At 39.5% G+C, this 112817-nt stretch overlaps 5 protein-coding genes, 1 long non-coding RNA gene and 3 other non-coding genes across 15 annotated transcripts; 7 read left to right on the plus strand and 2 right to left on the minus strand.

Annotated features, from left to right (window-relative positions):
- Positions 1-366: 366 nt before the first annotated feature.
- On the plus strand, positions 367-13735 carry LOC122965491 (scavenger receptor cysteine-rich type 1 protein M130-like). The gene is made up of 17 exons (XM_044329604.1): positions 367-409; positions 545-641; positions 1044-1070; positions 1223-1534; positions 3526-3819; positions 3946-4260; positions 4979-5272; positions 6731-7045; positions 7355-7654; positions 8362-8670; positions 9275-9589; positions 10034-10342; positions 10427-10720; positions 11592-11930; positions 12035-12142; positions 12696-12780; positions 12895-13735. The coding sequence occupies exons 2-17, from the start codon at positions 590-592 to the stop codon at positions 13043-13045; spliced, it is 3819 nt and encodes a 1272-aa protein (XP_044185539.1). The 5' UTR covers positions 367-409; positions 545-589; the 3' UTR covers positions 13046-13735.
- Positions 13736-14123: 388 nt separating this feature from the next.
- Positions 14124-16711, plus strand: zgc:153284 (uncharacterized protein LOC751696 homolog). Its single transcript, XM_044376643.1, has 3 exons — positions 14124-14425; positions 14714-14881; positions 16303-16711. Exons 1-3 carry the CDS (start codon positions 14381-14383, stop codon positions 16363-16365), a joined length of 276 nt encoding a protein of 91 aa, XP_044232578.1. The 5' UTR covers positions 14124-14380; the 3' UTR covers positions 16366-16711.
- Positions 16712-18096: 1385 nt separating this feature from the next.
- On the plus strand, positions 18097-22214 carry rps12 (ribosomal protein S12). Its single transcript, XM_044376642.1, has 6 exons — positions 18097-18176; positions 18301-18347; positions 20121-20237; positions 20428-20530; positions 21056-21157; positions 22126-22214. Exons 1-6 carry the CDS (start codon positions 18138-18140, stop codon positions 22186-22188), a joined length of 471 nt encoding a protein of 156 aa, XP_044232577.1. The 5' UTR covers positions 18097-18137; the 3' UTR covers positions 22189-22214.
- LOC122965830 lies at positions 19946-20021 on the plus strand. The gene has a single exon (XR_006398309.1). It is a non-coding gene; the product is annotated as a small nucleolar RNA SNORD101 (small nucleolar RNA).
- LOC122965835 lies at positions 20276-20358 on the plus strand. The gene has a single exon (XR_006398314.1). It is a non-coding gene; the product is annotated as a small nucleolar RNA SNORD100 (small nucleolar RNA).
- LOC122965834 lies at positions 20694-20776 on the plus strand. Its single transcript, XR_006398313.1, has one exon. It is a non-coding gene; the product is annotated as a small nucleolar RNA SNORD100 (small nucleolar RNA).
- A 260-nt stretch (positions 22215-22474) lies between the features above and the next one.
- On the minus strand, positions 22475-74978 carry eya4 (EYA transcriptional coactivator and phosphatase 4). Of its 7 annotated transcripts, none has more exons than XM_044376634.1 (20): positions 74580-74978; positions 70449-70509; positions 44085-44134; positions 41661-41785; positions 38611-38694; positions 37901-37978; positions 37176-37242; positions 36825-36967; positions 36206-36349; positions 35932-36014; positions 34685-34859; positions 33368-33504; positions 33020-33103; positions 29731-29820; positions 29318-29376; positions 28785-28945; positions 27666-27780; positions 27363-27484; positions 24715-24815; positions 22475-23512 (listed from the first exon to the last, which is right to left on the minus strand). In XM_044376634.1, the coding sequence occupies exons 2-20, from the start codon at positions 70479-70481 to the stop codon at positions 23432-23434; spliced, it is 1932 nt and encodes a 643-aa protein (XP_044232569.1). In that variant the 5' UTR covers positions 70482-70509; positions 74580-74978; the 3' UTR covers positions 22475-23431. The 7 variants fall into 7 exon arrangements, with proteins under 7 accessions (XP_044232569.1, XP_044232570.1, XP_044232572.1 ...); XM_044376635.1 differs by lacking the exon at positions 24715-24815 and adding an exon at positions 24897-24997; XM_044376636.1 differs by lacking the exon at positions 22475-23512 and adding an exon at positions 24897-24997 and having other exon boundaries at positions 24731-24815.
- On the minus strand, positions 54528-60204 carry LOC122999608. The gene is made up of 3 exons (XR_006407782.1): positions 60131-60204; positions 57582-59069; positions 54528-57084 (listed from the first exon to the last, which is right to left on the minus strand). It is a non-coding gene; the product is annotated as an uncharacterized LOC122999608 (long non-coding RNA).
- Positions 74979-87457: 12479 nt separating the features above from the next.
- On the plus strand, positions 87458-111061 carry LOC122999675 (eukaryotic translation initiation factor 4 gamma 3-like). Its single transcript, XM_044376799.1, has 23 exons — positions 87458-87792; positions 87882-87968; positions 88659-91059; positions 91183-91278; positions 91362-91592; positions 91698-91720; positions 92737-92855; positions 92968-92978; positions 94222-94302; positions 94672-94869; positions 95481-95609; positions 95780-96016; positions 99362-99466; positions 100936-101092; positions 101425-101537; positions 102412-102584; positions 104194-104319; positions 105635-105716; positions 106304-106405; positions 106602-106748; positions 108075-108156; positions 108291-108437; positions 109409-111061. The coding sequence occupies exons 3-23, from the start codon at positions 90655-90657 to the stop codon at positions 109588-109590; spliced, it is 2946 nt and encodes a 981-aa protein (XP_044232734.1). The 5' UTR covers positions 87458-87792; positions 87882-87968; positions 88659-90654; the 3' UTR covers positions 109591-111061.
- Positions 111062-112817: the final 1756 nt, after the last annotated feature.

Here is a 112817-nt window from a genome sequence, read left to right on the forward strand (position 1 = left end):
TGCTCATAACAACTCTCCTTTTAATCTACCTTTGCCTCTCATTGGTCTGCAGCTGATGTTTTAACTTGTCAATAAATCACTGCTACTATCATATACAGCTGCTTGTCAGTGTATTGTTAAATGCAGGTTTATTTTCCTGTTGAATATGATGAGGTTTTTCAAATGGTAATGTAGACATTGTGTAAAACAAAATGAAATCCCCTCTCATCCTCTGTCTTTAATCATTGATCAAAATGTCAACATGCGCCTAGTTTGCAGTCCAAGTCCAGGCGGTCTCTTTTATTCATAACAATTACTGGATCTGTACATTGGGCTTCTATCCTTTGAATGTTTCAGCTATGCATAACTTTACTTTGAATTGTGTGTTTTGGTTCCTTTAACAGCTGCCCAGATGTATTGGATTTAACAGGTAAGAGGGCTGTTTGATCACCTTCATGGGTTTTTGGTGAAAAAGCTTCTCTTGCTTGGCTAAAGAGAGATGAAGCAACACAACTGAAAGGTGAAAACATTTTTGTTTGAAGAGTAACAATACTTCTTTTTTCAGATTTACTGATTCCATGACAGGATTTGACCAACATAGAAGACACTAATGATCTTCATTTCTGCCAAAATGCTACATTTGTTTTTTTATTTGTCAATCGGTGAGTTTCTATTTCATCATCTATTTGGCTCTTGAGTGCAGCAATCAGAACCATAAGAAAGACTAAGAGAAGTTCTTAAAGTTCATCATTAAAAAAAAAAATATATATATATATATATAGTCTCATGTATAATATATTATAACAATAATAATGATATGTAATATTTTATATTTCTGAGAGTATTCCTTCTATGATCATATTGATCATAGAAGGATCTATGATCAAAGTAGAGATTTGAGTATGTGTTATGTGTTTTGGGACACTTAAAAATGAATTGGTACATCTCAAGGAGATTATCCTGATATATAATAAATTTGACCAATTACAGCACTGTTGCACTTAAAATAATCATGACAAAACGCTGGGTTTTCAAACTTGCTTGACTATGCATTTCTCCTTTAGGTCTACTGAGTCTACCGCTGCTTACAGGTCAGTAAGTTCTATTAACCTTCCATGGCTGAAAACCTGTGCATAATAAATAGTTACCAGATTTCAAAAGTCCTGGTCTAATCAAAAAAAAAAAAAAGAACTGCCATCACCTCCTGCACCTCACCTCTTGCATTTTTATTTGTCATTTCTAGAATGTGAAAAAATTAAGCTGGTGGGGCCCTCCCGATGCTCTGGTAGAGTGGAGGTCTACCACAAAGACACTTGGGGAACGGTGTGTGACGATCACTGGAGCATTGCCAACGCTGACGTGGTATGTCGAGAGTTAAAGTGTGGGACAGTTCTTGAGGCCAAAAAAAGCGCCTTCTTTGGAGAGGGAAAGGAAAATATCTGGTTAGATGATGTGGAGTGTACTGGGCGTGAGTCTTCCATCTACGACTGCCAGCACAGACCACTCGGAGACAATAACTGTGGTCACAGCGAAGATGCTGGTGTTGTCTGTTCAGGTAAGACTTATCTTAGTTATGTTTGCAGTACTTGAGCCATTTCACTGTTATTTAAAGTTGGACTACTCATGATGGGATACTACTCAATTTGACACTCATTTTTATGCATTAACCTGAAAACACAGGTATAGCTCATACAACCAAGCATCACAAAACCCTGTATTACAAGTTTCATCTTCAATTTATATCAAGGCCAGAAATGTGGAACTGCCTAGAGAAATTGGGAAATACAGCTGTGAAGAGAAGCAGCTGACAAAGCATTTATCTTTGCAAATGATCATATTATTACATCTTATGAACAAAAACCTAACCGATCGCTACTTGTATTGGCAGTGCTGTTGCAGCAGAGGCACGTGAATGTCTGCTGCAAATGTAAAGTACAAAGGGCATGAGGCAGGGATGGGTGATAAACCAAAACTTTGCAGTCACCAGCTGTACTTTATTTTACTATTTATTTTATTTACTATTTATTTAACATACATTTCTGTGTGTTTGTGTTTACAGTCACATGCTTCCGCCTCATGTCACATTTGTTCCACATCTTGGTTCCAAACAAAGCAGGGAGCTACATGAGTGCTAATGATTTTTAATAACAGAACTGTTGAAAAAAAACAAAATATTAAAACATTATTTCTGAACCTTGGGTAGAAATGATACATGCTTTGTTCTATGTTCAGTTAAAGTCCTTTAAATGTCAGTTGGTTTGTTGGTGGTAAGGGCAGTTTAATCCTACAGTAAACACTCCAGTAGCAGCTACTTTGTCAGAAATACAACAGAAGATTAACTGGTGTATCTGTTTACAGTGCAGCCAAACAAATTAAGAATACATTTATAATTATTTTGACTGCACCAATCTGTCTGTGTTCATGAAGTTATTCAAAACTCTCCTTTTCTGAACTGCTTTTCATATGCGATTAATTTCCTTGTTCTTTTAGTGTGGTTTTCCGTTGCCTCATTGTGTAGTTGTGTAAAGCATTTATGAGTATCTTGAAAAGCACTCTATAAATAAAATGTACAATTGCATAATCTGACCACCAATTCTGCACACGGCACATGTAGTTCTCCAAACAACAGCAGGGAACAGTTAAGGCATTGGTTACTTTTGTGTACAACCTGTCGCCTGCAGCTCTTCATCTAACAGCTCACTGTGGCTGCTTCTTCTTGTTACACTGCAATTTTCAAAACTGACTGTCAAAAAATGCTGAAAATGGCCGTTGTCTTGTAGACGGTTTTAATGAATGATTTCTGTCAGCTCTTACCATGGTGAAAAATACATTATAGGAGAGTATCATGGGAGAGTGAATAGTGAACTGTGAGGCTGATGTACTGTAAATGAAATAAAATTAGAAACAGTAATGGTGGATTATAGGATTACATCGTTTCCTGTAAATCTGTCATGCAATTTGAATCCATCTTGGTAATGGTGCACTCTGCCACTGACAATGAAAACTACTATATGAAGAGATAATAACAGAATGTAAATGCATTAAATGGCTCCATAACAGTCAAATGTGATATTTATTTATGCTGATATTTATTTACGTACTTGCTATTGTATCTTAGAAAGATTTCAAGGCCCTGAAAACTTGTTTTTCTCAATCAGCTTCTTACTATCAATGATGGGGTTCTACATTAACGCAAAATGTTTTGACCAAGTGAGTTTTGTTTATTTTAATTGAGAGATTGCTGCAATATTGTTTTGTTTGAACTCTTCTCACAGATTTGAAGTGCATTTGGGAAAAGGAGATGTCACATATTTCTATACGTCAATCAGAATTTAGCAAAGCTTATCTCAAAATATGACAACAGTTGTTGAGTGGTTTGCTTGTGTTCCCAAGTCTCTGTCGAATCAGATCAAACCCACACATGGGAAAATCATTTTTTCCTGGACAGTGCAGACAGTCAGAATTTCCAATCCATAAGATTTTCTGGAGTGCAACAGCTTTGTAGTAAGTCTTACCTATTGAAATTTCTATCTACATCATTTGCAGAACATGTGAAGCTGGTCAATGGAAGCAATCGGTGTAACGGCAGGCTGGAAGTCTACCATGATGGCCACTGGAAAAGAGTGTGTAGCAGTGACTGGGGTGAGGAGGAAGCCGAAGTGATCTGCCGAGAGATTAACTGTGGTACCCCTGTCATTAAGGCTGAAGTGCCATATTTTGGAGAGGGTCGTGAGATGGTTGGAGTCAAAACCAACTGTTTTGGAAATGAGAGCTCTCTTTCAAAGTGCACACTTCAAGAATTCAAGGAAAGCTGTACTGATGCTACTGTAATTTGTGCAAGTAAGTCATCCATGTGATCAAACTACTCTATCAGCAATAATGAAGAAATTAACCCAGTTAGATTGGTATTATCTTTGGATGGCTTGTGAATAAACATGCATTTGATTCATCTTTTCAACCTGACAGACAGTAAACCGATTCGGCTGATGAATGGGACAAATCGATGCTCTGGCCGAGTGGAAGTCTACCATAATGGACAGTGGGGAACAGTTTGTGATGACAGATGGGGGATGCAGGAAGCAGCCGTTGCATGCCGAGAGATGAACTGTGGGGTGCCTCTGTCAGTCAAGTACAAGGCCCACTTTGGCAGAGGCTATGATCAGGTTTGGATGGACGATGTTGAGTGTACTGGTCATGAGAAGTCCCTTGCTGAATGCCCACACAGAGGGTTTGGAGAACACGACTGTGACCACCATGAAGATGCCGGTCTTATATGCTCAGGTAACACATGCTATATTACTCTGTCGCTATGCCAAAATCAGTGTTTTTTGTCAAAGCCCCACTGAAATCAATTTAGGTTGGTCAAAATCCAGATGACACCCCAATTTAGAGTGCTTGAACAGTTAACAAGAAACTTGGAAAATTATGACTTTGTATTGAAAGAACCCAGGAGCTGGAAACATCATGTAGATCTTTTTCATCTCTAATGAATAGTGAATTGGAAATCGAAGAAACAATCCCACATTTACATTTGTGTGAAGTGGTGATGCATAGCTATTTCTGGAAAGTATTCATCCAAACTTCCTCATACATGTTTGGTTAATCTACTGTATATTACATGATATTTGAGATAAAATGTGTGATGATCTTGCTGATCTTGCACAAGCTTCACTAGCTAATACTAAGATTTTTTTGATTTGGTTTTTGGATTTTTTCCCAGCAAATTAAACCCTTTCCATTAATTACTGACTCTCTTGAACATTACTTTGTACCAGAACTATTATTTATAAACCTTGTTTCTAACCATGTGACAAACCATTGCATGTCACAATCATCCCTTTGCTGTTCCCCTTTTTGTGGTTGTTCTTTGGTGCACAATCTGTTCTCCTTACCAAACTACCATCCTATGGCGCATGGTAAAATATGTAATTAATGAGACATTAACATTTTTCTTGAACATTTTAAATACAAGACTTCTTTTTTATTGCTTCCTTTCCAGAGACAATCCGATTGATCAATGGGACTGACCGCTGCTCAGGTAGTTTGCAGGTCTTCCATGATGGCCAATGGGGAAAAGTTTGTGATAGTAGCTGGAGCCTGAAAGACACTGCAATGGTGTGTAGGGAACTCAGTTGTGGAGATCCTAAAAAACCCAGAGATAGTCCCGATTTTGGTGACAGCAGTGGACTGAGAGGGTTCACAAGTACATGCTCTGGCAATGTGAGCTCTATCGCCCAGTGCGCACTTCATGTAAACCAAGGGAGATGTAGAGGGGTTTCTATTTCATGTGCAGGTAAGACACAGAAGCAACAACAATAGCATGTGGTCATTAAAAACAAGATTGCGTTTTATGCCTTAGGTCTTTATTTCTTGTTTACATGTGAAAACTTTGGCCTCTGACAATAAATTAAAGGGGTCATCAAAAACAAATCCTCTGAGGGGCCCACCTAAAGTGTTAGATGGGTCATCCAACCCACTGTTAGACATTACCATGCTTAAAGATTAAGGCGGGTAAAATTCTATATATTTGTTTTTGTCAACAAATCCCATGAAATAACCAAAACCAATACTTTCCTTACCTTACCTTCCCTGCCCTGTCTGTTCCCCAGAGACCATTCTGTCCTCCTGTAGATGTAAATCTTTAAAAATGGGTCAGGAATATATACATTCATCTTTAAAAAAGGCTAAGTAATTTCTGAAAATGGTTGTAATCAATATTTTTATAATAACAAGAGAATTACCATCCAACTCTTAAATTCCCCTCAGCTCAGCAGAGCTTTATAGCAGATTATAGCTCATTGTTTTGGTTTTCCAGCATGCAACTTTACTGTTTACTGCACCCATTGTACTCCAAATGAGTGCTAACATTGCTCCGTGTCTGCTGGATGTGTAAATGCTATAGGAAACTGCTCGCCACAGCTGGTTTCCACTGCACCCAAGTGGCCAAAAGAAAACATTTACTGGGGCTTCAAAATAGCTGGCCACTGTAGTGTCTATCAAGCATTACTCAAACAGTGTATGTGTTGGGTAATATTTTCAACTGCCAATTTAGTGTGTTTTTGAGTAAGCCTACTCATCACAGCAGGCCAGTGTGTGTGGGATTGACTCAAAATAATACAGTGGCCATGTTCATGGTAATGAATGAACTTGTCACCCAGTGCAACAGTGTGGTTCAGATGTGCTGTTTTTAAAAGCAACAGTGGATGTCTATGGCACAGAGTGATAAACTATATCAGGCTTTGGCTTCACAGATAATGCTTTATTTAATGAATGAATGTATTGTTGGTTTTGGTCCTTCCCTTGAATTTATTGATAATATCTCCAGACTTATCCTCCCTGTCACTAGTGTGACGAAAAATGTATGAAAATTAAAATATTAATAGAATTGGTATTCATTTATTTGGATTGTCCGATATTCAACTCTGCGGTACAGTTAAAATAAAATTAATTGGGTTAGGAGGTCAAAGGCCAGAGGTTAAGGTCATCACTATCACTAAAGCAATGTTACTTGGTTAACAGTATCTAGCTGTGATCAGTTGAATCTTTTATAATGTTTTTTTTATGCAGCTGTCTTTTTATGTTATGTTGTAAATAGCTCAATAATAATGTTTTTTTTCACATTATGAACAATAAAGTCCCTAACTGACTTACAAACTTCTAAGATGAGTACATTTGGCACTCTAAATACACCATAATATTGTATTGTTTGACTTTATTTTGAACGCTTTAACATCAGAGAACCTGTCCTTAGGTAATCCACCATTGAGGCTTGCCAATGGCACTGGCCGATGCTCTGGCAGAGTGGAGATTCTGCATGATGGCCAGTGGGGAACGGTGTGTGATGATGAGTGGGACATCAGAGATGCTCAGGTGGTGTGCAGAGCTATCGACTGTGGAACAGCACAGACATCCAAATCTAGTGCCTTCTTTGGTCAAGGCCAAGGACCCATTTGGCTGGATGATGTTGACTGTTCTGGTAATGAGACTTCCCTTTTGCACTGCCGACGCCCTACCTTTGGAGAAAATAACTGTGGCCATGGCGAAGATGCCAGCGTGATATGTTCAGGTAAGCAAGTCAATTTACTATCTTATTTATTTGTCTGTTACCACTGCTCTTTGTTAGCATGTTAACATATTTACTTGATTTCACAGCGTCATTTATGCTAACATTTATCTGTTGCCTTCAAGACTTCAGATGAATATTTTGCAAATTATTCTGAAGAATTAAAATATGATATCAGCTATTTTCACTACAGTATACCAATAAGAAAATCACATATGGTTTGAATTAAATGAATTGAATTGAATTAACCAGTTATTTCTTCATATTTTTCAATCATGTGCAAACACCAACTAATTTTCTTTTGCTTTCTAGCTACTATTAGACTGATAAATGGGACTGACCAGTGCTCAGGCAGGGTGGAGTTCTACCATGGTGGCCAGTGGGCTACAGCATATAATGTTAACTGGGGAATGAATGAAGCTACAGTGGTGTGCAGAGAGATGAACTGTGGAGATCCTGTTAAGGTCTCAGGGTCATTTGGTCAAAGTGGAGAAATGAGAGGGTATAAAATCAGTTGCGGTGGTAGAGAGAGCTCTCTCACACAGTGCACACTGAGAGAATATGTCAGGACCAGCCAAGATACTATCGAAGAGGCATCTGTTGTATGTTCAGGTAAGACTTAAAGTTAAATTCTCCTCACTATTTGTTTAAGGTGATTCTGCAACCATTTTTTTCAAAAGACATCTGAGAACTGGTGTTAGGAGATGTGCAGTCAACATCCATGGCGCACAACTGACTGGAGCATGTTATAGTCCGATAGCCTGCGAACACTCATACAAGACGTTTTTTCCTCCTTTTTTCAAAAAGCCCCAATCAGCACACTCAGTGCTGTGTTTTATATTGAGAGAAGGGAGGTTTAGCTAGTATAAGTGGTCACTGGTCGGCAAATGACCAGTTGGTCAAAACCCAAAGCAATGAGTAACCTCAGCATTGTACACAGAGTAGCTAATGTACTGAGGCACAGAGTCACAAATGGGACTAAGAAAGGCTAACAACGTTGGCCCCCCGTTAACTGCCTGTGTATCCATTGGCATTCGATGTTACAATTTTTAGTGCCTGCCCACACAGAAATTGCTCCAATCAATTTACAGTACAGACATTGTCAGTTTGTACCAAAGATTCCTGCTCCCTGGAGAACACTGCCGTAGGGGGTGATATGACAGCAGAAAAATACAACTTCAATTGTTTTCGTATAGGTAGTTACAATTTTTACCAAATACATATCAAGTCAAAATAAACACCTGGGATGGTTTCTTAGAAAAATTAATTTTAATTTAAACTGGATTGCATTCGTATTCATGTATGTCTGAACTTTCCAGGTAATGCAAAGTTGGCCGATGGGCACAATAAATGTGTTGGAAGAGTGGAGTTCTTTGACAAAGGCCAGTGGGGGAATGTGTGTGGGGAATCCTGGGACATGAATGATGCAACAGTGGTGTGCAGACAGTTGAACTGCGGGAGGGCACATACAATCACCACCATGGCTGAGTATGGCCATGGCACAGGGCAGACCTGGATTGATCGGATTGAATGCAACGGATTGGAGTCCACACTGACTCAGTGCTCACAAGGACCATTTAGAGACAAAACCTGCAACATCACTTCAATTGCTGGTGTTGTCTGCACAGGTAAGAGAAAGTATACACAAAAAATGAAAATGAAAATGAATGTTTGTTCAGTTGTTGCTCCTATTTCTTCATATTCCCTTATGTCTATTTTTTTTTCTCGCTTTTTTCGCTCTGTTTTACCAAACTTGCTCTCACTGTGATATATTCAGTCTCTCCATTCACTTCATAAATATCTAAATTCAATCCATCTTATGAAAGACGAAAGAAAAAATTGTATATGTTTCTTGTTTTATACATAACAACAAATATATTGGTGAATACAAGACTTCATGTTTAGGAGTACATTGCTATCACTACATGAACTTGTAGACATGGTTAGAGATGAGTTCCCCTTTGATTAAGAAAAAAGAGATTAATTCAATTCATTTTAACTTCAGAAGTAAGCTCGTCAGCTGAGGTGATACACCTGTGATGATGATCATGTTAGAACCATGGACAGCATAGAAAGAGAGAGAGAGAGAGAGAGAGAGAGAGAGAGAGAGAGAGAGAGATGGCGCTATAACTTTTTTAAACAATTTTTTTATCTACTATATCTGTGACAGCATTAAAATGAATCTGAAATGTCTGAAGCTGTGTAATCATTTTAGTTTATTTGACTTCACAGGAAGTTTGGAGGTCCGGTTGGCTAATGGTAATGATGAGTGCTCTGGTAGAGTAGAGGTCCGTCATGGCGAGACGTGGCAAACTGTGTGTGACACTGATTGGACCCTGAGTAAAGCTGAGGTGGTGTGTGAGCTGCTGGAGTGTGGACGAGCTGTTAACAATCCCGGTGGTGCCCATTTTGGCCAAGGCAGTGGGGCAGTAGTGATGGCTAGTGATTCATGTTTTTCCAACGTGTCATCTGTTCAGCAATGCTCAGTCAAAGGTTTCAGAGCAGCGACATGTGGCCATGAACATGACGCTGGTGCTGTCTGTGCAGGTAAGGCTTTTCTAAATGATGCATTAAAATTTTCCACATGAAATTTGACAAATAATATACTTTTTACACACAATATTACCAATTAAATACTATGGAATAGAAAATTATTATATGTTCTTTATTCAGTTAAGTGCAAACTGCTTAATATTTCATTTGCATGACAAAAGTGACATATATTACATCACAGTCATATTCCATATCGATATTTTTCTGTAAGTCACCAAATGTTCCCTTTTTGCTGTTGAAATTGGGTTATGATGTAATAGCGAGAACAAACAGTATCTTATATATGTGAAATGTGTAAAATGTGTGTTTTAAAATGAAAATGTTATGTGTTTTAGAGTGATTTATGTGTATTAATTAACATGTTCACCATTAAGCAAGAGATTTTAATGCAAATACACTTTAATTTATTATTATCACTTTATTTGTTTTCATTTGCAGCACAGCTTCGGTTGGTCAGTGGCTCAAATCAATGCTCCGGTAGAGTGGAGCTTCTCTATAAAGGCCAGTGGGGAACTGTATGTGATGATGAGTGGGGAATAAGTAATGCTGATGTGGTATGTAGACAGCTTGGCTGTGGTCATGCGGTTGCCGCTCCTACAAGTGCCCACTTTGGTAGAGGTACTGGTCCAATATGGCTGGATAATGTGGACTGTACAGGCCAAGAGTCTGCCCTCACACATTGCACGCATGCCGGTTTGGGAGAAAATAACTGTGGGCACGGTGAAGATGCTGGTGTTATCTGTTTAGGTAAGAGACCTGTCTCATTTTAAATCTATGAATGAAGTTATATTCATTTAACAACAACTTACTACAATCTGTTATTTGTTTCAGGTGCTTTACAGAAGCCCCAAATCACTGTGAGTCCTGGTCCAGAGGTAAACTGGGGTGAAAGAGTCGAAATCACCTGCACTGTGGTAACAGAGCACTTGGGTGGTACATTTATCTTAAAAAAGAACCAAGGATCATTTAAAATGGAAAAATACTCTGAAAATGAAGCTGCAACCTTTGTCTTCCCTAAAGTGGACTTTATCCAAAAGGGGTCATACTTCTGTGAATATCAAAAGAAATTGCCGAATCAAATCATCTATTTTCCTCAAGGAAATATAGCTGAGCTCACTGTCACAGGTTAATATTTTTGTGCTTTGTTTGTCTGGTTGAACATAATTGACCATTCTCTAAGCCATGCCCCCCTTAGTTACTGTTGCTACACCTGTCAAGCTTTCCATTCTCACACAGCACGAGTGCAGTTTGCAATGGTAACAGTCACAGATTTACCCCACAAAATTCTTATTAATTTTTGAATAAGTGGCTCTTGATTTTAGACAGAGGTACACAAAAGCAGAATCTCATTTCTAGCTGAAGACCATTGATTCTGTCGGCTAAAATGACAATACTGTCACCGTAACTAACGCTAACGAATTAAGCTAACGTTAGCGAGGGCCAGCTTCATTTGTTGGTTGGAAATGCTGTCTCGGGCTGAGGTTTTAATCTGTCCAGCTGACTTGTTTCAAATAATTATCTTGTAAAAGGTTTTCAATATGCACATGTCGGCTACATACATGATTTCTGCTAAAAGACTGAAGTTAAAGCTGCAAGTCTGAGGAAAATAGCATCCTCAACAGCTGATGACCGATGTAGAAAACATGTAACACTAAATAAGATACTAAGCCAGACAAGCTAACTGCATAAATGCTAATTGCTTACAGCAGATCAACGCATTGTTTAGTCCATTCCTTACACTTTGCTCTTGTGCTTTTGGTTTTGGAAAGGCTAAAAAAAAGACACAACCCTCCAAACTCTTTACATGCGGAGTATTGCTTTTACTAGAGCCCCGTTTCAAAATGTGGAGAATTGCAAAGCTTGACAGTCCTGACTAGATATAGTTGCTAAGCTAAGATTGGACTTTTGCTGTTCAGGGGGAGTCAATTGTTGAAATTTTCATTATGCAAGATTTGCTGTCTACTATAGTTTGTAAAATTCTCTCTTTATTCCTCAGTGAAATTGGAGAAACCAAGCATCTCCATGACATCTCCTCATGCGATGGTGATTTACCGCCCTGACAAAATATCAGTCCCCGAGGGCAGCAGCTTCTCCATCACATGCTCTATTCATTCCACATATCCTGATGGTTACTTCTATCTGACAAAGTCTAATGAGAATGTCACTGAAGCAAAGTCAGCGTTTGGCCACTCAATCTTCTATTTGGCATACTTTGAATTCCCTGAAATAGAGTATAACCAACAAGGAGAGTATAGCTGTGTCTATGGTGTTAACATTTCCACGATGTCCTTCAGTTCTGTTCCCTCGAAGTCACTCCAAGTCAATGTTGTTGGTGGTAAGACCCAAAGAGTCCTTTTGATTTTATTTTGTATTTCTGCATTGGTTATAGCTACTTTTCTCTTTTACTAACCCTACTACATGATGTTTTAATACATACAGCAGCCTCATCCTCTTCAGTCATCTCAGGAGTTGTGGGTGGGCTAGTGCTGTTGCTAGTCCTGCTGGTTATGGGTTACCTGGTCTGGAGAAGAAGAGGGCGGAATTCTGGTGAGTGGCAGACATGCACTCATTTTACATTATAAAAAACTACTGCAATGCCTCCTTTGTTTTAATGAGACATAACGTATCTAGATTGCTTAAAGCTGCAATATTTTTACATTTACAACAGAAAAAAATACTATGTGACAGGCTGTACTTGTAGTGATGAACCCACAGATAATTATAACTGGACAAGACTGTCCCCCTAAGAAAAACAATGGAATGTGTGGGGTTTAGTTGTAGGATAGTGATGCCACGTACTTCAGTGCACCAATCAGAGTTTAGCAACATTTGAATCAGAATCCGATGACACTTGTCAGGCTTTTTGGTCACTGTCAATCAAATCTGATCAAACCACACCCACACAGTCAAGATGAAGCAGATTAGATGAGTTTTGAGTGTTAAACTCCTAATAAGTACTACATAAAGATGATTTTTTCACTTTGCTTGCTGCTTATTTAGTCAGAAATATATAGTGGTATAAAGAAATACTTAAGATTAGAAATTTTTAGGGACTTTAAATGAATGACTCTTACAGGTATATGCTATGTTCACCTTTCAGGAACCATGGTTACGTTTAGTAACAGGTTTGGAGGAGCAATCAGACAAGGTATGGAAGACAGAGGCAATGGAGCACTCGATGGAAGGTAGGAAGAAAAGGAGAACGTTGCTGATGTTATTCGCTGACATATTTATTTGAGATCAAACCACTTGAAAGACATCCCAGTGATTGTAATTGTGACCTTCCTTATCTCCCTCAGGAACCGTAACACCCAAGTGAATGAGCGTGGACAAAGTCACACTTCGGAGGACAAGATTGCTGATCTTGACTCTGATAACACCGTTGAGAGGGTCCCCGAAGACCTGGCTGGGAGAGTGTGTTACGAGCTTGAACCACTCGTTCTCTCGTGATATAAAAATGATCCAAGGAATTCCTTATGTCATGTGATTTCACTAAATTTGAAGAGTAATGTAAAACCATGCTGAAAAACAATGAATGTTTCAAGTCTGTTGCACCCGTGACCACACCCAGTAGTGATACTGCCACACCCTGAAGTACATTTCTACATTACTGCAGCAGAGATGAAGCAATTGGAGGCCAGCAAAAATAAGATTCTCAGTTGGTGTTATGTTGCTCTTTAAGGTAGATCATAGGAGCAATAGATATGTGTGTTGTGTTTTTACACCTCTTTTTAAGTAAACCAATAATTCATAAATCTAGCAACTTCATATTTCCTCATATAGATGCTGTGTTATTTGCTTTAAAAGATTTAGGAAAATAAACTTTGCAAAAAATTAAAATGTGATTTTAAACGTTTCCATAACAAAGATATATAATATGATGCTTGTGTAAACAGGCATCACATTTTTCTCTTGTTAATGTTTGATTCTTTTCATACTCTTTTAAGCGTTCTGAATGTTACCTGTGGTGTATTTTCTGTGAGATTCTGTCAATCAAAAAGCTAATTCTGCAGATCAAAGATATTCATCATGGATAGCACATTTGCTTTGCTTTTTACATTGTCTTTATATTACATAATAATTTGCTTGTTTTCAGTGTATGTGAATGCTGATCAATAAATCTGGATTTCTTACAACACACTTTTTCACTTGCCAGAGATTTTTTATCTGGTTTTACCTAAAATTACTAATATGATAACATATATTATATAAATATCACAAGTCAAAGTCTTGCATTCAAAATTTTATGAGTGCATATGTATTATCAGCAAAAGGAAATACGGTAGTGGTAGTGTGTGTGTGTGTGTGTGTGTGTCTTAAGTCACTTTCAGGGACACACACCAGACATGAGACCAGTTGATTAGGGACGGCTTGTGCAATTGGGGACAAAAACCATGTTCCCAATTGGTAAAACACTGATTTTTGCGTCAGTGGTTAAGGTTAGGGTTAGGGTAAGTCTCCAGGAAATGTAAATACCCCAAAAGTGACTTAAGTAAACCTTTGTGTGTGTGTGTGTGTGTGTGTGTGCGTGTGTGTGTGTTAGCTTTCACAATCAAAGCCGACAGGCTACAACTGGAATGGTAGTCAGACAAGAGGGTGTGCCCATGCAGGCAGGTAAGCCGTGTCCAAACCTGCTCACCTTGTCTGCTGCTGAAGCAAACCAGGACCACATACCTGCATTTTGGATACTGGAGCATTCTCTGTCTTGCCTCTTCGCTCTGCACTTCTCTCAACCAACCCGTGTATTCGTATCTGGATTAGAGTGTTATTGTTAAAATAGCAGATATGACAGTCAAAGTGTTTTTTAGCAGCGTCAGCGGTTCCGTAGAGGTACAGTATGCTGTCTTCATTACTTTAACTGTAGGGATATTGTTGATATATTAACATATCTGTAACACTGAGCAAAATGTTATGTGGTTATGTGGGATGTTGAATTAAGTAAATCATACTCTGTGAGTGACTGTGTGTGGACATTTTATATTTTATGTCAGTAACAAACAAACTGTAGCTGCTCAATGTGGACAGGGAAGTGACCTTTCGTTGCAAAATGGTATAACTGCATAAGTCGAATGGCTGGACTTTAATATTTTTGCAAACTGGTGAAAATCTGTCCTTCAGATGAAGAAAAATCAGGAAAGAATCTTTTCGATCCTCACCTCCAAGAAGATCCCCTTCGAGGCTGTGGACATTTCTCAGAATTCTGATGACAAGGATTTAATGAGGAAGAGGGCAGGGAACCCAACTGCACTGCCCCCTCAAATATGCAATGGGGACGTCTACTGTGGGGTAAGATTCACACAGTAACCTGTAAAAGTAATGATAAGAAATCTTGACAACATACTTCCTTCTCATCATTTACACACCTGCTGCATTTGTCATACAGGAACAAAACCTTTGGTAGTCTAGGGCGTAGACACAGGGATTAAATATTTACACTATATTATATCACCCACAGCCTTGTACAGACAAACACACATACACACACACACACACACACACACACACACACACACACACACACACACGTCAGAGATACTTGCATAAGTGTGCATAACTATACTTTGACTTTCTCACACACACAGGTATGCTGGCACACACCCTAATTCCTCCTCCAACCTCTTCCAACAAACACACATACACACCACACTGCATGCTCACAGCAAATATTGATTTGATTTAGGTTTATTTTGTTTACTGAACTTTGTATGAAGTTAATTGATAGATAACAACTATTCATGGCACTATTTTGTAAGCATCCTCACTTTACTTTTAGTGCCTAAAACTTTTGCACAGTACTATATATATACAGTATATATATAAGTATGGCTTTAGGGACGGCAATGAAAGTTAGATGGTTGGTCCACCACTTTGTTCAAGAAATATTGGATAAGGAAAAATCCCTGATCCTGGTAATCTGGTAGTGCCAATGGCAGGTTGACATTTCTTGTTCAAATTGAAAATTAATGACGTCCCCATCAGCCTCAGCTGTGCTTTGTGTTTAGTGCTAATCAGCAAATGTTAGCATGCTAACACACTACACTGAGATAGTGGTAAACATTCACTGCTAAACGTCAGCATGATAACATTGTCATCTTGATCATGTTAGCATGCTGACATTAGCATTTAGCTCAAGTCATCACCGTGCCTAAAGGCGGGCTTGTGCTTGAAACTGACTCGTTTGTACGACGTATCATTTCACAACGCCTAAAGGCAAATGTGTTTATAGCTGTTTCAAACAGCCACACACTCAAAGGTGGGGTAAAAAGTCTGCAGTCATGAAAAATGCAAGACGCGATTATCGTTCAAATGTGGGAATAAAATAGCACTCTTTTAGATGATCTCAAAAATTCAAACCATGCATACTTTTTCAGCTCTGCATACCTGGTCAATCGCTGTGTGAAGTGGGTGCGAATGTTGTATTGTCAATTTTGGAAAGTTACAAAATTTGTCAGACGCAGTTCCCATAACTTCAATGTCAGACAGGTGTGGGGGGAGGGGGTTTGAGGTGCAACCATACCACAAGCACTTCAGTTGAAGTATACTGACACCTTGTGTACGGCTAGACAGAGCCACAATATATAGCCTATAAAGATATGTTAAACAAAAAAAAAAAATCTGAATAATAACCGTGTCTCTCTCTCTTTCTGTCTCTCTACATCCTCTCCACCCCTACCCCCAAATCCCAAATCCACTTTTCTTTTTTTCAGGACTTTGCTGCATTCGAAAATGCAATTGAGATGGAACAATTAGAGGCTTTTCTCAAACTCTAAAAGGAACGGTGACTAGCTACGGGTCTGCTAAACAACATCGCCATGTTCGCTGCATCATCTGCCTACCGACTCAAATAATCAAACTAACCAAAAAATGAAATCTGTAAAATGCTTTATTAATGTTTGATGACGAATGCTCAAAACTCACTTTTTAGTTTGGCTTGTGAAGTGTAAATGCTTTTCTAGCCTTCCTTTCAGTGGAAGGCATATTATTATGTTTGGAGTTGCACATCTGAAACATTTGTATGATTAAAATAAAAATTGTTTAAATTGTTTTAACTCTGCCTGTTACACTCATTGACACCAGTATGTAGTCATGTTTTATTTGTTTTTTGCGTTCACACAAATAAAACATGACTACATACTGGTGTATGTAAAGGGTAAATTTAGTAATGAGATTGGCTGTCAACTCATTCAGACCAAAGCAGCCGATCACATACCTAGCTCTGTCCTTTTTATCTAAGACTTTGTGATGAAAAGTAGGATTATGAAATAAAACAGAATTGGGAAAAATGTGTTATGACTTCAGAAAGTTGTTTTGAAATGAAAACTGCTGGAATTACAAATGACCTGCAATAAACTCTGATATCGTGAAAAGAAGCAGTATTAATCTGAGGGTTTTTTAAATGTATTGGATTTCTCAATTTGAATTGTTTTCATATCATTATTATTATTATTATTATTATTATTATTATTATTATTATTATTATTATTATGTCTCATTGATAAGTTTCTGAAGTATTGTTTTAGGACTTGCTGTAATATCAAGCAGAACATTTGATCCCACTATATTACACATTATATTATAATATAATTTATAATAATAAATGAATTATTTTGGCAAAGCTCAGTCACAAATGCAAATTGTGTTAGAATTGGAGTGCAGCCAAGTGTGACATGTTGGCTGTACCTCTCTCAAATCTCTGAGAACTATGAGTAGCAAAGAAGCCTAGAAATGAATCTCTTTACACAATATGATACACATTAAAATCTGGTTTGTTTAACTTTATTTATTTATCTGTTTGAGTCTCTTTGCTGGTGAAGTTGAAGAATGCCATTACTATCTTGTAAATATGATTACTGATTCAATGAAGCATAAAAATGTAGCCTGTTGAAGAAAAAAGTTTTTTTTCCTAATAGCAAATGGGAAAGACCAGAAGAAAAATAGCAGAGACAACTTTATCATCAGCATGCTCATTCACAACATGTGCTCCCAGAAACATTTCTTTATTTGTTTTGGCACTGTACCCATACCAAAAGGCTGTGGAAAGACTTGAGATTTATTATTGATAATACTGACTCTGATTTCACTTTATGCCTAGAATGTTTTGTTTGGTTTCAATAAACATAATGGCAACAAAATCTAATATTTCTAACCTAATCATTCTTTTAGCAAATGTCATATCCACAAATCCAAATTTAATAACTAAACCATTCTTTATATATTTGAAAATGAAACCAAGCAATATGAAAATTATTTTCTCTGCCAAAAACAAGAAGGTTATCAAGATAATACGTTTGTGCAACGCCTTTAATATATTGGTATGAATGAATAATGTCCTCTGGCTTTGTATATGTATACTGTCCCCTGGCATTTAGTTCATCTTGTTTATTTTATTGTGATTGACTGATGTCACTTGATTATTTTCTGTATCTAAATTTTGTATAATAAAGAACGTTTTAAAAAAACTGAAACTACAACAGGCACAACATTGGACGCCACTGTGCAGCGCTGATGGGGCCTGGTGGTATTAAAGCAATGTCGCGGGCTTATGACGTCCTCTTTACCCGCTGCCCGAGAGGAGGATAGGGTGCGTTTCCTCAACCATCGTTACAATCAACTGAATTAATCAAACATCTTTGCTCCTAACTTCACCACAGTGAGCCATCAACGATGGATAATAACTTTTCTATCATGTCTATTCTTTATTTCAGAACTTTAAGTCCGCCATCCATCGCAAATCTACAATGGCCGAGGAAGGGTGAGCATGACGCTTGTGGGCTGGCAAGAACAGCCGTTTTGTATGAAATGGTATCAGTTTATGTTGTTGTAACGTTAGGTAACAACAACTAGTGTGGTTATTCTGTAAAGCCGGACAGATATTGTTTTACATGAGCTAACTGGCTAGTTTAGTTAGCCGAGTTGTTTTAAAATTAGTCGAGGAGAGCTTAGCGTTGTCGACTTTGTTCTGGTCTTGTTAAACCTGGTCCTAAAGTCCTTGAATGTATTATGTCTCTGGAAAAGTCAATGGCTGTAGTACAATGATATTAAATGAAGTGTAGCAGTCTGACTGACCCCAGGAGTGTTGTGGCTGTCAGCTCAGTGCACTACATGTGAAGACAAACGCATGCAAATGTTAAAAACCTTAAAGGACAGTTTCGCACTTTTTCAAGTGTCTTAAATCCAGTTAGGCGCCAAAATGAAGTCGCTGTTATAATTCCTCCTGTTCAATACTAACTATTAAAAGATCCCCTTCAAATGTGCTTTCAGTGTAAGTGATGGGGGCTGAAATCCACAGTCATTTTGTGCAAAATACACTTAAAAGTTCATCTGAAGCTTATATGATGCTCCAGCAGTCTGAGTTAGTCATATCAAGTGGATATCTGCCACATTAACAGCATCAGATTCCCTCTTTGTGTTTCCTCGGACAGTGTTTCCCTGTTAAGCTGTGATGGAAGTATAGTAACAAAACGAGGGACTTTGACACTAAAGACAGTAACGTTGAGATATCTACTTGATTTGACTCATTTGGACGGATGAAGCATCAGATAAACTTTTAAATACTTTTTTGCTCCCATCACTTGCATTATAAGTGCGTTATGAAGGGTCTTCTAATGGTCAGTATGAACAGGAGGAACGATAACGGCAAGAAAAACCTATTTCAGTGTTCTTTTGGACACCTGATTATTGTTTAAGACGACTTGAAAAATTGTGAATCAGTCTGTTAAGTTTGGCAACACTTATCAGATCTAGAAAAAAAATGAGTGAGTTTAAGTAAATTCACAAACCCGTTCACTAATTTGACAATACATGTTCTGTATACAGAAATGCACTATAAATCTGTAAAAGAGATACAGAACACTAAAAACCACACTGTCTAGTAATTAGTAAAAGTCTGATAGGTGTAGCAAATATCTTGAGAAATGTGTTTTTTAAGCTGTTTCATAATGCAAAAGACATTGGATGGGAGGAAAAAATGACCAAACTCAAGGAATTTTGGATTGATCAGAAGTAGTGATGCCTTTTCTAAATTTTAATGAGAATCTAAACATGATTTTATGACTGTAAACGCCACAAGGTGATGCAAGTGATCTGTAAACATTTTATGGCGGAGATCTTAGTAACTACTCAATAACACAATATGTAACACATGTTGCCTAATAAGATTCCTGGTTGTCATGTTACATCAGTTTTTCCTGTAGCTTTACTTGCAAGTATTTACCATTAATTTCTGGGGAAAAAAGAACCAAGTTGTTTCAACAAGTGGCCAGTTCACTGTCTGTGGAGCAATGTTCAGCTATCCTAGGGCATTGTACCTACATTTTAAATGGGTGCCATTCTTTATGTGAGCTCTCTGGTGCTTGAATGATGATTTACATTCTTTTGTCGGATACCCCTTCACTCTACAATGAGTGAGATCCTCATTCTGACAGGCTGGAAGCTCTACCAGTATCCACTAGTTTGTCATGTCCTGTATGGTAAATTTTTAAGGTTTTTTTTTTTTCTCTTTTTTTCCTTCATCTATTTTTAACAGCATCGCTGCCGGAGGTGTGATGGATGTCAACACCGCTCTCCCTGAAGTGCTGAAGACCGCACTCATCCACGATGGCCTCGCCCGTGGTATCCGTGAGGCTGCTAAGGCCCTCGACAAGTACGTTAAAAATATTAATTAGTATCATCCTCAGTAGGTGTATCGCTGATGATATCTTGGCTCCCTCTACTGAATACCGTGAGGAGATTGCCAATGTTACCCAATTTCTGTCTGAGATGTGCCGTCAGTTTTTTGAGACGTGTAAATGGTGTATAGCCCCTTTTGAATTAATTCAGTTCTCTTTTTGCAGGCGTCAGGCCCATCTCTGCGTCCTTGCAGCCAACTGCGACGAGCCCATGTACGTCAAGTTGGTGGAGGCCCTCTGCGCTGAGCATCAGATCAACCTGATCAAGGTAAGAGCCTGCTGAAGGCCAGACTAACTTAGGATCAGGTGTGGAAGCAAGTTCACATTAAAAGATGAAAATCTCTGCATTAAGTAGTCATGTTATAAATAACATATCTGTATCAGATATGTTAACAGTGGAGTTGAAGGTAGCATGTGGTGTTGTGTACTGCTGTATCGCTGATGATAATTTGGCTCCCTCTACTGAATACCGTGAGGAGATTGCCACTGTTACCCAATTTCTGTCTGAGATACTGCCAAGAGTACCCACACTGCTGCTGTTTCATCTCACTGTTCAAGTATTTTAAAGTGTAAAACTGCAAGTAGTTCCCCTGTTTACCAGGAGTAATCGACAGCTTTAATTACCTTTTTAGTGTTGTTCAATAGCCAGGGTTTGCATGACATGTTTATTTTCCAATATTACCAACTGTCAGTGTCCAGTGACAATAGTTAAATATAGATATGACACAGAAGAGTTTCAGTACTGGAGACATTAACCTGTACAGGTCGTAACACACTCTTAACTCTATTTCAGGTTGATGACAATAAGAAGCTCGGCGAGTGGGTTGGTCTCTGCAAGATCGACCGTGAGGGCAAACCCCGCAAGGTGGTGGGCTGCAGCTGTGTCGTGGTCAAGGTAAATACACTGCTTTGGGGTTTTCAGTGTGTACCATAGTAGTGAGGAGTGGGTGTGTTTGAGTGTGCCCATGATCTTGATGGAAGAGTTCCTGTTGGAAACTTTGTTTTAAATGGCATTTGTTGAGTCAGACTAGCTCTGCCAGTCAAGTGCAGGTGCTGTGCTTTGTGCCATGCAGCTGTTGTTGTTCATTTCTGGCTAGATGACAGCCAGGGTACGAGCCCCGCCATCTACCTGTGTTGTCTGGGGTCCCTAAGAATGGCTACATATAGTAACGGATGACAGCAAGCGTTTTAAATAATGCATCCTGTAATGAACCATTTAATCTCTGCTGTGTACTTAATATTTGCTCAAATCCACACAACTGTTCTTAAATTGATGCTAAAGTTTCCAAAGATATCAGTGTTTGGCTGAATTTTGGGGAAATTATGCACAAAACATCCAGAAAATTTCCACTTTTTAATAGTTCCGCCATGAAAACTTTGTCTTTGAAATGTGATGAACAAGTTATCTCTTAATTTAAAGAGACTTGAGAGGGAGAGTTAAGAGATTAAGTGGTGTTTATACAGTGAACAGGTCCTGAGGGGACTTTTTTGGAAGTTAAGTGTCATTTATAGCAGAGCCTGACTGATGTATTTTTAAAGCTAATATCAAAAATGATGCATATATATATATAATTTTTTTTTTTTTTTTTTTGATAAATGTAAGTTTGGTTAACTAGGATGCATTATATGACCAGAATATGTACTAATTGGGCCATTTTACAGCTCACGTTATGGTGGGCAAACTGTCATGGCTGTCAACACTTTATTCCTAAATTACAACATAGCATTTCTTTAACTTTTTAAGCTGACATAACACTCGCACACATCTAATGAGCGTAACCTAGAAGTAGTATTAGCCAGGCTCTAATTTAGAGCTTTGTCATGTTGGTTACCTCATTTCTAACTGTATTTTTCTGTCTACAGGACTATGGCAAGGAGTCTCAAGCCAAGGATGTGATTGAGGAATACTTCAAAGCCAAGAAATAAGATGTTAATAAAACATGGAGATGGAATCTGTTGTCTCAAGTGTTTCTTTACCCCTTTTTGTATTTACTGACCATTAGTAAGTTCATTGAACTAATAGGAAGACTACAGAATTGTGGTCTGATATGAAACTGTATTTCACTGTTTGCTAAACTTAAATAGACAATAGCGGTAAATTATGTTCAGCATGAGCTGAGCAAGATGGATGAAGCTCAAATTGTAGAGGTAAATGTTATAGGATGTCTGATTTCACACATGAGCTTGTTTGAATGAGGTCTATGCTACAGTATCAGGTTATCTGATTTTATTAAACCAGTTTATGTATGTCACCATTGTCCAATGGACTGAAATATTATGCAGCCTTGGACTGTACTCAGTTTCTTGGATTGAAAATCTAATTTAACCAGTCATAAACTTCATTATGTAAGAAGATGCATAGGTCATTTGGATAAGTTTTCTCCTTTATATCTACATTTCTGAATAAAGAAAAGACATTCAAACACATTAAGGCACAACACATCATGATGCACATCCTCAATCCCCCCCCACCCCCACCAAAAACAATACAAAAAAAAATCCAGAAAAAAAAGACCCCAAAAATGTCATTTCCTTTCATTGACAAACACCCACCATTGCCCTTAAGTTTATTGTAAATAATTTACACAAGTTCCTGCCACAGACTGCATTGTTGTGATTATTATACCACCAGGAAGAAAACATAAAAATAGAAGCAGCTGTTAACCCCGCACACGTAACGCTGCCTGTACAAAGCCCTCAAATAACTGTTTGGTGACGATAGCTCATCCCAGGTGAACCGCAACAGTCCTCCAGATAGTAACCTGGGTGCTCCGAGCGCAAACCAAACATCAAGGAGTTGGCCAAAGACGCATCTCCCAGGCCAAGGGAGGTCTTTAGCCTGTACAGGCCTCCAGTCTGCTACAGCTGCGAGGACAATAGACTGGGTTTTCCTCGAGGTCTGTCCACAGTTTTGAGGCTAGGGGTGCATCGGGAAGTTGAGTCGTCTCTTAACCTCACTGTCCTTTTCTTTACCTCCTTTCATTTCTCCCTTGCTTCTTAAGACCGTTTAGAGTTTGTAAATCCAGATGTTCAAAAAACAAGACAAAAAAAAAAAAATCAAACATTTGCAGTGTATTGTGTGTGTTCTTAAATAGTTATACAAAAGAAAGGGGCTGCCTGGCTGACCATGTCCATAGTAACATTGCATGAGTCCATATTGCTATAATAGTTACAGGTACTCAAACTCCAGTGCTTGGTGTAATGCCAGCAGGTCAGAGTGACTGGATATCCTCCAGAAAGGCATGTTGTGCTGCGGAGTGGACACACATACATGTTATTAAAACCAGAGGTACAGTTTCATAGATGCACACCACCACCTAAAATCATGCAAGCTACACTACAGTAGCTTGTAGCTTCTTTCTTTGCAAAAGCACTGCAAACAAAATCCATGCAATCCTAAACTTTAAAGGAACAGATCAGCATTTGGGGAAATAATTCACTTTCTCGCTAAGAGTTTTTTGAGAATATTGATACTACTCTCTTTGCATTAAATATAAGGCTACAGCTAGTAGCCAGGATAAATTAGTTTAGCTTAGCATATAGACTATAAAAGATGGAAACTACTCTAAAGATCACAAATTAACACATTATAGCTTGTTTGTTTTATCCGTATAAATTATTTTTAAAAAATACAATTTGCAGTGTTGCCTGGCAACTTCAAGCTAGGCGGCTGTTGGCCTTAAACTGAGCGGGTAAATATGAGAGTGATATAAATCCTTCTAACTCTCTGCAAGAAAGCCAGTAAGCGCATTTCCCAAAATGTCGAACTATTCCTTTAACAATCCCAGCACCCAGGATTATGAATGAAACCCAAAGCTATAGAAGAGATAGGATTTATATTCATTTTTAAGGAAATAAGTCCTATTGTGCTATGGATGTAGAGTATATCACTACTTCTGTTTTTACTTTATATCTGTGTGTTTTTCTCACACACTCATACACACACAGTATCAATGAGAAATAAGACATGCTAATTGGAGATTTCTCCCCAAATTGCTGGACAACAGAGTGAGCAGCATTATTTGCTCTAAAAAAAAAACTTGATTGTTCAAAGCATAATCACTGTGTACATTTGGGCAGCCATTCATTTTCATTGTCAAATGTGACAATGGTCAAGTGGAGTTTAGAAATATATGATCCAAAAGCATGAAATTCATTTTAATAATTTAAGTACAGATGGTCCACAAACGTGTTTATTTGATTTTCAAAAGGAGGTGCAAAATGTACATTAGTCAAGTCTCCATCTCAAATTTTCACTCTGACAGTTGCAATAAAAAGTGTCCTGTCCACTCCTTAAAAAAGGGAGAAAAAAGCAACAGCAAGTAGAACGTGGAAAAAAAAGGTAAACGACCAACACAAAACCTCTACAGCAAAGAAAGGCAGGCTTCGTCCAATCAGAGCTCACACTGCGTGGAGTAGGCGGGGTCACGGTGAGGTTGCGGGGTCCATTACCTTTTTGGCCGCCTGCTCCTCTTCCACACCGTCCCCAATTACAACATACACTACTTTCCTGCCAAACCTTTGCATTATGCGTTCAAAGCAACTCTCTTTTCCTGCAAAAAACAAATAAACAAGGGGAGGAAGGAAGGGTCACAAGGTCAGAGGGGTCAAAGTTCAAAAAGTCGTTTGTTTACCTGGCTGGCGGCATGCTCTTCATCCTTCCCATCGCCAATCACAACATATGTAATGTTAGTGCCAAAGCGGGAGACTATACGCTCAAAACAGCTCTCTTTGCCTGGAGACAAACAAATGGCTTTCACAGGTTTTCCTTTATTGTTTAGAAGGAAATAAAACACAGAAAGATGCAGAGCTGTGTGCATCAGGGGTAAAGTGAGAGATGAGGGGAGACAGGGGAGAACAGGCTTTCACACACACAAACACAAAACACCGTTTTCCCATAGCGGAGCGCTCACTTGGATTAATCCTGACACTTACATGATACGTCCTGAGAGGCACTTCAGTTCAGATAAATATAATCAACCTGGTTACCACGACAACTCCAAGTGCAGACACACTTGTGAGTGATGTCAGAAGTCACACCCCATATTAACCTTTAAACTTTTTTTCCTGTACACATATGCGCGATGCTAATTGCATATAGAGTAATTCCATATGCAAAGTTTCATGGCCAGGAGTCCATGGGATATGGCATTTGACCTTAAACACTTAAGCACTCTGCTTGTGTCTTAAACCTCCAGCAGTTGTCATGGTTACCACATTGCTACGTCCATTTGAATCAAGGCGCTGTGGGGTTGAAATGGGTGTAACGTAAGCTCACAAACACACACACACACACACACTTGGCTTGAGTTTTCTTGGCCTTCCCCTTAATCCGAGTTGTTCTTTTGTTCAGATTGATGTACGGTTGAATATAATTTAGTGTTGGCCAAAGTCGGGGTACATTGGTGTAACCTGCTGGGGCTCGGGCTAACAGAGTCCATTTAGAATGTGGGCGTCCGGCCTGGAAGATCCCGCGAGTGTCAAGAGTTGTACACGGCCAAATCAAGATCATGTGAGGAGAGGACAGATATAATGTAAAACAAAGCTGGGATTAAACAAATTTTATTGAGTCTTAACTGTCCTAACCCCCAAGTGCTTGCTTGTGCAGTGATGCATAGCAGATTCTTGAATTAAAATAAGATAATGTAATAAAAAAAGCAAAGTACTGTATATAAGAGATTGTTTCAAGCAGGGGATAAAAGTTGTTTTATATTTCTAGCAGGCTAAAAGAGGAGGTTGAATGGTAGATGCAAACTGCAAAATGCATAACCTTTAACAAGTTTGCATTAATGTGTGTTGGGTCACAATTTTAATATATCACATTTTTAACTATAAATTATCATTAATTTCTTAAGTAAATAGATTAATTAATTTGTCACGGCTTCATTATTTTCAAGTGTATACTGCATGTGCAAAAACAAATCGTTCCAGTTTGTGATCAACTGCAGGTCATAAAATTTTACATGTGTCACATTTTAGTGAGTTTGACTGAGGAGTCACATTAAAGTTGCCCTGCAGAGTTTTCTTGTAAACAAACAAAATTATATTAACATTCAATGTTTCTCACAAAAAACACTTTGAATACATCCTTGAGACCTTACAAATCTGTTAAATGTATTTCCTTCCTCATAAAACATCTGCAAAGCTATTTAAAAAAAATATTTTAAATCGTGCAATATTTACATCCATGTTTTCTAGCTTGCTGTCTTCTTCACTGTCTTTGCAAGCGCTTTACCACATGTTACCGCCACCAACTGTCAATCAGTGATATAGTGTGAAACCCGCATCAGGAATGTGTATTCTAAGTCTTAAGTCCTTATGTGTGTACATGAACGAGCATGTGACAAAACAGGGACCTACTCATAAAAACATTGCTCTATAGCGCCACTAGTGGTTGAAAATTCCACTGGGTACCTTTAAGTTTCCAGTGCACGTAAAAAGAAATACCAGCAAAACTGTATGAAATGATATTGAGAAATTAGCGACCCTGCGTCAAATCTGTTTCCATTTACTGGTTAATACTATTAAAGGGAGAAAGGTGTACTTTGATGCCAGATTTACAGTTATTCATCATCATTATTATTATTATTATTACACTAAATCTATGCAGAATGCATAGCTATTTGATTAAGATCAGGCTGAGTGTGTGTGTGTTGTTTGGCCCTTGTATAAAAAGCATGATGTTTGCTTTTAATAGAGATTTTAGGGGCACTGGGTTCTACTGTACTCAGGCACACAAACACATACACACAAAAAGAGTATAAAATAAAACATAATATAGGTCAAACATTCCCACACCACCCTTCAGTGAACCTGAGCCCATTTAACTGTATATTGAATATCATAACAGGGAACAGGATATCAGTAACATGTGGGAGTAGATGAACATCAAAATAATGAATAACCAACAACATACATGTGACTTTTGAAACTTTAAAATACCATAAGTCAAATACATAACAAATCCTAATTCAGTATTTTTTCTATTTAATTATTTACATTCTACATTATATTATTTCCGTCAATATTAGATTATAGAATTTATGGAACATCTGAAGCCATTTCTGTCGCTACAGCTGCCGTGTGTGTTTGTGCCTTACCTATTTTTGTTGCACTGTAAATGTTCTCGATAGGGAAAACAGATCCCAGACTATATAAGAGAACTTTAGCCAGCGCTGGGATGAGCTGCGTTGTGGTCACCAACACATTTACACAGTTACTCCTGTGGGACACAGATAGAGAGAGAGAGAGAGAGAGAGAGAGAGAGAGAGCAGAGCATATTATGTACAGTACAGTAGAGGTGGGTGAGTAAATTTAGACTAGGATTGTATGCAAGGGTAACGTCATACTACTCCACGTCCCGAGAATATATACGGAAAGATAAATACAACATGAAGTGGCACCTGGAGCTGATGATGGACAGGGACTTGAGTGCGTGGGTGAGCCAGGAGTCAGTCAGAGCCTCCACCTCTGCTCTGAGCTGCAGCCAGGCGTCTCTCTTAGCAGGACCCAGCAGACCTAAAACACAGCATGACCTCATTAAATCCTCTGAGCAGCAGGCATCACACACACATGAGTAAAAAGCAGGAAAGGTCAGGGCATTTCTCAGTGGGTAAAAACCTGGAAGCCCTGATCAAGGTCAACAAGGGTTAGTCTGATTTAATCTTTCTGACGTGGGTCTTTAATGAAATAACACGTGTTGGCTAATAGTGAGCGTCATTTATTTACACTGGCTGTAAAACTCGTGATAAAATTAAATTTTCTTGGAAAATGTATTGTTTTTTAATTTGTCAGTGAAAGGATCTCTCTTAAATGGAAAGGAAAGGATTTGCAGGAGTGTTTCATTTTGGTCTAAGTGTTGTTTTAGAGTCTTTTCTACTTTATTACAAATAAGCTACATATTTTCTTCTGGCATGGAATTGGTCAAATTAAAATGTTAGAGACACTGAAAATTCCTCCAAATTACTGGCCACCAGCAGCTTTATTACCAATATCAGCTTTCAAAATTCCTTACTGATGGAAAACTATACAAAAAAATAAAAGCCTCATAGTTTCTATTCTGACAATGGCTGACCGAAGGTTTCTTTGGTGTATTTATAGTATATGTATATACTGATATACACTACTATGTATTTATTTAACATTTGACTTTATGTGGCTCCCAATTCCAGATTTTATCTCCTTTTTTCTATTTTTAACATTTGCTAATTATTATTATTAGTATTATATAATAGTTACTTTAAAAAAGGCTTTCTAGAACTCAATGCTCAGCTATACATACGATACATTTAAATTTATTGTTTAATTTTAACTTTTATACTCTAGATTGTTGAAAATTTGTTTTGCAAAGATTTAAGGAAATAATGAACATAACATCCATAATATATTGAAACCACAGAACGAGCTAATTCCTTTGGTACATTGATATTTTCAGACAGAACTTTAAGACCAGTGCTGTTCCACCTTCAACTGAACAAAAACTCCCTTTTTATATCAGCCTCCAACTGGTCTGATTGGCTTACCCCCCACATTGTTTTTGTATGTGCTATACAACTCTTTGACTCGTCGGTAGCGGAAGGCCAGTTTCCTCATCCAGTCGACCCCGCCGCGGACACCCGTAGCCAGGCACAGGTTGGCGCTGGTTGCAGCTGCATGGAAGCCATCAGTTGCAAAACTGTAAGTACTGTCAATAATAATGATATGTTTTATTTGAAAAATCTGCTCTGGTAGAACAAAATTATTAAATGGTTCATGATTCAGTACTATAAACAGAACTGTAAAATGTATTTGGAAGACAGCAATGAAAAAAATCTTTAAAATGTCGTGAGTATAGTAAAATATGCACATGTTTTTTACGCTTATTATTATTATTTTTATTATCATGAGATAAAAATATTATTAATCTTAACAAAGAACCAATATTTTAAATAGTACCAAATAACACAAATGTAACAAACACTATGACATGTGATTTTCAAGCCTATGAAGATAAATAAGATAAATATTATTAGCAATATTTACATTGTACTAACAAACAAAAGCCTTAAATTCTCACCTTAAGTCCTGCCCATTATCGTCTGATGATACATCATCAATATGTACCTGATCACACTCCTGTACACACAAACACAGACACAAATCACACTCAATAAAACAAAATAAACTTTTTGATATTATCATGAGGGACATTAATGCATGTACCATCAACAATTATGACAAAACTGAGCACACTGAAATGAGATTATAAGCATTTGTGCTGCATCTACTGCAAATCGTGTGTTACATCACTTTATACCACTAGGGGGCAGTAGCAGTATTTCACTAAATGGTAGCTTTCCTTCAAGAAACTTTAACTGCTCAATGCTGTATTTTGGGATAAATCTGAATGCAGTGCAACAAATGTTCAATGCCCGTCAACATATCCTTGAATGTTTTAAAAGTGTGTTTTTATGTGTGTCGATGTCTCACCTCCAGATCATTAAAGAATAAGTGTGTGTCAGCCAAGTTGAAGATCATCTCTTCCATCCTCAGACCCAGCGTTACCGCCATAGGAGGGTCCTAACGAAGAAGAAATACATCACCATCATCATCATCAGTATGACAGTCGTGTCATACCCTATCTTTCCAGAGACATCAGTTCTCTCTCTCCACCAAAGTAATTTCAAATTTTACACCACCAACCCATTAGCCCCCCTACCCTGAAGGCACCGATTCACACCCCTGCCCCCCCCGACCCCCCGACCCCCCACTTGTAGAGTTGGTATGCTCCACTCATCATAGCAGATGCTGACAGACAGGTTGCACTTGTTCTGTCCCATCAACATTCCTCATGCTTGGTGGGGGGTGTTTGTGGCATTATGTGTGTGTGGTGGAGGGGTTGTGAGGAAGAGTGTGTGTGCCTTCATATGTGTGTATTGCAGAGAGTAGGCACCCTCGAAAGGACGCTTGGAGTGTGTGTGGTATGTGAATGGTTTGTGTGTGTGTGTGTGTGTGTGTGTGTGTGTGTGTGTGTGTGTGAGTGTTTGGGAGAGCGCAGCCTGCCCTGCCAGCCCGAGGCTCAGCTGCAAAAACCATCATCTGTGATAGGTCAGCGAGGGTCGACAGCTTGCCGCGCGATTCGCTGACGCTGTCAGACGACCAGAATAGAAAGAAACTAACAGGAAGGAGAGTGAAAGTGAGCGAACGAGGCATACGGAGAAAGAGCGAGAAAGAGAGAGAGAGATTGTGGGCATTCCAGAGTGTGAGAAAGTGCAAAAAAAACTTGTGTGAATGCTCCATGAAGTTGAAAGATGTGTGTGTGTGTGTGTGAGAAGTGTGCCGGGCTGCTAAAGAGATAACAGCAATTTTGACTATTTCTTTTCAGTCACAGAGACAACAGGCACTTGAATCAGTCTCTCAGGTAATGATTACGTTGGCTGCCAGCCAAAGCAGAGCTGCAGACATCGGTGTTTGTCAAAACACTCAAAGATGAAATGTGTTCATTCCCTCGGAGCAGTTGAATTTGGCTGCGCTTTGGGCTCCGGATAGACTGAGGTAGCTTTTTGTTTTTTTGTAATATATTGCCAGACAAGTTCAATCAATCACAGCCTGGCAAGGGTAGCCTGAAACAATTCCTCTCTCCACCTCCACTGTTATCATTCGAGCTCTGGAAACTCAACACTTCATGATGATGTGAACATTATCCCTGGTTATAATAACTCCTGCCGTGAGAAACGAGGAGCGTGACGTGTGTGTGTCTATGTGTGAGAGAATGTGCTTCTCTGTATATATTCATGAAAAGTGAAACATCATTTAGAGAAGATATATCCTCATAGCCCGTGTGAGAGGGGTACTTAGGTCTTGTGGTTGCTATGTCGACAGTGTAAACACTATTTTGGGCGAGGTGTGAACAGACACAGCTGCCGCTATATTTCTTAAGGGCAACAGCAAATGAGGTGAAAAAAATGCACTTATAAATATTTTAAGGCAAATATTCAGTTATTATCTTTTTCATGCAAATTCTTTGTCGTGAATCAGTGCCGCTGAAGACTTGGTTGGTGCTTTATCGCAAAACATGACATATTATCAGGAGAGACATGATTTTGTCTTTGAGAAGTGAGCCGTTGAAATCATGTATCTCATTCATCATTTGTTTTGCAAGTGAGAGGGAGATGCACAGCTTTCTCCGTGCCAAGACTTGACTTGTGATATCATCCTTTGGTATTCAGAGTTTCTCTACAGTAAATACAACGCAAACCAAGCTGAATTAACCACAAGGCCACATGTATGTGCATGCGCGCGCGCACACACACACACACACACACGCACGCAATGATTTACAACTCACCAAGGCCTGTCTTATAACCATTAAAACCCAATTGCCAAACATTAAATTCCATGACTGCAGAGCAACTAGGAAGTACATCAGTGCCCACAAAACCCTATGTGTAAAACGCCTGGGCTCCTATGGCTCTGTGCGAGTCTGGCTCCACATGCTCTGCCTTTGCTGTGCCAGCTTTTGTTTGACTGCCAAACAAGATTTCAGAATGGACTGTGCAGGCCGCAGTGGGATTCAAAGCCCGTACCGGCAAGCTGGTGGCTACTCCGGTGCCACAGGAAACGACATCACCCAATAAAAATCTGCAGCCTTGGCCACATCGAATGATCCCAGGTCAGAGCCAGGAACTTTTAAAATAAGGGGAAACTATAAACAGTGTAGCTGTTATTCGCGAAGGCGAGACCACCAAATAAGTTCACAGCGAAGACTGAATAAACATCAGTCCAAGAAAGGAATTAGCATGTTAAATTATGATTGAACTAACATAAGCATGGGCAAGTTATTAATCGCTTTTAAATGGATTCTTAACAAGTAGTACATTTAAAGACCCCTTGTTTTTTTTCCATGTATGTGGTCATCATCATAAAACGACCACCTCGAGTAGTTGATGTAATGTTAGGAATCTACTGTGGGAAATTAAGCTTATTTGAATTGTATGCTCAGCGTGAGTCGCGTTTTATAATATGCTACATCAAAATAGAATTTACAGATAAAACAAGTCCTCGCCAAATTAAGAAGTACGTTTGGTTTCAGAAGGAGAATATTAACTCAATCGATATACAGAATAAATTATTTGCCTGGAAAAAAAAAAGAGGAGGAGGTGGAAATATTTTTTTCAGCCCTGACTAGCATCTGCAAGGCATAGCAGCCTGTAAATAGCCTGAAAGGCAAAGCTTGGGGGGAAAAAAGTCCACTGAGCACTAAACTCATTGCTGTGAGCTCATCGTAAAAATGAAAGGCAACCCAGATGAGCATTATCAGCATTTTGATTTTCTACTTCTCTCCTCTCTCATTATGGACATTCAGAAGACATCGTTTAGAGAAGTTTTTGTGAGTAAATCAAGTTGAAACTGTAATCCCCCGTCCCCCCGTCCCAAGTGCAAATTACAATCTTATCTTCTGTCTTTGGGTCAGTCAGTAACAGGATGACACATCATCACTTCAAGCTTCAATAACGCAGCAGTTATTGCCTTCCAGGACTATAAATCCACCATTTTGCTAATTCTGGTAAACCTGGAGCAAAGTGTTAAAGTTCATCACCCTTCATTTAATCAAAACTAGACCAATGTTGTCTCAGCTGTAACCTGGGATTTGGCAGACAGGAACAAAATTAATGGCTAGACTGACGAAGGGTAGAATGGATGTAGAGGGTCCTGAAGATGTCACAATAATAATAACAATAATTACAGATAGACAGTGAAGGCAGGGAGATGATCTTACCTTGCCATATTTCTGTGCATAGGAGCCTGTGAGCAGAGAATGGAAGACAATGATTGTCTCATCCAGATCCCACACAAAAACCCTCTGCAGAAAAAAAAAAAGCAAAAAAATGGAAGATTCAGACATGTTACGTCTTTTGCTTCGGCCCATACGTGCATGCACACTCAAACGGACAATGACACGGGTGGTCCTGCTCTTTATCAGTTGCTCCTCTGTTGTGTTTTCCAGTGAACAGAGACGAGGAATATCAAAGGGAATACCATATATCCACTGAGATTTGAATGGAATATGCAGTCAGTACTGTAAATGCTCTGTCAGTGGGTGTTTTTTTTTTTTTTGGCCTCTTACCTCCAGGTCACTATCAGGAGGAGGGGAGGGGTTGTTCTTGCGGCCCCTGCCTCGGGACTTGGACCCCCCACTCCGGCAAGCTCGGTCATCCAACTCTTTGATGGGCGTGGAGGGGCTCTGCACTGTGTCAAAGTCCCCTGAGGTTGCACACAAACACAGACAGGGCTCAACTTTTAAAACACTGGAAATTTACAAATGATCAAATATCTGTCTCAAACTGCACAAGCGATCACGACCTATAAAACAACAGTAATGATGTGGGTTTGAGTTGATCCCACAGGTGTTCTGGAGTTGTATCCACTTCAGGAAAAGCAATAACTCAGACTTTGTACAGTAATAAGCTATTTTGTCAGGTTTCATAATTCAAGGTAATTGGCATGACAGATCAACATAAAGACTACCATGAAAACTAAACAAAAGCACCATTGGTATTCTGAGTGATTCACGATAACATGCACATGTAAAGATTTAATAGTGGAGGGGAAAGATGGAACCATGCAATAAATTAGAAAAAGTCAGGTAATCTGATGCCTCTTGTATAGATACTATACCTGCAAAAATCTGCAGGAGCATACGTGCACACAAAAGCACACACACGTTCTTGCAAGCACACACACACCTCCCAATGCCATATGCTCCCACTGCTGTGTGGTAACTAGAAACAGACCCTAAGCTTCGGCACTCATATTGTTATGTCTCAATCAGAGAGAGAGAGAGGGAGAGTGGGGGTGAATAAAGACACAAAAAGACACAGAAAGCATGTGAGCGACTGAAAGAAAGAGAGGAGAAAAAAAAGAGAAAGAGTGAGGAAGGCGGCGACAGAGAAAGTGCCAGTGACAGGAAGAATGATAAGCTCCTTTAATCAGGCTTCCTGAATTACGGCCAAGAAAAACCAAGAAAAAATGTGAAAAAAAAAAGACGCTGAAAATTTGAATAGCAAGTCATATTGCTGTACATATGGACGCACTTTCTTTTTTTTCCTCTGACTTGTCTACAAAAGTGCAATATTTTATGCAACTTCACTCTAATCAAAAACTCTAATGTAAACACATGCTGATTCTCCAATTAATGAGTGTGATGCCAGGTAACTATGGCTACAGCCCGAAGTTACTTCCTGTACTTCATCATTGCTGAAAGAAGGTTTTGAACTCGGTTACCCAAACTGCGGTATTTTCTACTGGAAACAAGATTACGGAGCCACAATCAGGAGCGGGAGAAAAAAAAAAAAAAAATCGGACATTTGTTTGCATATTTATGGAGTTATGACTGTGGTGTTGACGGTTTCATTCAGACTGCTTGTTTCTTTATTGGACAAACCTGGATGAAGTTCAGCAGCCTGTCCGGTCATGGCGGGGGTGGGATCTTGCAGCTGGTAGGCTGCTGTGGAGCCTGTACCATCCACGCTGTTGGAGGTCATATATGTCCCGTAAGTGGAGGCGGAATAATACTGGGCGTACTGGTTTTGGCCAAACGTCGTGTATGAGGGATAATCCTGCAGAGAGTGACATGAATTATGAGCTTACAAAGACAGAAAGTGCAAGGAGCAGAGACAAAAAGAAGAAGAAGAAGAAAAAAAAACAACAGGAAAATAGAGATGTTTTACTTCTCTGGAATGGTTCAGACAGACTTTTGAAGAGAGATTTTTACAAGTGTTCCCTCTCATCTCTGTAATCTTTTATCCTCCTCTGTTCTGTTTTTTATATCTCCTAAACAATTAAAGCCTTGTGTTGCCGGTTTTTACGGACCCAGTGGAGATGGGCGCTTTTATGAGTCAGCTCTCTAAACCTGTCACTGTGTCCATCTCTACAAGTCCTTATAAACCCGAGCACACCACATGAATACACACACACACACACACACACACGTGCAAATTTAGTGTGTAGTCATACAGCGACAGTTGGACGCGAGCCTGCATACACACAGACTTGCTTTCTATCAGTCCCTCTCTTCCTTTCCCACTATTTTTTGTTATACTCTCTCACACACACACACACACACACACACACGCTCTCCCTTAATCCACCCACACTGGCCAATCCTTGACTTTCTTTCTGTAAACAGCCACATCTATCATAGCAGGACGTTAAAATCCCCCTTTAAGCATTTTACTACCACAATGCAATTCATCATATAGACATAGAGAAATATTCGGAACAAAACACTCTTTCACAAAGACTAATTGTCTGTTTCTTTCCTAAGTTTGTCCCCGTAGCGAGGTTGCAGCGTAATTAGATTTTATTTCTCGAAGCTGTTTTGAATGTGGAAAGTTGTGTGGGAGCGTGACTGTAAAACCACTTCGGGTCTCAAATACTATTGCAACTGCACCATACAAAATCCTCATCTTTTATTTGAGCCGGCATAATGAGGCAAATGACATTTGCTTGACCACTCAGAGAAAACATGTATTGTAACATAGTTGATCTCCTCTGGCAAGAGCTCCCCGAGGAAAGGCTTTCGTATCGGCCTGGGAAAGTGAATGTTAGAGCTCGAGCTGACTCTCAGCTGGGCGGCACCAGCGGTTCAGGTTTAAACTGTACGTACAGGCGATGGATAAACTGAGATACCTGCTGTGTGGCAGTGTAGTTGGCGGGGTTGGACACTGAGTTGTTGGTGGCGTAGAGGCCTGAGGAAGGAGTGAAACTGGAACCTGGAGAGAAAAGGAAGCGCATGACAGTGCAGGTCATTTTTCAGTCACTGTTTTCTGCAAGAATTTAAAATACTGAGGAAAAATCCCCCCATTTTTCATCAGGAAAAGAATACATGATTATTTTTCTAGACAGAAGAGACAAGTGAAGCATGAACCGCTGCAGTGTTTTACAGCATGTGTTTTCTACTGACCTGGCATCTGATAGGGTGAGTAGGCAGTCTGTCCGGGCTGAGGCGTGGTGAAGCCGGGGCTGTAGCTGAGGCCTGTCTGGAGAGGAGACTGACTCTGGGCCAGGCCGCTCTCTGTCTTAATGCCCGGCAGCATCACACCGAGGTCTGTGACAAGAAAAACAAAACACAGAATATTAGATGAGGTTTGCATATGTTACATATGTTGCATTGCCTCCCATTTACTATATGTTACTCTTTGATTTGGCTTCAAAGATCTATGGTATTAGACAGGTATTATACTACTTTTTATTTTACTTCAGTACAGCTAATACCACTTCCAATAAGCCTACTGGAGGGAAGTTTTGTTTTCTTGCTTTTATCATTAAAATCTGCACAATTATGTAGCCAACTCCGACATTCAGCAAGCAAGAGAAAAGTAATCTGATTTTAATTTGTTTTTCTTTTTCTACAACAATGCAGTTTGAATGCTGTGGTTTTGTCCATTTATGACCACAGGAGACATGAAATCATGGTGTCTTCTGTTGCTTGTGTGTGAATGGATCACAAAATATGCCCCTGCTTAAATTGTGCAGCTACTGCACGTCATTGTGTAGTTTTGAAAGCGTGTGTTTGCTGATACCGTAGGTGGACAGTCCGTATGCCTGTCCTGTCTGGGAGTAAGCTGTGTAGACGGTTGACTGCTGCATGCTGCTGAACTGGGGTTGGCCAGCGTACGTCGGCATGGGCGGGGCTGCCGGTGTGGAGAGGATATGAGGGTAGGGCCTAAAAAAAGGCAAAACAGGTTTAGGGAATATCGGACAATAAGAATAATAACGATGGAATGACAGAATTGTGAGTAAAAGGGAAGATGGTTGAAATTTAGCACAATTAGCTACAGGAGTATAAGAGAAGCTACACTGATAAGGATTCTCAGACAGCATCTGCATCAGCAGTCTATTGTGTAAAAAAAAAAAAAAAAAATCAGACTTACTTTGATGGGTAGAGGGGAGGAGAGTACTGGTGGGCTGAGCGAGGGCTGTATCCGCTGCTGGTGATTACTAAAAACAGCGCAATAATCAAAAACAACAAGGCAACACCAGATTACAGATGGTGTCAACTCAAATCTTCTGTTTCCTTTCACATTTCATAAAACCACTCCTGAACAACATAATTCCGGGCCTCTGGCTTGTTTGAGTTGAAATGCTGTTCCAGTAAACATAATTTGAAGCATTTTGAATGGAGAGGAGCCAAGTTCTCTCTGCAGTCCATGAAACCCTAACAGCGGGCCTCATAGTAAAACACAATGTCTGTTTGTGGTCATTGAGATGTCAGAGCTCAGTACTGACAAACACCCCGCTGCTTCTAAACCCTCACTGTGTGTTGCTTAATGGTTTTGTATGTGTGTGTGTGTGTGTGTGTGTGTGTGTGTGTGTGTGTTTTGCAGTGTGAAGGAGCACAGGTCGTGTGTGAGTCTAAAAAAAGGAGAAGTGTAAAAATGTTTCTTCCTCTCTCTCTCTCTCTCTCTCCCTCTGCCAGTCTTTGATGACGCAATCCAAGGACAGGCAATGCTTCATGGGATTAAAGCTCTCAGCGAGTCTAGCAGTGAGCTGAAACCGATGATGGTGTTTGTGTGTTTGACGAAACAGAGCAACATAGAGCTGAGACTTTGAATTTGAATGTTTCTCCAGCTGAAAAAATTGTGTGTATTTCTGTTACCTGAGCAGGCGTATGTGTCCAGTGCTGTGTCGCCTGTCGTAGTAACCGTGTCACTGTTGTTCATAGGCTCTGTTTTCACTTAAGGAAGAGGGAAAAGATCAGTGTCAGGGGAGGCCGGCAGAGAAGTACCATCATACACACACACACACACACATACACACACACACACACACACACAAAGTAAAACTTTCTGAGTAAAACAGCTAACTGCCATAGCTATATATCAGTGTGTATGCTGTGTGCAGGGTTCCCCTGTAATTGACATAAAATTCCACAACTTTTAAATGTTTTCTATAACCAGGTCAGAATACTCCATGACCTTAAGTTTTTTTATTTTTTAATGTCATGTTTCAGGTTAATAAAATCTGAAAACCATAAAATGAAATGATTAAGTTTAAAAATATAATCATGCAAGGTGACTCTTTGGTGAAATTCATATTTTCTGACTCCCCCGGTAAATTCATCAAATTTCTCAACTTTTTTTCAGAAATTCCTTGACTGGTGAGAACCTTGCAAATATATAACACACAAATACACACACGCTGATATATTTACAATGGGATCCAAAGAGAAGAGGACACAGCACAGCAAATGAAAATCAATCAGAGCAATTCCGGCACAAAAAACATCAGAACATCAAAACATCATCCCGTTTGCATTTAAGGTAATATGACTTTTGGGCTTGGATTCACACACATGCACCGCTGTACCATAGTCCTTGGAGCCCGGGGCAGGGGGCGGGCTGCTGCAGCCCAACAGCCAATCAGCCGTGTTTAGAACTGTCATGTTTTCACCTAAAGGGGTGCAAGGTGGGAAGGTGGTGAGGATATGATGCACTGAGAACCAGATACCAATCTAAGGTATATGGGACATTGTGTTAATGCTTTAAAAAGGGAGATATTTGTATTGTAAAAGATATTTTACATTAGGAATAGTCACATTTTTAAAGGTACACTTATTGATTTTATTACTGAGTGCTAAATGAGAGGGAATAGTCTAACATTTTGGGAAATTTGCTTATTCGCCTTATTGCCAAGAGTCAGATGAGAAGATCGATACCACTCTCATGTCTGTAAGCTAAATCTAAAGCTAGAGCCAGGAGATGATTAGCTTAGCTTAGCATAAAAACTAGAAACAAAGGAAAACAGCTAAAGTGACTCCGTCTAAAGGTACAAACAATATCAGTAAATAACTTGTTACCATGAGGTTGCCAGGTAACCAGCAGAGACTCCAGGAAGTCATGGCTCTTCACCATTAAATAGTCCGGCACACAATCCGGTAAAACCACAAAGTTTTATATTTCAGTTTTTGTACTGATTAAATAAACAAGTTATAACATGCTAATTAACAAGCTTTAGAGGTACTGTTACAATAGGTGGATTTTTTTTTAACCTTTGGACAGAGTCAATCTGTTCCCTCCTGTTTTCAGTTTTAATGCTAAGCTAAACTAACCGCCTCCTGGCTTTAGCTTGATATTCAGTTTACAGACTAAAGTGGTCTTCTCATCTAACACTTCGCAATCTCAATTTCCCAAATGTTGAGCTGTTACTTGAGGTAACTGCTAATCCGTTGACACTTGATGAGCACACCTGCACCCATATATGTTTCCCAGTTATTTTTGTGCTTTCTCCCTGAACATGATTAAAACTCATCATCACTGACCATCTGAGAACTCGATTAAATTCGGGACAACTTCATTAATCCCCTCGGGGGAGCAATACAACCCATTGGACAAGCTCTAATGAAGACAAATGAGTTGCTATGGAGATGGCCCTTGGGCCAGAGCGCTGGTTGATGTCAGGTGAAGGGAATGTTGGGTATGTAGTTTGTTTTGGCTGTCAGCGTGTAGTCCCAGCTCTGTCTGCTTAAACCATTAACTGTGAGCTCATCAAAAATGATTTAATGTGCTCTAATATGGTCCGAATGCACTGTTAAGTCCACTCTGAGCACAGCTATTTCTGTAAATGTGAACGTGTGTGTCTGTCTGTGTGTGTGTGTGTGTGTGTGTGTTGACACATCAAGTTGACCAAAATGCAGTATCTCACTTTTTCCATTACATTGCTATTAAAATAGGTTTCCATTGCATGTTGAATCACCAATAGATCAAAGGATTGCCCTCAACCAAAGCACTTACATCCAGCACTATTACATCAAACTGCCTTGTCAAAAATGATTCCAGAGGACAGAGAATAAGAGAGGCGGAGATCAAGGCTGACAGAAGAAAAAAAGATATGAAGAAGGAAAGAGAAACACAGACAGACAGAGGAAAAGGAGAAAAAGAGAGGGTGGGACAAATAGAAGAAAGAGAGGAGAGGGCTTGCTGGTGTTGACATCTAAGAGAGCGGTGATGCTTTAATGCTCTTGTAAAGGAAATAGTTTCCAGTGGGATTTTGGGCTCGCGCTCCGACATATACACTCAAGCACACACATACACACACACACTTTGCCAAGCGGTTAGCGGAGGAGAGCAAAAGTGCTTCACCGTGTGTTTACACACATTCTCCGGTGGTTTACTCAAGCACTCGTGCCAGCATGGGTGTGTGTATGCGTGCGTTTGCGTGTGCACATTTTCTTCCGTCTCTATAAATTCCTCAAAAAGTACTTATCTCTGCAGGTCAAAAATCTTTCTGACTGATGACTTTGCAGTAGATTTCATTACATTACATTATACTGATCAGGCACTTTTGTCCAAAGTGACTTACGTTACAATAAGCTCATTCACCTCTGTTGGAGGAAGAGCAAGGATGTCATAAGTGTACCTCTCCTCAACAACAATGACATAAAGAGTGTGTTCAGTAGAAGTGCTTAGAGTTTATTAATTTATTTAGCTACATATTTCAAGAAATTAGATGTCAATAAGCGCTAGCATGTTGTGCCGAGGTGTCTGAAACACTCTTTTACTGGTCTTCATGTCAGATGAAAATGTGAATTGATCTACCTTGCACTTAAATGAGTAGTTCAACATTTTGGGGAAATATGGTTTTGCTTTCTTGCCCAGAGTTAGATGAGAGGATTGATACCACACTTTTTTATATGGTAAATATAAAGCTACAGCCAGCAGCCGGCTGGTTTAGCTTAGCATAAAGACTGGAAACAGCTAGCCCGTCTCTGTCCAAAGGTAATAACATCTGCCTACCAGCACCTTTTAAAGCTGTTAGCATGTTATATCCTTTGTTTAATCCGTACAGAAACCAAAGTATAAAAACGACAAGTTGTGGTTTCGGGTGGGGGGGGGTTATGTGCTGGACTATTGCTTAGAGGAAATTGTGCATTTTGTGACCTTCGGACAGGGCCAGGTTTGCTGTTTTTCTTCCTTTTTCCAGTCTTCATGATAAGCTGAGCCAATCAGCTGCTGGCTCGAGCTTCACATACAGTAGGATCCAAAAGTCTAAGACAACTTTCCCATTCACTTGAGTGGGAAAGACTTTTGGACCCTACTGTATATCGTACAGACATGAAAGTGGTGTTCATCTATCTCAGTCTCAGCAAGAAAGCAAATAAATGCAATTCCAAAAATGTCCAAGTATTCCTTTAAAGTGAAACTTTGGAGTGGTGGAGCAGCGCACTTGTCTTCCTAAAGTTTAGGGTTCTCATTGATGACTAAATAACACACTGAAAATGGAATTGGCCTAAAAATAATATGAGATAATGATACAAAATGAAGGTAAAAAACATATTTCATTGTATATTTAACACTAAAACTGTAAGAACAACTGCCTTTTCAGTAGTGCAGCACTAAACTGAAATGCTGCCTTCTCACCTCCTGTTCCATTGGTGGTGATGGAGGGGCTGCCAAGGTTGTTCTTGTCCAGCTTGGAGCCCGTGGAATCTCCACCTCCCACACGGTTATTATGAGGACTGGCTAGGTCCTGCATTTCCATAGACCTAAGAGGCGGGAGGAGGGGGAGAGAGGAAGAGGGAGACTAAGATGAGCTGCGATTTTTGAATGAATAACAGATCAACAGCAATATGCTCTCACAGCTGGGAATCTGCCACCTCTATATATTAGGTTAAGATCTCATTCAATGACATACTGTGTTATCCACACAGGAACCACACACACACACACACACACACACACACAAACACACACACAGAGAGAGAGAGAGAGAGAGAGTCATAAACTTCATGCTTCTCAGTACCAGTTAGCTTACATGAGCATGTGTTCAGAGGCGCTAGACATTGTCTGCGGGCCTGCTGGCTCTTTTATAGTGTGTTTGTGTACGTATGTATGCGTATGTATGTGCGTGTGTGTGTGTGTGTGTGTGTGCACTTCTGGGCTCCAATACAAACCCACAGCCTGCCAGCATGCTTAGTTTTACAATGTGTTCCACATGCATGACTGGGACGAAACCAGCACTCAAGGTGGTGTGTGTGTGTGTGTGTGTGTGCGGAGGGTTGGAAGTGGAAGTAAATAAAGTCATGAGTAGAATGAAGACAGATATTTATGGTCAGCCTGAATGTCGGTGGTAGAATTCATCCCTTCACAACACAGGGGTGTTTATTGTTTATTTGGATCACTATTAGTTGTTACCGTGGCAACTCCCTGGGGTCTGTAACCCCAAGCGAGGGGTGTAAGCGTTTTTAATAAACTTTCATGCGTGCACACTGTAAAAAAAAAAGCAACATAAAACACTCGCTTATGACTCTTCATCACCGTTGCCACAAACCCACATTTTGACATATCCTTTGCTGGAAGACATGGTTGAATGTTGAGTCAGTGTGTGTGCACGTACAGATATAAATGTGTGTGCATATATGTGTGTGTGTGTGTGAGCCTCGCTTGACTCATGCTGCCCGCAGGTTGGTCACACTTGTGCGCTTGTGTGAGACATCAAAGCGAGAAATGACAGAGATGGAGGGAGAATTAAATAAATGCGGGCTGCTCTTCTGCCACTCGGTGTGCAATACATCTGTGTCGCGGTCTGGAGGAAGGCCATCTCAATGCTATGGGCAGATAGCATCGCCACACATGACTGCAACCCACAGTCAGACTGACAGGTATAAACATATAGCTTTCACCAGACGAGAGAGACAGCTTGAGGGTACAAAAAAAGAGAAAGATAAACACTCCAGCTCAACTCTCTCTCTCTCTCTGTCAACTCTTTTTCTCCTATTTACAGTTAAACATTCATTCTGCTCTCCTGTACATTTTGAACTGACAACACTGATCACTGCTTTAACATCAACAATGCTTTATTGTGGACTAGATATCAAGCCAAGGCCCAACTTCAAACAGAAAGGCTAAAATATCACTCTCGATGGAAACACAAGTTAAGAACTTTCACAAATGTTGGTACTTTTTCACCTCTCACTCTCTTTTTCTCCCTCGTGTGTTTCAGCACTCTTCATCCATCCTTTTCTTTTGTCTCTCAACAGCAGGAAATGATTCTGTCTCCCCTCGCCCCCCCCCGCTCACCCCCTCCTCCCCCTCGTCCCCCCCCCCCTCCCTCCTCTCTGTTTTTCGCTCCTCTCGGGAGGCGATGGCAGGAGTTGGTGTTTCATAAACTCTTTTCTGGTTTTCACATTATGTGCGGTCCTTGAAGAATATGCTGCATCTTATTGCAACATATGGTGTAAGTTTATACAGTAGGTAAGTGGTTTTAATGATATTTATACTTCTGATTGTGTAAAATAAATATAATATACATATATGTAGTACAATACACTGCAACTAATGATTAATTATGTTTAGTGTATGAAATGTTAATGTTTTCTTCAATGGCGTAAGTCCATAACCCAAATATGTTCAATTTACAAAGATATATGACAAAGAAAAACAGAAAATCCTCTTATTTGAGAAACTGGAGCTGGACAAACGTGGTATTTCTTCACTACTTCTGCTTGAAAAAGCAGAAACTTTTGATTGATTATCAAAATATCTATTTTAATGTCGATCAACCAGTCATCAGCTAATCATTTCAGCTCTTTATAAGTTATGTAAATTACTATTTTGTGTGAGTGTGTGTGTGTGCGTCTGTGTGTGTTTCGGGCACTGAGGTCTTCGGAAAGGTGTTGATGACCTCATCACAGCTCGCCATTGCAGTGAAACCTCACCTCTCTGCACCATGACCAGAGAACTAGGACACACACACACACATCTGTACACCAACACACACACACAGAGTTCTGAAAAACCTAATATTGTTTGTCATATTATGCAAACAGACACTAGTGTGTGTACCTGGTGTCGGAAAGGTCTGGAACATGAGAGTCACTGTGTGATTTCTTCACCTGCAGGGAAACCAGAGCAGAGAAAATGTTACTTAACATATAACCGCACACATCACATTACACACATATTCATAAGAACCCGTGTTTAGTGTGTCATAAACCTGTCTCATAAACTGGTGTTTATGAATCGGGCTAATTATATTAGTATCATGAACTGTTGTGAATAAAAACAAAATGAATTCCCGCTCCAGAAATTGCAACGTGTTCCATTTCGCTTTCATTTTTTTTTTTATTCTTCAAGGTCACTAAAATGCAGAAATAATAATAATTTGAGACCCAGCGTTTGTGGTTGTACCCACCGCCGTGACAGAAGTGCTAACTGGCGTCTAAGTGACGGATATTAACTTTCTCTTGTTCACCCGTGACCTCGCTCCATCCTGAGCTCAAGCCCCTTCCTCAACCCTTAAAGAGTTGAAAGGTCACGGCGGGGTCATGTTAGGTCAGAGGGCTCACTCTTCACCCTTAAACGGGTCAGTGTCGACACTAAATCGAGACTTGACTTTGGGGGTTAACCGAGACATTTGGTCTTGTCAATCACTGCGTGCTGGAACTTTTCCTTCATCATTGAAAAAAAAAAAAAAAAAAAAAAAAAAATAATTAAGAAAAAACACATGTGCCTCTGCGCCTTTCCACCGCAGCTCACCGCACTCACACACAGACTTGGTTTCATGTGTGTTGCTGTGTGTGTGAGGGTATGCGGAGCTAGACGGCAGACCAGCGGTTCTCTATTAAAATTCCTCTCTCTTATTTGGAACAGGAACTAATTAGAACAGTAAATGCAGGGCGGAGCAAGAGCCAATGTGTACCAGCTGCCCTATAATCACTGTGTCAACACACTGCCGAGTTGTAGGGCACGCGTGAGGTGCCAAACACACACTCGCACATGGAAATACGCATTCAGACGCCTACACACACACACACACGCATGGTCAAATTCACCCAGGCATCATATATTCAAGTCATTTGCAAATTATCGCAATCACAGGTAAGTATACAGAGAAAGTGCTTGGCAAAGCAGACACTAAACTCCAGGTATTTGGAAACTAGGACATTTCTGTGTGTGTGTGTGTGTGTGTGTGTGTGTGTGTGTGTGTGTGTGTGTATAGAGCACTATGTTGTGGTGTTATGGTTCTGATTATAGGATCCTGTTGAGAGCGAATAAGAAGCAGCACTTAGCTGTTTAAGACAGGGTTCAAAGGTTAGCCAGTGCCCTCGTATGGATCACTTTACACAGACACACACACACACACTCACTCACACACACGTACACACATGCACACACACATACACACGTACACAAGCCACTTTCATGTCACGTTTCATGCTTTACTGAAATTTAACAAGGCTGTCAGTCACGACATCAACAGCATGGCCGTGAGAAACTGCAATCCACATGTAACGCACACGCAGGGCTACATACAAACGCGGGCGTACACATAGCCCGCATGTGCGTGCTTGCACATGCACGCACACTAACACACACACACACACACACAAACTCACACACACACACACACACACACATGGAAACACATAAACCCTGGCTGTTTCTGTCTCAACATGATCTGTGAAAACACAAGCACACGCGGGCTTTGATCCTGAAAGGCTTTTATCGTTGTGCTTTATAAATGCACACTTTCTCTTACTTGATGACCTCTCTGTCCGAGTCTCTCAATATCTCAGCACTTTTATCTTTGTCTGTTGAAAACATTTGTTCCATATTTGGTATAATTCCATACATTTATTTTACTTAACCCTCTTTCCCACTTGAGCATTATTGTCATTTCTTTTTGATGTATGAAAATGATCTGAAACAGTTTTTCCTATTCAGTTCTCAAATCTTTTTTTTTGACTTGTTTTATATTTCAATTGTAGCTACTTTTATCACAAAATGTTTATAATCCGATTGAGAGCCATGCCTTCTATTTATTGTGACATCACTTAAAAATATGTGTTTAACGAAAAGCTGTCATGCGATAACAAAGCTACAAAAGTGCAAGTGGTCACTATTTCAATGAGACTGCAAGAAAGGAATACGTCCTCTTTCCGTGTCTCGCAGTAAAACACACTCAATTTCAGCTCCAGTACCAAAACGAAGGGCCTAAGCAAACTCTTAGGTAGCCACGATGCCTGAAGGACCCATTTGTGTCATCTGAGCCACTTAAAAAGGTGACCTTTGACCTGGTTGGCCGGGTGACTGGTCTAGAACACAACCTGCTTGGCCAGGGGGGACTCCCTAAGGGATAAATACAGGTACCCCAGGTAATTAGCACTAATAACAATGATTTATTTAAGGGAATCACACTGCTATGGTAGTGTTGTTGCTCACTAATGATATTTATCATTTTCTGGATAATGTGAAGCCTAATTTGAGCCTGAAAGGTAATAATGAGAAGCAGTAGGTGTTAGTCATAAATAAGTAGAAGCAGTCCTAGTTTTGTTTCTTTGTGGTTTCCTTTTTTCACTCTACTTTTGTTTTAACAAGCTTAATCAAGTAAATAAAATCTGACACAAATAATGTTTCAACAATGATTGTATTATTGTTTCTGGCAAACTGTGAAAACTTTGTACAGGAAGAGAAAAAGCAGAGAGAGAGAGAGAGGGAGAGAGAAAGAAGAATAGCGCTATGTGTTTCTGGTAATAACCCAACCCATCTGCAACAGGACATCCGATACTATGCATTGAGTTGCACACACACATACACACTCGCACACATACACACACAAAGGGTCTATAATGGCTTTAAGAAAATCGGGCATACTATTTTTACCATTGTGCACAAGAACGGTTTTAATTAAGGATTTTAAAATATTTTTTCAAATAATCTCTCTGCTATAAACACAGTAATTCCACTGTAAATTTTGTCGTATTCTACATTTTAGACTTATTTTGTGAAGAAACAGTGTAGATTAGGAGATATTTTGTTGGATAAATTAGATAACAGGGCTGTAGTCATAAAACAAACCTCAAATGCTGCAAATAATAATACTTGAAAAGAAAATGTATATCTGATAATGACAATTCAGAAGTAGAATTTAAAAAAAATGTAAAGTCAAAGCATAAAAAAAAATTCTGTCATTTATGTGCAACTGTTTTGAAATATTGTTATTGTGTAAATTAATTTAACTCAAATAAATTTCAATGCTGTCACCTTAACACACCAGCCTCTTTTTTATTTTAAATGCTCTGAATATTGCACCTATTTAGCCAAATTATTGCTACATCAGATATTAAATAGCAATTCCCATCTTGCTTTTACATAAAGCAGGATTTATTAATTCAAGTGTAACCATTGAAAATAAATATACCAAAATTACAGTAAGTGTTACTATTAATTGATAAAAAAAAAAAAATAGTTTGAGCATAAAACACAAACACACTCACACAGCCATTCTTACCTCAGGGTGTAATCAGGTCAGTTAGCAGTCCTTTACTTCCACAAAGCATTACAGAGCCGTACGATCCACCAGCTTCCCTTCAGACGCAGGCTCGCTGCTCTCACACACACACTCATTCAACTCGAACACAGTTAAACTTGTCTCTATCTACCTGCTCTAACTTTGTACTCCAGGTGTCACGTTTTTCTTGTTTTTGCTCTCCAGGAGAAAATGCACTCTTTCTCTCTCTCTTTTTAACTCTGTACAAACATGTAGCAGCTGGAAGAAAGAGATCAACTGCATTTGAGCTACACTTTTCTCCTTCTCTCTATCTCTCTGTCTCTAAGGCCAATCCATGCACAGCTCCTGTCTTCCTCGAATCCAGTAATGGGGAACATTTCGCTCGTCCTGTTTCCCTCCTCCTCTGCCTCCTCCTCCTCTTTCTCTCTTCTCCTCCTCCTCCTCCTCCTCTCTCTCTCTCTCTCTCTCTCTCTCTCTCTCTCTCGCTCTGTCTCGGCTGTCACTCACTACAGAGTCCCTCAAGCTAACATTTTAAGCCAGGGAACTTTTTAAATGTAACTTTTCTTTTTGGTGTTGAGGTCTTTTGCTAATATAGACCCAGATAAGCTGAATTCCACATTGTAACTGTGTGTGAAAGTGTAGCAAAAGAATTTCAAACAAAAAACATAACTCAAACAAGTCTGAGCCCCTAAAATCAAAAACATCCGTGTGTATGACTTTACTTCTTCTTAGAGTAAATCCTGCTTATGGCAGCCTGATTATTTCCATGAAGTTAAAACGGTAAATGGAGAAGTGGTGTAGATGTGATGTCAATGTCTTGCTGTGCAGTAGAAAGTACAGGCCAGACCATAAACTTCACACCATGCAATTGACTCCCCCCCACCCCCTTCCCTTAGACACACACCATCCCCCCCATCTCACTCACACTGCACAAAGTTTTGCGTGTACACCTGAACACATGAAACACACACACAACCAATCTGTGTTTAATTGGAACCACACGGGCTACACGTGTGTGTCATATGTGTCGTGAGTCGGAGAGGTGGATGGGGGTTTAGTATAACCTTGGTGGACACACACACACACACACACTCTCTCTCTCTCTCTCCCTCCCAGCTGCCTTGGTCTGAAGATGGCACTCTTTCACTATGGTCGTCAAGGTGTTATCAGGGGAGGCATACGCCCACACACGCACACATATACACACCGGCAGTCAAACACACACCATCAGATGATCACACACTCATACGCTTGCTTCAACTAGGCCAGCTCCAATTTCTGACTTCAACAGAATTTCATCTCACTAATCAAATTTTAAAGGGTCAGTTCAACAAAATTCTCAAACGGAAAACAACAAACAAACAAAAAAACCTTGCTTACCTATAGTGATAACTACCCATGCAGAGAGTTTTGGTTTTATTCTGCCAGGTTTTCATTTATCTGTTTCTGACATTTCTGCCTCAACAAAATATGATGCAGGTGAATGTAAATTCATTTGTGGCACTTGCAGTTTGCAAAACTTAAAACTTGAAAGACCAGTGTGTAGGATTAAGTGGCAGCTAGTGGTGAGGTTACACACCCTTTCAAGCGTGTAGGAGAACCTACGGTGGCCGTGTAAAATGCAAAAGGCACTCCAGTGTTTGGTTTGTCCATTCTGGGCTACTGTAGAAACATGGTGGTGCAACATGGTGGGCTCAAGCCTCCAGGAACAATGCCGGGCTCCAAAGCCAATTTGACATAGTGGCCAAACTGTGTAATTACAACGTCGCGGGATGCAACTGGGGCCGAAAAGACTTTTTTCCCATATACTTATATTGTAAAAGAGACATCTGTAAATCAGCAGATTTTTTTCTTTTGAGTGTCACAACCTCCACGAAATGGCTTGTCACTCACTATCAGAATTTGATCCATTCGGTCAAATCACATTTCAGAAATCTAGAAGAGACGCACAACTGAATTGTTTTACCCCCATTCAAGTTAGCCAGAGGGCTAAACTGGAAGTAGCCAGCTTGGCCGGCAAAAGTCACTAGTGTGCTTGCTCTGTGGGCCCCACAGATGCGGAAATTATGCGGAAGAAGTTGATCTTTTTTGGCTTAATGCACCACTGAGCAACTTTCATAGGAATGAACGGGGTCCCACCTCCAATGCTGTATCCAGTTCTCTTTATACATCCATGGTCGGGCTCTGTGGAAGAGGCAGAACAGAGTGGGCTCATCAGGAGGGGGTAAGGCCCCCCTTCCGATGAGCTGAGAAACAGGAGATAAAACGGCCTGTTTCAGAAAGAGGCTGAACTGAGGGGCTGCATAAAGGGCCAATTTAACAAAAATAAGGAGGTTTTGAACTGTAACTTACACAAGGATATACCAGTAGAGCCCTCTTTAAATGAAATTCCATTCACCTCCATCACAGGCATCGGAGACGAGGCAGAAATCTCAAAACCTTGGCAAATAAAACGTAGCAAAGTATCAGCATGGCAGGATATTACTGAAGATATGTGAGAATTTTTTTTGCAATTTGGGTGTACTGACCCTTTAAGGATTTTGGTGCTGTTTCTGTGGACCTGGAACAGACTGCCTGATGACCTAACAATAGTCACAACTGTGTCTGCATTCAAAAGCGAGCTGAAAACTTCTCAAGTCTATGATTATGTCCTGTACGTGTGTGTTTGACTGAGTGTGTGTGAGTTTACTTATACTGAAATGTGCTACGTAAATACAATTTACTTACTTTGCCCTTTATTAGTTTAAAAGTTACAGCGCACCTACAAGGCCACAGAGAACAGGGGAGAAGAGTACAAGGAATGCATACAGGCCAGGAGACCAATTTGGAACAGGGCCACCGTCTCCAACTGTGCACCAGCCACCTTTAGCTCGGTCACCATGGTGACACCATGCGGCCCCGTCCCACAGCATTTATCCCCCTGCCCCAATAAACACCTTGATTGATAGACTGTCTGTGGACCCCTGTGCATACATCAGTGCAAATGTCTGTTGAGAACGTGTTATACGCGCACACCGACATGCAGTTGTGCGCGTGCTGGACGTTTGAGAGTGTATGTGGAGGACTAGCTGTCAGAACAGATTAGGGTGTTGCCGAAGCGCTTGACAACTCAAGCACTTTATTATTAGCCAGGCAGGACCCCATTGGGAGGGGGTCGTCCAAAAACATCCCCGATGAAATATTTTCACAGCAAGTGGAGAAGGGAGCAAGGGAGGTGTCCCAAAACACGCCTGATAAAATACAAAAAAAAAAGAAGAGAAAAAACAAAACAGTAGTTCGGCATGGGCAAAGAAAGCAGCTAGTATATCAGATGGCTAAATGACAAGACTCTACTTTGGTTTTTGTTGACATTAGGAGTGTTTTAATTGTCTGACAGAGGTGCCTCGCTCCCTTTTAAGAGGACTTCGAGAACAACTTTGTTCTTCAAGTGGAACAACAGCAGTTTATCTTTCCCTCAGCAGACAGTGAGACAGATGGAGACTCTGCTCCTGTTGATCTCTTTTGTCATGTTGTTGTTGGTTCTATTCATTTAGTTTAAATTAAGGATTTTTTCACAAGCTTGCTGGACTTTCTAAAAATGTATCTCCGAACTTTCTTTTATATTTATTATATTTTGAGCATTTTAATGACGTTACATTTGTTTTTGAAATTTTTTAAAGTATTTTTTTGGCCATTTTAAGCCTTCACTGAAGACAGTAGAGAGAAATGAAGCAGAGATTCCTCGACTGAACCAGGGATGTTGCAATTTATGGTTAGCATCTTAACCTCTATAGCTACAAGGATGCCCTGTTTTTGAATTAAGCAACTGTGAAGGAAATTATTGTATGAATATTTATAAATGCTTGTGTGAACTTGTGAAAGGTTAAAATGCTTAGTCATAGAAATCATGTATGTGTGTTTGTATGTTCCTGTGTGAAAACAAAACAGAGAACATCTGTTTATTCTGAAACAGATCCTGCCATGTCTATTTGGGTATAATCATGCATAGAGTAGTCAAAACAACTCCTAGAGGTTGGTATGAAACACATTAAGAAGTATTTGCCCCACTGTTCAGGGCTCACTCCTCTACAGTAGCTCGTATGTCTGTATCGAGTATGAATGTGCCATGCTCTGAGCATTAAAGAAAGTGTGACAATACTATATCGAAGAGTTGTCTCTTTCCTCATTGAAGTCAAGTGCAAGAGGTAAATTGCCATGACTCTTCTGGGTTGTCGATCTCATTCACTCCTTTGACTGTTCTCCAAACAGACCAAATCTGTGCAGCTGGTGAAGGGACTACAAGTTGCCTTAGACCCAGGAAGTCAACCTCCCCTGAGGAAGGCTCATAAATGAATCCCGGGGCGAGAAGCGACTGAATGTGATGACTATAGACAACGGTTTCAATACGGTATTAAAGACCACAAAAGACGTCTGAAAGGTAAAGACATTCCATTAGGGGTGACGATCCATTGACAAAGGGATTAAGAGGGATTAAGAACCCAAACTGAAATCAAAGGGTGAGATCGCTTGGGTAGTGCACAATAAAATGGGTAAAGGTCAAATTAAAGAAGTTCCTAAGTTTTCAGGATGTGCGATAAACATGAACTAGAGACTTGTAGGCAGTTACAGTTGTGTTTTGAACACTGTGGGTTCCCTGAAAACAGCGGTTTCAGTTTGAGTCAATTGAGAAATAACTCATCAATGTCCCCAGTTCTCTTTCCAGAAAGACCTGGACCTCCTCTCAATGCCAGTTGTCCATCAACACTAAAATCCAGGTCTGCTTCCAGACCAGTCACTACCACAACCAGAGGCAAGCCAACCAGACAGACGTTCAGGCCTGTATGACTGAACCAGATAGCGATGAGAGAGTCTTTAGTCAGTTTACCCTCATCACCACCTCCTTCATATTCTACAGACTCAGCCCAAGAAAAGCTGTCAGAACAAGTGAAAGCGAGCACAATCACAATCTACAGCCCCCCCCCCAACACACCAGGAGCAGAGAAGGGGGAGAAATTCTTATGATGCCGATGATAGAGGTCCCCAGAGAAGACGGTGCAGAAATAATGTATGTCTACTACTCTTGGACACAAAGAAATTGCCTCTGTGGCAAGCGAACTCCCTGAAATATGCAGTCAAGGGGGCCAGGAATATGTAATTGTCCTGCGGCAAATCATTGAACAAAACAAGCCCACCCTGCATGAACTGAGATCTATGTTTCGGCAGAACTTGAAACTGAAATGGGGGAGAGTTAAGGGAAACTTCCCCGATGAGGATCATCGTAATGACATGAGGGTTGGTACCGAATACAGAACGGCTTTTGATGGAATGTGTGAGAGACTAAGAAACACTAAACAACTTACTTACAATACTCTAAACTAAACGCACAGATCTAAAACAGAACGTGAGAAAGATAGAGATATGAAAGACTTCATGTCAGTTTATTTTTTGGGGTACATTATTTGTTTATGTTTCCTATATTATCTGTATTCATAGAAATGAATAGGGCTGAAACTCATCACTAATTATGTTTGCAATTAATAAATTAACTGTTGCTATAAAATGTCTGAAGAGCATAAAAAAATAAAAATAAAGATCCCAAAGCCCAAATTGACATATTCAAATGTTTTGTCAGTCAAAATCCCCTACATTTTGAGATATCATCATATACTGTATGAAAAAAAGCATTAAATAGTAACATTTGAGAAGGTGGAACCAGTAAAATGATGAATAAATGATCAAAACCGATTAATGTTCTATCAGTCTACTAATCGATTAATCTATTGTTTCAAGTCTAATACTGCACAAAAACACACACACACACTCACACAAACACAGGCATCCACACGCACACACCTGTGCAACGTGATCATCCAGCCATCATCGGCTGGTGGTGTCGACCACAAAACACACTCATGAAGGATGTTACTCACCACACAAACACAACCTCCATCTCTATCGGCCCTCCATGTTCTGTCCCCTCTCTCTCTCTCTCTGTCTCACACACACACACATACACACACACACACACACACACACACACACACATACACAGCCTCACCCATTTACCTGCTCAAAGCTCTCTGCTCTCCCCATTTGTATGAGTGGTTATCGGTGTGGTAACCCTATCCCCTTCCTTTCATGTAAAATACATTGTGCCGAGCCTCCTCCCCCCCTCACCACTCCACCTACCCCCCAGCCTGGGGAGGTGTAAAACTATCCCTCTCTTTATGCCTCCAAAAATGCCCCTTTTTTCAGGTGTAGTAGGAAGCTATAAAAGAAAAAAAAAGAAGTGAGGGAGTGAAAGGGAAGAACAGGGTGAGTTTGTGGAGCAGGGAAGAGGAGGAGGAGGAGGAGGTGTTTGGGTGAATACTCTCCAAAACATCTCTCTCTCTCTCTCGCTCTCTGGCTAGGTGTACCTCTCTTTACCCGTCTATTCTCACATGAAGCTTGCCAAGAGCTGCCTAGTGTAGCTCAAAATTTGAAGGACTCAAATGAAAGAATACACGCAGTTTCTGCACCTGAAGTATTACATCTTTGAGCTTTTGTCTTCAAATTGCCCAGGGAGAGGAAAAAAGACAGAAATAGAGCTGAAGTTGTAGTAGAGATGATGGCCTCTACACTGAATCCGGGAGACAATAGACAATCAGAAGTTTGGCGACTGTCCCCTCAAGAAAAACAACATAATCACTCCCCTCAGCAAGTGTCCCAAAATAATACATTGAAGTGACAAAGCTCTCTAGCGGTTAGTTTCCAACTGGGTCAATGTTGGTTTCATTGAAACCATGACCACAATGAACATGATTGTTCCCTAACCTTAACCACATCGTTGTTATTGTTGTAACCATGACAATGAAGGTCCCCTAACTTAAAAAAGTAGTAATTTTAACCTAAACCAGAATGTTTCCGTTAATGCTAACCAAGTCATTTTTGTGCCTAAACCTAACCAAACCTTAACCATAGTGTTGTCACATCATAAAACAATTTTTTAACAGTGATGTATAATTGTTTTGGAACGCACAGACAAATGGTGTCTTCACGTGTTGTTCTAAAGGGAGGTTACAAATGCCATATTTTGTCGCTTCATTTGGAGGACTTGTTGGCCATTTGAGACAGAATAGAGTCGCAGTGAATTTAAAAAAGGCCTATTGGGTGCATGAGCTGATCAGCTTTAAAGAGGAATACACACTAAATATTAAATTCAACAGTGAAAATGCCGCTCCACTTTAAAGCTGCCAACCTGTATTTTTTGTATTCAAACTATGTCAAAGAATGCTTGAAAATGTCTTCAAGCGACCAGGTTATGTGACTATGAATGCATTTTTTACTGAAATGATTAAGTAAGACATAATCTCTCAATGCTAGTAGGTGTCACCAACCACAGTGAAGCGTTTTACACATTTTACAAAATGGAATACAGCCTATAAGAAATAGTCAAGAAATTTGAGTTGGGTTAACTCGCTAATATGTTTTTGAATATGTGAAAAAAAATGAGTTCAGCCTACAAAAAACAGCCAAGAAATTGAGTTTAACCCATGTCAAAAAAGCACTGACACATTGCAGATTTAATATAAACAAAAAGAAAGAGGGAATTTTTGTCATCATGTTAATGCATTATTTGTTTAAGATAAGCAATAAAAAGTGTTTTCATAACAACACTGCAATACTTCATATAACAGGTCAAAACTCTCAGAAAAATTCCTGTTGTTACTATGCTACATAACAACAACATACAATAGTATTGGGATTTGACTTCTTTTTCTCCTTCTTAATTTAAAATGACAACCTCTCAAATACACCCGAAAATGTTTGAGCTGAAATCTGATCCAAGATATGCAAGCGGACAACACCAATACCCATGGAACAACTTTAGCAACAAAGACTACAGAACAGACGGCCATTGGTAGGTGTATGTGAACAATCGGACATCAGTTTGAAAGAGAAATGGGGGTAAGATTGCAAAAGGAGCAACTGTTCATGTGCCATCCCCACTCAAACATGATTGGTCAGTGTTACTCGGACTACAAATGGAAACCAGAACGCTTCCAATACCAAAATATTGTCCCTTCCCTACAGATTCTGCATTCATATGCAGATATCTGTTTTTAGAGATTACCAGTGCTATTAGTACACACATTAACAACAAGGCACCACCCAATGCACCAGCAGACTACTACAATCTAAAAGGACAGTATTCAGTCATTTTACAATGTGCAGTAGACAGTAAGATGAATTTTTGGAATATAAATGTTGGACAACCTGGCAAAGTCCATAACGCCTGTGTTTTTGCAATGATGAAAACTGAGCAGGTGGGAGAAAGGAGGTGTCATGAGATCATAAATAAAATAAAAAATGTGACATGCAAATTTAATAACTATACTATCAAACAATGTTGCAATCTTTTATTGTACTATTGTGCTGCCTCAAGGCAGTAATTACATTGTACTACAACCACTAATTACATGTACAGCATGTGCAGTCAATGTTCAGCCACATACAGGCAGTGACTGCTAAAATGCAAATAAGTTAGACAATTCCCAGCTGTAACAAAACGTTTATTGCTGTGATGGGCAATATCACAAGTTTCATATCACAAGAATGTTTTTTGTTGCTTTTTTTTACAGAATATCTAAAAACATTCAAAGTTTTCTCAATGTTGAGTGCTCAACAAATGTTTCAGTGCCATGAAAGTGCAAAATGAAAAATAATCCATATTTGTTAATAACAAAATAAAGCGCACAGCTGAATTGTTCATTCTCTTACTTGTTTCACTTTGTAGCTAACTGCTACAAATTATCAGTGCCTTGAATCTGCTCTATACCAAAATGATAACACCATGTAGATGTGTGGCCTAAATGTGCACCTATAAAATATCAATTTGTTTTCAGTCGAGAACTGCAATCAGTAAAATCTTGAGGTGGCTGTATAACCCTCTATATAAAAAAACAATACATTTGTGTTATACATCCACTGCAAGGTATTGCCATTTTTGCTGTGTTTTGCAGATGCTGCATTACCATTGGTCATACTTGTAGGGTGGTGTCCAGTGATTTACAAATTGTAGAAATGCTGGTTAGTGTTGTGTAGTATAGATGACACAGGTGGGTAGCCATGTCAGCCATTAGTTGGAGTCACTTCACCTTCAATGTTGATGAGTGGTTGCATGAGCTGCTGAGACATGGACATAGTTGCAGGCATCATTCCTTAGGCCATACTTGACATGGACTGCTGTGGCACAGGTGAGTGATGCATAGGCCAGGCACTAGTCGTGGTTGACCCTACGGGAGCTGGATGAATCTAGTGTGGTGATTGTGGGTGCTGTTGTTGACCACAGGACACAAAGCAGTGATGACAGTGCCCATTAGCTGCATAAACATCTGATGATTTGCTTTCTGCTGGGCTTGCATGGAGTGGAATCTCCTTCCTTTTCTCCTCCACTCTACCCATTATGGCCCTGCTTGTTGCTGCTTATACTCTGTGGAGCATTGATGATCTCTTCATCAGAGTATGTGTTCTGAGCTGCAGCAGTTGGCTCATTTGCTTCTTCATAATTAGGTGTTTTGTTGGAAGTTTCTCCTGCACATAAAAAAGGGATAGGGGAACAGTTATCTGAACATCTATATGGCAAAGAACTTATGTAATAGTACTGTTCATGAATATATCAAATAATTATTAAAAATTCAAACTTTAAGTACAAGTTAATATTCGGGCCAATGGTACGGAAGCACCTATAAAACTTAGCAAAGTTATAGCCTTTGCAAAATCGTCAAGTGAAATGAGATTTTAGTTTCAAATGTCTCAATTAATAAGGAATAAAAGTATTATACACTGAACAATAGCCCTATTGTACTGTGGGCTGTGCTTTACCATTGGCTGTAACTGTAGTACTGTAGCACTGAAATAAGTTGGTCTATTAGCCCCTTAAAGATTAGCTGTAGTTGTCATACTCACGTTGCCTGCTTCATATACTGTATATGAGTCATCAACTTTGCTGTAATGCACTAACACTTAATGTTATATTTGCGTAATAACAATGGTTGACATCAAACTCCATACATCAAATATGTACTCACCATCTAACTAAATATCTCCAGAGTTTCTGGTACTGTTAGCAGGCGGAGTGTGGAGTAGGATGGAGTGTCTGAGGTACTGTCATTGGATTGGACAAGGTCCACTGGAGAAACTGTTGGTCTTGATTTTGGTCTTGAACTGTTGGTCTTGCCCTGATATGGTTCAGGTTGTCAAACCATGGGAATTTTTCTTTCTCTTCTCTTGAGCTTCCACTTTTACAAAGGTCATCTCTCACTTTTATGTACTCTTGCCTCTTTTTTTACTTTCACGCAGCACTGTTCAGTCAACTAGTCAAATCACCTCTCCTTCAGCCGTTGACTGAACATTTTGAACACTTCTGTATTTTTATGAGTTGTTTGTAGGAGCTGACAGATGTAGTCATCTGCCCATTGCCTTCCCAATATTAGGAAGGCAATGCACCTCAATTCTAGTCCAGGTCAAACCTCAGTTCATACTTTGGCTAGCTGCTACTACTAGGAACAGTTGGTGTGCTCTGCTGCATCCCAGAATGCAAAGCAGACTTGGCTACAGGAGCTCAGACTTGTGGAGAACATCTGGTAGTTGGGTCAGATCGAGGTCAGATCACGTTCCCTCCACAAACGAACTGCTCCACAGTTTCTTTGGGACTGGACCAAGACCACCTCCTCTTAAGTGTCTCAGTGTGTTTGTTTTGGTCTGCACACGAGTGCAATTACTCTGTTCACACCTGCCCAACCAAACTGCACCAAATGAACCAGAGTTCGATTTAACTGAACTAAAAAGCACGGGTGTGAAAACTCCCCAAGTCAGTCCATAAAACCAGAATAACATTTACAGGATTGGGCTCATAAGGTTTACAAACATTTAACAGTCTTGAACACAAATAACCAACAGCCTTTCCTGAGTGTCAGGCCAAGAGCTGTCTTGGCCAGTAACTTGTTTGTGAGGCTCATGAACCTGGAAGTTGGTTTTGGTCGCAGTGTGTCCAGTCCCTTACTTGGAGATGAGCTAAGTGATAAGACATCTCAGAGTCACCTCTCATAATGTCATGTTTGACATTTGGTGATGTCAGTGGTGTACCATCTCTTAAATAAGTCTCATTGCCTTGTCTCACAGTCAGCTCAGTGTTGTGAGAGACAGTTGGAATGCGAAACACCATAGGCCATGGATCTTGCCCTGCTAAGGGAGGATGACTCATAATCACAGTGTCTGGTGAATCCACAGGGTGCAAATCACATACAAAGCACACATCAGAGGTATCAGGGCTATCCTTCTGGGTGTTATGGTTTGTGGTACATACACTACTTCGAGTGTGTCTTTATCTTTCAGATCATCTATAGAGGTGAGGGTAAAGAAGTCCTCAAAGTCCTCATCTTTTCTGTGGTGATGGAATAAGCACCTTTGATAGCATCAACCAACTCATTCACAGCTGAGGGTATGCCACTGTTGAGAGTAAGTTTGTTGATTTCATGATCAATGGAGGACCTGGAGTCTCACAGTTTGTTCCATGTCTGCAGGTAAAGAGGAGACAAAGAAGAAACAGATATGAAACTGTGGTACTCAACACTGGAAGCAGATGTCACCATGTGCTTTCCTGCAACAGTATAGGCTGACAGAAGACAAACTAAGGCTTTGTGGTTTGATAAGAGTTACGTGATCTGTGTTCTCTAGATGAAATCCCTGATAGTATTCATCATACCAGGAAATCTGTGTTCAATGAAATGTACACTTTCTCCAAAAAGGCCATCTTGACAATCTCTGCAAAATCAGGAAGACCAGCAGTACAACCATAGGCCACAATCATGTCTTTAGAGTATCTGGTTCCCTGAAAGGTGACCATGTTAGCCAGCTGTACTTGAGACTGACAAGGAGATAGACACCTGATTGTCTCCTGAACATCTGCATTCAGAACATCTAATGGGACTGATGTTACTCTTACAACACTCAGAGCAGGCACATCTGTTGTGGAATGCAGGTGGTGGGCAATCATAAACTGACGCTTTGTAGCCAAGAACAGGAATATGTTCTAAAAGTTGCCAGTATGCCTCACAATCCATTTAAAGTAGCTGTGTTTGGCCTCAAATCCAATTGTCCAGAAAGCTACCACTGGTCCAAAAGGTTTAATTAAAGCAGGATGGTGTTCTAAGAAGTGGTGCTTTGGGATTAAATGTGTTCAAAATAATTCCTTTCAGTGGGGAATACAGTTCCTTGGCATAATTGGCAGGTGAACCAAAGAATTTCTTGTGGTAGCGATTGAACCTCCACATGGTAACCTGACAAACAAGGGCAGTCCAGCTTTTAAAAGAGCATGGGCAGTCTACATGTATACAGAGCAAGGCATGACTGTGTCCAAAGGTTCCATGGTGCAGCTGATAATGCTTTAAAATATCACATTTTGTAGGTACAACGGTAGCACATAATTTACATGGCCATCCCAAAGAGTCACACTGGTTACCTCCTGCCTCTTTGATACATGCCTAATGACAGCTGTCAAGATTAGAATTTGTACAGAAACATGTATTGCAAAAACCTCTGATACATCTACTTAAGTCTGATATACTTAAGGGCTTACCTACTGTGTACCCAAAAGAGACACCAAGGTAGGTAGGGGGAGGTGTCTTCAGATCAGACTAGGTTTGGTCAGCTTCTCCTAGTTAGGATTCCTTCAGTCTTCATCGTTCAGGAGGTTTTTACCAGGAGCCGAATTATCTGTAGAGGTCTCCTCCTCTCCAAAACAAACGTACCCAGTGATTAAAACCAGTAAAAACACTGAATAAAGCAGTTTCACATTAAAAATCAGTGTTTCTCCAACACTGTACAGAGGACGCCTGACCATGTTAACTGGTGACTCTCAGCTGGTTGCTTGTAGTGACAGCATCTGGCTCCTAAGAGTATTGTCAAATTTACATTAGTCATCTGTGTTTATTATCTAAACAAACTATTTCTGTAAGTTAAAATGTGCTCAGCAAGAAGCATTCACCGCATAACGTTTCTTATAATGTGGGAAACAAACCGTAGCATATAAGTTGGCAGTGCAGCTATGGCACATCTGGATTTTATACAGTTACTCTCAATCAGAAAGTGGCCCATATTCAACCAATTAACCTGCTTTGTCATTGTGTACACACAATATGTTCAGTTTATGGCTAAATATTGTGTAAACTGTGTGGTCACCCAGTTTGACCAGCCTACTGTCTGTTTAACTTGTGATCATCAGTTTGGATATTGTAATAATAATAATAATAATAATAATAACTTCCCCTAAGTATTCTTGGCTTTTAAGACAATAACTACATGTTCTGTTCGTGTTTTCAACAGCTGCCGTCACTATGACAACCACAGATGCATCCAGCTTAAAGTCTCCAGCTAACACCATCACCTGTTAAACCAAAACCCTGCAGGACCTGCGAGCTGAACTGCCGCTAACGTTTGCTCAGCTTGTTGCCATGCTGATCTCATATTGATTATTAGGAAATTCAATAATTTCCACATTAACACAAACTAACAACCCCTCTACAATCCAAGTAATTCTGCTTTCACTCTAATATTAGCTAGCTAGGTGCGAACTTTGAAACTGCCACAGCAGTAATGGAACGCTTTAGAGTGCAACACATAAATCAGCCATGGGCCCATTAAAGCAGTGAACACAATAAGGGCAAACAGCCACTTTAATTACGATGCAGAACAAATACAAATTGTATACTTACTTGTCTTGCATGGAGTTTAATTCCTTGTAAAATCCAGGCACAAGTGTATCTGCTGAAGAATGCTGGCGAATGAGGACAGGAACAGACCCAGACTAGTTCTGTTGTTGTGTATGTGGGCATTTTCATTGAGTTTTGTGAAATCAATTTATCATCAAGTGTAATTTAAAGTTAATTTAATTTAAAAAAAATAATGAGTTGCTCATTTTTTTTGCAGTTTTTGAGAGGAAAATTAATTTAGTGGAAGAAATATACATTTTAATATAGAGCAATATGGACAGCACCATTGAAGTCTTTTGGTTTTTTACAATGCAGCACCAAACAGCAGACAAAGTGGATGTATATGCTAACAAGTTTAATGATTCAGTTACAGGCTCCAGAACAGCTACTGAATGGAGTTTGTGGTCAGATTATTTGGGCTTTAATATAATGTTATAATTCAAGATAACAAAAATGGGTTATCTTAAAAAATAATGTATTGAGTTTTTATCTTTTTTTCTAATCCTTTATCAATTTGTACTGAATACACATGTTTGAGGAGAAAGAGCAGTGGAGGAGAACCGTGACTTAGGCTGCTCTCCATCCTCCTTGCCATCCTGGTGGTCTTCATATCTGCCATTTAAATTGGCTCCTCATTGTCTCAGAGAGTGAGGGGATCATGGACATGATTTAATGCAGCTTTACTCAATGGAGACAAATGAAAAGTCACTGATGGATGTGTGTGTGTGTGCCGGTCGGTTCTGCGCTGTTAATTGTGAAGCGTTTGGCCTCGGCTGCCCCTGCTCAGCTAATCTGATGAGAGTGATTAAAAAAACAACTGGGGGAAACCTAAACCAGTCCATGGCTGACCAGGCACACACACATACACACAGGCACATACACAAGCACTCGGACCATCACTCTTGTCAGTAGGACAGAAACACATTCAAGAACACACAACTCAATATGAAATGTCTAAAAGTGCAATCTACACATGAGTGGCTAGAAAATCAGACACTGGGACAGATAACTACAGTGAACTGAAATGATTGTTTATTAGCTTGATGTTGACTGACATAAAATGAATTATTTCAGAAACTATTTAAAGATATCTTCTTGGGTTTTGGGAGATTATGATGGGCTTTTTTTTTTACCATTTCTGACAAAATAATTAATCAATTATATGGGAAAAAACAACATTTCTAAATAATTAATCTTAATGACTCATGTCAATATATGACTCCCAGCTTCACACTGCATGATGTGCATGAGTCATTGTACAGGAGCAGTAAGAGCTTAGTCACCGCAAGTTGTGACAGTTTATAGGATATAATATTACAGTTACATTTCAATGTCCTGACACTATACCTGTCTTTTAACAACGGTAATCTGAGTTAAGGCTTGATTTAGATATTTAGAAGAAATCTATCTTAGACTTGAAAAATTTTAAGGTACATCAAGCAGCAGCCTGCAGGTGAGCCAGGCATCACAAACTCAAACTGTGCAACCAAATGTTGTTCAAACCTGCCGAATTTGAACTCAAATTCAAGTCAAAATTTCAAAAAACACCACAAGAACACCATAAGATTTTAGTATCAGGTGTTTAGGATTGAAAAACTCTTGATTTGAAAAGACAACCAAAGAATCCAGCACACTGTCCATCACTTCAACTCACTTTAATCTAATCTTAAAGTGAAAGCTTCTAAAGATACCAACTATGTTGGGCTAAATTTTGGGGCAATGTGTATAAAATGATGCGGATGACATGATATAAAGATTATTTCCATTTGATGTGCAGCTGCAGCCATTAAAAACAAGTCTTGGGTTTAAATAACAAGCCAGCACAGAATATATATGATATTATCAAATAAAATGATTTTAAACAACTTAATGAAAAGGGAAAACTTAATGTTTAACTAACCCTTGAAATAAACCAACTTTATATGAAGTACATGCTATTGTGGCAAAATTAATCAAGGTGAAGGGACATGGAGAGTAGAGTGAGTGGACTGGAACAGAAAGAGTTCCTCTCTGCTGCTGTGTGGGACCTGCAGAAACACAACACCACCCTCCTGCACTGCCCCCCTTCACCCCTCCTCATCCCTGACCCGACCACAGCTACCGCACCCCCCGCCCGGTCCCCATACCGCAGCCTTCTCCCCCCTGAATCCACCAACCCAGCTCCCTGAGCACCTCCACATCCCACTGTGAGGTGAAATCAATGAGATCTGTGTGTGTGTTTGTGTGTGTGTGTGTGTGTGTATGTGTGTGAAAAGATTAGGTAAGAGAGCAAAAATTTGAAAAACAAAAAGTGCACTTGCAAGTCTGTGTGTGTGTGTAAGCAAGTAAGCATCTGAGTGCCTCTGTCTGCGTTTAGGGTGGTCTGAATGTCTGTGATGGTCATAACTGGAGTGTGTGTGTGTGTGTGTGTGTGTGTGTTTGTGAGCCTGTGTGTGTATGTGCGTGTCTGTGGCAGCAGCAGCAGCAGCATCAATAATTAAAGCTAATCTCATTAGGCCTCAGATCCCTTTCAGACGCTTTTAATTAAATGATGAATGGCCTCCCAGCTGCCTGTTAAATAATGCTGCTTATGACATCACAGTGTGTGTGCATGTGAGAGGTACAACATAAGGTAGATAGCCTTCAAAAAAGACACATATCCTGTGTGTGTGTGTGTCTGTGTGTGTGTGTGCATGTCTGTGGAAGAGAGAGACATTCAGCAGACAGATAGGTATGCTCACACACACACACACACACACATATGCCATCTGCTCTCAGATTCAATATGCGGCCGATTATTAGAAGTTACTGCTGCCCTACGCGCCACGGAGAGTGAACAGGAGTGAAAAGTCGCAAGCTGTTCCATCATACCAAGCCTTGAAACACTTCATATCATCTTCCTAATAAAATCACTCAAAATACCATATGTCTGTGAAAAAAGGAGTACAGATTGAGGGAGAAAAGGATGTACGTAAGTGTGAAAAAGACAAGAGGGGAGGGCAGAGAGTCCAAAAAAGGGACAGTGAAGAGCTTGAGGGGGTGAGAGAGATAAAGATAAAGGGAAACAAAAAGAGGGAGAGACCATAGGCCAAGTTAGAGAATGAGAGCAACAGGTAAAGCAGAAGACAGGTACGGGTGCCAAAGCGCCCCGGGCTCCAGACAGCATGGACCTGGCAATGAGAACACCCATAATCCCTTCTGTTTCTCATCCCCCTCCACTCTGCTCTGCTCCACTCTCTCTCTCTATCCCTCTCTCCCTCCTTCCCTCCCTCCCTCCGTCGTCCACCTTTCCCCCGCTCTCGAGCTGGCTCTGTATCGGATTGCTGCCTTCACAATAGGCCCTGAATCATCACTCTGCCCGGAGAGACACAGGGGGAGACGAAGAGGCGGGCAGGTCGGTGGAGAATAAGAAGGTGGGACAGAGAGACAGACAGAAAGAATCAAGGACAGGGAGAGAAAAATGCTTGATTGTTGTGTTTGGTTTAGTCTTAAATAAATTAACACAGTTTAAAAATAATACATGTTAGCACAATGTAAAACTTTCAGAGAGTGCTAATACTACGACAAAAAGTTACATGAATATTAACATGAAATATGTAATTTACTGATACACTGGACTACTGTCTTTTTGTCATGGTGGTCATTTTCAAAACAATCCCTGGTACCATGGACACACTGCACAGTACACAAGTAAAACCATAAAAATATTATGTCTCCCTACCTTCAAAGCAGTCAAATAAATTCTTGAAAACGTATAAACAGTCCATTTGTTCTAATTTAGGCAGACTACCTCCAAAAGAGAAGTGTTATGTTATCCAGATACAAATGGCAAGTTCAATCAAGAAGAATATCTGAGAGACAGATTTTGTGCAGTCTGCAGTAATCAATTACTCGAGTACCTAACAATGTTCATAATCTATTTTCTTGTAAATTGAATAGATCTTTGGTTTTTGGATTGATGCTCAAAGAAAATAAGGAGCATTTTATAACATAACTTCAACTTTATGATTATTTCAAATGAAATTTAGTTTTCAGCCAGGCATTAAGCATATTACGTCACAAGAACCCAGGGATGACAATCTACAGGCTAAGACATAAGGGGAAAATCATATACAGGTTAAAAAAAAGCAAACCATAAATAAAAAAAACATGTTGATGGATTAGATAATTAATCAATGATGAGAATAATCATTAGTTGAAGTCCTGGTCTGGAGTATTAAGGAAGTATAGAGACCCAGGTCACAACCCATCTGGCCTCGTCGACCCCTCTGCTACCTCTCTGATTCTCCGCTGCAGAGAGAGAAATCCAATCTCCCAGCAGAGCAGCAGAGGAAGTTCTCGCGGCGGGCAGGGCAGGCAGGTTCCTCCGTAACCAAAGCACAATTGTTGCAATTTCATTTCCTTCCCAGCAAAATGAGGAAATATGCTCCTTTTTGTGTAACCAATGGCAGATGAATGTTTGGCCAGAAGAGCAAGCTGAACAAAAGGTGGGCTGTGCTATCAAGGGTTTTATTTATGGAAGTTGGATCAAAGAATAAAATGTTTTACTATCTCACCAAGGACTTCATGCAGTCATGCAATGTAAGGGTTTTTACGTGCTTGGACGAGTTCACTGTTATTACTGGTAACGTTTCTTGAAGGCTCCACTTCTATTCAAATGATTGTATTGCATAAAAACTGCTCAGTAGAGAGAAATGTAACATAATGTGCTTTTTCTTACAAACTATTTGAGTGATCAATAAAGTCAGGACTCATGAAACATTGCATCCTGATCGACTTCCATTAAACAAGCATGGTCACAAAATGAGACAGTCTCCACTCAGATGACCTCAACTCTCCCACACCACCGAAGAAAGTATATGTGTATAACAGAGAAAGAAACACCTACACATGCATATACTCTCACACAGACACACACAGCAGACACTCAAGCACACATATCGTGTGGTTTCCTGTCTGGTGCGTTCCTCTAGAAAACCCACGCCGGTTGCTCTGGGTTTCTAGATGGATTCTCCAGTCTGTTTGGGGGGTTTGACTCTGTCAGACTGCGATTGGCTCAGTGGTTGTCTGTGACCCGCTGACCTCACACCTAGCTGGCTTTCCTTAGCCAGCCAGACTTTTACACATGAGTTATATATTGGCTGACCCAAGGCAAGAACTGAGTGGGTTTTGGGGAAAGGCAGATGCTCTGATCGTTCAAAGCATCTTAGTCAAAATTGAGAGATTTTCACATGAACAAAGGATTACTCTGCCTATTCACTGAATGGACCCAGTTTCACAAAATTCAGCATAGTTCTGCAAAAGGACAAAATACACCACTTACAACAGTTAAACTCCACCAGCAAACATTACTTTGTAAATATAGCAAATGGAGAGTATAATAAAGGGAGAGTCATATCTGTACGGTAAATATGAAGCTACAGTCAGCAGCCGGTTAGCTTAACTTTAAAAAACAAACCAGCCTGCCAGCACCGCTAAAGTTTACTAACTAAAACAATATGTCTTGTTTGTTTAATCTGTACAAAAAAAGTGTAAAAACAGCAAGTTGTGGTTTTATGCAGATATATTTGTATCTTTGGACATAGGCATGCTAGCTGTTTCCCTTTGCTTCCACTTTTTAGCCAAGCTAACCAGCTGCTGGCTGTAGCTTCATATTTAATGGGCAGACATGAGAGTGGTGTCAATCTTCTTATCTAACGCTCAGCAAGAAAAGGGAATAAGCATATTTCCTAAAATGTCAAGGTATTTCTTAAATGTAAAAACATTGACATCATCCTGATGTTGAGTTACAGCGTTTGCTGCAGTCTCCACATTTTCTTCTCTTTTTAACTCGTATCCTTCTCCTTTGCCGTAGTTATTAGCCATAATTCAATCAAGAAGAATGACTTTTATGTCATGAAAATATTGAGTGTCCTGAATATTTTATTCTCTCACACTGCGGTGACTAGAAGTCTGAAAGGCAGACCCTCAGCAACACTCAGCTGTCAACTAAACATAAATCGTACAAGAATCACTGTACACTAAGCTGAAATTGAAGTGGACCTCGGTGCCACAACTAGGATGCCAGCCTACTAGAGGGATGCCAGGGGGTAGCTGTTACACTCCACACTCCTGTGATCCGTCCACATGCCTTGTCGCCGGGCAGATTTTGATTCTCTCTATGACGCCAATGCAATCTTGGCAATCAGGGTTGGGCCGTGCTCACATTTAGCTACTGCTGCTGCATGTAAGTTTGTGTGAATGCGTCTGTATGGGGTTGTAGGGGTGAAAGAGGGGTGCAACCTGACCCCCTTCCTCCTCTAACTTGGTCCATGCACTCTCACTCTCTCTCTCTCTCTCTCCGTCTTTCTGTCTCTCTCTCTCTCACACACACACACACATACTGGGACAGCTGCCATACTCTGGGCCTCTCCCAGCGCACCAGAGGAAAAGGCTATGGCTAAAAGAACCTTTTTTCCCCTCTTTTTTCCTCCTCCTCCATCTCTCTCACTTTTTTCTTCTGGTGGCCATGCATTAAAATCCTGCAAGGCTCCCCGGGGTCAACAAACACCACCGCTCTCCCCCCCCCCCCCCCCGTCTCTCCCTGCTTCCTCCACCAGACTTCAATCAGGGCTCTGTCAGATCAAGAGGCATTGAGGGACTGTGTGTGGGGTTTGTGTGTGTATATTTGTGTGTGCATACTAAACACTGCTAATACAAATTTACGATCTAGTTAAATTCATAAGACATTTGATCCAAACAGCAAGAAAAAGTCATCATCATCGTTGTCTTTTCATCATCATCTCACCATGTATCAATCAAAAAACAAAAAACGGTTATCACCTTTTCTCCACAGCTAAACAAGTATGTGACAACAGGTGGAGTGAGACCGTTAAACAAGCTAAAAGTAGCATTAAGAGGCTAACCACTTTTGGCCCTGCCTCAGGCTCCTTCCAGAGCACTCCCCGAGGACCACAGACGGCAGGCTGGCCTTCGGCAGGCAGGCAGCCAGAGAGGACGTATGACCATAACCCAGATGACGCGTGATGGAGGTGGTGGGAAAAGGGTGGGGTGGAGGAAGTAAGGGGAAGGGGGACTTTAAAGGGTAGAGGGGGACGGGCGGTATCAGGTATCAACAGACAACTCCCCGAAACTTTGTGTGTGAGGTCTTGTGCTGTTTTCTTAGTCACCCGAGACACGCCTGTTTCACTGAAGCAGTGCGGAGAAAGAATTAGCCACTTTCAGTTTAAATATTGAATAGGAAAAAAAAAAAGAGGAAAACATTCTGAGGAAATGAATTTCACTTATAGTTTCGTGTTCGGTTAAATTGAATTTGTAAAAGCTGTCATTCGTAATTTGAGGTTCAGGTGTAATCAAAGTGAGACAATAAGCACAAAACTGCAAACGAAATTTCAGTTTTATCAGCTAAAACATAATTTGAAAAAACGTTGAAACAGAACAGGAAGACTATTTACAGTATACAAAGCTGATGTTGTAATATATGTGTAATGTATATGAATATCATCCTCATTTTGGTTATTTTATAGGCTGCATGACAGTTAAGTGAAAGCTTCCTCTTGCTCGGGCCAATATTTCCACATTACTGATGATATTTTCTTATAGACTTTGTCACTCTGCCCAACAGAAATGTACACACAATTTTGTCAACCACATTTATATCCGTGAGGGTAGATAAAATATTAGACACAAGTCTCAGTATAACACAATATAATCCAACAGCGCCACAGACTAGAGCCTCCAAAATGACCATAAAGTTGAACATTTCCAACGAGAGCTGAACATTAAAACCTTCATGATGGTCGGATTTATTGCAGGGCTTCTTCATTTTAGCTAGGTGTACCATAAACTGGCTGCTGAGTGTAAATTATACACAGTACACCCAAAATTTGGAATGATACAGAGACGCTAATTGAAAAATGATATCTATAACAACAAAAAAATCTTTAAATCATGCAAATTAGCAACTTTATAAGCTATTCCTGAATGTTTTGAAGCAAAAACAAAAAGGTAAAGACCAATCTCAGGTCTACAAGCCTTTCGCTCTGTGTGATAAGATTAAAATCTCTGTCCGTGCTCTGAGGTCTCATTTCCAACCTGAACAATTAATCAATGTCTTTGAGCTGCAGCTCAAATTCACATTATAAATGACATCACTGCCCTATTTAAAGCAGGTGAAGTAATTGTGGAATATGGACATCAATATTTGATATTTGGATGGCAGCAAGAAAAGATGAATGCTCCTCTTTCTCTTTCTTTACTTCCTTCTCTTTCTTTCTTTTTTTTTTCCTGTGTGTTTGTGTTTTGTGTGTGTGTACTGTATGTGTGAGTGACAGTACTCCACTGGGGTCAGCCTGTAATCTAAGCCAGGGCGAGTCTGACAGAGCAACACAAAAAGTGGGGAAAAACAACATACTTCATGTGCTCTGTCCCACTTTGCGCTATTATTACTGTCGAGGCTGGCAGGTCAGAGGGAGAGAGGGAGAGAGGGAGAGAGGGAGAGAGAACGAGGCTTGATGGAGGAGGAGGAGGAGGAGGAGGAGGAGGAGGAGGAGGAGATGAAATTACACCTGTTCTGGTGGCTGACTAACGACTTTGAAATGCGAGTGGACCTCGCTCGCCGCCAAAATCATTTTCCCAACAATACGGCCTGATCTTTAAACAAGCAGAACTGGGACGCTGCGCTGACGTGACGCAGAGGTAACCTGCTGTGCTGAGACACTAACAAACCCTCAGGCTCAGTGTGTGTGTGTGTGTGTGTGTGTGTGTGTGTGTGTGTGTGCGTGTGTGTGTGTGTGTGCCTAAGTGTGTGACTGAGGTCTGAAAGATATGTTACAGATAAAAACTTTTTCAATTTAGTTAAACAGTCATTTAAACGCCTGTGGATTCGCTAGTGTTACATGCACACATATGCTTACAAAATTCACACACACACACACACACTTCCTAAATTGATGTCTGTGTCCAGCATTGTTTCTAATGAATTCACTCAGACTACTGCCATATGGTTACTGTACACTCACTGAACCACATCTGCTGTGTGTTAGCGTACACACACACACACACACACACACACACACACACACACACACACACACCACACACACACACATCTCTCCATTGCGCGTATACCTCAGTCTTGTGTGGTCAATACAAGGTAAACCCACCCACCCACACACATTCGCATGCATACAGTAGCGTTTAACTCACCATCTGTTCGTTGAGGTCCTGTGAGGCCTCCATGGCTTCTTGTGTTGTGATCCACCACACACTTAAGGGGCAAAAATGAGACAATAAAATGTGCGTTAATGAATATAAAATGAAAATGTCACCTTTTTCTATTTACCTGTGCACAGGTTTAATGATAAATGGTCACCTCTGCTAACATTGTGTTGATGAAAATCACCAGAATAAAATTTTAAACACTAGTTTGGGGGTTTGCCAAATGTATTCACTTATACATTGTGGATGAAACCACCCACCTTACTGCATGAATTCCTTTTGTTTTACATGTCTGTGCGCATCTGTCGGTTAGACCCTCTGTCAGTGTGTTTATGTGTGAGCAACAGGAGACTGAAGGAGGGAAGCGGCAACGTTAACTTCAGCATATCATCTTCAGCCGAGGGTGAAGTGGAGAGATAATTGCAGAAGTAAATATCAACAATGAAAATGGAGAAGTGTAAATGATACGGCTGCTTGGCTGGCTCTGGACCACAGACACAGTGGCTGGCTAGCACACGAAGACAGTGAGTGACCCTATTAATACTAGACAGGAGACAGGTTGGTGCAGGAGTCAGGAGGGATGGTGAGGCCGAGGTGATTGTCTGCAACTTAAGAGTGATTAGATGTGGTGTTGCGTTCAGGGTACTGCGAAAAAATGATAGACAGGAATTACAGCGTATCCTTGTCTTTTTTTTTTTTTTTTTTTTGCTACTGTCATGCAGGGTGGAGGTGGGAGGGGTGAAGCTGCAACAAAGGCTGACTGAAAGAATGGAAAACAATGCCATCACCCCAACAGAACAGCACAAAATGGCTGCTCTCTGCTATATTGTGCAAAGGCCGTCGGAAGAGTTTGACAGCTGAGCAAAAGAGTAAGGTGCACAGACACGCACACATGCAAAAGCCCTTCCCTGTCATTAGATCTGTGGTTCCCAGAAAGCTCGGAGTAAGGAGTAACAGTCAATCATTTCACGCAGTTTTGCTCATATTTTTTTTTTGTAAATGCTTTTGCTCTATTTCACTTCAGCTTACAAACCTTTCTCTGCACCTGCGCTTTGACCCAGTTCCAACAGGCTTTCTTTTCTGCACTGTGTAATGAAGGAATTGTGTTATACAGTATGTTCAGTTAAGTGAATGATTTGTTCTTCCTTGGAATTTGTGTGTGCCAAATTCAAGCCTACTTGAGCACCAAAAAGAAATTAACTTTACACTATATGTGTGTGTGTGTGTGCGTATGTTGCATGTGATACAAAAGACAGTGGAAGACAACTGGTCACTATTACACACTTAAGTAACTGATTAATATTTTAAATGCCAACTTAATCTAAAGTTTGCCCCAGAACAAACAGTGCACAAGTTACGTTATGTGAGAGGTACAACATAAGGTAGATATCCTTCAAAGAAGACACATATCCTGTACTGCTGTGTGTATGTGTGTGTGTGCGCGTGTGTGCGTGCGTGTGTGCTCGTGCGTCGCCGAGTTTTCTGGCTCGATCCCTTAAACTAACTGGCATCCTTTTAATTTTTCATAGCATTCAGCTCCTCCTCGCCTGAAACCGAAGACAATAATGCGTCTCTCAGGTGAATTGATTTGTGCCCAAGCCTCCCTCCCTCACCCCGTCACCCCCTCCCCACCTCCACCTCCAGACCCCCCTCCCTTTCCCCCCCTCCTTCTCCCTCTCCCTCTCTCACCTTTGTGGAGGACAGACTCTATCTGGTTGCCTTTCACTCACTCTCTCTCTCTTTTCAAGTTTATTCTCTCCAATCAAGGATGCATTGGACAGTAAACTCCAATAAATTTAAGTTTATTTTATGAGTAGTGAACATTTGTCTAAGTTTAAGGGCAATAAAATGGTAAATTTATAACAGATTGTGATACTCATAGGGAGTATCAAAGTACTGCAGCTTAGAATAAGTCTTAAGAAAGTATAAAGTTTGCTTTTTAAATATTCTTACATTGCTAATTGTTTTTTTTTTTTGTGTGTGTGTATCTTGCTACACATCATTGCCTCGCATGGCCCTAAAACCATCCAGCAGGCCAGTTAATCTGACACTGCAGGGAATCAATAATGACTGCCATTTCCTTCAGCGGCCCAGAAGAGAGAATTATATTTCTCACTATGGCTATTGACAGCGACATGAGAAACACATATGGGACAGCGGAGGATTAGAAAGTGGACTGCACAGCCACACTGTGGTAATTTCACGCTATAAAAGCCGAAGAGGAGAAGAATGTTGAACAAACCGCAGACTGCTGGCTGGAGAGGTTGTAGTGAAAAGTCACAGGTCGGCTGAAACTATATTGACGGAGCAATCTGGGGTTTTTTTTTCTATGCACGAATCGATTTTTTTTAAATGTCTCTTTATTTATAAAGCCAGTTAAGGAATCACTTGCCAAAACGTGTGTTTTTTTTTCTTTTTTCATATCATACAGATTCTTCTCTTCGTGCCGTCGTGTGGTGCAGTTTGTCACCAGGCTCATGTCCTCAACTCTAAATGTAACTGAGCCGCACTAATAGGAGCAGCAGCAACGATGGGACACATAATTTTAATTGTGGGACTCAAATAAATAGTATTTTAAACAAGTTAAACATGTCTTATTTGAGCTGAATATTTTACCCAAACTATATAATTTCCAAGAAAAAACCCCCCAATAAAAGCTGATGAAAATTTAAGAGAGTCAATATTTGAATGTGTGAAGATGTTTCTTTATTATTGGCAAACAATTATAAACTATTGATTAAATATTTTAATGTACTGCACCTATTCTAATTATAGAGAACATTTTTTTTAAAGTTCAATCTTATTTAAAAGGACACAAGTGTCTCAGGTAATTATCGCAGGTAAAATTTAAACGATAGACATGAAGAAACAAAACAAAAAGGAGTAACCTGGATAAAAATACGCTTTATCATAAATTGATGTATAATTTGGAAAACGGTGAGCAGATTATTTCCCTTCCTCATAATGCAACACGTCTAATTACATTCATGGTCTTTATTTTAAATGGTCCAGCAGGTCTTTGATTCTTTTTTTTTTTTAAAGGCCAGAACAATTGTTTCAGATGTGCAGGACTTTCCCGAAATCTCCACAATCCAAACACCATCCATCTCTTGCGCATTAATGCGCGTTGGTTAAGTATGAGTCCTTAATGTGAAATCTAATCTGTATGGATTACGGCGCAGTAGGCCTATCAGATTTTGAGTCGGCGTGTATAACTTGTCATGTCGTTAGCTGCAGGCCAATAGCCAGTGGCCTTTCAAGCCCTTAGAGCCCGGCCGTGGTATAAGATTCCCATTTCCTGCATATCAAATATAAACACAAACTCCACGTGGGATGAGAGGAGAGATCGGGAGAAACGGCGGACACGCTGAGGGATGCAGCAGCAACTCCTCCATGTGTCCACTGATGAGGTCTGAATACAAAGATGTTGAAACCACACTGACCTGCATTCAGTGCTTTTCATGTGGCAAATAATCACCAAATACAAGCTAATCTATTGTCAGAAAATTTTTAACCTTTTTTTTTCTTAAGAAAAATAAATCATAGATGTAACATCCGTTTATTTTAAGAGTCTCTGTTTAAATTCTTTACTTACTGTTAAAATATATTTATATTAATCCATAAACTGTGCGTAAAGTCTTCAATAGGTGGATGAAATTATGGTTTAACCTGCCGAGGTCCCGGGGAAGAGATGAAATTTGGGTTCTTCCCCCACTGACATAAATGAAAAATGGACACAGACTTAAAATTTGACAATTCAGGTTACATGTAGTCTCTTTTTTAAAAATGCTGATGGAAATGTAATTACAACAAATTTACGCAGAGAAATTTGAGATCTTGTCATCATTGTAAATTGTGAAAAATCAACCTGTTTACAATTCGTTGTTGGAGGAAAATCATTTTAAACTGAGGGATGTTTTAAAATATGCTTTGTTCGTTATTTGTAAGAATTCATGAAACTGAATCAAAGCTAATAAAGTTATCGAGTCATCATCCTCAGACTTCAGCAACCTGAACTGTCACTGACCTCACAGCCTATTTGGCAGAATAAAACCACTCATATGTCACTGTCTGAAATGTAAAAATAAATAAATAAATAAAATTAAAAAGTGAACATACCTGTGTTCAAATTATTTTCACTGCAAGAAAGAAATCAGCTCCCAGATTTCCTTCAGTTCTTGCAAACGCTCATAATCAAATGCAGTGCGGTCGCTGCACAGCTCTCCCTGCTGTTTGCAGGCTGTCACTGACTGGATCAAAACACTTCAGCCACTGCTGGCCATTGCCAGCAAGAGTCCAAAAACAAGCCCGAAGAGTTGTCTAGACTCGAGCGGACAAATTTACAAAGTCAAACCCAAGTCCCGGGACTCAGTTTCGGTGACCAGACTGCTCACTTCTGCGGGGAACACCATTATTTTCAGTCCGCGTCCCAAGTTTGAGCACCAGGCTGTTCAGAGGCATTAGGCTCAACTTCATTATTGAGGACCGTGCTGCTGCGCATGCGTCCAGCTGCCATGCGGACACTATTGGGCAAGCGTCCAAAGGAGTAATGGGGTTCAGAGGGGAGGGAGGGGGGGATACCAAAATGACATTCTTATTAATAGTTAGGCCCAAATGACGTGCTCACAGTTTTATTTATCCCATCAGAGCAAAAACAACGTGCACTCACTTACTCACTCACTCACTCTCTACCTATCTATCTATCTATCTATCTATCTATCTATCTATCTATCTATCTATCTATCTATCTATCTATCTATCTATCTATCTATCTATCATTTTCTATAATTTGTGTACTCAGAAGAACCATTCTTTTTTATTTTTGACTGTCCTTCTTTATTCCTACATAAAAGAAAATAAAACAAGTGAGCGAAACATTTCAAAATCATAAGCAGGATTTTTTTTCTTTTGAACACACTGTAAGGCTTTCGGCCAGCTCAGACAAATTAAAATAAATAGATAAAATGAAATAAAACAAAGTGCACAAAAGCTGTCAAGTTCAATGTAGGAACTATTTTCTCAGGAGTAGTTCCAATAAAAAATGTTGAGTGTGTTCTAGTAAAGGGAAGACTGTTTCTGGAAACACATGCAGCTGCCAGGGCCAGGGCCAACACTGCTGGGGTCAAGAGTCCCCCACCGCCCCGTCACCCCAGAAAATACAAAAGGAGTCTGTAAATCTATTTTTCATGTTGTCTATGTATTTAAATGTTTAAATATACAGTGTATTATGTCAATTTTGTGTTGCTAAACAATTGTTTAAATGCTGTTTCAACACCTGATCCACTACGTTAGGAATATTATCCTACTGTACATTCATTTACTTTATTCTAATTCATTTTATTTTTGTTTAGTCTGTTTATTGTTGCTGATGTGGTATAATATACCAAATATACATAAAACAAGATCTCAACTAAACCTTTACTAAAGACAAAAAATAACAGGAATTTAGAATAAAATAAATATAAAAGAAGTAATATTATGTTTAGTTTAAAACAGTTTACGGTTTAAAAAGACTTAACTGGCAAATAACCCAAAAAGAAATAACACAACAAAATGAGATGTTTACATCACACCACATTAGTGCTTTTCGATTAGAAATGTATCTGATGAAGGGAAGTAAAAGCTTTCAGTCTGAGTAAGCTTGTTATAGAGAACAGTGTATTTCAAATAATTAGTTCAAGGTCTGGGAAGACATAATTGAAAATGCTCATGCTTTTGGCTGGAGTACACACTGTAATCAAATTTGATGATATCAGAATCAGAAAAAAATGTAATTGGTCACTAAAACATCCATATTCCAAGATACTGAGGACATGATCTTGATCCTGTGGCCCAGCTTGCGGCTAAATTTATTAATTGTAATTTTTCAATGTTGCAAGTTCCAAATGAAATTCCATTTATCTCCATTTTATTGGTGTGGAAGCAGAAATTTCAGAGGCAAATATCTCAAAACCTGGACACAAAAAGATGATTTTTTTTCTTCTGAGCTCAAATGATGCTTTATATCACTTAAACACATGCCCCTAAAAGTGAGCCTTTTAGAAACAGTACTCATAATGAAACCTGATACATGTTAGCAAATATACAAAATCACAATTAAAGACTGACAGACAAAGAGAAATGATGGTGCTGAATACATTGCGCTGGTTAATCTATGTGCAATTATAGACAGAAAAATGGGGAACAATCATGCCAATAAAAGCCAGAAAACATGTTGGATGTACAAAACAGAATAACAAACGTAAATCATCATGGTCCAAATAAATCGTGCGAGAGTAAAGTCAGACAGCTCCGTTCCACAAAAAGATGATAGATTTGGCAACAGAGTTTAGTTTATTTGAAAAATTGAATGTTTATTATGGCTTATGGATTCTTTGACTGTTGGGTCCCGCTGGCCCTGGACCAGCGCTCTTTTACCATGCTGTCATTTATTTGGGATGATGATGTCATCAGGCTCTCTGACTGATCCTTAATTGTTGGTTTAGAGATCCTGCCGACATTAACACACACAGTTTGTGCAAATGCATCTTGCATTCTTTCCCCATGCGTTCTCTGCCGCTCTCGTGCACGTTACTGCTGTATTTGTTTACATGATTCAAAAGGCTTCTTGGTGACATTATGTAGAATGAAAAGAGCCAAAGATTCCCTGGCATCACACACACACACACATGTGCTGTAAAAAGTTCTGTTCTTTGTGGCGTTGGCTGGCGCATCAGCTGGCAGAGAGAAAGAGAAAGTCACTGACTGGCAAAGCTAAAGTGAAAAATTGGGAGCAGAGAGAAAAGAAGGTTGTCATAATAATCGTCTTCCCTCAGCACAATGTTTACCCTCACTCCTTTCATTCATTCATTTCTCCATTCCTTAAAAGCATACTTCCATAAAGTCGCGAAATTGGGAACTTGTGAAATTTAAAAAAGTATGGTCAAAAAGGGGGAAGCGCCTGGCTTTAGGTTTCTAGTATGAATCAAGTTTCAAGAATACTTGATCCTACAATTCCCATAATGCAACTCAGTAGACTCTTTCATTTGATCCATTCTGCCTGTTAAATGTCCTCATCTTTAAACGCCACACCCCAAGTGTGTAATGCAGAATTTAGATCAAGTCTACTGTAGATGGAGCTGAGGTCGTCTGAGGAGGCAACCGCCATAGCTTAGTGTGATACTAATGATGAAGTTTAATGGTTTAAAGTCAAGAAATGTATCTGTTTACTTTGAATATTAAAGAAATCTGGTCGATGGTGAAAGACTGTTAATACACAATTCCAACTAAATCCAAGTAAAAATCAGACTCCGTGGTTTAACCAAACAGTATATTGTTATTTTTCTACTTCCTTGCTGTAGAGGGCACTAACACATTTTTGTTGTGAGCTGTGCTTGCTGAAAATTGGTAGTGCATGAATCATCGTCCTCTGGCAGCAGGACAACACAACACGAGATAGGACAAGATAATACAGAAATTAGGACATCCCTATCTGGCTTCCCACCCCATTGGAAGTAAGGTCTTGCTTTTGAGTGGGTGGGGGACGTAAAATCTAAGTGACTCCAGGTGAAAAATCTGATGAAAATCCATTTAAGATGATCAACTTCTTTTAAAGGAAACAAGATATTTTTGTACGGTAATCAGTAACATTTGAAATTTACCATTCAAATGAATATACCCCTCTATGCTCTCTTAATGGAGCAATGATTTTGTAAATAATTATTATTTGTAAATAAGTCAAATATACAAAGAAGTGACATTATCTACTAAAATATAGAAATATCAAAAATATGAAAAATATTTTTGAGCAGATTTTTGCATTAGTTTCAGTAAATTTAGAGTTTCCTGCCACAGAAATTACATCATAGAACGCTTCCACATCAGCTTTCATAACAATAATTAATACTTATAGATTGATGCCATGATGCACTGGGTAGAAGACCATAAAGGACAGACTACCGGTGCATCAGCAGAAACACAGATCGACAGATGCACTTTGCATTACACACCTGCCTTTGGACCAGAGAAACAGCAATGAACTGGGCCCAGCTCCATCACTGGACTTACAGTACTTTATAGCTGAGATTTTTTTGTCATTTGTTGCTTCATTTGTTTCATTGAATCACGCAGGATAATACTGCATCGCATGATGACTGATGTGCGTGTGTTTGTGTGTGTGTGTGTGTGTGTGTGTGTGTGTGTGTGTGCTTTGGCACTGCATTGGAAGGGTCAGATTCAAACCCTTGGCATGGCCTGTGGACATGCACTGGCATGGTAAATAGTAGCAGCCTGACTCTGACATAGAGAGAATAACAGTCACCGTATTCATTGACCACTGCTTGAAGATTAGATTGGATTGTCTCTGTTAATATCAACGTGGAGAGGTAAAATGGGTCTAGATGCTCATTCAAAATTGTTCTATCAAATTACTGAGGGAAGAGAAAGTTAATGTGAAGTCCATTTTGGAGCAACATGTACTTTGGCGTCCACACTAACACAGATATATTATAGGAACACATCTTTCACACTTAGCTAAGGTTTTTGACCAATAAAGATTGGTCTTAAACTTCTGATGTAGACACATCTAAAAACATACAATTTTCTGCTTTTTCTCTCAATTTTGAACTCCCCTTTAAACTCAAATTATTCTTTCACGCTCTGTATTCTTATTCCTACTTCAGGCACCTGCAACCTTGTGGCACATCAGACAGAATTTGAAGCTAAGCATGGCACTCGATAAATGTAAATGGAATGTAACACATAGCTGTGAGGGTCCCCATGACATAAATTTTATCATCTGCCAGTGTCCACTAGAGTCTCCAGAAAAAAACTGTGGAAGGTCTGCACAGAACACATGTGCTGACTGCACATGTGTAAATACGTCCAATACACAATGTCCCAGCCAACCAGCAGGACATGATCCGTAGTTGTTTTTGTTATAGTTGGGTTTTTTTTGTATCTAGAAGCAAACTATAAGACAATGATGTGAAAATGCTAATGTGGACTGAAAATACATTACATTTTGTGGTTTGGGAGATTTCTATGAATAGCAGAGTGTTCCTGCTGTAATAATATTGCTTTGTTTTTAGTTCTGTTTGACTCTTTCAATAAGAATCTGGCCTAACCCGCTGTGCCTCCCTCTCCCCTCTCTCCCGTACCAATGTCAGGCCTGAACCCTGCTGCTCCGTGATTGACACATTCTGGCAGAATAAATTAAAACCTCAAGCTGTGACAGAGCCCGAAATAGCAGGAAGCTGTTGCTGACCTGCAGTCTCTAGTGCCACATGTCAGCAAGCTTAAAAAACTTGGCAGAACATTCTGCACAAAGGAAGCATGTACAGGTGTTTTTGTGTGTATGAGTCAACAAGTACTGATGTATGTGATGCTTTAACTACACCTGTTACATAATAAACAAACCTTACAGGTGGTCTTAAACTGAGAAACCAATGTGCTAATTGCTACTTTTTACTCAATCTTGTAGAAACCAATTTCAACTTATTTAATTAAACTGAAACCACTTTGGAATTTGAAGGCAGTGGCAGATGGATCTATTTTTTTGGCCAGCTGTTCTCCGGAGGGTGACGCTGGGGTTGCGGGGGGGTGGGGGGTGGGGGGGCTAAGCCCCAAGATGTTTAGTGGCGTAGGACTTCGGGTCCCTTTGCCAAGTCACAGAGTTCCCAGTTCTTGCCAAGCAGGGGGTGGGTGAGAGAAAATGCCATTTAGCTGGCTGGTATTTATAGATATGTGAGGAACTTGTGCTCAGGCTGGGCCGAGGTGCTGACGACGTAAAACGAGAGGACGCTTCCAGAAGTCGAGTGTCAGGGCACACAGATAAAAATACCCGGTGAAAGATGGGCCTGGTCATTAGTGGCGCAGTCTGGCATGTGACATGGCAGCATTTCAGAGGTGATTTATGATTATTACTACAGCTAACCTATACCTCTCCCTTTCCTGCCCCCACCCTCCATCCCAAATTGGTTTGCCAAATGGAATGGCGCATGGGGTTTATTTCAGGGGTGAGTGCACAGAAAAAAAAAAAGTCTGCTGGCATTTTAAACTTTGGCAAAGTGCCACAGTTGGGTTTCAGATTTTACCACAATATTGAAAGAAAAACAGAAGCTATATTAAATTAATCTCTTCTGGGAATTAACACGGTGGTGCAGTAGGCAAACACATACTACTTTCATGTTTCTGTTAACAGGACAACAAATCTCTGTTACTGAGCGTTCAAGGTTTTTTTTGTATCACCACATTATAATGGTGCTGAGTTGTGAGATGTGGACTGATTTACTGCTGAAAGAATCAATTAATCATTAGATCAATCAATTCTTTGCAAAAAAAAAAAGTTATATGAAGACATAGAGAGAGGGAGAGGGAGAGAGGGTAATGAGCTCATTGCACGCTGATGCCTTCCCTAATTGCTGGAGCGAGCTGCCACAGGGAGGAACAAAGGAAACATTTAACACATCGTAAATTCCTGTAATGTCCTGCCGAGAAGCTGCCGCTCCAGTTACACTTGCAACCTTTTTTTTTTTTTTCTTTCGCTGACTCTTTATTAGCGGCCAGTGACAAAAAGAGACACACATAACATGCTAAAAGACAGTTAAGGCAAAATATTAATGAGGGTTTCTCTGCTCTTACTGAAATCAGTTTTCTCTTATCCCTCCCTTCCTCAGAGGGGGAAAGGCTTATCAAATAGCTCTGGGGCATCAGATCAGCAAGGCTACACTCTCAGGTGCTTCTTACCTTCATGTGGCAATTGATGTGAAGAATTCAATTCCAAATGAAGACTTAAACATTTAAAAGCTTGACACTGAATGAGGTCGGGGGACCTCTGGTGAATGTGTAACTGGATAGGGTGAGGAGGATGTGATACAGGCTGGCGGTCACGGTCAGATGACCGGTGGAGGTGCAGAAAGAGACACTGAGGCTGAGGTTGCGGGTGTAGCAGGGTGCAGGTTTATTGAACACAGTATTATTGGCTGTTAAACAGCAGCGGTGACAGCGAGCTGCAGAAAGGAATGAAAGGAAAGCAGACATTAGACAAGGCATATAAGCTACACGGGTAATGTCAAATAAACAGCCAATAGGAAATAAATGATAAGATGTTAAACAGACAATATAATGTAAAAAGGGAATTAATTGAACTAATAATTTCACTGACTGACTACCAGTCATGTATAAGTGGGGATAAATATATATTAGTCAATAGCAAAGGTCCCTTGCAGTCCAGACAAACAGCTAGCACACAAACCACACAAGCAACAGAATACTAATGGACAGAATGCCAAAGCATCAAACTAAACATGAGGCTACAGCCACACTGTGTGGCCTACATGGAATAAGGATCATGGCCCTTAACTTTACCAGCAACAATCTTAATTTAAAAGCAAAAAGGTTCAAAGGGTATTAGAATTTATACAAAACTGAGGTCGTAACTCTACTCACTTTTCATTTCTTCACGCACACTAATCAGGAATTGAGGAAAGAGAGACAAAGCAATGTGGTTTGGCATCATTTGAGCAACCTGATTGTCTGTGTGGACTGCAGTTTATAGAGCCAGTGATTCTCAATCATAGCTAACTGAGTGCAGAAGGTTTATCCATTCTGTACCTGGGGCTGGGCGGGGCTGAGACAGGGCAGACAGCAGAGACAGAGCTGGACCTTTTGTACAGACATACACTCACAAAATTATTCATTATTCAACTCCTTTTGGACGTAATTGGAGCTTTTTATCCTCTAAAGAACATAAGTGATGCTTCATTTGATATTGTAGTGTACTGTGAATATCAAGTCCGGATTTAGACTTTCATCTGTTTCACAGACAGAAAAGCTGTGTGCCCTAACACTGTTAATCCAAAAGCCTGGAGAGAAGTGCTACAGTGTCTCACTGAATTCCTTCCCAGTCTTTTGTCCCTCAAGGCAAATGATGGAGCATATGTCTTACTCGCCGAGATGGTGGTCAAGTGTGTGTGAGAGCAGTTTAGGGAAGAGATGGAAAGAGCAAGAGAGAGACTGTGTGATTCTCTCCTGTTTTGAGAGTCCTGAGAGACTCCTCACTTGTGTGAAAGCATGATACAGTATATATGTGCCCCATGTAAATGTGTAAGCCGTGTGTGTGAACACAACACATACTGCATGCGTGTGTTTTTCGGGGGGGGGGGGGGGATCAGAGAAGCAAAATTAGTTTACCATCAGCTGTGCTCTCGCTCTCATTCAGTCCCAGCCTCTGTCCAGTATTTCTTCCAGCTCCCTCCACTTAATGGCGGCTTAGGGCGCTTTTACTGCACCACCCTGGGGAGGCTACTGTGGCCAGATCCAGAACACTTGGCTTTATGTGGATTGAATGTTTTATGGTTATGGACATAATATTTAAGTATAGGAACAGTCTCACAAGAATCCACCCCCGCACCACTCTCCCCAGGCTTAATAAATACACCAGCCCAGGAAAGGTAAGTGGGAAAAGTCAGTATAGTCAGTATACGATGAGACATTATCATGAAGTTATGAGATATGGATAAACGGTCAGTTTGATAGCTGATCCCAATACTGATGATGAAGATAGTTACACACTGACAAACCAAACCAAGTGAAAAACAATCTGAATCAAATGAAGCAAAAACTGACTGAGGCTGAATATCGGCAACAAACGGTAGAGTGCCAAACAGATCACACTTTATTTCATTCCACACAAATTTAAAAAAAAGGATGTATTTTATGTATACAGAAAATTGTTAGGAAGTTATGGCAGATACTACAAACTGTTGTTCTCTCTGTTGACCTAATTGTTAGGTCTAGAAATTGTACACTTAATCAGTCAAAACAGAAGAGTGTCTAATTCCCCAGTTTTGGTCCAGAAACCATGAAACTAAGATTCTATTATTAACTTTGTAACTATATTGAGATGTCATTTAAGTGGAGCAGCTAAAAATCCCCATTTTTTTTTTTTTTTTTTAAAAATTGGTTTTGAAATACAGGGCAGATTAATTAAGTTTTCTCCTTTAAGGTCTTTATTTAAAAAAAATAAAGAGAGAGAGAGAGGAGAGACAGAGTGAAGGTAAAGAGCAGGCCCATTAGCTGGCCACATGGTGGTGTGTTCAGTCATGTTAAAACATTTAGCCTTTGATAGCAATTGCTGCTGCGGTCAAGGGGCAAATCACTTGCGATTTTCACTGCCGTGAATCTGATGTATGTAGCTTATGGGGGTACTTTAACGTGCATGTGTGAGAGAGAGAAAGTCAGAGAGAGAGAGAGTTTCATGACAGATAGATAGATTTATTTGACAAAATTTAAAACATACATGACTTGCTGATTGTAAAGACAGACTGCATATAAGATTTTTAAAATGGTCAAGGTTTAAAATACACACAAAAAAAACCCCTAAGGCTTATTTCCATTGTGGTCCTCTATTGCAATACAAGATGACAAATTGAATAAGAAAGTGTCAAGCAAGAATGACATTAGACTTAAAAAACCCAAACAGACAGTAAAACATCAAGCATTTGTACATCTACAAATTATGTAACAGATCTGATTTAAAACTCCTCTTACCTGGGTTTAGCTTGAGCATGATAGGCAGCTTGTTCCATTGACATGAAGCTGTATAGTGTATTTTTCTCAAAACATTTTTTAAATCTCACAGGAATAATATATGTTAGACTGCCTCTAGTGTTGTATGAGTGGTGAGTGGTTGTTTTTTACTAGATTAAAATGGTTGGATAGGTAGGGAGGTGCAGATTTGTACACAATCTTGAGGGAAATACTCATTTTAATTAGTACCACCCTTTTATCCACATGGAAAAGATTCATTTTTTTAAAAAAAAAGAAATGCATCAAGATGCATGCAGGGGAACAGCTTTAAAAAGTTAACTTACTTTGTGCAGTCTGTAATTTGTTTTTAAGAGACTGTGAGGAGCTACTGTAACGATAGGTGGCAGCATAATCAAAATGGCATAACACCAATGCTCCAGCTAGAGTTTTTAAAGTTGGTATATCCAACAATTTGGCTTTTCTAGCCAGGAATTTTGTTTTATTGGTAATTTTGTTCAGGGCTTTTAAAGCCATGTCTTCCCCTGATAAAATATTATCCAGAACACATCTAAAGTAATTTACTGAAGGTTTTGAAGAGACTGATGTCTGACCAATCTCTACTATTAATTAGATTCATTTCTCAATTTAATTTGTGACCCAAAGAGGATGGCCTCTGTCTTTCCTCCATGAAGGGAAAGTTTATTATCTGAGAGCCACCTCGCAACCATCTGAAGGTATCTTCCACCATTACTTTTTCTTTGTGGGATACTAGTAACGCAGCATCATCAGCATATAAAAGCATATCATCAGCATATATATCACAAGAACAGGCCAAATTAAGGTCATTAATATGTAATAAAAAATAACGGCCCTAAAACACTCTCCTATGGGACACCACAAATAATTGTTTTGGACTGGATAACATCCCATTGACATCAACCCTTTGATATCTATCAGTAAGATAGGATTTAACCCACCTAATGGCCATATAATTAAAACCCAGAGCTTTTAATTTGTAAATTAAAATGCAATGATCTACAGCGCCTTTTGCAGGTCTCTCATAACCATTCCGCAGAATTTCCTTTCTGATTTTGTCTGTCAGAAACAACAGGCAGGATTCGGTAGAGTGATATTTTCTGAATCCTGACTGAAACCGAAATAAAATATTGTTTTGGATGTACTCCTCAATCTGTTCATGAATTATTTTTTCCATTATTTTTGACATCACACATAAAATAGAAACTAGTCTATAGTTCCCCCCATCTATCTTACTACCCTTCTTATAGAGGGGGAGAACTTGAGCACTCTTGAGCTCTGTTGGAACCTTAACCTGTTTTATTGACATATTTATTATATGTATAACAGATGAAGCAATAATATCTGCAGCGTCTCTAAGAAACCTGGCTTGAATATTATCCAGACCTGCAGCTCTACTAGTATTGAGTTCCTAGAGTCTCTTCAGGACCTTACCGTCACTCACTTTACTAAAAGAAAAGGATGGTGTCTGAATGCCATATCGCAAGTAGTGCCTCTGTACCTGCTCCTCATTGAATACATCTGATTGATCAAGGAGCTTAGCTACAAGAGTTTTAGTTACTGTAGTAAAATAGGTATTTAAATAGTCAGCCACTTCAGTATTGTCTGAGGTGACTTCACCGTTCACCTCCAAGCTGAGCCTCGCAGACCTGGTTTTTATATTTTTACTATAACCCAAATCCTTAAGAGCCTTCCAAAGCTTGTAAGGATCCTTTTTATGTTCAATTATTTTTTCTTTGAAGAAGGATTTTTTAGCATTAATGATCAACCTTTGCACTTAATTGCTTAGGCCTATTTACTTCATTTCTTAATCTAATGACCTTTAAAATATCATCTGTCATCCAAGGCTCAGTTCTCAGCTTTATTCTGATGGTCTTAAATGGTGCTATATTAGTCACAACTTACAGAAATTTTGATTAAAATAAATCCCAGGCTTTTTTAACATCGTCACAATTCATAACTTCAGACCAGTTAACTGTTCTCAGGCTCTCACAAAGGAGGATGGACTATAAATTTTAAGGGATCAGAAATTAACTAATGTAGGCCAAACAGCTGACAGAAATTTCTAAAACTTTTATAAATATTAGTGTCCTTTTTGCAAGTGGCTGTATTCAAATCACTGGCGATGATGACCTCTGATTTTGTAAAGTCAACACATTTATTGCATGTTTCCACCAGCAGCTCGTAAAAATTATGCTGGTCCAGTGGACGATAGCAGGCTAAGGTTCAGATGGGTTAAGATGAGATGGGTTTGGATTTTGGAAGTAAAACATCCAGCCATACAGCCTCAATTGGGTCATTGTTCAAACCGGATCTAACATTAAAAACTAAATCTGATCTGATATACACACATAATCCTCCTTTTCTCTTCCCATCTCTTCCAGACTCATCCAACCATGTTTTGGAGACTGATAAAACCGCTACTTTACTCTGATGGCAGAGATGGTGAATTTCATGTATCTTTGGAATTGCTACCAAGATGCAGCAGGTGAAGTCCCCTCTGCGCAAACACATAATTTCAGTCACTGAGTTCATTTTTGTGTGTCACTGTAGCGTTGGACTTACCTGAAGCACTATCGTTCCTTTCACAAGAAGACCACCAGTGTTTTTGAGAAGTAGTACCTTTAAATTCAGCTTGCTGTCAAATGAGGAGCTTTAAAATGTGACCAAATCTCTACAGTATGATACACACATGGAGACAATGGAAACACAGTAGTTAAGTGTGGTGTGTATCTAATGCTGATGTAAGATCTTCATTTTGATGGCATGTACATGTAACATTCATATTATGAAATGCTCATGTAGCCCTGGCTCTAAAATGACACCCTCTTATATTAGAATTATCCCTTTAAAATAATTCATCTTAATTGAGAAGTAAATAATTCATTGGAAAGTCATTAAAATCCTTAAAAACAATTCATTTTATTTTGAAACAAATAAATAATTAATTTAGGTTGATTATATACACTAAGAAAATAATAATACAAATAACTATTAAAAAGTGTAGATATAAAAATAACATTTAGAGTAAATATCATTCAATTAACTCATATAAATGACTACATCTGTTAAAAGTTGTTTAAAATCATGAAACTATGTGCATAAAGGGAGAAACACAGCCAACATTGTGTTTTCCAAGCAGCAGTGAAGGGCTCAGTATGACAAGATCCCCAAATAACAAATCAATGAACCCTACTAACCCCAGGTGATCGGCCTTAGTTCCTGTTATAACTTCCTGTTTTATGAAACAACCCCACGGATGTAAACAAGAGCTGGATAGGGCGCCGACGCGCAGCCTTGCAGCGAAAAATCCCCCTGCGGCCCAAAAAGGATTTTCCCCATAGACCACCATTGTAAAAGAGACGTCTGTAAAACTGTTGACAGGACGCCTCGAACTGCAAACAACATCAATTACGACTCTTTCTATTATGAACTTTTGATCCATGGAGGTTTTATGTTTGTAAAACTTTCCTCGAGCCGAGAAAAGCGATTTAAAAATACGTAACGTCATCACAATATAAAATCTATGGGCCAAGCGGGAGCTCGCGGGCGGGGCCAGCGGGGGTAACACTACTGCGCATATTCAGTGGGCCGCACAACGCGGAAGCAAACCCGGAAGCTAGAAACTTTTTTGGCGTATGCGCCAGGTGAGCAATTCCTATAGGACTGAATGGGCGCCGTTTTTAGTCCGGTATCAAGCTCTTACAATACATCAATGAACAACCCACGCTGGCTACCTAGAGTGCTGTTGGGACATAGAGAAAATAAAATATTTTGCCATCCGTAGGTAAGAACTAAAAATTATCTTCTGAACGAAGTAATATTAATTCTTGATGATGTTAAACAGTTGCTGACCGCCACACTGTTACATTTAAGATTGTAAAGCAGCGTGAGAGGCCGGATGATTTTCGCGGGTCTGCCGAGGTGAAATGCTGTAAAGCTCATTCATACTTTGACTCAGTAGTGAGTGAAAACACTATAAAACCTGTTAAGATGACTGTAAGGTAGCTGATATTTATGTTAATTGGCGCTGATAGCCATTAAAAGGTGCTAATAGTGCTCTATCTGAGACTGTGTTTTGTGATGCTAATAGTGTGTTAACTTGAGCCTAGCCACTCAGCTGGCATGATTATTTGGTGTGCAATTTATGTTTATTTTATGTTTATGGTAATTAAAGAGGTTAATATTTAGTGCAATCTCTCACTGTTACCGGTGCAAGGAGAGTCACTTAAGCACGTTAAGCCTTAATGCCTCAAGTTACTATTAATGTTTACTGCATTTGATGTAATTTTGACCAAATTAAAGGGGTACTCCATGGTATTTTATTTTATTTTTGTAAAATGTACTTTTGTCAGTTACTTATGTAACCACATAATTTTGAGTATTTGTAAATGGTTATTAATGTGTATTTGAATATGATTATAAGAAGCACTTTGAATGTATTTATTGTTACACAACTACAAATGAACACTTGAAACTAAAGATCTATTTTTGTTGTACAACTAAACCTTTTTGAGAACATGATTTGAACTAATTAATACAAAATATTATTATTAATTGGTAATAATTCATGTGAGATTAGAAAATGAACATGATTTATGCAGACGGTATGAATGTAATGAGATATTTGGATCTCATCTGGCCTGTCTCTAGGTCAGGTTTTTGGTGATACCATAAAGAAAAAGGGGACACAGCCAGTACTTCCTGCCGGACTCCTGCAAGGCTTCAGATCCCTAGACCCAGAGATTCCCAGTGTGAACTGGGTGGAGAGCCGAACCGAACCACTGGTATTGAACCTGAGATGCGTGCAGGGTTCATTGGTTTCTCCTTTCTCAGGTGCTGTGCGGTAGGACTAAAATAAACAGTGATACACTGACATTTGGTCGGAAAAGGGCCCCAACGCAATATGGACTAACTTTGGGAACAAAGGGTATCTTTTATTTTTTATTTTGCCGGCTTTATTATTTTAGTTTGTTATTTTCCATACATTGTTCTTTCCAAAAAGCTGTTGTATTACATGTTGACCTTTCAGCTTGAAATAACAAGTGGCCACAAACATTCGAACCATTGTTGTCTGTGTCGTTATTGATGTTAAAAATACTGGCTCTTAAAAGCGTAGTGTCTTCTGTTACTGGTCCAGTTATTACTATTGACTATTACTTACCTGTGCTCTGTTATTACATCGTAACAATGGTTACACTCATCTCACGGATTTGTTGACTGAACAAATTACTTTGCTCTTACATGATAGTACCCCTTCAAAGGTTATTTCCTCAGAAACATCTGATATTATGTTCTTCTATCAAGAGTAGCCTTGCACTCAATGCTGTGTCAACAAGATTGTAAGATTAATTTTGTTGGTGTTCCTGAACCCGTTTACTCCTGCAGGATTTTTATTGTTGTTTTATGTTTCCACCTGCTCTGGCATCCGTTCCCAACACCAGGTATTAAAGAGATGTCTTACAAGGGTTGAATAGCAGGATCTGAAATTATCTGGTGGATTCTGGGATTTATAGCATGTGCATGCTTGTATGTTTGTGTACTGAAGACTGTTGTATGTTACCTGTAAGACTCCTTCTCCAAACCTCATTAACAATAACATGCAGCTGTAGTAGATATAGTACAATTGTAATTGCTGTTATTGCATTTAACTGGATAAACATTTCAGCAGCAACAGTTTCTTCCAATGACTTTTTTATGCTAAAACACCACTTTACAGCTGTGTGTCAAATATTCTTTTAATTTTCTAGATTATGTGAACAAAGATGAGCAGCCAACAAAATCTGTGAATGCACAGTATGAAAGTGATCCTCAAAACTATTATCCAAACTGCACAACAGCAGTTCAGTGATGAGTGTGCAGCCGGCAGTAAACATGCTAGTAGATTAACTGACTGGTTCAAAGTCAATAACAGTCACAGTCTGTGTGGCTAAACTGCCTACTTGTTTACAACCTGTCTGATTGTCTCACCGCTCATGTTTGTTACCCTGTTGGACATATTTTTAGGGATGTTGGCACTTTCTGAATTTACAGCACTTACTTTAGTAAGTACAATTTCTTTAAAATCTGTGTGTATTTATCACTGGATTAAAATTTTCATTTAAGTTCTGAACCTACACTAAAAGTGACCCTGTACCCTGATTTGTGTCCACCCCTTTGAGCTCTGCAGTGTCTACAGGTGAAATTCAAGTGCAATTAGTTTCTTGAGTATGGATTAATACTACTGTTCCATTAGTCTAGTCTTTTTTATTCACGAAACATCTGAGTAAAAGTACTGAGAAAAATATCTGAGAAGCAGGAATATTTCTTTCCTTATTCTTTGGCCAGATGAATGTGTCACAGGGCAGGGCAAACCTTCAGAGATAAGAAAAGTAAAAAGCTCCTCCCTTTTTACACAGAAAGCAGGAAGAAGTGACTACAAGTCAGCACCAAAAGCTGCTCGTGTTAATGTACCAATAACAAGTAATTAGGGAAACAATGGAGCGTATGTATGTGTATATACTGACATTTCAAGGGTGTTTATTGATACAACTGCGACTAAATTACTGAAGGGGGGCGCTGTCTGCGCCTGAATCTGCGAAAGTTTAAGTAAATTGTCTGTCTCAGAGTTCATACAAGCAGGAACAGAACCACAGAAGATAAGGACAAAATGGCTGCCAATGAATCACCATCTGAAGTGGATTGCTCCTGTCCTGTGTGCTGTGACATATTTAAGGATCCTGTAGTCTTGTTGTGTGGTCACAGCTTCTGCAAGTACTGTCTTCAGGAGTGGTGGGGACAGAATAGACTTCAGAAGTGCCCGGTCTGTAAGGAAATATTTCCAATGGCTCAGCCTCCACGTAATCTGGCACTGAGAAATCTTTCTGACACCTTGAGACAAGAGAGGAGTCAGAGAGCTACGACAGGATCTAAAGAGTTCTGCAGTCTGCACAGAGAGAAACTCCAGCTCTTCTGTCAGGATGATCAAGAGCTCATCTGTGTGATCTGTAGGGATGCAAAAAAACATAAGAAACATAACTGTGTTCCCATCAATGAAGCAACAGAGGACCATAGGGTAAGCAAGTAAATATAGTTAATTTGTGTTAACTATATTAGTTTAATATAGCAACTGAGGTTCTGGGTTTGGTAGCTTTTATAATTTTAGGAATGATTATTGTTATTCTTGTTTTTCTTATAGACCAAACTGAAGGTTCAGCTGATGCATTTAAAAAGCAAACAGGGGTCATTTGAAACAGAAAAACTCAAGTGTGATAAAATGGCCAGCCACATCACAGTAAGTCACAAACATGATGTTTACAGCGATAGCTAGTAACATATCATGTAGTCTGCTTTAGTCAGAAAAGTGTCTCTCGTCAGCTCCAGGCCCAGCAGACTGAGAAGGCGATAAAAAAGGAGTTTCAAAAGCTGTACCAGTTCCTGCGGGCAGAAGAGGCTGCAAGGATTGATGCTGTGAGGAAAGAGGCGACACTCAAGAGTGAGGCAATGAGGATCAGGATTGTAAATCTGACTGCAGAGTCCTCCTCACTCTCAGACAAAATCAAAACCATGGAGCAAGAAATGAAAGAAGAAGACATCTCATTATTGCTGGTAATTAGTGATCACTTGTGTCAATCGATATCCAGATCTAAATGTTAAACATCTAGCAAAATTAGATGTATTGATTTGTTATTGTGTTTTCTCTTCATTTAATAGAATGCCAAATCCTCTATGGAGCGGTAAGTGGCTTCATGTACACTTCTGAAGACATATTAGACCAGTGGCAGACTCAGGCTGTCTCAGGGGCAGGGGTGAAAAAATATAAAGGGCACCTGATACATTAGTATTAGTCATTATCACTGGCCCCCACTTCAGAATGTTTTTCTCCCATACAGTGCATCCTATAGGGCACCTTTTTTCATTGAAAGGGTAACCAATTCTGCACTTCAGTATGTTAGACTTAGGGGAATCTACATTGCACTTTTTCCTTTTTCTTTCTTTCTTCTTTTTCTTTTTCTTTTTCTTAGAAGGGCACCAATACAGAACCTCCATCTCACTCCATTACAACAGCATCATAGGGCACTGCATTACATCTTCTTCATTTAAAGGGTGCATCATATTTTCTCATTTTTGGGGGTTCTTTACAGGGCACAATCATATTTTCTTCCACTGAAAGGGCACCATGAGGGCACTTCATTCCAGATTGTCACATATAGAGGCCCTCTATAGGGCATTTTCATCCTGATTTACATATAACTAGACAGTCATTACGGAACTTTGGTGTGTTTTCTCCTTTGTGCTGGTACCCTAGAGGACATTTTTCATACTGAATTAAGAGTCCGTTTTTGATTTCAAGTCTTTGAATTGAAATGTTGGTCTGAGACTGTCAGTGGTTGTGATGGGAGGCAAATGTCAGCTCACAACAGGAAAAAATCCAATCTCTTGCTGCTCTGTAAACTATTGTCTTATATATGAATTGCAAAACAAAACTAAAATATGCTCAAATGTGGCATGTTTATTCACTGGCCTATAATAGCCTATACTGATAAAAAAAAAAAAAAATCATGGTGTCTGGTGAGCATAGCATATCATTAGCAACAAAGTAAAAGTAATAAATTGATTTATCTTAATTAATTTACCTCCTTAGATTTAATTATTTGCTATATCATGAGTGCATTGCTCAAACATAAATGCTATCAGTATAGTGTTTCAGAATATTTCACTGGTGATCCTTGGCTACCTAATATTTTTTCAGATCCCAGTGCAACCTGCCAGAACCAGAGACTCCATCAGGAGCCCTGATCGATAAGGCCAAACACCTGGAGAACCTGCAGTTCACAGTCTGGGGGAAGATGAGGAATATAATACAGTACAGTGAGTAATGTATTGCTGTTTCCACCTTGCCATATTTTGACATTCAAATCTGCAGTGTAATTACTGGTAAATTACTTATTCAGTAAAAGCATTCTCATTTTTTTCCATTCAGCTCCTGTCAAGGTAAGATCAAGGTCAAGGTAAGGTCAAGTTAATCTTTATTTCCCCAAGGGGCAATTTGTTTTACAGCAAGCAGTAAATAAATGCAATCAACAACACACACCAACCTATACTCAAATATCACAAAAAAGAACACAAAGAATTTCAAAATACTGTTCAAAAAGCCAGTGGTGGCAGGGTCCTGCAACTCTGGATCCAAATAAAAGTGGCAAACCTTTTACTCTATCAAAGAATTTGACTCATTTGACATCCAGAATGAAGGCTCAGCAACTCCCTTACAACCCAGAGGGACAATCCGACTTGATTGTTCTTGGATATGAAGGCTTTAGCTCTGGGAAACACAGCTGGGATGTGGAAGTGGTGAGGGATTATTGGGCTGCTTGGTGTGACTGCTAGAATCAAGCATCAAACATCTGAAAAGGTCCGGGGCATTTACCTGTATGGTACATTTTCAAGACCTTTGTTTGATCTTCCTACAGAGAAACAGATAAATTTCATATCTGAAAATCCATTTTCAAAAAAGGTCAGAGTGCAGTTAGATCATGATTATGGACTACTATAATCCAGCTGGATCAGTGAGGATAAAATAATCCAAATAAACATTCTGCATTACTGCAGAGGTCAAACAACAAGACAAGGCCTTGAACTGCCTTATTTTACCAGTTTGAATTTTTTTTTATCATGATGTTTTTTATTTTTCCTTGACTCTTTCATATTTAGTTTGTTTTTCGTATTTCAGTATAGGTAAATTTTAGTCTATATCTGTAACTTTTATGTTTTCATGTCTGTAGCCAGTAACATGTTAACCTTGCACTGAGCATTGTCAGTCATCATGCAGGTTTTCCCTGTTTTCTATTTGGTTTAGTTTGCCTAAAAGGGGCACTCCATTGATTTTACACAAGATGTTCAGTTTAGTTTTCATGTAAAGTACTATTCAGCCTTTAAAAAACGGTATATTATCTTTGTTCTGGCTTTGGAAGGGGATTTCCACAGTTTAAAAAAATAACCCTGATGATGTCATGAGGGTTACCCCAGTTTGAGCTTAAAGCTTCAGTGTGGGACTTTTGTCTCCCTCTTCTGGAATTGTGAGTAATTACAAAAACACTGTTGATGCTGTTGGACCTGCATACGGTGCCCCTCCCCCCTTCTGATCAGGACAATATGTAATGTCGACAGATTTAAAGAAAACCGTGTAATCATGGTGACTTCTTCTTTCATTGCATGTCATGTGAACAATGATGTTCAGCTGAAAAAGTATAAAAATGCCCAGAAATCTGGCATAAAGAGAGAGCCCAGCCCAGAGGACCGAGAGGTGCAGAAAACACAGGTAGGACCAAAAAGATACACACATGCACACAGGCAAAAGGCACAAAAGATACATCAAGGAATATTAAAAAGCATCAGCTATCATAACCAGACTAATTTCAAAATCCTCTTGATTGAAGAGCTTTAAATTGTTGGAAATTCTAACCAAGTCAATCAACCTACTTTACATAATTAACAGACAGTTGTGATTAAAAGTACTCCTTCCATAAAAGTTGAATAAGAAGTGGTATTCTTTATCAAAAACAAAAAACAAAACAAACAATCAAAAACAATAGCCAGTCCTTCAACAGAGTTAGATTTTCAGTCTCCAAATAGGCTGACTGATTGATGTGATTGATGACCTCTAATTTTTCTGATCAATTCCCCTCAGGAGCTCTTCAGGAAGGTACGCAGCATCCTGGACAAGCTAATGCCTCAGAATTTCAGCCAGCTTATGACGCAGATGAGCAACCTGACCATCAACACAGAAGAGAGGCTTAAAGGAGTCATTGACCTTATCTTTGAGAAGGCCACCAGTGAGCCCAGCTTCTCTGTGGCTTATGCAAACATGTGCCGCTGCCTCATGGGGGTAAGCACTGACACTAAACAGTCATTGTACTGATAAGAATTGAAGAGTGTGTAAAATTTAAGGTAAATAATAAGGCTTGTGTTTATAAGGTTGTTGTAAGGCTGATATAAATAATTTGACTTTTCTGGAAGAAGGTGGGGGAAAAATATGACTAATGCTTACTTCAACTATGGTCCATTTACCATATGGAAAAGACATATGGTAAATGGACCATAGTCCTTCATATTGTGGCACAATAATAATTAAAAAGGTTCAAAATTTCAGAATTCCAAACCAATGACTTGCAAGAAAAAAAATCTTGCACCTATACACCTACTATCTTCAGCAGTAGGAGAGGAAGACAAGGCTGCTTTTGCCCTACTTGGAGTTTGTTGGTACATTTGTTGGTTTAGTGATACATAAAAATCACTTAACTCTAAATAATCTTTACAAATGGGTCAGTATTTATTAAAAATCCATATACTTACTAAGATACTTTTAAAAAGAATGTGAGACAAACATTTTTGATTCAACTGTTCAGCATTTAACATAAAGGTTTTAGTTCATCACTTAACTCATCTTTATACTTCTGTTTCTTTATAATGTCCATTATGTCTACTGTTCATGTACAGCTCAAAGTGCCTAGGACAGACCAACCTGGCACTTATGTGAACTTTCGCAAGCTGCTGCTAAACTGCTGCCAGAAGGAGTTTGAAGTGATGTTTGAGAGGAAGCAGAAAGAGCTGGACTCTGCTGCATTGGTATGTGGCCTACAAATTACTCAAATGTGACACCTGATTCTGTACTGTTCCAAAATATTTTGAGTACGGGTGATCCTATAGAGACTGAAACTCTAAACTCTGGATCACCTCTTGTAGAGCATTTTTGTAAATAAGAAGTAACATAGCGGCATTTCTTCTGTCTCCCTCAGTCAAGGGAACACAAGCAGCTTCAGGAGGAGCTGGAGGAGGCCAAAGATGAGGCCCAAAGGCGTTCCATCGGCAACATTAAGTTAATTGGTGAACTTTTCAAGCTCAAGATGTTGACGGAGGCCATCATGCACGATTCTGTGGTGAAGCTGCTGAAGGACCAACACGAGGAGTCTTTGGAGTGCCTGTGTACGCTGCTCACCACCATCGGCAAGGACCTCGACCACGAGAAGGCCAAGGTGAGTCAGAAAAAAAAAGTCGCTTTATGAAGTGACAGGAGCAGTTAATGTTTTCTAATATTCTAGGTTTGTGTGTGAGCGTAACTTGTGAGAAAATTGCTGTATCAAGGTCTGCACACTTATTGAATCAGAATGGGCACCGCTGGAATTGCAATTTTGAGGTTGTAGTGGCTCAGACAGCCTCCAAAACAAGGTGCCTGAAGTCTCTGGTATATAAATGAAGTGAAAATCTTTTTTTAATGCATATTTTTAAAATTTGAATCAGGTTTCTTGAGTCCTCGAGAGTAATTAACTGAATATCTTTGGGTTGTAGACTGTTGGTCGGGACAACATATGAGGTTGCACCTTGGGCTTTGGGAAACAGTGATCAACATTTCTCACCATTTTCTGACATCTTATAGATCAAACAACTAATTGCATTACTTCAGGAAGGCCAGTCAAGCTCAGCTCCATCAACTACATCAGCTGATGACTCAGCTGATTCCTTCTATAACTGGGTCTCCTGTAGACATCAGTGACTCCCAGCTGAACACAGTGAGAGTCCTCAAGGAGAGGAGAGACAGTTGACCGGAGAGCCTCTCTGCGCTCTCTTTGCTGTACTGTGTTGTGTGGTTTGATCCTTATCTACTACCAGTCACCCTGCAAAATAAAAGGCCTCTGAGCAGGAAAAAAAGACCTATCAAATCCATTTAGTTTTGTTTCTTTTCTGTTTGCTGCTAAAGGATATTTACACTGTTTACAAACATAAAAAGTTATTGTAGTAGATTAACTCATTAGTATGGCAGATAAACAAAAAACTTTCAAATCTGTAAGGAAGCACCAAAGAGTGTACCTCTTGGGTCATTCTTTTGAAAAATCCCATTGGCCATGTAAATTTCAAAATGGCTGCCATTTTTAAAGATGGCTGCTTCTTACTCAAAATTTGGAACTGCCTTAGACCATGTACACGCACAAATCATAAATATCCCAGTCTTAAAAAATGACATAGTCAATATTTATTCAATGTAAACAGTATATTAGATTTTTTTTTTAAATGACTGGGTCTAAACACTTAAAAGTGTGAAATTGCAGATAATACACAATTTATTTTATTAATCATAAATTTAATAGCTAAGACACTATAATCCCTTAATAATCATCATAAATGTAATGAAAATAATAGATTACAATTGTTCTGCTCCCACTTTTAGATGACTATAGCTTATATATCGGAATTTCCATATTGGAATGTGACACCAATTAATTTCCCCATCAGATCTGGCTGTGATATATGCAGCTGGTCAACTAGCAGCCTGTTCAGTTTCCTCACAGCCTGACAGTTCAGTAGTGGCACAGGGAGGGGCATTCTGCTTTCAGTACATCATGGCCTGTTGTGGACAGAGATAAAACACAATGCAAACCTGGCATAGCAGCAGAGATTTATTTAGATCAGTTTCACAGATCTACACATTTACCTACTTTTTGCATGCTGTATACAGGATTTACAATTGGCTCCAAACCGTTTCCGCTAATGATATGTTTACCTGACAAATCTGCCTTTTCTGGCCTCTACTTCTGAAACTATTGTTTGCATTTCACTAGCAGTAAAGTTCTTCTATATTTTTACCATCACTGAGAACTCACCATATGATTTGTGAACAACAAATTTTCCACTACGGAACTCCTGGGTCGCCCGAGAATGTTTCTCCTTCAGGGTCAGCGTATCTCTCAGGTGGATTGGAAGCCATCGTGCATAGTTCACCTTGTTGCTTGCAAAGAAGTATGATATCAGCTCAGCCATTGACAATACTAGCTGCCAGAACTGAAACTGGGCACCTGCTTTTTGCAACTATAGCCACTTTGACACATGCAGTCTATCCCTGAAATGTTCAGGAACATTTCCTGCATGGGGTCATGTGTGAATGGGAGCAGGGATCGATACTCAGGGAAATCTGTACCGCCAATTTCGCACCTAGTAACATTTCAGGGAAAATGCCAGAATGGCAGACTCCGCTGAATAGAAGAGACATTGCTTTTTTGTGTTGTGTTTAAATATTCTAAATAAAATGTTCACAGTCTTTTGTAAGTGTTTACTCACATGACTGTTGCTTTCATAAAGCCATATCGTTTCCTCAAAGCTCCGTCAGACCCTAAGCCATGCTCAAGCTGATTATTTAAAATTTGAATAATAGCTTTGAATAATTGATATGGCTTTATGGAAGCAATACAGTTAGTTACATGAGCAAACTTTTACAAAAGACTGTGAACATTTTATTTGAATAATTAAACACAACACAAAAATAGCAATGTCTCCTCTATTCAAGTAACAGCTCCCTTTTAAAAGTCTGTGCTCGGTGTGACAATATCACAGCATCATGTTCCATTTAACATTATTATTCTATCTTTAATATCACAATCTAAATCATATCCATAACATCACTACTACTCTTATGGAGCAGAGCAAAGTTTTGGTGAGCAGGCATACAGAGAATGGAGATGCGTGGTGTCAGATCCGTGGAAAAGAGACAGCAAACTGGTTTGTACTTAAGGATTTAAAATTCACTCATCACTCCTGCCGATTAACTGGTGGACATGCCACTCCACCAGAAACATCTCTAAATGTAGCTACAGTAGGAGCATTTATTCATTAACAAATAGCCAAAACTATACACACATTGCATTGAGGTTCACAGCTAACATTATACTGCTACTTCATACTCTGTATGTTCCGGTCTAGCAGCCCCCGTCACACACCCGCTCTCTCTCTCTCGACCACACTTGCTATGCACACTACCTAACCTGACCTACACCCCCTGATCCCTGCCCCCCTCCCTCTTTTCCCCATCTATTCTGCCATTGCCATGACATGTGTGAGAAGGTGCAACACTTAAATGTTCCTGAATGTAGCTGCAGGTGTGAATAGTGAAAATCACTAGTGATGCCTGAAAGGTTATCCCAGTAATTTACCAGGACGTATGTGTGAAAAAGGCTTATCACACCAAGTTTCAAAGCTGGACGTTTCCTTGGAGTTACCAGCTGTTTCATTGCAGTAATCAGTGTAAGCTGTCTGAAGAAGCTTATATAGACTGCTTGCTGTTATCGTATGCAACTGATGTGTCCTGGTGATGCTGAAGCCACTAGAAATGATTCTGCTGTTCCATGAGATGCTATCCCTGCTTCCACAAGGGCCGCAGTCCAGCCACTGTCCTGGAAAAGACAATTGACTTCAGTAAAGTCATCAAACTGTAGGCCTTCAAACATGATATCAAAGTTGTCTTCACCATACTTTTCAGGCCAGTGGCACTGAATTATTTTTGCTATTGTATAAATGTCTCAAATTAACCCTCTCTTTCATTCTCTCGTCAGCCTCGAATGGATCAGTATTTCAATCAGATGAAGAAAATTGTCAAGGAGAGGAAGATATCACCTCAGATTAAGTCAATGGTACAGGACGTCATAGACCTGAGATTGGTGAGTGTGTGGTTGTTCATGCATATGATATTTGTTTTATCTGCACAGTCACACAGCTGAGTCCAAAGTCCAGCCCTGTGTTCAGGCTATCTCTGGTCCACAATATATTTTCCCCACAGAGGTTTGTTTCATTGATCTTTCTGACCCTCTGGAACAAGATATTGGGTATTCTGGTCATTATCTGCTAAATGGATATCTACTACTGCTCTTGTTATTGAATTTGAACACCTTTTTAGAGAGACTGGTGGGAGAAAAAACTCAGTGGGAAAATATAAGTTAGGACAGAGGCAAACCTGGACCTGAGGCACATACTGTACACTACTTGTGTGTGCTTGATGACAGAGGAGCTAATTGCCTTTTAAATCCCATGAAAACTTCAATATTCTTCTATAAGATTAAATTTACCTGACTAAATAATTAACAAAGTTACAGTTTGGGGGGGGGGGGGGGAAACATCATGTTGTATTATTTATTAAGAGTTAAACTCTCAAAAACAAAGCTAATCTTCTTCCTCTGGACTGTGTGGGTGTAGTTTGATTTACGATTTCCTGGCAATATTAGTAAGCAACCACACAACTGCCATGAAATATGATTTTCAAGAAAACAAACAAATGCATGTCCTCTGAACTTAATATCTCAGCCATTAATTCTAGATGATTCTGTTCAATCCTGTACCGTTACAGAACAGTGTATTGTTACATATTTATTTATTTGGCTACTGACTTTGGAACTTGAATCTTAGTACATAGATCACACAATTATATTGTAGGCAAGATTAATGTCAAATGCTTCTGATTTATTTAAAAAACAAAAATAAATTAAGATCAGATGATACTTTGAATTTATGTGTTTACATATACAATGTCTTCAGTAGTAGACTGTGGGAGCACATGAATCTTTACTGGGCTCAGAAACAAATACATGGACTCACAAGAAAGAGAAATAAACAAGCAGCAAATGACTTAATATGACAACTATAATATCAGGCTTTTCTCATAGAGAAACATCTGCACTGATTAAATGTGATTTCCATCCTAACTCTTACCTAACACAAGCTGTTTGAACCAATGTCACTGTCTCCCACTAACAAAAAACGTAAAAACAAAGATTCGAGCCCTGTAGTGCAAATTTTATATTAAGATCAGCAAGGCTACTTAGGCAGTGCAGGGTTCTCTCTGTTCAAAAACAAAACCAGCATATTCAGCTGTGTGGAAGTGTAGCAAAAACGAAGGATCAAGACATGATGTTAACATGTTTGTCTGTCAGTATCAGTGCATTCCTTGAATTTAGAATATTCTTCTGTGATCGACAGCTTATTTTATTTCTGAACAGATGTATCTGGTATAATAAAATCTGCTTATACTCTCAAGATATTAAAGTTACCATTAAATCAAAAAAAAGAATCAGTTTGAAACCTCTGAATCTGACACTGCTATTTGATTCAGGTCATTGTGGTTCTCTTTCCACAGCACAACTGGGTGTCCAAAGGAGTCGATCAGGGCCCGAAATTTTCATCAGGGCCTGAAACTATCAAGAAGACTCACAAGGAGGTGAAGATTGAAGAGCAAGGGGAGCAAAGAAAAGTGTGCCAGCAGCTGTTATCCAAGAACAGCAAAAGACGTCCAGGTCAGGCCTGTAGTCTAAATCCTCCTCTTAGCGTCACATCAGCACAGCTACAATGACTCAGGGAGCCTGCAGGCATATGAGCAGACTACCTGTGCCTGTAGCCTGCAGACACGCTATTGTGCCCAACAGCAGACAGGAAGCCCTTTGCCCCCTCTCTGTTAGCTGACCTATAGTATTTCATCAAGTATGGCAGTCTTAGTCAGAAATGTCATTCTGACAGCCTCTTTCACAGTAGTTTGACTCCAGTGAATGTAAATATCAGTAAATCAGAGAAGACAGACTCACACAGACCTGAGACAGACACTGTTGTGACTGTTGTTTTACATTGACAGTGAAACCTGGGCCAGTGGTACAGACACGACACAGACCTGCCCTGTCTGAGGAGGAGATAGAGAGGAAGTCCAAGTCCATCATTGACGAGTTCCTCCACATAAATGATTACAAGGTACTGAGATTCACGTGAAAATCAACAGTAAATGAGACTCATGGCGTCTAAGATCCATGATTTTAGGTGCAAACGTTTGAATGCATATTGTAGGGGTTTACACTACATTTATTTTACAATTTGTCACTTGTTAAATTCAGGGCACCACCTTTCTTGACTGAAGGGAAAAACATGTTTGATTAGTCAGTCTTACATCTGAAATTGAACTCTCTTCAATAACATTGACTACTTGTCTTCTGCTTCTCAAAGGACACAAACAGACAACTTCTTAATAATAAAAGAGACATTTATTAATAGCAAAATGTCTGAAGAATACATGATACAGAAAATAATCAAAACGAGTGAATAAAAGATCTTTAAATGATAATATGAACCTAAACTCAGTGGACGATAGTGAAGTACATGATCTGAAGTCATAACAAAATGAAGGGGCTTTGGGACATTAACCTCTCTAAGAAATAATAATTTCTTATTTCTGATCCGACATCAACTCTTGATCAAAAACAGTTGAGGTTCATGCCTACTTTGTTTGAAGCGTTGTGGCAAAGATAAGGCCGTTCTGCTGAATCCAGAGTTGCAGCCATGTTGAGTCCAGTGGTGTGCAGGCTTGCGTCCCAGCGCGGAGCAGATCAGTCTGCCTGCAGGCTATGCTGTGAATGAGTTTTGTGGATGTGGGATGATCGCCAAGCAGCAGGCATTGGTAGCGTTTAATGATGAATGGATAATTGATTATTAACTTGGCCAACAGAAATTACTTCTATCAAACATTAGCATTTGTCTTTTTTTAAAATGCATTCAATAAAGGACTGTGTATGTATTCCCCTTTTTGTTTCTCTAGTTTCCAGTCTTGATCATATTTCTTTGTTTTCTGTAGGAGGCTATCCAGTGTGTGGATGAGCTCAACTTGGGCTCTCAGTTGCACATCTTTGTGCGCATTGGGGTGGTATGGACCCTGGAGCGTAGTCAGATCACACGGGACCACATGGGTCAGCTCCTCCTTCAGCTGGTGCAGCAGAGAATCCTGCCCAAACCCCAGTTCTACGAAGGGTCAGTTCACCTGCATGCTGTTCTCTGCCTTACATGAAAATAATCAGTTTCTATAAACATGGAGCTGATTGTCACCATTTTGGCACATCACAGTCATGCCTGCTTTTTGTAAATGTAACTTCTGTGTTTTTATAGTTGGAATACTGATTGAAACACTGTATTCATAAAAGAGATGCTTGTGATTCTTTTTAACCTCATTATGACCTGAGTAACTTGAGTGAAAGAATTATGATTTACCACAAAAACATGTCAAAACAAAGACTTTTAAAATGTTCTTGCTGAAGGCATACGCCCAACATGTTTCCAGCTGTTCAAATTTAGGAATCAATTAAGGTGCATGCAGTTTCATTCATCAATCAATCAATCAATCAAGTGCTGTTTAGATTATTTTGGCCAAGCTGATATTGTCCAACCAATATCAGAATACATAATATTTTGAAAGTTCATGTATATTCTGTAAAATATAGTCAAGAAATGTAAAGAAATCTGGGGAAAGACCAAATTCTGGGAAATTCAGGGCATTTTGAAAACATAAGCCTTTTGAAACAGGGATGTTTTTCTGTTAAAATTCAGTTACTTTTGTATATAAAAAGGACTATAAAATTGAATCTTATTTGGTCCCTACACTGTACTCTGTAATCTTAAAAAAACAACCCACTATTCAGTTATGACCTTCCCAACCTCATCTCAACGGTCTTGAACAGTACAGTTCATTCATCCAAATCTATAACAACTTTCACAACTCAAACTTGAAGTCATGTTAGGTATAAAGTAAAAATAAATGAGCAAAGATAAAACAAATGAAGAGGTGATTTCTTTTTTTCAGGGACTTACAATTTCTTGCTCAGAACCCAAAGAATTTAAATAATGACTTTCAGAAATCACAGGTTTTTTGTTTCCTATAAATTAGTTGCTTATAGGTGGTTTGAGCAGCTCGAGGCCTTATATATGCTGATACTCATATGTGTGAGTATAGTTGTGACTTTCTGTATCACAGGAACCATAATATCTTCATTTTTTTAGTGGTGTCTGTCATGGAAACTGCCTGCAAACACTCAACACTCAACATTATGAAATAATACACAAAAAACTGATGTATTCGATTAATATATTGTGACAATATATGGAGGCATTACCTTCCAACACAGATGTCAGAAGGAATTGTCTCAAAGGAGGGAAGGGTGCAGCAGTTCTTTAATAGCATTCACAGAAACAAAGAAACCTTGAGGGTTGGTTCCCAATGTGTATCCAAAAAGCAGTCAACCTACAGCAAACTCTGGATGTGCCAGAAAAGTTTGAGTTCTAGCAAGGGTCAGAGTTTAACACCAGTATTACCTTCCATGGAAACAGAAATGGTAACACAAATGGTAACAGGACACTCGGGGAAAGGATGTCTTCTCCATCCCCTCGAACACTCTCCCAGGAATGTGCTATAAATCTCCTGGCAACATATAGCAACACATTTTCTTCTAAGGTATTTTGGATCAACACAGTAACAAATTCATATAGTAACAATAGAAACAATTACAAAGTGAATAAATTATAAATCTTAATGTTTCATGTTAGTTTACTTTCACATGTCCTAACTAATAATTGTTTGTTTTTTCAGGTTTGCAGACATGCTGGAGCAAGTGAACGATATGGAAATCGACATTCCCCATATCTGGCTGTACCTGGCCGAGCTGCTCAGCCCTGTCCTGAGAGAAGGGGGCTTCTCTATGAGAGAACTCTTTAGGTACTGAGATGTCTACTCTTGAGTCATTCACTTGATGCTCAATTAGCCACTAAAACAGCCAGTCGTATTTTGATTACCTCAGTATGCACAGCCTCAGTGCTGAACTAGCTGAAATTTTCAAACTGCTTTGTGTACCACCCCAGCAAACCACTTTTATTTGATCAAAAAAGCCACATAATTGTCATCCTTTGGACCCAGTTTTTCTAGTTAATATGATTTTCCTCTCTCTTCTGATCATTTCCAAGATGAATTAATTTCAAACTATCCATCTATATATCCATCCACTTTCTCTCACTTATCCGGGACCGGGTCGCGGTGGCATCAGACTGAGTAAGGAAACCCAGACATCCCTCACCTCAGCAACACCCTCCAGCTCCTCCTGGGGGATCCCAAGGCGTTCCCAGGGCAGAAGAGATATGTAGTCCCTCCAGCATGTTCTGGGTCTGCTCCGGGATGTCCTGCCAGTTGGACATCTCTGGAACACCTCCAGAGGGAGGCATCAAGGAGGCATCCTAATCAGGTGCCCAAACCACATCAGCTGGCTCCTTTTGATGAGAAGAAGCAGCGACTCTACTCCAAGCTACCCTCGATGTCCAAGCTCCTCACCTTATCTCTAAGACTGAGGCCAAACATTCTCCAGAGGAAACTCATTTTGGCCACTTGTATCTGCAATCTCATTCTTTCAGTCACTACCCAAAACTTTTGACTATTGGTGAGGGTTGGGGCCGACTGGTAAATTGTGAGCTTTGTCTCCTTGGTCAGGTCTTCCCCACAACAGTCTGGTACAACACCCACATTAATGCTGATGCTGCACTGATCTGTCTGTCAACCTCACGCTCCATCTTACCCTCACTTGTGAACAAGACCCTGAGATACTTGAACTCCTTCACTTTGGGCAACAATTCATTCCCAACCCAGAGTGAACAGTCCACCTTTTTCCGGCAGAGGATCATGGCCTTAGATTTGGAAGTGCTGACTCTCATCCCGTCCACTTCACATTCGGTTGCAAACCGTCCCTCTGCCAGCTGAAGGTCACGGTGTGTTGAAGCCAAAAGAATCACATGATCTGCAAAAGAAAAGAAGCAATCCTGAGGTCCCCAAACCGGACACTCTCCTCTCCCATTCTATACATTAAAATCACAAACAGAATTGATGACAAGGGACAACCCTGGGGGAGCACAACACCCACTGAGAATGAGTAGCATAAAAGTAGCATAAAAGTTGTTTGAGCAATTAGTCTTTTCTATCCCTCTGTATGATGAAAAATATTTGGGCAGACTTGCATTTAATTTCTGTCGTTTCTGTTTGTTCACAGTGAATTAAGCAAACCTTTGATTCCTGTAGGAAAAGCTGGGATTTTAATTTCTGAAGTATTGCACATACTATGCAAACAAATGGTAAGCAACACTTTGACCTTTTATTGTTTTTTTTATTCATTCTGCACACATTTATATTACCTGCTCTCATTACAAAGCCAGTGGTGTATAATCATCTATAAAGTTAGGGACATGCACAATTAATAGATAGATCATTCACTTAAATGTCTAAAAAGATTAAGAATTGACTGTTTTGTGGGTTATATAATGTGCAGCCCTCTAAAGAAATACTGTTCTGTTCTTTCACTTTGTGATAGATATTTGGTCATGTATTATTTGAATGTTAAAGCCCAGTGAAAGGACAAAATAATACACTTTATTAAGCACTACAAAGGATTTGATTATTCATTCACTACTATTATTAACATTAATCAGTTGTGTTAAATGTGCATCCCAGTAAAAAGTTATTTTGCCCTTGTGACTTGTAACAAATTAATATGCTTTCTAGGGACAGTTTTTATTTATTCATCAAGTAATGTGTTTTCACTGTAAATTGGGAAACAGTCTATTCAGTCTACACTGCTGAAATTTTCCTTCCCGCTGCTGGAAACTGGATGAAGATATTTCAGAGAAGTGAGGTGTGACGTTGTCTCATCTTGTCTCCACAGAACGATAGGACTATGGTGGGTTCTCTGTGGAGGGAATCTGGCCTCAACTGGACTGACTTCCTCCCAGAGGGAGAAGACGTCCAGGCTTTCATCTCACAACAGGTTGGTGATGAAGGGTTTCAAATCAAGAAATATCAGTATTATAGGAAAACTCAGTCACTATTCATCTGCTTTCTTAATACTTCTTTAACACAACAAGCTGATAAAGAGCACATTCTAACCTTTCCTCATTCCTGTTGTCCATTTAATCATCTTTCCCTCGTTTGTCACTCCCTCATCACATCTGTGATACAAACAGAAACTCCAGTTCATTTTGTCGGACAGCTCCGGCCCTGAGACGACTCTCTCTAAAAGGATCTTGTCTCCTGAGGAGCTGAGCCGCCAGCTGGAGAGACTCCTCCTGGAGGACATGGCCAGCGACAAGCAGATCTTTGACTGGGTGGAGGTATGAGAAGTGACAAATGTATGCAGACATTTCTCAAAGACAAACCATTATCCAAACTCTGCAAGATAGTGGCTAAAACTCAAGGCAGCCTATTTTTATGACTTAGAGAATTCTGATACAGCTCATTTACATGTAGCATTCACTAATCAGCAGAAAGTGTTGAAGTAACAATGTGATAAAAGAATAATTTATGAATAACTCAATATGAATTATGAATATGAATATTAATATGGGGAGTTAAACTAACTAATATTGGCCACAAACACTGTAGTGGCTCAGATCAGAGATAATCAAACTCTGAAATTGAGGTCGCTCTCAGGCCATTTTTGTTGGTTGATATATTTTTTCACTGCTGGTGAGGAGGTGTATAATTCAGGGAACTCTTATACCACTAAAATAAGCTTCTGCATAGTTTTCCTTGGAGTCATTTCTGTGGTTGCCATGGTTACATGGTGAGCCACAGTACCAAGTTGAGAAAGGTTAAACCACTCTTGTGTTTACATGGGAAATAATGGAGATATTAACTGCAATCTCTTGAACTGCAATCTCTGAAATTTTTTCAGGTGAAGTGTACGTACGTAAAAAAGGTCCCTGCATGTCAAAAGCCAGGGCTTCAGCCTTCTCTAAGCGCTTTGTTTGCAAAGTTACCTCTAGTTCCTCCTCATGATGATGTCAGATTGTTCATGCATGCCCACAAACTGCTGCTCACTCCGTAGTCTTTGTAGCTAAGATTGTTGCTAAGGTTGTTCAACGGATTGTTCATGTTGTCCACTCGCTTATTTTGGATCAGATTTCAGCTCAGACATGTACAGATGTATTTGAGAAGTTTCCATTTCAAGTAAAGAATGGGAAAAAGAAGTAAAATCCTACCACTTTTTTGTGGTTATTTACGTAGCCTCCGAAGCTGGCAGAAATCTGCTGAGGGGCAGCTTCTGGGAGCTAACCAATCAAAACAGTGTGGGCTCATCTTATAGAGAGACAGGAACTTAAACGGCCTTTTTCAGATAGAAGCTGAACTGAGGGGCTGCATAAAGGGCCAGTATAAAATAACTAATAGTTTTTTAAATGTAAATCATGCTGAGATATTCCAGTTGAGCCCCAGATTATAAATATAGACGTGGAATATGCATGATATGTCCCGTTTAAGTGTTTGTCTTGAGGACATCATCCAAGAAATACTAAATGATACAAAGGTCTGTCTTTGCACCACAGTTTAGGCATGCCATGCCATGATGTTGTTCTTCAGTAGCATCACTGCTAAGATGTGTTGAGCCATGTGAAATTGACAGATTGTCTGTGTTTTATCCTCTGTGCTGCATTTTCCAGGCAAATCTAGATGAATCTCAGATGAGCTCATCTCCCTTCCTGAGGGCTTTGATGACAGCTGTCTGTAAGGGAGCAGTGAAAGGTAAGCACTCCACCACCTGGAGGAGAGACTTCTCTATGCTGCTAAAATCTCACCATTGATCGCAATATTTACACTACTGAACTGAACGAAGCAGCTCAGCGTGCACTCACTCTGCCTCCTGCTTTACTACACAGATGATAAGACCAACTGTCGAGTGGACACGGCCGTCATCCAGAGGAGATCGCCTGTACTAATGAAATACCTTAAATCAGACACTGAGAGACAGCTGCAAGCACTTTATGCACTTCAGGCGCTGATAGTCTCCCTCAATCAGCCTCCAAGTAAGTGATGCGTTAAGAGTTCGCTCCTCCTACCTCCTCACAGTGAAAGATTCATTTTTCTTTACATCTTCTTTTTCCACATTTCTTTTCAGAGAACATTAAGTTGAGGTTACAAGCAATACCTTAGTTGTTTATCACTAATGTTTTAATCAGTTTAAACTAATGTTGGTAATATAATCTCAGGAATTGTAGATGTTCAAATTTCCATCTTTTCTGAGCATGTCAGTAACTTCTTGCGTTATGCTGGCTTAAAAGTTTAAATTTAAAGCTCATTCATTCTTGACCTTTGAAACAGCAGTTAACAGAACTTTGAATCTCAATATTATGGTTCTTGCTAACATTTACTTGATTTAGGTTTGGTCATGTAAAGTAGTTATATGGACAGGGAGTTGGCTACTGTACTGATCAAAACCCCACATACTCAGTTCTGATGACGTTAAACCTTAAATGAACAGTACCTTACAGAGAAAATTAAGATTTAAGATTTGAAAGTTTTCAAGGGCTTTAATCTTACAGGATCACAAGTTATCAAAATTCTGTCAAACTACTTTGGAGTCCATGTGACTTGTTTACAAGCTCAGATTCACTTGCTATTATGCAGTGTGAGCATAAAAGAGCCAAACACAAAAGTATGCCATTGTCTATAATGGAATTCATATTTAATCTTTAGTATAATTTCTTAGGTAGCTCTCAATTAAAGTTGTTATTAGATGGCTCAGAGATGTGTGCTTCGGTTCAAAATCCAACACTTTGAAAAACAAAATTACAATTTTGAAGCCATTCTGGAAAGTCACTAGAATGTTTATTCTCTAAGAGTTATTTTGGCATATTTTGTCTTTATTTGAAAGGGACTGTAGAGCTGCAGAAAGGAAACACTGAAAGAGAGAGAGAGGCAGTCACGACACACAAGATGAGTGTTGATGTAATGCATATTTTCTCTCTCTCTCTCTCTCTCCCTGTCTGTCTGTCAGACCTTCTCCGGATGTACTTTGACTGTCTGTTTGATGAAGACGTCATCTCGGAGGACGCTTTCTTCAAGTGGGAGATGAGCAAAGACCCTGCCGAGCAGCAGGGTAAGGATGTGGCCCTCAAGTCTGTCAGAGCCTTCTTCACCTGGCTGCGGGAGGCAGAGGAAGAGTCTGAAGATGATTGATGAGGGAAAGATCCCTGGGACACAACAGAGCAGATCTGCATCCTTACAGCAAAACAAACATTCACAATGGGTATGTGGGCAGATCGTCATTTTTTCTGTGGTATGGTTCTAAAACATGCCGCCATTTTGAGTTTGGTTTACAATGGCAGAAATACTAAATATAATACATAGAAAATGTTTTTGTTTTAAACTTTAACTTTTTTGTTACTTTTTAAGAAGACACTAAGAAGATACATGGATTCTGGACTCTTTGATTTATTATTTTTTTTAAGGACTGCAAATATGAAAGTTATTTAACATTTGCAGATGCTCACAATGAGAAAAAGAAAACAGAAATAACAATATAATTAATTATAATAACAAAATAATAATTGTGAAATAAATAGCTTCCCTGGACTTTACACTTTTGGGTAATACAAAGCTACTTTGGGCTAAAGGGGGAAGCAAGAGCTAAAACAAGACTAGGTCAAAATCTAGTATATGGCTGGACTGCGTATGGTCAATGTGTGAAATTGTGGCCAATTTGTTACAGTGATAGTCAGGATTGACAATATGCTGATTTACTAAATATAAAAAGGACAGGCAAATATACAGACATTCATATAACACTTTTGAAAAGCTGAATACACACCAGAAACAGTCCTGGTTTGCCAGAAAATGCTCTCTTGATTACAGGAAACAACAAAATTGTCAGTAAAGTCAATACCGCTAAAGTAAACCAACTTCCAGGTGAATTGATAGAATTACATGCTTTAGTAACCAACAGAACAAGAGCAAAGTTATTCCCAAACAAGATGCTGCAAGAATGGTAATGAACACACCATTACAATTTTCTTACAGCTCAAAATTGGTGCTAAAGTCATACTAACATACAATATAGATGTGACAGACAACATAAATAATGGCGCCTAACAAGAAGTCATTGGATTCCAAAAAGATTCACTCAACAACATTCACTCAACATTGTCTCTCTTCCTTTCCCCTTTTTACTCACAAAGATTGTCTAAAATAGTTAAAAATGCTATAAAATGTGTAAAATATAAGTATCTTGACATGTCTAACCCATGTTAACTTTTATTGTGTTTCAGAACAATTTAATTAGTTTGATATTATGGAAATTAAAACTCTGCTTCAAAATCTTCTTTTCTTATTGGTTCATGATGTGCTGATGATTTGGCATTGATGACAGAAATGAGCGAGTTTTCAATTTGTAAGTGTGTAATTTTCAGATATTTGATAGGAATCTCCCTTTTATTTGAAGGTCAGTTTTTCTCTCCACACAAATGAATTAATTAGTTATCAATGTGGTCCCTCAAAAGAGCACCAAGGATCCTTTTTACTTTCAAAACATGCCTCCTAGACATTTTTGACTCGTTTTTGATAACATTAATTGGTTAATTGATTCATTCTGTCGGCAAGTTTATACACTGTTTCTGTACAAAAAACAAAAGATCACTGATTTGGAGACATACTCTGCGTTTATGCTTAATGACACCTGACGTGAATTTTAAGCCTCGGTGCAGGCTGGCAGTGTGGCAAGTTGTCATGACAACAGTAAGCTTTGTAACCTTTTGTAACCTTTCGATTTTGAGTGTAACTTTCACCAAAAATTTGAGAATGCTTTTATTTTATATTGTTGGCAAATGACCATGGTATAAGCGGGATAATCAACTCATCTCAACCTCAACACTGTCATCTTCATCAGGAGTAGAAGATGAAACAGAACAAAATGAGGAAGCAATGCAAGAAAAATAAAGAATTCAATGCTATTTGTTCCTGGAGGTTTCTAATTTATTTATGTATGTTACATAAAGGTTTTAAGTTAAGGATGTTTTTAATATGATAGAAGGCATACAATGTACACTTAAGATTACAGCCTGCATACCCTGTACTTGTCCTGTAACTACATGTAACAAGTGGGGAACTACTACTGCATATATACAACTTAGTCTGTAACTACAGAGAACAATGTGAGAACAGGTTGTTTCAATTTTACTTGCCTCAAAACATGGAAGAACAAACTAAATTAACTACACAGTTTGCTGTCAGAAGAGCATATGAACCATACATGTGCGTTGTGATTCATATGCTTTATCTTGCTATATTTGTTTTTATTTCCTGGGATGAAAGGAGGCCGTACACAGAGCTGAAAAAAGGTAAGCTTGCACATTGAAGAGCCGTAATGCAGGTCAGACACAATTGCCAGAGAGAAGACTTTCAACGTTTTAACAACTTGTCAAAGTGTTTACACCGAAACACAAATGAGTGACATCTAAGATGGATGAATTCTGTCCACCGATCTGTCCAACGAGGCCAGGAACCAGCATCCAGTAATGAAGATTGTTGGTGAGGTGAATAACAGCTGAGACAATCTTCAGAGACTGACAGTATCCATGATAATACACTGTCTCCTTGACCTTTGTTCCAAGGTAAACACACTGATGAAACCTATAGTTATTTTAAGTTCCCCAAATTGATAAAAGAACAATGTAGTTTGTCTGTTGGTTTGTAATAAGGTCATTTTGAAATAAAATTACATCAGATTTATTAAGTGCTGCAGAAGTCATCACTCCATCTTCCCTGAAACATCCAGATTTTTGTTCAGTTTTATGGTCAAACTGTACTATGTAATAATAGAATAGGTACCCAGTAGTTAAAAATAACTAGAGTATAAATTCTTTGTAAGTTCCTGACTTGTTAGCCCCTTATTCCATAACTTCATATCTTGTTCCCCTGTACTGACATACAGTACTGTGTAAAAGTTTTAGGCACCCTAGATGTTTAGATTCTTATCCATTATGCAATACCATCACGGAGGTGTCTGATCGGTCCCAAAAATATTCACAACATGACAGTGACCCCAAGCATACAGCTAGAGTCATAAAGAACAGATGGTATGGTATGGCCCCCACAGAGCCCTGATCTCAACATCATGGAGTCACTCTGAGATTTCATGAAGAAGCACTTGAGATGGCCTAAATAATAAATCCACAGAAGAACATTCTTTCTCCAGGATGGCTCCAACAACCTACCTGCAAGTTACCATGAAAAACTGTTCGAGGAGAACTGGTGCTGTTTTAAAGGTAAAGCTGCTCACAGCAAATATTGATTTCATTTAGGTTTCTGCTGTTTACTCAACTTTGTAAGAAGTTAATTGATAAATTAAAACAATTTATAGCAATATTTTTGGAAGCATTCTCACTTTACTTTTAGTGCCTAAAACTTTT

This window comes from Thunnus albacares, chromosome 16 (genome assembly GCF_914725855.1).
Source record: "Thunnus albacares chromosome 16, fThuAlb1.1, whole genome shotgun sequence".
In the NCBI taxonomy this organism is placed as follows: Eukaryota; Metazoa; Chordata; class Actinopteri; order Scombriformes; family Scombridae; genus Thunnus; species Thunnus albacares.

Coding starts and splice junctions, on each gene's coding strand:
- zgc:153284 (XM_044376643.1), top strand. CDS start 14,381: ATGACAGTCAAAGTGTTTTTTAGCAGCGTCAGCGGTTCCGTAGAG. Junction 14,426..14,713: donor GCGTCAGCGGTTCCGTAGAG/GTACAGTATGCT, acceptor TCTGTCCTTCAG/ATGAAGAAAAATCAGGAAAG. Junction 14,882..16,302: donor ATGGGGACGTCTACTGTGGG/GTAAGATTCACA, acceptor TCTTTTTTTCAG/GACTTTGCTGCATTCGAAAA.
- eya4 (XM_044376634.1), bottom strand. CDS start 70,481: ATGGAGGCCTCACAGGACCTCAACGAACAGATG. Junction 27,781..28,784: donor ATACAAAAACAATGTGGGGG/GTAAGCCAATCA, acceptor GCTGTGTTTTAG/GTCTGCTGGGTCCTGCTAAG. Junction 24,816..27,362: donor TTACAGTGCAACAAAAATAG/GTAAGGCACAAA, acceptor TGTTTTTTGCAG/GAAAAGAGAGTTGCTTTGAA.
- rps12 (XM_044376642.1), top strand. CDS start 18,138: ATGACGTCCTCTTTACCCGCTGCCCGAGAGGAGGATAGG. Junction 20,238..20,427: donor GCTGCTAAGGCCCTCGACAA/GTACGTTAAAAA, acceptor CTCTTTTTGCAG/GCGTCAGGCCCATCTCTGCG. Junction 20,531..21,055: donor ATCAGATCAACCTGATCAAG/GTAAGAGCCTGC, acceptor ACTCTATTTCAG/GTTGATGACAATAAGAAGCT.
- LOC122965491 (XM_044329604.1), top strand. CDS start 590: ATGATCTTCATTTCTGCCAAAATGCTACATTTGTTTTTTTATTTGTCA. Junction 1,071..1,222: donor GAGTCTACCGCTGCTTACAG/GTCAGTAAGTTC, acceptor TGTCATTTCTAG/AATGTGAAAAAATTAAGCTG. Junction 8,671..9,274: donor TGCTGGTGTTGTCTGCACAG/GTAAGAGAAAGT, acceptor TTGACTTCACAG/GAAGTTTGGAGGTCCGGTTG.
- LOC122999675 (XM_044376799.1), top strand. CDS start 90,655: ATGGCTGCCAATGAATCACCATCTGAAGTGGATTGCTCCTGTCCTGTG. Junction 91,060..91,182: donor AAGCAACAGAGGACCATAGG/GTAAGCAAGTAA, acceptor TTTTTCTTATAG/ACCAAACTGAAGGTTCAGCT. Junction 96,017..99,361: donor TCGACCACGAGAAGGCCAAG/GTGAGTCAGAAA, acceptor TTCTCTCGTCAG/CCTCGAATGGATCAGTATTT.